Genomic DNA, 129,026 nt, shown 5'->3' with positions numbered 1-129,026 from the left:
GCCAGCCATCCAGCGATGTCCACGTCCCACAAATGAATAAAAATATAGCAGCCACAGCACAGAGCCACTTTACTGCCCCAGGTGGGGATCTCAGAGTCTGTACCCAGATCCACCAGGGGTGGTCTACCAGCTGAGAAGGGTTAAGCTCTCAGGGCTGTCTCCAAGGCTTCGACAACCTAACAGCAATCATCAGCTCCATGTATCCACAACAACCTGTATTCATACAGGGCTGTAAACCCAATAAAACTGGCCCAAGGTGCTTCATAGGAAAATAATCCATTAAAACCTGACTTCAAACAACATAACAGGACATCAGGGCAAATTACTAACATCTTGGTCAAAGAGATAGATTTAAGGAGTGTCTTACAAGGGGAGAAGGAGAGAGAGGAAGAGTGAGAGGAGAGAGAGAGAGAAAGGAGGGAGGGAGAGAGAGGGCAAGAGAGTGTGTGTGTGTGAGAGAGAGAGGGCAGGGAAGAGAGGGAGAGAGAGGGAGACAGAGGGAGAGAGAGAGAAAGAGAGGGGGAGGGAGGGAGAGAGAAAGTAAGAGAGGGAGAGCGAGGGGGACAAGAGAGGGAGGGAGAGGGGGAGAGAGAGAGAGAGGGAGAGAGCGAGGGAGAGAGGGAGAGAGGAAGAGAGAGAGGGACAGAGAGAGGGAGGGAGGGAGAGGGAAACAGAGGAGGGAGGGAGAAAAAGAGAGGGAGAGAGAGGGGGGAGGAAGAGAGAGAGAGGGAGACAGAGAGGGGAGGGAGAGAAGGGATGGAGCTGTATAGGGAGGGAATTTTTGTCCCTGGCAGATGAAGGCACGGCTGCCAACGGAGAGGTGAAAAGAGGAGTGAAGATCTGGTTTGAGTGCATCAGCTTCCACTGTTGACTGGACAACACTCACTGTCCAACCTCGGGAATGGAAATGGGTGGATGTCCAAATGAAACCACAGTAAGAAGTCTCACAATCCCTCACTTCTTCCCTCTCTCCCAAATGAACAAAGTTCTTCCCATCTGCCTCACTCGCAATTCAGGGGAGTTTAAAAAATTGTCTGAATTTGTTTAAACTTTCAAAGAATGCACTGGAACCATTCTTTACAATCCTAATGAATCTCAACCCTGTCGAAACAGGTTGTTTGAAACGAAACTACTGATTTATTAAAACACAAATCTGGGCTATTGTCACAGGGAGAATCTTCAAACATGCCCAGATATGAACTGCTGCACTCAGGCAGTGAATGGCCAGACCTCAGACTGGAACAGAGCCAAACACACACACATGTGCATTTATACAAAGACAGACACACGCATGCACACACACACATACAGCACACGCATGCACACACGCATGCAAGTGTACACACACATGCATGCACACACATGCATATACACACACACATATGCATACACACGTGCATGCAAACACACATGCATTTATACAAAGACAAATGCATGTATGCACACATGCATGCACCCACATACATGCACACAACATATGCATGCATACACACACACATGCACACACACATATGTGCATTTATACATTTATACAAAGACACACATACATACACACACAACAGGCATGCACACAAACACATAAACACACACCCTCTATTGATATAACTGACCTCTTAGATAATGGCAGCTGGTCTCAGTTTTGGAGAACTCAGTTCTGGAGTTCTGTAGAAGGATCATTTAGATCTGAAACTTTAACTCTGTTTCTCTCCACAGATGCTGTCAGACCTGCTGAGTTTATCCCACAATTTCTGTTTTTATTTTGGATTTCCAGCATCCGCAGTAATATGCTATAATTTACTCAGTTCCTGTTTGGATGGGGCGAAGGAAGGGGATAGCAGGTTGGAATATTTTATCTCATGACCTGTGATGTGCTTTGAAGGGTTTGTGTCTAAGATTCCGAGCCTCCTCTCCCACCCACCAGATCAGATAGTAAGCAGAATTTCAATTTAATGTCTCCCCTGTAAATGGGCATCTCAGACAGTGCAGCATTCTCTCGGTACTGCACTGGAGTATCAGCCTGGCTTTTTATGCTGACGTCTCAGGTGAGGGATTTGAGCCAATCTCAGGATCCTGAGGTACGTATGCTACCACTGAGCTCTCTGTTTCCAATATTTAGGTATTAGTAAGTTTTTTATTTATTAGTGCCACAAGTAGGCTGACATTAACACTGCCATGAAGTTACTGTGAAAATCCCCTAGTTGCCACACTTCGGCACCTGTTCAGGTACACTGAGGAGAATTTAGCACGGCCAGTGCATCTAACCAGCACATCTTTTGGACTGTAGGAGAAAACTGTAGTACCCGGAGGAAACCTGCACAGACCCGGGGAGAACGTGCAGACTTCACACAATGACCCAAGCCGGGAATCGAAGCCAGGTCCCTGGCACTGTGAGGCAGCAGCGCTAACCACTGAGCCATGCCAAGGAAGTAAAGGTTGGCGAGGAACATCAATAAACAATTAAACCACCGGAATATTCTGCCTGGGCACACTGTTTTATACTTTCACGGAATGTGGCCGTCCCTGGCTGGACCAGCATTTATTACCCACCCCTAACTGCCTCTTGAGAAGGTGGTGGTGAGCTCCTTCTTGAACCGCTGCAGTCTGTGTGGTGTAGGTACACCCTTAGTGCTGATAGGGAGGGAGTTCCAGGATTTTGACCCAGTGACAGTGAAGGAACGGTGATATATTTCCAAGTCAGGATGGTGAGTGACTTGGAGGGGACCTTGTAGGTGGTGGTGTTCCCATGTATCTGCTGCCGTTGTCCTTCTAGAAGGAAGTGATGATGAGTTTGGAAGGTGCAGTCCAAGAAGCCTTACTGAGTTGCTGCGGTGCATCTTGTAGATGGTACACACGGCTGCCACTGTGTGTCAGCGGTGGAGGGAGTGAAGGCTTAAGGTGATGGATGTGGTGCCAATCAAGTGGGCTGTTTTGACCAGTGTAGTGCCAAGCTTCTCGAGTGCTGCTGGAGCTGCACTCATCCAGGCTAGTGGTGGTCACATTCCTGACGTGTGCCTTGTAAACGGTGGGAAGGCTTTGGGGAGTCAGGAGGTGAGTTACTCACCACAGGATTCCCAGCCTCTGACCTGCTCTTGTAGCCACTGTGTTTATATGGCTGCTCCCGTTCAAATTCTAGTCAATGGTAACCCCCAGGATGTTGATAGTGGGGGATTCTGTGAAGCCATTAAATGTCAAAGGGAGATAGTAGGATTCTCTTTTGTCAGAGATGGTCATTGCCTGGCACTTGTGTGGCATGAATGTCATCCCAATCTGAATGGTGCTGAACGTTGTGCAATCATCAGCAAAAATCCCCCCTTCTAACTTTATGATAGAAAGAAAATCATTGATGAAGCAGCTGAAGATGGTTGGGCCGAGGATAAAGTTTGTTTAGTAGTGAACCATTAACACTGCAATGAAATTACTGTGAAAATCATCTAGTCACCACACTCTGACACCTGTTCAGGTCAATGTATCTAACCAGCAAGTCTTTCAGAATGTGGGAGGAAACCGGAACACCCCGAGGAAACCCACACAGACACGGGGAGAACGGGCAGAGTGCACACAGACAAGACAGTGACCCCAAGGCTGGAACTGAACCCAGATCCCTGGCACTGTGAGACAGCAGTGCTAACCGTCACTGTGCTGCACACGAGGATACTAACCTGAAGAACTCCTGCAATGATGTCCAAGAACCTGAGATAATTGGTCTCCAACAATTCCAATTCCCATTACCTCCAGTTTCGCTAGGGCTCCTTGATGCCACGTTCGGTTGAATGTGGCATTGATATTAAGGACAGTCACTCTCACCTCACCCTGGAATTCAGGTCTTTTGTCCATGTTTGAACCAAGGCTGTAATGAGGTCAGGAGCTGAGTGACCCCCTGGCAAAACCCAAACTGGGCGTCACTGAGCAGGTTATTACTGAGCAGGTGCTGTTTGATAGCGCTGTCGATGACCCCTTCCATCACTTTACTGATGATTGAGGTAGACTTGGTGTAGGGTTTGAGATGTGGCCAGAACCAAGAGCAAGAAATAAAGGGCAATAAATGATATACACAATTATTGCCACAGTGACTCACTGCAACTCAGAATTCCTTGTAATTCTATGCACTGCCTATTGGTGACAAAGGCTGAGTTTTGCGAGATGTGTCACAATGGACAGCTGAAGAGAGCATATTTTGCAGTCGCAGTTATCAAACAAGGTTGAGGAATGGTAACTGGATTGTGCCTTTAAACTCTCTAATCTTGTCAGTGTAATTAATGGTAGCATCTGGTAACAGAACAGGGCTGGACATGTCTGAAACATGAAAGGTCGCACCTACAACTCATTCTCTTTTCTTTCATTTAACTCTTTCACCATCTTCACCGATGTGAAACTTCACCCTCACACGCCGCCAGCTAACATCCCTTGACGCATTGCAGAGTTCAGAGTGTTTCTTCTCAACTCCCCTCAAGTAGTACACCTCTCCTCAACTCCAAAGTGTTGGCAACAAGTGACTATTCACCATGTGTGAATACCAACAAACCATTCAGCCACACAAGGCATCACGTCCAGGTTTCACCTGATCCACTCCTGGTTACACAGATAGATCCCATAGTTGCTACCAGCTAGGAATACACAAAAAATAACTCAATGCAGACATGAAACAATAAATAAGGTGTGCTATAATGTCCTTTAGGGAAGGAAATCTGCCGTCCTTACCCAGTCTAGTCTACATGAGACTCCAGAGCCACAGTAATGTGGTTGACTCTTAAATATCCTCTGAAATGGCCCAGCAAGACACACAGTTCAAGGGCAACTAGGGATAGGCAACAAATACTGGCCCACCTAATATACTGAAAGAATAAAGAAAACAAACTAACCCATCCACACAATGGTTATGTACAAAGACTCTGATCTGATGATCAATGTGTTATTTCTCTTTGCTCTATCGTACCTTTGTATTTTTACAATTTGCTCAACAGAATGATCTGTAAAATTTAGCCCTTGGTCACAATGGAAGTTTAAATAAAGGAATGAAAATGACAAGCTCTCCCTGCACTGTTGTTCAGCTGCGATCACTGGCCATCAGTCAGGGGATATTCCACAGTAAGAAGTCTCACAACACCAGGTTAAAGTCCAACAGGTTTATTTGGTAGCACGAGCTTTCGGAGCGCTGCTCCTTCATCAGGTGAATGGAGGACTGAGTTCACAAACAGGGCATATATAGACACAGACTCAATTACAAGATAATGGTTGGAATGCGAGCCTTAACATGTAATCAGGTCTTTACAGGTACAGACGATGCAAGTGGAGAGAGGGTTAAGTACAGGTTAAAGAGATGTGTATTGTCTCCAGTCAGGACAGTAAGTGAGGTTTTGCAAGCCCCGGCAAGTCACGGGGGTTACAGATAGTGTGACATGAACCCAAGATCCCTGTTGAGACCATCCTCATGTGTGCAGAACTTGGCTATCAGCCTCTGCTCAGCAACTCTGTGCTGTCGTGTGTCATGAAGGCCGCCTTGGAGAACGCTTACCCGAAGATCAGAGGCTGAATACCCGTGACCACTGAAGTGTTCGCTAACAGGAAGGGAACAGTCTTGCCTGGTGATTGTCGAGCGATGTTCATTCATCCGTTGTTGTAGCGTCTGCATCGTCTCCCCAATGTACCATGCTTCGGGACATCCTTTCCTGCAGAGTATCAGGTAGACAATGTTAGCCGAGTTGCAAGAGTATGTACAGTGTACCTGGTGGATGGTATTCTCATGCGAATTGATGGCATCCGTGTCGATGATCCGGCATGTCTTGCAGAGGTTGCTGTGGCAGGGTTGTGCAGAGGCTGTGAACAGGATGGTGCCACATCCTGGAACTCAGTAATGAAGAGATGTTGAAAGAGTGAAGGAGAGCGATAGGGATGACGGGGAAGAATTGTATTACTGGACCAGGAATCCAGGGTTCATATCCCATCCAAGGACAGTTTCAGAATGTGAATTCAGTTCTCAACAAATCTGAAATTAAGTTTCCGTAAAAGTGACTGTGAAGATGGATTGTGAGAAAAACCCAACTAGTTCACCAATAATCTTTTGTGAAGAAAATCCTCACCCAGTCTGGATCTATATGTGACTCCAATCCCCACACACTATTGGTATAGGCTGAGACAAGTCGCTCAGTTGTATCAAAACCTCTACTAAAAACATGCAGCTGCTCAAGAAGATAGTTCACCACCACCTCAGAGCAACTAGGGATGGCCAATAAATAGTCATCTTCCAAATGGGTATCGACCCAACCTTTCCTCATCGTGTAAACCCCTCACCCCAGGGGTGTTGATTGAGGGACAATTACTAACCAAGGCAAGAGGGGTCAGGTGTACGTGAAGATCTTCCTGAGACTTTGTAAAATCACCTTCTCCCGATCTCGGAATAATGATTTATTTTGAGGAAGAAGTTAGGCATCTGCCATTTCAACCTGGGATACAGCTTCATTCACAAATCAATCTGATGGAAACTGGAACTACAACAGTCGGTCGATACCGACTGGCTGGGCAGCTGGAACTGATCAAAGGGAAGGGTGTTCATCACTACAGACTCAGTAATAATTGTTTTGAAGCACAGTGATGGCTGCTACGACACTGGACTTGTATTACAATGTGAATCATCCCATGTCTGACAGCAGTTTTGATAAGTATCTCAGACGTCAGCACAGCGAGATAATAACACACAATTCACTTTTCAATATTAGTTGTGGCACCCTGACACAGTCTGTTTCCCATACTGATGGTAGTGTCTGTATTCACAGCTGAAGGTTCCTAGGCAGCAGCTGTATCGAGGTGTCACGCAGCCAGTGCTGGAACTGTCACTGTCCTGGGATCACTGGCTCAGGGCATTAGAGTCACAATATCGAGAATCAGTCAGTGACAGGCCACACTATCGAGGGGTCAGTTACACAGTGACAGGCCACACTATCGAGGGGTCAGTTACACAGCGACAGGGCCGCACTATCGAGGGGTCAGTTACACAGTGACAGGCCACACTATCGAGGGGTCAGTTACACAGCGACACGGCCACACTATCGAGGGGTCAGTTACACAGCGACACGGCCACACTATCGAGGGGTCAGTTACACAGCGACAGGGCCACACTATCGAGGGGTCAGTTACACAGCGACACGGCCACACTATCGAGGGGTCAGTTACACAGCGACACGGCCACACTATCGAGGGGTCAGTTACACAGCGACACGGCCACACTATCGAGGGGTCAGTTACACAGCGACACGGCCACACTATCGAGGGGTCAGTTACACAGCGACACGGCCACACTATCGAGGGGTCAGTCACACAGTGACAGGGCCGCACTATCGAGGGGTCAGTCACACAGCGACACGGCCACACTATCGAGGGGTCAGTTACACAGCGACAGGGCCACACTATCGAGGGGTCAGTACAGCTTAGTCTCCTTATTTAAGAACAGACAGAATTACATTCGAATCAGTTCAGAGAAGAACGACTGGACAGATTTCTGGGTTGGGCGTGCATGGTTATCCTATAAAGGGAAGGGTGGACAGGGTGGGTCTGTATCCATCAGAGTTTAGAAGATTGAGAGGCGATCTTATTGAAACAGATGAGGTCCTGAGGGGGGCTGGCAGGGTGGGTGCTGAGAGAAACTGGAACGAGCGAATACAATTTAAAAATAAAGGTTTAATTTAAAACCACTTAAGATGGCGATGGGGAGAATTTCTTTGACAGAATCTCGGGTTTGTGGAACTCACTTCCCCAGGGTGCAGAGAATATTTCTGTTCAGAGGTAGATAGATTTTTAACTAACAATGGAGTCAAAGGTTATCGGAGTTGATAGAAACATGGAGATGAAACCATATCAGGCGTGTTCACATTGAATGGCAGAGCAGGTGTAAGGGGCCGAATGGCCAACTTCTGCTCCTGATTCAGCCTGCACTGACCTCTGAACGGCTCAGGCCCCCTGCACCTCTCATTGGTGAATTATTCAAAGTAATATAAATGTTTGAAGTTGGGTAAGTTACTGGTGATAATACCAACGTCTTCATCTGTGAGTGAGTGAGTGTGAGTGAGTGCGTGAGGTGAGTGTGTGTGAATGAGTGTGCGTGATTGTGAGTGAGTGTGTGTGTGTGAATGAGTGTGAGTGATTGTGAGTGAGTGTGTGTGTGTGAATGAGTGTGAGTGAGTGCATGAGTGATTGGGTGACTGAGTGAGTGAACAACTGAGTAAGTGAGTGAACAAGTGAGTGAGCGAGTGTGAGTGAGTGCGTGAATGAGTGACTGAGTGAGTGAATGATGATAAAGTGGGTATGAGTGAGTGAGTGAGTGAGTGATGGGATGTAAGTGAGTGAGTGAGCAACTGAATGAGTGATCTATTGAGTGTGAGCGAGTGAGTGAGTGCGTGACTGAGTGAGTGATGATGGAGTGATTGTGTGAGGGAGTGAGTGAGTGAGAGTGAGTGGGTGAATGAGTGATGGAGTGAATGAGTGAGTGATGATGGAGTGAGTGATGGGGTGAGTGAGTGAGTGACGATGGAGTTAGTGAGCGAGTGAGTGAGCAAGCGAATGAGTGTATGAGTGAGTGAACAATGGAGTGATTGAGTTAGTGGAGTGATGGGGTGAGCGAGTGATGATGGAGTGAGTAAGTGCATGAGTGATGGAGTGAATGAGTGAGTGCATGAGTGAGTGATGGAGTGAGTGAGTGAGTGATGGAGTTAGTGAGTGAGCGAGTGAATGAGTGATGGAGTGAGTGACTGAGTGATTAAGTGAACGAGTGACTGACTGAATGACTGATGTAGTGAATGAGTGAGTGAGTGAGTAAGTAGGTGAATAAGGGCCTGAGTGTGTGAGTGAGTGATGGAATGAGTGAGTGAGTGAATGATGGGGTGAGTGAGTGTGTGAGTGAGTTAGAATGAGTGATTGAGTGAATGAGTGATGGAGTGTGTGAGGGCATGAGTGAGTGCATGAGTGAGTGAGTGACTGAATGAGTGAGTGAAAGATGGAGTGATTGAGTGAATGAATGAGTGATGGAGTGAGTGAGTGCATGATTGAGTGATGGGTTGATTGAGTGAGTGACGGGTCGAGTGAATAAGCGATGGAGTGACTGAGTGAGAGTGATAGAGTGTGAGAGCATGAGTGAGTGTGTTGAGTGAACAATGGATTGAGTGAGTGAGTGCGTGATGGGATGAGTGAGTGAGTGAGTGTGCATGAGTGAGTGGGGTAGTGATGGAGTGAGTGAGTGCATATGTGAGTGATGGAATTAGTGAGTGAGTGATTGAGTGAGTGATGATGGAGTGAGTGAATGAGTGCATGAGTGAGTGAGAATGAGTGATTGAGTGCATGAGTGAGTGAGCGAGTAAGTGAGCGAATGAGCGAGCGAGTGAGTGACTGAATGAGAGTGATTGAGTGATAGAGCGATTGAGTGAGTGCGTGAGTGCGAGTGGGTGTGTGAATGAGTGAGTGAGGGAGTGAGTGAGTTATTGAGTGATAGAGCATGAGTGTGTGAGTGCAAGTGAATGCATGTGAGTGAATGAGTGAGTGATAATGGAGTGATGAGTGAGTGAGTGAGTGAGTGATGAATGGGCTTCATGCCCACTCACTGTGTGAAACCAGCAGATTGTCAGAAGCAGTCTGCTCTTTGGCTGGGATTTGGAAGGTGTTCTCTCCCCGGGGTGACCTTGTGCTGTTTATTTTGTGAAGCTCTCTGCATGGGTCATCAGGTGATAGGCCAGTCTGCATCCTTCAGCATCACCACAACAATATCATACTGTCCACTCGCTGGCTCACTTGCTATGATGGGATCTTGCTGTGTGAGAAATGAGTTGCAGAATTTGCCTCCCGAATCGCATTTCAGAAGAAATCAGTTGCCGTCAAAGCACATTAAGGAATCCTGAAGGTGTGGAGAGCTCCAAGCTTTTCCTCACCATTCCACAGGATAATTCACATTCCCCCAGTGTGATGGGGTTTTGGATTAATGGACACACCAGCAGATTGGACACTCTGGCACTCCCTCCATGCTACACTGGGCTGCACCAAAACTGCTGAAAAAACTCAGCTGACTGAGATAAGAGCTAACAGATGTTATCTTACAGTTTCCTTTCAAAAACTCCAGTCTCAATGAGGAGTGTGGACTCGATGCCACTCACACACCAGGAACGGAAGCTGCCAGGATGCAGAGGTATCTCTGAGATATCTCCAATAAGGGGGGGGCCCTTTGCACATTTCCAATTCGCATCGCTCCCTCAATGTCAGCCATTGCTTCAGAAGCTTTAACCTCTGAAATTCCCTCCCTCAACACCTTGACAACCTTTCATTAGTCACATTTCTAAATTAGTAAAATGTACCGTCTCTCTCTTTCTCCTCTCCCAAGACACTTCTTTAGACCAACCTCTGCCTACATTGTCCTAATTTCTCCTGAAATAGTTCAGTGTGGATAGTTTTGTTATATATTCACTCCTGTTGTATTTCATCACAGGCTCTATTTAATTATAATTCTGAATATTATGGATAAACCAGATGTTAAAAAAGAGTTGGAATTAAATAACTAAACACCTTAAATTGATAGTTTATTTTTTAACTGGTGTCTTTTGATGTTGAATTACACTGAGACAGTTAGTATGACCATGATCAGGTCTGAGAAACAGCACAGGGCCTGAAGAATGTATCCTTTTTTTAATTCATTCGTGGGACATGGGCAGCGCCGGCTGGCCAGCATTTATTGCCCATCCCTAGTTACCCTTGGAAGGCAGATGAGAGTCACCCACATTGCAGTGGCTCTGGAGTCACATGTAGGCCAGACCGGGTAAGGACGGCAGATTTCCTCCCCTAAGGGGCATTAGTGAACCAGATGAGTTTTTCCAACAATTGACAATGATTTCATGGTCATCAGTAGATTCGTAATTCCAGATATTTATCAAAGTCAAATTCCATCACTGCTGGGTGGGATTTGGACCCATATCGTTAGAACATTAACCTGATTCTCTAGATTACTAGTCCAGCGATAATACCACTAACATTCCTAACAACTCATTCATGATCTCCCAGTGCCTAGACCCAAGCTGGTCCACTCAGAAACCGAGAGCAGTGCAGAGAGGAATGAAAAGCGAGGATTCTCCAGCTTCTTTCCGGTCAAGCTAAGCGGTTTGGGGGTTAGAGTTTCCATTCAGCAGACTTCACCTCTCTGACACCAGCTGAAAGGGGACACAGTGCATGACTGCCATTTGTCCTGGTCTTAACCTTTAGGAATGGAGTGGCTCCCAACATGAAACATGTCACTAAACTAAAATACTGCAGATACTGGAAATCAGAAATAATGGCTCTACTTCAGAGTCCTGAAGAAAAATACTCTGTAGAAGCATCGTACGGACTCGAAACATTAACTGTTTCTCTCTCCACAGATGCTGCCAGACCCGCTGAGTTTATTCGGCATTTTCTGCTTTTATTCTATTTGAAACATGCCACCATGCTCTGAAGCCAAGGTCATATTATGAATCGCAGTGAGAAATCTCACAACACTCGGTTAAAGTCCAACGGATTTATTTGGAATCACGAGCTTTTGGAGCACTGCTCCTTCATCAAGTGAGTGATCCGCAGAGCTCCGAAAGCTCGTGATACCTAATAAACCTGTTGGACTTTAAGCTGGCGTTGTGAAACTTCTTACAGTGCCCACCCCAGACCAATGCTGGCATCTCCACATCATGTTATGTAGAAGGTGCTGCTTATTTTGCTTGTGGCCTGAGACTCAAACCAACATTTCAGTGACAATATAGAGAAAGGGGGTCTAACAAACATTTTAACATTGTCCCCAACCTCAGGACGTCCTAGTGCCAACGAAATGCTTTTGGAATGTTGCAACGTTGGAAACACAACAGCCGATTAATGCCACAAACAACGATGTGATAATGAACTGATGTTTTACTGATGAGGATAAACATTGACAATGTCCTTGCTCTTTTGAATGAGAGGCGGTGTGGCCAGTGAATGATTCAGATAAATATCCCAGGATCACTCCTCAGAGCGGAGATGCCCTGGAGGAAGAGTAAACTCATCAGAACTGGAGACCGTTAGCTTCAAGAATATCTGAAAGTGAACCATAAGCCTTCGCAGGTGTTTATATTTTACAAGGGCCCCTGAAAGGCGGAGGGGTTGACAGGGATCCTGACACTGACTGTCCTGTTTTGAATCCAAACTGCTTTTTGCTGGTCTAGCCATATTGCTGAGGTTCATGGGCACTGTCTGGGGTCCCGTCAGGGAGACGATGGCAGGCACTTGGCTGCCTGGAACTGAGGACCGATGTTACTGTGAAACCACATGAAAGCAAAGTTCAGGCCTGCCGTTTTTGGGATGCACTCATCAAACAAAAATGTTTGCCAATCTTTCAGGGGGACCTGAACCACTTCAATCATCTCTCCTTCCTCTGCTTGTCCTCCGCCCGATCCCACACACAGATCATCAGAAACCTCCGCATAAAACATGGTGTGTTTAGATCCTGTCACGCCAACACCAGACCTGCGAGAGAAATAGGACACGTCAGCCAGAGTCATTCAGAAACAAATCTGACCCAACAGCGGAGGGAGAAACTGGAAAGGTTGCTGCACAGGGAGCCATTAGGGAGAAAGACAGGCAGCAGGAATCAGAGAGAGATGTGCAGTGGAAGGGATAGAAAGGGGGGCTGCAAGAAAGACAGAGAGTGGGACAAATGGAGAGAGAGAGAGAGAGAGGCAAGACAAATGTGGGAGAGAGACAAAAGAAACAGGGAGGGACAGGACAGACTGGGAACAGACAGAGGATAGAGACACAGAAAGATATAGACAGAGACTGAGGTATAGGCAAACAGACAAGCAGAGGGAGAGATGGAGATCTCAGACGGACAGGAAGAGACAGAGAAAACGAAAGACAGAGAGAAAGACAAAGAGGGAGAGGCAGACAGGAAGAGAAACAGAGAGAAAAAACAAGTAAAAAGAAAGAATGAGATAAAGACAGAGAAACAGAGAGAAAGAGTCGGGGGGGAGACAGGAAGAGAAAAACCTGGAAAGAGATGGAGAGGGAGATAAGGAGACATAAGCAGGGAGAGAGAAATGTACAGGGAGAGAGAGAGACGAGGAGAGAGAGAGAGAGAGACAGGGAAAGAGAGAGAGAGAGACGGGGGAGAGAGAGAGACAGGAGGAGAGAGAGAGACAGGGGGAGAGAGAGAGACAGGGGGAGAGAGAGAGAGACAGGGAAAGAGAGAGAGACAGGGGGAGAGAGAGAGACGGGGGAGAGAGAGAGACAGGGGAGAGAGAGAGACAGGGGGAGAGAGAGAGACAGGGGGAGAGAGAGAGACGGGGGAGAGAGAGAGACAGGGGGAGAGAGAGGGACAGGGGGAGAGAGAGGGACAGGGGGAGAGAGAGGGACAGGGGGAGAGAGAGGGACAGGGGGAGAGAGAGGGACAGGGGGAGAGAGAGGGACAGGGGGAGAGAGAGGGACAGGGGGAGAGAGAGGGACAGGGGGAGAGAGAGGGACAGGGGGAGAGAGGGACAGGGGGAGAGAGGGACAGGGGGAGAGAGGGAGGGGGGAGAGAGACAGGGAGAGAGAAAGACATGGAGAGAGAGAGACAGGGAGAGAGAGAGACAGGGAGGGGGGAGAGAGAGAGAGAGAGACAGGGAGGGGGGAAAGAGAGAGAGAGAGAGAGACAGGGAGAGAGAGAGAGAGAGAGAGGCAGGGAGAGAGAGAGAGAGAGAGAGGCAGGGAGAGGGGGAGAGAGAGAGAGACAGGGAGAGAGAGAGAGACAAGGAGAGAGAGAGAGACAGGGAGAGAGGGGGAGAGAGAGAGAGAGAGACAGGGAGAGAGAGAGAGAGAGACAGGGAGAGGGGGAGAGAGAGAGAGACAGGGAGAGGGGGAGAGAGAGAGAGAGGGAGAGAGACAGGGAGGGAGAGAGAGACAAGGAAAGAGAGAGACACGGAAGAGAGAGACAGGGAGAGAGAGACAGGGAGGGAGGGAGACAGGGAGAGAGAGAGACAGGGAGAGAGAGAGAGACAGGGAGGGAGAGAGAGAGGGAGACAGGGAGAGAGAGAGACAGGGAGAGAGAGAGACAGGGAGAGAGAGACAGGGAGGGAGGGAGAGAGGGAGACAGGGAGAGAGAGAGACAGGGAGAGAGAGAGACAGGGAGAGAGAGAGACAGGGAGAGAGAGAGAGACAGGGAGGGAGAGAGAGAGGGAGACAGGGAGAGAGAGAGACAGGGAGAGAGAGAGACAGGGAGAGAGAGACAGGGAGGGAGGGAGAGAGGGAGACAGGGAGAGAGAGAGACAGGGAGAGAGAGAGACAGGGAGAGAGAGAGACAGGGAGAGAGAGAGAGACAGGGAGGGAGAGAGAGAGAGACAGGGAGATATGAAGAAATAGACAGAGAGAGATCATGGAATCTACGGCATTGAGACAGGCTCTTCGGCCCAAACTAGCCCATGCCAACCAAAATGCCCACTGCATTTGCAGATGGAGAGAGACAGGGAGAGGTTGATGTGAGAAAGTGCAAAAGGGTAAGAGAGAGATGGAGAGAAAGTGACAGGAGAGAGAGAGAGTGAAAGAAAGACAGGGAAAGACAGGGAGAGACACAGAAAGAGAGAGGGAGAGGCAGAGGGAGGGAGGGAGACAGGGAAGGAGAGAGAGAGAGAGAGACAGAGTGTGAGAATGAGTGAGGGACAGGAAGCCTGAGTTAAGATGTGTGAACTGAGTGTGGAGAGCTGCTCGGGGGCCATGTAACCTGGTGACATTTAATTAATGTTAAGCTAAACAATGAATTGTGAAAAACCACAAAGAGCAAAGTCTGTGAGTAAACAGGAAGATTTCGGGTCCAGCGTGCTGAGGGAGACGGGGAGCCAATCCCTCTGCCCCTGTCAGTGGAACAAACAGCCTGATCCTGAATGGTGACTTCCCTCCAGACACTCCCAGCCCAGCACCATCTCTCTGATCCCCCAGCTTCTGTATACCTGCTTACATGCTGCTTAAGCAATGGTTCCTGCTGCAACATTCCTGTGTATTTGTGCAGACCTCAATGCCCCCAAAGCCCACATCTCCTGGGACTATCTGGGTGAAGTTGATATTGTTGACTAGGTGTGACTGGTGTTGGGAAATAACTGGAACAGAATGCTTTACTGTGAGAAACTTGGCGGCCTTTCTCCCTCAATTATTCAAAATGCTTCCACTGAAGCTTGACGGGTTGTGATGGTTAACTGCACCAGCGTGTTCCTGCTTGTAGACAGAAAGCAGTGACTGTGAAAAGTGCACTCTGCGCCAGACCAGCTGTGCTGGGCTCAGGGAGTCAGCAACACCTGAAAAAAATCTAACGAAAAGAGCGCAGAAACAGCAGAGTCCCGGTTAGCAGAGAGGCTGCCAAACCTGCAAACAGGGTGTAGAGAGGAGAGGATTAGAACTGGCCGCAGCCCATTCAAAACACCAGTGACTAATAACTGCCTCGTGCCTCCACTGTACCATTTACTTAATTTCTCCTCCCCACCCCACCTGCCCATTCACAGCTCCTGATTCACAGCGGGACAGGCTCAAGCTCCCGTGTAAAACAATCAGAAGCCTAATCAGCCACACTAACAACTTGCATTTATATAGCACCTTAATATCATAGAAACCCTACAGTGCAGAAAGAGACCATTTGGCCCATCAAGTCTGCACCAACCACAATCCCACTCAGGCGCTACCCCCATATCCCTACATATATACCCACTAATCCCTCAAACCTACGCATCTCAGGACTCTAAGGGGCAATTTTTTTTTAGCATGGCCAATCAGCCTAACCTGCACATCTTTAGACTGGGAGGAAACCAGGGCACCCAGAAAAAACCCACGCAGACACGAGAAGAATGTGCAGACTCCACACATGTATGGAGTGACCCAAGCTGGGAATTGAACCCAGGTCCCTGGAGCTGTGAAGCAGTAGTGCTAATCACTGTGTTACCGTGCCACCCCAAATATTAACCTGGGTCTCCAGATTACTAGACTAGCGATAATACCACAAGGCCATTGCCTCCCCCTACAAGTAAAACATCTTGTGGGGTACTACGAGGGAACAGAATCGGAGGCAGAGTCACATGAATAGGTATTAGGAGAGGTGATCAAAAAAACAGGTTTTAAGATTCGTTCTTGGTGGAAAGTGAAGAGACATGGGTTTAAGGAAGGGATTCCACGGTTTAAGCCCCGAGCTGTTGAGTGGCTGGGTGCCAATGGTAGAGTAATTCCAGGTAGAACACACCAAAGGGCAGAATTGGAGGAATGCAGACATTCCAGTGAATGTCAGCTGAGAGAGGCAAGACTCTGCAGGGATGTGAAAAAGAGGAGAATGGTAACAGCGTTGGACTGTGACCCAGTGTAACTAACTGAGCACATGGGCAGTAGATTCACTGGACTTGGTGCAAGCTTATGTGAGGTGGGACGTGAGAGGCTGGTCAAGGCAGCATTGGGATAGTCAGGTCTGGACGTACCAAAAGGCATGGATGAGAGTTTCAGCACCCACTGAGCTTTGATTTGGATTGATTTATTATTGTCACATGTATTAGTATACAGTGAAAAGTATTGTTTCTGGCGTGCTATACAGACAAAGCATACCGTTCATAGAGAAGGAAAGGAGTGCAGAATGTAGTGTTACAGTCATAGCTAGGGTGTAGAGAAAGATCAACTTAATGCGAGGTAAGTCCATTCAAAAGTCTGACAGCAGCAGAGAAGAAGCTGTTCTTGAGTCGATTGGTACATAAGAACATAGCCCTTCGAGCCTGCCCCGCCATTCAATAAGATCATGGCTGATCTGAAGTGGATCAGTTCCACTTTCCCGCTTTCTCCCCACAATCCTTAATTCCCTTGTCTATCAAAAACCTATCTACCCGTGACTTAAATATATTTAGCGAGGCAGCCTCCACCACTTCAACGGGCAGAGAATTCCAGAGATTCACCACCCTTTGAGTGAAGAAGTTTCTCCTCAACTCTGATCTAAACTGCGCCCCCCGCTTATTTTGAGGCTGTGCCCTCTAGTCCTGCTATCCTTTCTGAGCGGGAAGAATCTCTATAACTGTACCCTATCCATCCCCTTCATTATCTTATATGTCCCTATAAGATCCCCCCTTATCCTTCTAAACTCCAATGAGTACAGACCCAGTCAATTTAGTCTCTCTTCATAGTCCAACCCCCTCATCTCTGGTATCAGCCTAGTGAACCTCCTCTGCACTCCCTCCAAGGCCAAAATATCCTTGTGCAAGTGCAGCGACCAAAACTGCACACAGTACTCCAGCTGCGGCCTCACCAGTGCCCTGTACAGCTGCAGCAAGACCTCCCTACTTTTATATTCAATCCCCCTCGCTATAAAGGCCAGCATCCCATTAGCCTTCCTGACCACCTGCTGCACCTGCAGGCTGGGTTTTTGCGACTCATGCACAAGGACCCCCAGGTCCCTCTGCACCATAGCATGCTGCAGTTTTTCGCCTTTTAAATAATAATCCCTCCTACTATTATTTCTGCCAAAGTGGATAACCTCACATTTGCCAACAATGTGACCTCAGATTGTTGTATCTAAGGCAGGGGCGGGTTGAGTGATATGCACTGGATGAAAGTAGGCAGACTTGGCAATGGATATAAATGGCAGGAGCTCAACTCAGACTCAAATAGGGCACCAAGGCTGTGTACAGTCTGGTTCAGCCTCAGGCAGTTATCAAAGGGGTTTTTTTAAATACAAACTTCGGATGTAAGCATCGCTGGTAACTCCAGCACAGACTGCCCATCCTGATGTACTGGGTGTGAAACCAACCCCTAATATTGTCCATGTCCAACACCTGTGATGGCAACAAATGGAATGAAAGGACAGTGATCACCAGCAGGAACTCGGGCTGGTATTTCTCCACACTGATTTGTTTTGAAGCTAAGGTACAAAATCAAGAATTAAGCGATTTGCCGGATGGTTAAAGATGTGGGAACGTCACACATTGGAAGTGTTCTGGAAGGAGCCAGCGGACATGAATTCCAATTCATACAAAAGGCCTCATCCTCCCTCTTTCAGAGGCATTCTCACACTCTGTCCCTCCACAATGAACCATCACCCTTTTAACATCATCCCTTAGCCCATCTTCCCTCTCTCTTGTTGTCTGGTAGTATGGAGCCTGTAAATTAGGGCCCAGTTCATCAGGATTGCTGTCAGGAAGCAATTCCTCGTGCCATGGGGAGTGGAAATCTGAAACACTTGTCATCTACTGTAATTGAGGCTGAGGGGTAGTTAAACAATTCAAAATTCAGGTCGATAGGTTTTGCTAAGCAATGGTGTTATAGATTGTGGAAGCAAGGCTGGTAAATGGGGTTAAGATGCAGATCAGTCATGGTGTCAGTGATCAGGAACAAGGAGGTATCTTCCCACAACAGATCTTGGTTCTTCACCCAGGGTTTTTATTGCGAGATTAAAGAGTGCTGCATATTGTGTTTTCACAGTAAGTTTGGATACTCCTTGGCTATCCAGGCAGGGTGAAAAATCCTTGGTGAGTTCTCTCAGTGCTAGCCATGATGCTGTGAGTTCCATTCAACTTCCCATATTCCAACTAGATTAGATTTCCCCCCCCGTTCAGGTCCGAGCGGCTGTACACTGGGAGAGTAACTCTGTGTGGATGACTCTGACCCTGGCAGAGTTATTTAAAGGTCAGGTGTAGACACCTTATACAAGGAGAGGCTGTTTCTACTGAACCCCTTCATTTGTTCTGTGGGTAAGGTTGAATGCTCTGAATGTTTCGGCAGTAACAGCTGTCTGCCCTTCACCTACACACAAACAAAGAAGCCATGCTAAACAATAAACAGTCCCCTAGCAACCAGGCTTCCACCAATGGGCACTGAACCCTCACAAACCAATTAAAACAGTCCCACAGTCACGGCCATGGCAACAAGGGCAAAGGCACTGAACTGCTTTCACTCAGTGCCATGGCTGCCAGGTGTCACCATACCACAACTCAGCTTCCAAAATATTACCATGGCCATTCAAATTCCTGATCGTAAACACTTCAGGGAGAACAACAGGGTGCACAGCGACCACAAATATCCAATACTCTGTACACCAGCATGTACCCTCCACATACATCCCACTTCCCAATAGACAGACTCTCCTTATCAACCCAGAATAAACCTAGCTTACCGCCACTCTCTATAAGCATCAGTACTCACTGTAGCCAGTGGACACTCTCTGTATCTGTCCAGTACTCACTGTAGCCAGTGGACACTCTCTGTATCTGTCCGGTACTCACTGTAGCCAGTGGACACTCTCTGTATCTGTCCGGTACTCACTGTAGCCAGTGGACACTCTCTGTATCTGTCCGGTACTCACTATAACTACTGGATACACTCTGTAGCTGTCCAGTACTCACTGCAGCCAGTGGATACTCCCTGTATCCATCCGGTACACAGTATAAGCAGTGGACATTCTGTATCCATCCAGTACACACTGTAACCAGTGGACACACTCTGTATCTGTCCGGTACTCACTGCAGCCAGTGGACACTCTCTGTATCTGTCCAGTACTCACTGTAGCCAGTGGACACTCTCTGTATCTGTCCAGTACTCACTGTAGCCAGTGGACACTCTCTGTATCTGTCCGGCACTCACTGCAGCCAGTGGACACTCTCTGTATCTGTCCGGTACTCACTGCAGCCAGTGGACACGCTCTGTATCTGTCCAGTACTCACTGCAGCCAGTGGACACTCTCTGTATCTGTCCAGTACTCACTTTAGCCAGTGGACACTCTCTGTATCTGTCCGGTACTCACTGCAGCCAGTGGACACTCTCTGTATCTGTCCAGTACTCACTGCAGCCAGTGGACACTCTCTGTATCTGTCCAGTACTCACTGCAGCCAGTGGACACTCTCTGTATCTGTCCAGTACTCACTGCAGCCAGTGGACACTCTCTGTATCTGTCCAGTACTCACTGTAGCCAGTGGACACGCTCTGTATCTGTCCAGTACTCACTGCAGCCAGTGGACACTCTCTGTATCTGTCCGGTACTCACTGCAGCCAGTGGACACGCTCTGTATCTGTCCACTACTCACTGCAGCCAGTGGACACTCTCTGTATCTGTCCAGTACTCACTGTAGCCCGTGGACACTCTCTGTATCTGTCCAGTACTCACTGCAGCCAGTGGACACTCTCTGTATCTGTCCAGTACTCACTGTAGCCAGTGGACACTCTCTGTATCTGTCCGGTACTCACTGTAGCCAGTGGACACTCTCTGTATCTGTCCGGTACTCACTGCAGCCAGTGGACATGCTCTGTATCTGTCCAGTACTCACTGCAGCCAGTGGACACTCTCTGTATCTGTCCGGTACTCACTGCAGCCAGTGGACACTCTCTGTATCTGTCCAGTACTCACTGCAGCCAGTGGACACTCTCTGTATCTGTCCAGTACTCACTGCAGCCAGTGGACACTCTCTGTATCTGTCCAGTACTCACTGCAGCCAGTGGACACTCTCTGTATCTGTCCAGTACTCACTGTAGCCAGTGGACACGCTCTGTATCTGTCCAGTACTCACTGCAGCCAGTGGACACTCTCTGTATCTGTCCGGTACTCACTGCAGCCAGTGGACACTCTCTGTATCTGTCCGGTACTCACTGCAGCCAGTGGACACTCTCTGTAGCTGTCCGGTACTCACTGTAGCCAGTGGACACTCTCTGTATCTGTCCAGTACTCACTGCAGCCAGTGGACACGCTCTGTATCTGTCCGGTACTCACTGCAGCCAGTGGACACGCTCTGTATCTGTCCGGTACTCACTGCAGCCAGTGGACACTCTCTGTATCTGTCCGGTACTCACTGTAGCCAGTGGACACTCTCTGTATCTGTCCAGTACTCACTATAACTACTGGATACTCTCTGTAGCTGTCCAGTACTCACTGCAGCCAGTGAATACTACCTGTATCCATCCGGTACACAGTATAAGCAGTGGACATTCTGTATCCATCCAGTACTCACTGTAACCAGTGGACACTCTCTGTATCTGTCCAGTACACACTGTAGCCAGTGGACACTCTCTGTATCTGTCCGGTACTCATTGCAGCCATCGGACACGCTCTGTATCTGGCCAGTACTTACTGTAGCCAGTGGACACGCTCTGTATCTGTCTGGTACTTACTGTAGCCAGTGGACACTCTCTGTATCTGTCTGGTACTTACTGTAGCCAGTGGACACACTCTGTATCTGTCCGGTACTCACTGTGGCCAGTGGACACGCTCTGTATCTGTCCAGTACTCACTGCAGCCAGTGGACACTCTCTGTATCTGTCCAGTATTCACTGTAGCCAGTGGACACTCTCTGTATCTGTCCAGTACTCACTGCAGCCAGTGGACACTCTCTGTATCTGTCCGGTACTCACTGTAACCAGTGGACATTCTCTGTATCTGTCCGGTACTCACTGTAGCCAGTAGGCGCGCCCTGTATCCGTCTGATACTCACTGGAGCCCCAGTGGACACTCTCTGTATCCATCCGATACTCACTGGAGCCCCAGTGGACACTCTCTGTATCTGTCCGGTACTCACTGTAGCCAGTGGACACTCTCTGTATCTGGCCGGTACTCACTGTAGCCAGTGGACATTCTCTGTATCTGTCCGGTACTCACTGTAGCCAGTAGGCGCACCCTGTATCCGTCCGATACTCACTGGAGCCCCAGTGGACACTCTCTGTATCTATCTGGTACTCGCTGTAGCCAGTGGACATTCTCCATATCCATCCGTTACTCACTGTAGTAAGTGGACACTCTCTGTATCCTTCTGTTATTCACTTAAACGGTGGAAAAACTCTGCATCCATCGAAACTCACTGTAGCCAATGGACACTCTCTGTATCTGTCCGGTACTCACTGTATCCAGTGGACACTCTCTGTATCTGTCCGGTACTCACTGTAGCCAGTGGGCAATCATGGTTAACCAAATATATTATATGCTTGTCCCATAAATTTGTTCTCTTGGTTTCCCTTTGCTGTTTTTCTCATTTAGCAATGGCCTCCCTTTGCGAGGTTAACTTCATACATATTTAATTTATGTTGTGTGTTGAGGTTGCTAGCGTAAGCTTACGTAGCAGATTTTTTATTCATTCATGGGACATGGGCGTCACTGGCTGGCCAGCATTTATTATCCACCCCTAGTTGCCCTTGGAGGGTAGTTGAGAGTCAACCACATTGCTGTGGCTCTGAAGTCACACATAGACCAAACCGGGTAAAGATGGCAGATGTTCTTTCCTAAAGGACATCAGTGAACCAGATGGGTTTTTCCGAGAATCAACAATGGTTTCATGGTCATCAGTAGATTCTTAATTCCAGATATTTTTTAATAACTAAAATTCCACCATCTATCAAACTTGGGTCCCCAGAACATTAGCTGAGTTTCTGGATTAATAGCCTAGCAATAATATCACTAGGCCATCACCTCCCCTAAACTGGCGGAGTTTGGACAGAGGTATAACTTGATTCGTCCTTCTGAACGAGAAAGTGGAAATATTCAGCTCAGTTTTAGCTCCTCACCACTATCCAATAATCCCTGCTAGACAGTGAGGACAATGTCTGATAGCAGCTCCAGGTAGGATGGTCTGATGGTAGGATGGGTAATGGTGGAAGGATGCTTGTCGGACTAGAGGCCTGTGGCTAGTGGTGTGCCTCAGGGGTTGGTGCTGGGTCCATTGCTGTTTGTTATCTAGATCAACGATTTGGATGCGAATGTACTGAGCATGATCAGTGAGTTTGCAGATGACACTAAAATAGTTGGTATTGTAAACAGTGAGGAAGGTTATCAAAAATTGCAGCAGGATCTTGATCAGCCGGGGAAGTGGGACAAGAAATAGCAAATGGAGTTCAATACAGATAAATGAGATGTTGCATTTTGGAAAGTCAAATCAAGGTAGGACTTTCATTGTGAATGGTAGGACCTTAGGGAGTACCGTGGAACAGAGGGACCTTGGAGTTCAGGTGCATGGTTCTTTAAAAGTGGAGTCACAGTTTGATAGGGCAGTGAAGAAGGCTTTTGCATGCTGGCCTTCATCAGTCAGGGCCTTGAGTAGAGAAGTTGGGAAGTTATGTTGCAGTTGTTAAGGATGTTGGTAAGGCCCCACCTGGATTATTGTGTTCATTTTGGTCTCCTTACTATAGAAAAGATGTTATTAAACTGGAGAGATTTACAAGGATGTTGCCAGACTCAAGGGACTGAATTACAGGGAGAGACTGGACAAGCTAGAACTATTTTTTTAGAGCATAGGGACCGAGGAGTGATCTTACAGAGGTGTATAAGATCATCAGAGACATGGTTGGGGTGAATGCACTCAGTCTTTTTCTCAGAATTGGGGAATTGAAACAAAGAGGGCAGAGGTTTAAGTTAAGAGGGAAAAGAATTAATGGGAACCTGAGAAGCAACTTTTTCACACGGAGGGTGGTACGTGTGTGGAATGAGCTGCTGGAGGAAGTGGTTGAGGCAGGGACATTGACAACATTTAGAAGGCATTTGGACGGATAGATGGATAGGAAAGGTTTAAAGTGATACGCACCAAATGCAGGTAACTGGGCTTAGATGGTTGGTGTGGACCAGTTTGGGCTGGAGGGCCTATCTCCATGCCGCAGATTCTATGATTACATTTCGATTGCACTCACCTGTATGAGGTAATCTTGCGTAAGTTTTCCACCGGCACATTGTAGCCACATTCCTCCAGAACTTCTTCCTTGGCTATTTCCTGCAGTGAAAGCTCCGGCTTGTCAACAATTCCCGCACAAAGCTCGTAGGTCACACCAGAGGAAGCAGGCAAGAGCTCAGTTGGTACCCGTGCCTCAGGAGGGTCATCTCCAGTTGCCACGGGGGCTGGTAAAATCCCTTGCCTTGCACACTCACACATGTAGACAGCTGCAAATAAAGCACTCAGACACTCAGCAATATTTTATCACAGAATCAGTGGGTACTGAAGGAGGCCAATCTGTCCGTCGGTAAGAGCTATCCAATCACTTTCACCCATCATAGCTTCACAAATGTTCTCTTTTCCAGTTCTGATTCGATTTCCATGTGTTTAAGTTTAAAGTTTATTTATTCATGTGACAACTAGGCTTATATTAACACTGTGATGAAGTTACTGTGAAAATCCCCTAGTCACCACACACCAGCGCCTGTTTGGGTACACTGAGGAGAATTTAGCATGGCCAATGCATCTAACCAGCACATCTTTCAGTCTGTGGGAGGAAAGTGGAGCACCCGGAGGAAACCCACGCAAGCACAGGGAAAGCATGCAAACAACGCTGACCACTGCTGCCTCACAGCACCAGGGATCCAGGTTCCATTTCAGCCTTGGGTCACTGTCTGTGCAGAGTTTGCACATTCTCCCCATGTCTGCGTGGGTTTCCTCCGGGTGTGGGAAGTAATTATTGAACCTGCTTCCACTGTCCTCGCAAGCAACAATTCACTGTGTGAAAAGATTCACCTGGTCTCCCCTGCTGCTTTCACTGAACATCTTAAATCTGGATTCTCTCGTTACTTACATTCCTGCCAGTGAAATTTCTCCCTAATTAATCTGTCAAAGCCTCTCGTAATTTTGAGCATTTCTCATAACACTCCCTTTAAGCTCACTGTAAGGACAATGCCAGCTTCAATTCATATAACTGAAATCTCCTATCCCAGGTACCATTCTTATATACTCACTGGACTTTATAGAGCGCCCTTCCTATTATCTACACTTATGCTGCAGAGGGCAGCTCACAGATTCACAATAGCACTGACCTGGATTCTCCAGAACATGAGACACAGAATGTAGTTCACATCCCATTCCCCTTTAACACTCTGTTTTCTATCCCAATCAACCATTTTCTCAGCGTAACCGAGAGCACAGTGAGTGGGACTTGCACCACTTTTCAACAGGCAGATTCAATTGGAACTGTCAAAAAAGAGAATATTTGCAGAGCTTCCAAGAAACAGGAGGGGTATGGGATTGGCTGAATTGCCAGCAGCAACTCAATGGGCCAAATGGCGGCCTTTGTGTTACAACCATTTTATGACTCTAGGCTCTTATTAAAAGACCCAGAATGTGATTCTATCTGATTTTCTTCCCTCTGACTTGGAGATCAGCCATCTCACCCGAGCAGCAAGACTGAGACCAGGAGAGCCTATCTAGGTTGCTCTGGTCAACCCATAGCCTGCTTCCTCTCAGTGCCTGACTGGCTGTTTCCGTGTTCCTAGATGACAGAGCAGATGGAAGAACAGGAGATCACGTTGGCCTTGCCTCTCTCGCCTCTGAGTCCGAAGGTTGCAGGTTCAAATTCTACTCCAGAGCACAAAATGTTGCCTGACACTCCCAGTGCCATACAGAGTGAGTGCTGCACTGTTGGAGATGCCATCTTTTGGGTGCCACGTTGAAGAAGAGCTGACCTGCTCTCAGTGCGAGTGCAAGAGATTCCATGGCATTATTCAAAACAGAGTGGGGAACTCTCAAAAGTCTAAAATTCATGCTGACCAGTGTAACTACAAGCAGCCTCTCTGGTCATTGCCTCACTCTTACGCAATGTACAAATTGATTGCTGTGTTATCAAACTTTAAGACAACATTTTCAAAGTACTTCATTGCCTGTTGTGATAGAGTGCTATTAAAATATATATTACTGTTTTAAGGGGATGTTTAAAATTCAGCTTTTTGCTACAGTAATTGCAAAACATTTCGCTCAGATGCTGAAAAAGCAGGATAATTACTCATTTTAGCTATGTAGTGTTTATTAGGAAAGACCTAATGGGCGTTTGTTTATAAAAAGAAAAGTCCCCTGGGGTTTTTTGATGAAAGGAATGGAAGCTGGGTTGAGGTATGTCGGATCATGTGGGAGCTGGTTAGGTTTGTATCAGAGACAAAACAACTTTTCAGTTCTGGCTAAAAACTGCTTGAGGACAGAGATTTCTGCAAGCTGCTGAAACTCATTCTCTCTCTCTGAAAGCTTCAAGACTGTTCACATTCATTAAAGCAAGTATACTTATGGGTGTAACTGTATTTACAGTTTGAGACTAAGAGAAATGTTGCTTATTCAGAACTGAAACAGAGATAAGTTAGAAATTAAGATTGTTTCCTTTCATTTTTAAATATTGTTTAACAGGTAATAGTTAGGCTGCATCATCTGTTGGAGTTATATTTAAACTGTGTTATTGAATAAAGCTTGTTTTTTTTATAAAAGATCCCTGATTTGTCAGTGGGGTTATTCCTGGAGTAAAGCATCCTTTCCTCATATTTCTGTTAAAATAGAAAAATTGTGGGTGTTTAGTGTGACTTCCTAAAGTAATTGGGATTCTGGTCCAGCTCCCTAACAGTGTAAAGAGCTTTGGAACTTTCTGAAATTGTAAAAGGCACAGTAGAATTGAAATCTATTTTTCCAAGGGTTGAAATGTTTGGGATGTACAGGGTAAATTGGGGCCAGGCTGCAGAGGCATTTACAAAGTAGTCAACATATCAAAATTGATATTTTAACCCGATATCAAATTGGTCTCAGGCACAGAACTATACCAGCTGGTGCCTTTTCCCCATTAAGCAAGAGAATTACGGAATCAGAGAAATTTACAGCAATGGAGACCCCGACTCGATGGACCAAATGGCCTAATTCTGCTCCTGCATCTTATGGTCTCCCGGACAATGTGTCTGCACCAGTCGACAAGGACCCTCTAAGTGTAATCCCACATTCCAGCTCTTGGTCTGTAGCTTGTAGACTATGGCATTTTAAATTATATCTAAGGACTTTTAAAAATCATAAGGTTTCTGCCTCTCTCTCAGACACTGAGTTTTAGACACCCTTTGGGTGGCTGGTTTTCCCCTTAAATCCCCTCTAGACCTCGGACATCTTACCATTAATCTATGCCTCCTGCTTATGAACCCCTTCACTAACACCTTCCTATCCACTCTGTGAACCCCTCATAACTTTATTCACTTCAGTTAGATCTCCTCTCAGCCTCCTCTGTTCCAAACTCCTGCCTATCCAATCCACACACTTTTCAATGGAGGGGAGATTCAGAAACCCGGGAATATTCCTGCAGGCTCCCGCGCGCGGGCTGTCAGTGGAACATCAATAAGTTCTAAATGGTTGGAAATAGAAAATAAGAGCCTGACTCCAGCCTCCACATGCTATTAGATCAATCCAGAGATTAGCCACAGGCCAGCGCAGGCTAGAGCAATGCTTCAGTGATCAAAGGCAATTTAGCCAGTGTATGTTTAACTAAACTAGTTTACACATAATAGTGAGGGAAAGGCTAACCCAAAATAAAAAAGGGCTTGGTTGGAAATGAAATCAGGCACTTGAATGCATTTCAATGAAATGCTTTGCCAAGAAAAGCTTTTCAGATAGCGGGATAAAGAATGAGACACAAGGCAACAGAAGCAAGAGTTACATAGTACTGACGAACGCACAGATATGAAACAGTGCACGCTGCGTTCCTGTCGCCCCCCCCACCCCCCGCCGGAGCAGCCAGTATCAGACCCGTCCTGGCATGTTCTTAAACAGCAAAAGCTATTCTTTCATAAAGTAATCAAGAGGGAATAAACCATTTATTCTGTCAAGACTGTTCTACCCAGTCCCATCATAGTCTCTGTCACATCTCCATTATCTACTGATCCTGTGTGAGAGCAATCCACAAAACCAGGCAGTGATGAGTGTTGAACAAGGTCCACTGTCCTGTGGGGAGAAGCCTTTTATATGAGTGAGTTCTGGTCTTCATTGTCCAGGTTCACCTTGTTAACTGTAACCTCATCAAAACATTTCATTATTTTAAAGACATACATTGCCTCAGGGTTGGTATCATACATCACAGGTCATTTTGCCCATCGTTTTTTGATGAAAGGAATGGAAGCTGGGTTTAGGTACGTAGGATCATGTGATGATGTGGTTAATGGGAGCTGGTTAGGTCTGTATCAGAGCCAGCCTTTTTGTAAGAGCAATCCAACTCCCATTGCTGTTTCCCTATAACTCAATGAGTTTCTTTTTCCCAATTATTCAATTCCCTTTGGAAGTCTTAGTGAATCTGCTTTCAGGCAGCGCCTTCCAAATCATCCTAACTCAGTGAGTACAACAATGTGTACGCAGTGGCACAGCGGTTAGCACTGCTGCCTCACAGTTCCAGGAACCGCGTTCAATTCCGGCCTTGGGTCACTGTCTGTGTGGAGTCTGCACCTTGCCGTGTCTGTGTGAGTTTCCTCCGGGTGCTCCGGTTTTCTTCCACACTCCAAAGATGTGCGGGTCAGGTTGATTGGCCGTGCTAAATTGTCCCCCTTCGTGTCAGGGGGATTAGGACGGTAAATATGTGGGGAAACAGGGATAGAGGTGGGATTGTGGTCAGTGCAGGCTCAATGGGCTGAATGGCCTCCTTGTGCCGTGCAGAGATTCTATGACTACACACATCGTCTCTGGTTCTTTTGCCAGTCACCTTCAGCCACTGTCCCCTAGCCGCCAGCCCACTTAGACACAGTTTCTCTCCATTTATTCTACTAAAATCCCTCATGATTTTGAGCATCTCTAACCTGCCGTGTTTTTCTGCAGAGAGAGCCACACTCACCCTGGTTCTGAGCACAGTAAAATCTGTTGATTCAAAGCTGGTTTTTTCACTGAAGTTACAGCACAGAAACAGGCCAAACAGTCCAGGCCAGTGCTTGTATTTTCCACACAAACCTCCACCCACCCCTCTTCATCTCACCCGATCAGCATATCTTTTTACTTTTCCATTTACTGACTGCGATAACTTGGCCATCTGAGATTATCTGATCTGATGTGATTTAGTATTCCCAATAATTTATAGACAGACATTCGTTCCTCAGAACATCTCAAAGCACTTTACAGACAGTCAGCATTGTTGTATTGTGGAAAACACAGCAGCTAATTTGAGCCCAATCAACAGTAAGGAGATAATGACCAGATTAATCTGTTTCCACAATGTTAACTGAAGGGGAAGTATTTACCGGGGAATCATTCCCCTGCTCTGCTTCACAATAGTGGCTGTGGAATCTTTTACATGTACCTGCCGGAGCAGTCTGCCCCCCCCATTTAACATCTCACCTGAAAGATGATGGGTGGGGTTTACCACACAACCTGCTATGTGTTTTGCAGCAGGAGAGGTGGCCCACCATTACCCGCTGGGGAATCCTCCAGTCCTGCTGTTGTCAATGGGAATTCCTGTTGAATGCACCCCTCACTATCAGTGGGACTGGAAGATCCTGCTGTAGTCAACGGCTGGAAGATTCCTGCTGACATCTTTGACAATGCAGCGAGCCTTCCCCACTGTGGTGGACTGCCAGCCTTGATCGTGTTCAGAGGTAAGCATAATTTCACAGAGACAAAGCTGACACATTTACCCACAAAGATCATACATTTATATCAGAGCACAGCTAATGAATCACTGTCATGTTGTAGCCAAATATAACAGCTAATTCGTATGTTACAATCCCACAGATATTTGAGATCAATCATCAGTCAATCTGTTGTTCAAAACACCAGCAGATCACCCTACTCTTCTCGATCCACCACAAGATCTCTTACATCTATTTGAACCAGCACCACAGGAAGATGCACCAGAGAGTTAGACTAGGTTACATAGAGTCCTGGAGTTGGGCTTGAACCCATAACCTTCGGAGACACGTGGGTTATCAACTCAGCAAAGCTGCCATCCCCAGGGTCCTTCAGTCTGGTTTCTAGTTCCCCTGACACCCACCGAGGGACCAATCTATCAGTGCAGGTAATTCTCCCAAGTAGTGGGTAGTGCCCATGCTGGTGGCATGCTCAGCTATCATAGCCAAACCTGACCCTGTCTGCAAACAAAGATCACAGATCAATAACCCCAGCAAAGGTCCTGGCTTACCTGACACACAGCTGGTGGCTTCCTTTACAGCGCCACTGGGACACATCCTACTCGCATTTACTTTGAGCTTATACTCATGTACCTGGATTTGTTGGCCCTGCCTCAGATCATGGGGCAGCTCCACAGTCACATAGGCTATGTTCCCCCCCCCCAATGCCAGACAGCAATAAACACAATCAGCAGAGGTTACCTGGACGGAACTGCTTCACCAGGACAAAGGATTCCTGTGTAGAATTGTAGATCAGGACTGACACACTGAGATAGAAAAGGAGAAAAAATAATTTTAATTACATTGTTCCTCCAGTAAAGGGCACAATTTTGTAACATATTGATGAGTAGTGAGATCTCGGCGACCACATCCGCAAATTGTGAAAGGTGCCAGGGCAAGTTAATCATTGAATAGGTCACATCTGGAATATTGTGGACAGTTCTGGGCTCCACACTTCCTATGGAAGGCCATAGGAAGGGAACACAGGAGATTTGTCAGGATGTTACCAGATTGGTGGATTTCAGTTCTGAAGGGAGATTGGAAAAGTTAGTGCTGTTCTCCTCCAAACAGAGGAGGTGAGAAGTTGAAATAAAAACAGAAAATGCTAAAAAAAAAACCCCAGCAGGTCTGGCAGGCTCTTTGGAGAAACAGTGTTAATATTGTGTCCAATACAACTCTTCCTCCATCCAATACCCTCCCACCAGACACTCTTCTCCTGAAAGGACAGCCCTACAGACTGGAAACGTTAACTCCGTTTCTCTCTTCAAAGATGCTGCCAGACCTGCTGAGCTTATCCAGAAGGTTCTGTTTCATTCCAGATTACCAGCATCTGCGGAATATTTGCTTCTATTTGAGGTTAAGAGGTAATCTAGTAAGGGTTTTGGAAATAATGCACAGTTTTGATAAATCAAGTGGATAAAATCATTTCCTCCGGCAAGTGGGTCAATAACATCAAGACAGAGATTCAAAATTATTGGAAAATTATCAAGGGGAAATATTTTTATTCAGAGTTGTCAGGACCTGGAACCGCTGCTGGAAGCTCATTCCATCAATATTTGTAATCAGCCTCCTTCTGCGAAGTAGGTTTCCTTGATTCTATGATTATTATTTGTTTCTCAGCTTGGTATCATTTGTAACAGGAAAGGGGAGGCAATGGCCTAGTGATATTATCGCAAAGCTACGAATCGAGAAACTCAGCTAATGTTCCGGGGACCCGGGTTCGAATCCAGCCACGGCAGATGGTGAAATTTGAATACAATAAAAAAATTTGGAATTAAGACTCTACTGATGACCACGAAGCCCTTCTCGATCGTCGAAAAAATCCATCTGATTCGCTAATATCCTTTAGGGAAGGAAATCTGCTGCCCTTACCTGGGGGTCTGGCCTATATGTGACTCCAGATAAAAGCAATGTGGTTGACTCTCAACTGCCCTCCAAGGGCAACTAGAGATGGGCAATAAATACTGCCCAGCCAGCAACGCCCACGAATGAATAAAAGAAATCACAAAATTCTCATCTTCATTTTCCGTGGCCTTTTCCTTCATTGCCTCTGCAACCTTCTCCAGCTCTTCAACCCGGGAGTCTCTGCACTCCTCCAATTCTTGATCAGTCTCCATCCTCCACTCCCTCCACCCCACTGCCACTAGCTGCCTGAGCCCAAAGCTCTGGAATTCCCTCCCTAAACTTCTCCACCTCTCATTCCCTCTCTCTCCTCCATTAACCTTCCTTCATATCTATCTTTCTGACCAAGCCTTTGCTCAAATGCTTCTTCTTTTGGCTTTGGCATCATTATTTTTCTGAATGCAGTCAATGGTAAACCCTGCCATTGGAACCAAGGACCCCCTGTGGGGAGCGAGGTGGGGGGGGGGGGGGGGGGGGGGGGGGGGGACCTGTCCACTAAACGCTGTCAGCCAATCAGGAGCTGGCAGCTCTTCACTACTTGGCAGCACCAGTGACAATGACATCTCTGCCAGTGTAACCCCCCCCTCAGTACGGCACTGAGTCAGCCCTGCCAACTCTCTGCCAGTGTAACCCCCCCCTCAGTACGGCACTGAGTCAGCCTGCCAACTCTCTGCCAGTGTAACCCCCGCCTCAGTACAGCACTGAGTCAGCCCTGCCAACTCTCTGCCAGTGTAACCCCCCCTCAGTACAGCACTGAGAGAGTCAGCCCTGCCAACTCTCTGCCAGTGTAACCCCCCCCCTCAGTACAGCACTGAGTCAGCCTGCCAACTCTCTGCCAGTGTAACCCCCTCCTCAGTACAGCACTGAGTCAGCCTGCCAACTCTCTGCCAGTGTAACCCCCCCTCAGTACAGCACTGAGTCAGCCCTGCCAACTCTCTGCCAGTGTAACCCCCCCTCAGTACAGCACTGAGAGAGTCAGCCCTGCCCTTGGCTGCTCCAGTCCTGCGGGGGATCTTGAATCCACAGTTTGCTGACTCCGAGGTGGGAATGATGGAGGGTTGAAGGGGGAGCACGTGTAGCGAGGGAGGGTACTTGGAGGGAGAAGGAGCAGAAGAAGGGCAGAAGGATTGGAGGGGAGAGGGAGTGGAGGGGGTGGAAGAGAGGGTGGTTGGAGGGAGGGAGTGGTGGGGTAGAGGTGTTGGAGGGGGTGAAAGGAAGGGGAGAAGTGATGGAAAAGGAAAAAAGTGGAGAAAGATGGGTGGAGGGGTGAGGATGTGGTGGAGGGGTGAGGATGTGGAGGAGGATTGAAGAGATGGAGGGAGTGTTGAGGGGAAAGAAGAGGGTGAAGGGGATGGAGGAGGGTAGAGGGAATAGAGGAAGGGATGGAGGAGTGAGGGGATGGAGGAGGGTGGAGGGGGTGGAAGAGGGTGGAGGGGATGGAGAAGGGTAGAGGGGATAGAGGAGAGGTGGAGGAGTGAGGGGATGGAAGAGGGTAGAGGAGATGGGTGGAGGAGTGAAGGAATGAAGGAGAGTTGAGGGGATGGAGGAGGGTGGAGGGGATGGAGGAAGGCGGAGAGGATGGAGGAGGGCGGAGAGGATTGAGGAGGGGTGAACGCTTGGAGGGAGGAGTGAGGGGACAGAAGAGGGTGGAGGGTTAAAGGGATGGAGGAAGGGTGGATGGGATGGAGGGGGGTGAAGGGATGGTGGAAGTGGAGGGGGAGGGGATGAAACTAGAGAGAGAGGGTGGAGGGAGATGGATGTAGAAATGACAGGGTTTATTTTGCTGTTTTAATTGGGAGAAATGTGATGAATTATTTTAAAGAATCCCACTGAGGCTATCAGGCTGCCTGTTTGCAATCTGCATCACCGGCCCCAAAGTAAGAATCAGTAGTTTGCCAAACTGCTGATGGGCTGATACTAAAAAAGGTGCAGTTTGCTGCATAGCCGTGTGTGTCTTTATTTGGACAGTGGGAGCAGAGTCTATATTTAGCTGCAGTTAGTGTACCCTCCCATACCTACCAAAACCATCTCCAAACACACAACCCAAACTGGTTCATGAGTGAAAACGATTTAACTTTTGCAAGCACTGTGAGAGGAATCCTCTGCCACATTATTCAGCATCTCATAGATACTGTACTATGCGTTATAAGGTACATCTTAAACTGCACATTACAGTATATGCAGTTTAATTTCCTCTGGTGGGATCCTGATCTCTGCCGTAACCTAAATGAAATCATCTTAAAGAGACTGCAGGGAAGCAGAGACCTTACGAATCTCTGAAGGAGACAGGCCAAGTTCCAGAAGCTGTTAAAAATTATGGGATCTCTGGATTTATAAACAGAAGGCGAGAGGGCAAAGAAAGTTTTGGTAAACCCCTGGTCAGGCCCCAGCTGGAGTGTCATGTCTAATTCTGAGCTGCCACCTCTGGAAAGGGTTAGAAGGCCTTGAGGAGGGTGCAAAAGGAATTTCAGAGAATGGCCTGAGGGATGAGGGACTTCACTTACATGGAGAGACTAGAAGCTGCCATCGTTCCCCACAGAAGAGAAGATTAACAGGATAAAAGAAAATTACAGCAGATGCTGGAATCTGAAACCAAAAGAGAAAATGCTGGATAATCTCAGCAGGTCTGGCAGCATCTGTAAGGAAAGCAAAGAGCTGACATTTAACAGGATATTTAACAGGAATATTCAAGATCATGAAGGGTTTTGATTGAGTTTTGTAGATTAGTTTATGGATGTGATGTCATTGGCCATGCCAGCATTTCTTGCCCTTCCCCGTTGCCCTTCAGCTGAGTTGCTTGCTCGGTCATTTAAGAGTCAACCACATTGTGTGGGTCTGGAGTCACATGTAGGCCAGACTGGGTAAGGCCAGCAGATTTCCTTCCCTGAAGGACATCAGTGAAACATCTGGGCTTTTACAACAATTAACAATGATTTCATGATCATCATTAGATTATTAATTCAAATTTCACCATCTGCCGTGGTGGGATTCAAACCCAGGTCCTCATAACATTACCCTGGGTCTCTGGATTACTAATCCAGTGACAATACCACTACTCCCTGCACTTTCCTCATAACTCTGAAAATTATTGTATTCAAGTATTTATTCAATTGCTGTCTGAAAGTTCCTCTTGAAGCTGCTACCATCACTAATTGAGGCAGCACATTCCAGATCCTAACAGTCACTATGTAAATAGAAATATCATTCCACCTCCACTTCCTTTGCCAATTATGCAAAATCTATGCTCCCTAGTTAATTACGCTGCTGTCAGTGGAAACAGTTTCTCCTCATCTACTCTATAAATGTCATTAATTATTAACTCCTGTTAAATCTTCCCTTAACCTCCTCTGCTTTAAGAGCAATCCCAGTTTCTCCATACACCTGAAGACCATCGTCTCTGCTGCCATTGTACCAAATCTCTTCTGACCTTGTTCAGTTTAGCTGAGGAACTGTCTGTAAATCAGACAGCAGAACCCTTCTCCTTCTCTGTATTGCTCCTCGTTTAGACCAGGAACTTTTGATCCAATTGGAAAAATCTCCAAATGAACCCACTCAGCCCTTCACCAGGGGAAGCGATGGCCCAGTGGTATTATTGCTAGACTATTAATCCAGAAACTCAGCTAATGTTCTGGGGACCCAGGTTCGAATCCCACCACGCAGATGGTGGAATTTAAATTCAATAAAAAAAATCTGGAATTAAGAATCTGCTGATGACCATGAAACCATTGTCAATTGTCGGAAAAACCCATCTGGTTCACTAATGTCCTTTAGGGAAGGAAATCTGCCTTCCTTACCCAGTCTGGCCTACATGTGACTCCAGAGTCACAGCAATGTGATTGACTCTTAACTGCCCTCTGAAATGGCCGAGCAAGTCTCTTTGTTCAAAGGCAACTAGGGATGGGCAATAAATGCTGCCATTTTTGTTGTGTGACTGTTAGCTCGGCTTAGAGTTTGCTTAGTTATAGTTCAGTAGATGAGGCGACCAATACGGTTGGCACATTGTGGGGAGGGGGCTGTCTAACAGCCAGCGACGCCCATGTCCCAAGAATGAATAAAAACTAACAAAGAGAGAGAGGAAAAAACATAGAGACAGAGAAAGAAAGGAGGTGAGTGCACAAGCTGGGCTGATTACCTACACACACCCTCACACAAACCTCACTCATGTATTTACTCCTGATTCTCTCCTGGATGGTTTGAAATGTTCTGTTCACGGTCCCTCAGCACAAGCTGTTGCCAACACAAGAGAGGGGAGGAAATGGGGTATCGGGGAAGAGGGGGATGGAGTGACGGTGGTGGAGTGCAGCAGTAGCATTACAGCACAGGCTGAATAAAATGAATAACTCGGAACCAATGGAGGAATGAAAGAGTGAAACAGATTGCCCAGGTAGCCATGGATAGTCCACCTACCCCGTTCTCAGCATTCAAACTGAGCTTCACACTCATCCGTTATAATACACACATTCCTCCATTTAAAAAATAGGATCAAGTTAGAAAGAAGCAGGGTTCACAATGTCCTAATTGAGAAAACTATAAGTTTTTAGGTGTCCAGATCACCAACAATCTGTCCTGGTCCCCCATGCCGACACTATAGTTAAGAAAGTCCACCAACGTCTCTACTTTCTCAGAAGACTAAGGAAATTTGGCATGTCAGCTACAACTCTCAACAACTTTTACAGATGCATTATAGAAAACATTCTTTCTGGTTGTATCACAGCTTGGTATGGGCTCCTGCTCTGCCCAAGACCGCAAAGAACTACAAAAGGTTGTGAATGTAGCCCAATCCATCATGCAAACTTGATTCTGTCTACACTTCCCGCTGCCTTGGAAAAGCAGCCAGCATAATTAAGGATCTCAGGCACTCTGGACATTCTCTCTTCCACCTTCTTCCTTCAAGAAAAAAATGCAAAAGTCTGAGGTCACGTACCAATGACTCAAGAACAGCTTCTTCCCTGCTGCTATCAGATTTCTGAATGGATTTACCTCGCACTAAGTTGATCTTTCTCTACACCCTAGCTAAGACTGTAACATTACATTCTGCACTCTCTCCTTTCCTTCTCAATGAACGGTATGCTTTGTCTGTATAGCGCGCAAGAAACAATACTTTACACTGTATGTTAATACATTTGACAATAATAACTCAAATCAAAGAATCAATCAGGGCATTGGTGAGGCCGCAGCTGGAGTACTGTGTGCAGTTTTGGGCGCCGTACTTACGCAAGGATATTTTAGCCTTGGAGGGAGTGCAGAGGAGGTTTACTAGACTGATGCCGGAGTTGAGGGGGTTGAGCTATGAGGAGAGGCTGAATAAACTAGGCTTGTACTCATTAGAGTTTAGAAGAATGAGGGGAGATCTCATTGAGACGTATAAGATGATGAATGGGATGGATAGGATAGAGGTGGAGAGACTCTTCCCGCTTAGAAAGGACAGTAGGACTAGGGGGCACAGCCTCAAGATAAAGGGGGGGCGGTTTAGAACGGAGTTGAGGAGGAACTTCTTCACTCAAAGGGTGGTGAATCTCTGGAATTCTCTGCCCGTTGAAGTGGTGGAGGCTGCCTCGCTAAATATTTTTAAGACGCGGGTTGATGGGTTCTTGATAAGAGAGGGGATTAAGGGTTATGGGGAGAGGGCGGGAAAGTGGAACTGAGCAGCGACAGATCAGCCATGATCTTATTGAATGGCGGGGCAGGCTCGAAGGGCTAGATGGCCTACTCCTGCTCCTATTTCTTATGTTCTTATGTTCTTATAGCGCTGGGGCTCACAGATTGGCATTCCAATTAATCAGTTCTAACTCCATGTAACTGAATCACATTTTCTAAATGTTATCCATTCAAGTGACTTCATGCACAAGCAAAGAGAAACAAACTGCAAACAAGTGCATGGTGGCAAAACTATTTTAGTTTTGTCTTCAAAAGAATTTCAAAATGTAACGCAGCCTCTTCAGTCTAGGTTTGAGCAGAGAGTACTGAATGAAAGCTGACCGGATATCTAGCTTCATCTCACTGGTCCTGAATGAAGGGGAGACAATCCTCTCTGTCACTGTTTTTCAGGGAGTTCGTACACAGTTTTCCAGCCAGGTTGCCCAATCGACACACTCAATGGGAGGCTGGGAGGAGATTTACTTTCTTCTGACAGAGAAATGGAGCTGCTATCAGAATGGTTGGAAGGCCATTTTGTTGTGTGGCTGTTAGCTCAGCTTACAGTTTCCTTAGTTATAGTTCATTAGATGAGGTGATTGTTGGGGAGGGGGCTGTCTAACAGTTCATTTGTCCCCATCTCCCCCAACCTGCCCCAAAGGAAATGAGGAATGTTGGAAGGTCCTGAGACAAAACCAGCAAGCAGCCTCCCATCATAAAGGGACCGGCCATTTCTCCCCAAATCCATGTACCATTCCTGTCTCTTCTTGCTCCCCTCCCCCGCTTCCTATTAAGATTCGGGTGGCCATCTTGGATTTGCAATTTTGGCTCCCTGACTGAATGTTTCCTTCCTACTTTTGTTTACCAATCCCTCACTCTCTCTCTCTCATTATTTCTTTCTGTCCATCCTGGAATTCTTTTCCTGTGGACGTTGCACAATGAGGGCACCTTGGTCAAAAGAAAGGGCCATCAACCTGCAAACTTTGAGGAGGCATCTCTCTAGGCTTGACATGGCGGAGTGAGGGTCCTCGTCTTGCTTAGAGGATGGTGGGGATAGATATGGCTGTATATTTGCCTGTACTGGTGAATCTATTAACTTCTGTGCAGTGTGTGTGTGTGTGTGTGTGTGTGTGTGGGTGAGGAGGAGGTGATGGAATTCAAAAATGTTTATTGCACTTAAATTATATCGGATTAGAAAGAATGGCACAATAACACAAAAGATTTCTGTGGCTATTCTCACCTTTCATTCCCTCCCCCGACAGTATAAATATTTCCCACTTTCTATGCCTTTTAGTTTTGACAAAGGGTCAGCTGGACTCGAAGCATCAGTTTTTTTCTCTCCTTACAGACACTGAGATTTTCCAGTATTTTCTCTTTTGGTACAATAGCACAGTGGTTAGCACCACTGTCTCACTGCACCAAGGACTTGGGTTCCATTTCAACCTTGGGTGACTAGCTGAGTGGAGTCTGCATGTTCTCCCCATGTCTGCATGGGTTTTTGTTGTCCATCCCTGAGGGCATTTAAGAGTCAACCACATTGCTGTGAGTCTGGAGTCACACGTAGGCCAGTCCAGGTAAGGACGGCAGATTTCCTTCCCTTAGAGGACATCAGTGAATCAGATGGGTTTTTATAACAATCAATGATAATTTCATGATCATTAGACTTTTAATTCCAGATTTTTATTGAATTCAAATTTCACCACATGTCATGGTGGGATTGGAACCCAGGTCCCCAGACTCTGAATTACCATTCCAGTAACAAGACCACTACACCACTGCCTCCCCTTAAAGGACGCTAAATTCTCCATCCTCACTTCCAGTGGTAACTAGGCATAGATGGCTGGAGAATTTCAGCCCAAATTAAGGATGTGTAGAAATGTTCTGATTGTTACTGATGTTGCAATCTTACTGGAGCACTAATGTTCCACTATAATCGTTATTTTGGGTTCAGTTCAAGTAGAACAGAAATTATTCTTTTTAAATCCCACCAGGCGGTTGGGATGTTGCTTCCAGTAAAAAGTATTAAGTTGTTTTAGAAGTTAAAATTGAGTTAAGCAATTAGACCTGACAATTCCTTCACCAGCTTCAGGTCAGGCGCTGAGTTTGAAAAATAAATGTTTTACTTCATAAAAGCAAACTAACAGGGCAGCAATTTCGTATCAGGTTTAGGGAGGGTGTTAAAAATCCAGCAGCCTGGGTTCCTGGTCGCTGCTGCTGAACGTAACAAAGTCAATCGAAACTCAGTCTCTCACACACAAAAATGGCCAGGTGCACGAGGCAGGGAGACTAAAATAAAGAGAATGGCAGCGGCAGATAGATACAGAGGAAAGAGAGAGAGTGCGGGTGCATGAGACAGAGAGAGGAGAAAGACAGAGAGAGAGAGAGAGAAAAGCATAGATGGAAAGGAGAGATAGGAAGGGGAATAAAACTGAGGAGAAAGAGAGGGAGAGACAGAGAGGGAAGAAAGGCAGGAGGGGACAAATGATTTATAAATATTTAAACTGGCCAACTTGCTTTTTCACTTCATGTCTCTATTTATAAAGAGAAATATCCTGTCTGGTTTATTTTTAAAAAACGTTATCAACTTGTCCTGCCACCTTCAGAGTTGTGTACGTGCAGCTCAAGGTGTCTCTCTCCTACGCACTCATTAAAAACTTTAATCTTGAAAGAAAAACCTCAGGTGGAACTGAGATCCTATGTGGAACTTACAGCACAGACCCAGGCCATTCAGCCCGACTGGTCTATGTTTATGTTGATGCTACACACAAGTCTCTCCCATCCCTCTGACCCAACCAGCATATAAGAACATAAGAAATAGGAGCAGGAGTAGGCCATCTGGCCCTTTGAGCCTGCCCCGCCATTCAATAAGATCATGGCTGATCTGTCGTGTCTCAGTTCCACATTCCCGCCCTCTCTCCATAACCCTTAATCCCCTCTCTTATCAGAAACCCATCAACCCGCGTCTTAAAAATATTTAGCGAGGCAGCCTCCACCACTTCTCCTTCTATTCCTTCCTCCCTGATGTGTTTAACCAGCTGCATCTTAAAAGTCTCTATCTATTCACCTCAACTACACCCTGTGGCAGCCAGTGCATTGTCTCACCACTCTCCAGGCAAAGAGCTTTCATCCAAATTCCTTACTGCGTTTAATTATCTTATATTTGTAACCCCTTCATACTGGTTTCCCCCTTAAGTGGAAATAGCTACCCTATCAACCTTTCATAATCTTAAAAGATTAGAGAGGGACTGAACTAAGATCTCTCAGTGATCTGCAGAGTTCTAGACTGTCTTGCCAACTGAAGCACTGGAGAGTTGTCACAGAGTGAAAGGAGCTTGCAACACAGGCACTCAGTCTGTACGGCCTGTCCTGACTCTTAAACACAGCAGGCAGGATTACTCCCACACTCTCCCTCGGTCATTCCAGATCCCAGTCATTCCCAGTAGAAATATTCCTCCTCATTTTCCCCCCCAGTTGCTTTGCCAGTGATCTTATATCTATTACCCCTAGTTACTGACCAATACCCCAAAAGAAATATATTTTCTCTCTATCTAAATCTCTCATCATCCTGGAAGCTTCCATCTTCCTATTTTATCTGGCATCATCCTGTTCCCTTTCCATCTTCCCTGAATTGTGGAGGCCAGAATAGTTCACAATATTCCAGCCGAAACCTAACCTAACCAGGGCTGTAACAAGTTTCAGCATGATCTCTTTCCTTTTATTTCCCATTCTTTAATTGATAAACCCAATTAATCAAAGTGCTTTTTAAAATACATTTCGCCTTTAACAACTTGGATTTATGGAAAGCAAGATACTCTCTCCATCTGCACTTTTTAGATGAGCCATTTATAGTGCACTGTATTTCCATAATTGTCCTCCTGAAGTGTGAAACTTCACACTTCTCTGCTTTAAACAGCATCTGCATGCTCCTGCCCCCTTCACCAGCCTGCCTGCGTCATCATGCAGTCTAAAACTATCCTCATCACTAAGTGCCATGGTCTCACTCTGGATTATCCTTGTTCACAATGCTTCACTCTGTAACACTGCTGAGTTGTGTAGCTAACCCTTCACTTCCCCCAGCAAATCCCAGCATATTTCCTGCTCTTCAGAACCACATTTTAGCCTGAATACCTGAACAACGCTGTCCCTGGAGATAAGTACAGCAGCACTGGGATCTGTCATCAATCACAGTCCGACCTTCTCCCAGATCAGTAATTTACTAAACACGGACTATATCTCAAAGGTTTGTTTGGTCTTTCCTTGAACTCGATAGGGGCTTGAAACCGACCTGTGGAATTTTCAACATTCCCATTGGCGCGCCCACAGAATTATAACCAGCTTCACCCTACTCCCTTGATAGGTAGGGCTGTTGGACCCATCCCTACCCCCTCCGTGCCCACGAGGGGAGACATGTCTCAACAAAAGAAATAGTTTGCAACATTTAGATTCTGCAGTTCTGGCTGCCAGGAATTTAGATGGAGCAGTCAGTGTAACAGTTCACTCAAATATATTCTGATTAAAGCTGCTTCAATGGAGAGGCCAGAGCTACAGAACACTTCCCCATGATACCCACCACAGTGGGCATGAGTCCCTTTACCCAAGGTGTTGGGCAATGTCCCTCTGCCCAGGTTGGTGGTACCAATGTGGGGCACTGCACCATTACAACAACAACTATAACTTGGTATCAATATAGAACTATTAACCTGGTCAAACAACCTGAAGGAATTCACAGGACCATTATGAAGCAAATCTGACATTGAGTCACAAGGTGGGTATTAGGACAGGAGTAGGTTTTAAAGAGCATCTTAAAGTGAAGGAGAGAGGTAGCAAGCAGAGGGGAGGAATTCGAGAGTTCAGGACCCAGGAAGCTGAAGGCACAGCCACCAAAGCTGGGGCAATTAAAGTGTTCAAGGCAAATACAGATATCTCAGAGGGTTGGGTGATTGGAGAAGATTACCAAAATAGGGTGGGGCGAGGCTCTGGGGGTCTTTAAGAATAGACAGGAATTCCAAAGTTGAGGCAGGGCTGATGGGTGAATGGGACTTGGTGTAAGTAAGAAATTTGGAAGTCTTAATGTGCCATGAATGAGGTCAGAAGCTCATCTCAAGAAGCTTCAGAAGGCTTTTAACAAAATCCCACATAACAGAGTGGCGTGCAAGATTTAAGTGCATGAGATTAGGGGCAATATATTGAGATTAATAGAAAACTGATTGGAAGACAGGAAACAAAAAGTATGGATAAATGGGTCTTTTCCCAAATGGCAGGCAGCAGCAAGTGGGATACTGCAGTGATCAGTGCTCAGACCCCAGCTATTCACAATATATATATTAACCATTTAGATGAGGGAACCAAATGTAATATTAATATCTCCAAATCTGCAGATGATGCAAAGCTGGGTGGAGGGAGAACTCTGAGGAGGATGCAGAAATCTTTCAGTGTGATTTGGACAAACTAAGTGAGTGGGCAATTTTTTTTTAATCATTCATGGGATGTGGGTGTCACTGGCTGGATTACCCACCCCTGAAGGCAATTAAGAGTCAACTACATTACTGTGGCTCTGGAGTCACATGTAGGCCCCAGAACAGGTAAGGACGGCAGATTTCCTTTCCTAAAGGACATTCGTGAACCAGATGGGTTTTTACAACAATCGACAACATGGTCATTGTTAGACTTTTAATTCCAGATTTCTATTAAATTCAAATGTCATCATCTGTCATTGTGGGATTTGGACCTGGGCCCCCAGAACATTACCCAGAGTTTCTAGATTACCAGTCCAGCAACAACACCACTAGGCCACTGCAGGGCAGATTAAATATAATACAGATAAATGGAGCAAAAACAGGAAGAGAGATTATTATCCAAATAGTCATCAATTAATGCGGGCAAGAACAACGATGAGTGATAGTGACAAAAGTTCAGGAGAGAGTTACCTGTCGTGTGTTTTCATGAAATCCCAGTACTTCCTGGTCCCATTCTATAAATGAGAGAGAAAGGAATTGTTATAAAAAACAAGGTTTATATGGCTGTTAGATCCTGAACCATGTGAAAATCCGCCATGTGTATTTCCTCACCATTCTACCAGGTGTAACAGACTGGGAACACTGCATTCTACAGGGAGTAAGGTACTGGGAACATTGTACTCTACAGGGTGTAATACACCAGGAACACTGCATTCTACAGCATGTAGGACACTGGGAACACTGCATTCTACAGGGCGTAACACACTGCATTTAACCAGGTATAAGGCACTGGGAACACTGCATTCTACAGAGTGTAAGATACTGGGAACACTGTATTCTATAGGAAGTAAGGCACTGGGAACACTATACTATAGGGTGTAACACACTGGGAATACTGCATTCTATAAGGTGTAAAATACTGGGAACACTGTATTCTTTAGGGTGTAAGGCACTGGGAACTGCATTCTATAGGGTGTTGGACACTGTATACAAGCACAGTGGATGGAACAAATGCTGAATGCAGTAAATCACACTGTGAGCAGAGAGATCTTGTGATCAGCACACAATTGTTCTGAATTGCTCCAACCCAGGAGGCCATTCAACCCATCACATCTACACTGGCTCTCTGAATTCTATTGCTTTCACAGCTGTGATCTATGGAAATCTTAAAAACACATGTCCTCACTGTGATAACTAAAGTGGGAGAAGCAAAATGAGATGTGGAAGTGAGGTACATTGTCTTGTGTGACATTCGTCGGAAAAAAACACTGCCATTAATTAGTAATGCCTTTAAGAGCTACAGCATGTTAGGAATGGTCCTGGAACATACTGCCTGGAAAGGAGGACTCATTACTTAAATGGCAACAATGTTTGCAGGGTGAAGGGAAAAGTACAAAAGAACAGGATTTATTGGATAGCTGTATAAAGTGCTGACACAGGCTCAATGGGCCAAATGGTCTCCCTGTGTGCTCCAAGGCCTATGACCTTGGGAAAGATGATTTGAGGGGTAGGGTCAATGGGGGGGGGGGGGGGGGCGGGGGGGGGTGTGAAGCAAAGATGATTTTTGATATCCAATTTAGGAGCTGTCCCTCCTGCTCAGATTTAAGTTTCCAAAGGTCGAACTTGAAGAAAGGTGGACTCTTGAAGGTCATGAAAGGAGTTAAAGTACTTTTAAAAATTCATTAGCAGGATGTGGATGTCCTCGGTTAGGGCCATAATTAAATTCCATCCCTAGCTGTCCTCCAACTGAGTCACTTTCTAGGTAATTTCAAAGGGCATTTCAGAGTTAATCCTGTTGCTGTGGCTCTGGAGTCACGTGTAGGCCAGACCAGGGAAAGACAGCAGATTTCCTTCTCTAAAGGACATCAGTGAACCAGATGGGTTTTTCCAACAATGGTTTCATGGTCATCAGTAGATTCTTAATGTTTATTGAATTCAAATTCCACAATGAAGAAAATTGGGATATAAGGACAAAATAGGTAAACGTAATATTCACTTACATAGGAAGCAAACACTTGGGCCATCGTGGTTTAATATCTATATATTTTACAATCACAGCTGACTTTCAAACCCCACATCTTATTCATTACCAATATATTGCACAAAAAAATCAAGCATAAAGGTCAAGAAGTTTTGCTACAATTGTACAGGGCATTGGTGAGACCACGGATAGGATTCTCCGATCTCATCCACTCTCACCCCCGCCCCACCAGTGGAAAACAGAGAACTTGGCACTCAGCCAAAACTCCATTCACCGCAGCAGGATCGGAAAATCCCAGCCATGGGCGAGATCGGCACGTGTGTGGAGTACTGTGTACAGTTTCTTGTCTCTTTACTTCAGTAAGAATTTATTTACATTGGAAACAGTTCAGGGAGGGGTCACTCAACTGATCCCTGGGATGAAGGGCCTTAGCTTATGAGGAAAAGTTGGAAGGCTGGGCCTGCATCCACTGGAGTTTAGAAGAACGAGAGGTGATCTTACTGAAATATGTAAGATCCTGAGGGGACTTGACAGAGTGGATGCTTAGAGGATGTCTTCCCTTGTGGGAGTCTAGAAACTGGGGACACAGTTTAAAAATGAGAAGTCTCTCATTGAGACTGAGATGTTTAGAAATTCATAGAATCCCTACAGCGCAGAAGGAGGCCATTTGGCCCATTGAGTCTGCACCCACAATCCCACCCAAGTCCTATTCCTGCTACCCGACATATTTACCCTGCTAATCACCTGTCACTAAGGGGCAAATTATCATGGCCAATCAGCCTAACCCACACATCTTTTGACTGTGCGAGGAAACCGAAGCACCCGGAGGAAACCCGCACAGACACGGGGAGAATGTGCAAACTCCACACAGACAGTAACCCGAGCCAGGAATTGAACCCAAGTCCCTGGTGCTGTGAGGCAGCAACGCTAACCGCTGTGCCACCGCGCTGCCCCTAAATTTTTTTTCTCTGAGGGTGGTGAATCTTTGGAACTCTTTCCCAAAGAGCAGTGGGGGCAGGATCGCTGAATTGTATTAATGCAGAGGTAGAGAGATGAAGAACAGAATCAGTCAAAGGTTATCAGTAGGAGGTGAAATGAGGAGTTGAGGACACAAGTAAATCAGCCATAATCTTACTGAATGGTGCAGCAGCAGCAAGGGGCCGAATGGCCTAATCCTGCTGCTAATTTGTGTGTTGATATATTAGGGTGGTGACCAATCACGACGGCGGAGGTGCCAAAGGCAGAGCTGTGAGTTACAGCAACAACCAGACTGAAGCAAGGCCAGGGACAGGTAACATGATGGAGGCACTTTGATCCTGAGGTCTGTCATTCCCTCTCTTACTGCCTTCATCTCTCTCTCTCTGCATTTCAACACCTTCTTAAAACTGAATTCTGTATTCTGCTCACCTGCCCTAACTCCAGTATTAATAGTTTACTGGTCATTGCATTGTTTCTGTTGGCGGGACAGTTTTCCATGCTGAAGGTGCAAGTTGTATTAATTTCAGTTAATGTTAGGACATGCCTTCCAGATAGCTCTTCAAACTGTAATCCTTCCCACGCGCTGCTTGTAAAATACCGCCCCTCAGGCAGGTGGCACGTGTATAGCGTGCAGTGTCATATTTACAGGTCTCAGAACTCTTACCTTACAGGGATACCTGTCAGGCAGATTCAATTTATGTGACACACAGATTACAAGCAGCAGCTGGAAGAGGAGCGTGCCTTTAATGGCTCACAGCTCACTGACAGGAAATGCCCTCGGAGTGGAACTGAAGCGCGGCTTCAGCTGGAACACTCCAGGATTCTGTTCTGGGCTGACTCCAGCTCAGCTGTCATTTCCAGCTGACAGGCCGGCTGGGTGACGGCCTCGGTAAGTACTGCACTCACCTCCAAGTCAGCAAATCCTGGATTCAAATCCTGCCCAGAACAACTGAGGCTGACATTCCCGTGTGGTACCGAGTAGGGAAGTGTCCTGGCCAATAGTCCTCTCTCAACTAACTTCAGTGAGGAAGATTATCTGGTCATTATCATATTGCTTTTTGTGGACAAACTGGCTTCTACATTTCCCTCGTTACAATTCACTACACTTCATTAGCACTGTGGAACAAAGTGAGCTTGTGAAGCGTGCCACATAAACCCAAACCTGCCTTCCTAGCTCTGAGGTACAGCAATCCCTTCTCAGTCTCAGTGATGCTGAGGCCAGGCAGCCAAACAGACTCCTCAACCCAGCGATACCTTCCTAATCCATACAATCTACTCAGAGTTGGTTAGCATCCAGCTTTCCAACCCAAGCTATCCAAGCTTTGGTTGAAAAGTGGCAGGCAATGGCCATCTTATTGACCAATGTAAGATCCTGAGGGAACTTGATGTGGATGAGGAAAGAATGTTTCTTCTTATCGAAGAGACTAGAACTAGGGGAAACTGTTTCAAAAGGGGGTGATGGGGTGACATGTTTTGTTTCAGAACTCTCAGACGGTCTACAGCGAGTCTGTGGAATTCACCTCCTCAGACAGCAGTGTAGGCAGGATCCTCAGTGAGATGGTAGCATGTGCTTCACAATCCCACCTGCAGCATGGGTTCAATTCCCGTTCTGGCTGAGGTAGACCTAGGCCCTGCTTGCTCGCCCTGCCCTCTGAGTGTGGGAGGCAACGGCAAACCATCACTGACAAAAAACTGCCAAGAAAGCAGCTCAAGATGAATCATCTGCAGTGAATGAGCCAGGAACCTGCCATCAGGCTCAGCCCTGAGAAGCTACAGTGCAGCGAGGTCATTCGGCCCATCGAGTCTGCACCCACTGTCCGACCAAGCATCCCCAGGCCCTATCCCCATAACCCCATGTACTTACCCCACTAATCCCCCTAAACTACACATCTTGGGACACCAAGGGGCAATTTTACCATGACCAATCCACCTTCCAGACTGTGGGAGGAAGCCGGAGCACCTGGAGGAAACCCACACAAATACAGGGAGAAGGTGCAAACTCACACAGACAGTGACCCAAGCCAGGAATTGAACCCGGATTCCTGGTGTTGTGAGGCAGCAGTGCTAACCACTGCTCCACCGTGCCACAAATATAATGTGTGGAGATGTCGGGGACAGAGGATATGGCAATCCATTAACTTTATCTTCCTGTATAAACAGGAGAGAAATCAACTTTTAACATTCTTGATTTATTCTGGGTTCAGAAGGGTCGGTTGATTGAGAGATAGGAAAAGGGTTAACAGCAAAGGCTTGGAGGCACCACCCTCCACCCCTGATCCCGCATCATACATTCCACATGCCACATTCCTCTGATTTGTGACTGATGGGTGTTTATTGCTGGTGTGCCAGAAGGAAAGCTACTCACAGGAGCTGCCTGGCTCGTATTAAATCAATCAGCAATATGCTGGATATATAAACTCTGCTTCGACAACACAGCGAGAGACAGGGAACTCTACAGTCAGTGCCAGAACTTAGTATCAGGCCAACTCTCCAACCCACCTGAAGCCAAAGCATCAACTGATGAGTGGAGTTGTCCCTCCCTCGCGCACTCACCCACTGTTTGATTAGTTGCTGTGTGATCCATTACCATAACCATTAACTCTGCAGGCAAGCTGCTGTCAGCAGCCCTCGTCCAGAGTTAGATACCAAAAGACTGTTTTTTTGTTGTCAGTACAATTACTGATAAGAAAGAGGAGCGGCTGTTGGAAACAAAAAGTCTTCTGTCTTTTTAAACACAAGAGAAGAACAGGTGGTAGTTGCTTCAGTCTGAGCATTGGTGCAGGGCTGGGCTGCTGGGGGGAGGAGGTGCTGGGCTGGGCAGGGCTGGGCAGGGCTGGTGGGGGAAGGAGATGCTGGGCTGGGCTGGGCAGGTGGGGGGAGGAGATGCTGGGCTGGGCTGGGCTGGTGGGGGAAGGAGGTGCTGGGCTGGGCTGGGCTGCTGGGAGGAGGAGATGCTGGGCTGGGCTGGGCTGGGCTGGGCTGGGCTGCTGGGGGAAGGAGATGCTGGGCTGGGCTGGGCTGGGCTGCTGGGGGAAGGAGGTGCTGGGCTGGGCTGGGCTGCTGGGAGGAGGAGATGCTGGGCTGGGCTGGGCTGGGCTGGGCTGCTGGGGGAAGGAGATGCTGGGCTGGGCTGGGCAGGTGGGGGAAGGAGATGCTGGGCTGGGCTGGGCTGCTGGGGGGAGGAGGTAACTACATTCTGCTCTATGGCTATTTTCAGTGATGATCTGCGCTGGCGAATAGCCCTATAGGCAGCAGCCATTCTCCACAAAGCGGACAGAGCCTGATTTATTTTCATAATTTCACTCATGGAACATGGACATTGCTGGCGAGACCAGCACTTATTGTCCATTCCTAATTGTCCCTTGAGAAGGTGGTGGTGAGCTGCCTTCTTAAAGCGCTACAATCCATGTGGTGTAGGTACACCCATAGTGCTGCTGGGGAGTCAGACCAGAAACTCTATTTCACCAGTAGATGCAAGAGCAGGTCAGAGGCTGGGAATACTGCAGAGAGGAACTCACCTCCTGACTCCCCAAAGCCTATCCACAAGTGAGTTCCTCTCCGCAGTATTCCCAGCATCTGACCTGCTCTTGAGTCAGGAGTGTGATGGAATATTCTCCACTCGTCTAGATAAGTGCAGCTCCAATAACATCCGAGAAGCTCAACACCATCCAGACAAAACAGCCCACTTAATTGACACCACCTCCACTAGCTGGAACACTCACTCCCTCCATGCCTGTAGTGTGTACAAGATGCACTGCAGCAACTGACCAAGATTCCTTCGACAGCATTCTCCTACCACAGCCTCAACCATTTACAAGGACAAGCGCAGCAGACACATGGGAACATCACCAACTGGAAGTTCCCCTCCAAATCACTCACCATCCTGACTTGGAAAAACGTCACCATTTCTTCACTGTCATTTGGTCAAAATCCTGAAGCATTCTAACAGCACTGTGGCTGTACCTACACCACACGGACTGCGGCGGTTCAAGGAGGCAGCTCACCACCATTTTCTCAAGGGGCAATTAGAGTTGGACAATAAATGCTGGCCTTACCAACATCCTGTTAAAGAATTTAAAAAGTATTTCCCCAGCAGATAGCCCTCTCATCTCATCAACAGATGAAAAAAGAAAAGCAATTTACTGCGGATGCTGGAACCTGAAACCAAAAGAGGAAACACTGGAAAATCTCCGCAGGTCTGGCAGCATCTGGAAGGAGGAAAAAGAGCTGACATTAATAATCCAGATGACCCTTTGTCAAAGAGTCACCTGAACTCGAAACATCAGCTCTTTTCTCTCCTTCAGATGATGAAAAAATAAACCTGGCAATCCAGGTGAAAATAAGGGAAATTCCCCATGACCCAGTGAAAAAACATCTCCTCTGAGACCAAAAGCAACCAGGGTCAATCCCCAGATAACACTGCGACACTGTCCTCAGCGAGGTGGGTCTGCTCCTGGTCTCACTGCAATAGGCTCCTGTCTAACGCCCCCTGTCTCGATACACAGAGGGGTTAAACTGTGTAAAAATCCCCAGGCTGCATGTGTTAGCGAATGTTCGACGTGAAGAGTAAATGTGCATTGCAAATCTAACCTGTGTAAGTGCAGTCAGGCACCAAGAGTCTCATGTTCCCACATTCAGCACGGAATGGAATGTAGCTGCATTGTACTTTGTGATGTCAGATTTAAGCCATTTTGTGATTAACTTTCACAAACTTTCTCAATACAGTATTTTTTAAACAACAAAATAAGTCCATGGGTCAGGCAGGGAGTGAGGTGAAAGTTAACCCTCCGTAAGCCTGTGGTGCAGGGGGAGAACAGAAGGGGGATTGAAGATCCCCATCTCATATTAACCTATCCTGCTGATATTCAGCATCTAAGCTCACATTTGGAACGGCCGATCGGAAGAGTTACTCCAGGACAACAAGTTTGGAGCCATGATCCTAGGAGGGAGTGAGGAGCTGGAATGAGAGGCCAAATCACACAGAGAGATAAAGAGAGGCAGAGAAGAAAGTAACAAAGAAACATGGATAGAGATAGAGAATGAGAGAAAAAGGCAGAGGCAGACACAGACAGAAAGAGATGGGAGGTCAAGAGAGATACGCAAAGCTAGTGGAGGGATAGAGAGAGATGATAACTGCATCAACAATGTGTAATGAAATAAGGAAAGCAAAGGAAGAAATTCAATCAAGCTAGATTGTATGAAAGTGGCTGATAACTGCCTTGTCTGAAATGTGATCTCGGCAATGTTGTTCTTCAGCAGGAAATAGAGTTCAAAGAGTATGAATGGTGCTGCTTTTATGAAGGGAAGCACAGCCACCATCCACTGCAAGCATGTTCCAACCTGACTACACAGGGGACACACCAAGAGGAAAAAAGACTGGATCAGCCCAGAAACTTCCATTAACTGCAGCTAAAACAGAACCCAGTTTAACAATCGGCAACAGAGGGTATGATCACCCATAACCCACACCTCCCTCCAACATCGGCTATGTTCTCCCCTCCACTGCCCAGTCACATTGACGATTTGTAGGACTCATTCTAACTGAGACCAGCTCGAGCATTCACAACCTCAGGATGTTCCCAAAGTATGTTACAGCCAACCAAATACTTCTGAAGTGTTATAATGTCAAAAATCTAGCAGCTAACATGCTTCCACAACCAGCAATGTGATAATGATCACATCATTTGAACTTTTCTTTTGACATAGGATGGGTTGAGGGATGAGTATTGGCAAAGACATCAGGGAAACTCCACTACTCTTTCATTCAGTTGTAAAAGTAGGGATTGAAATTCTGAGAACATCCTTTTCACTGAGAGCAGAGTGAATTGTGGAGTTCCCCACACCAAGAACAGTGCAGGCTGGTTCATGTGATTTATTCAAGGTGGAGTTAGACAGATTATTGATCAGCGAAGGAATCCAGGATAATGGGGAGAAGACAGGGAAGGAGCTGAGGTTACAGTCAGATCAGCCACGGTCTTATTGAAAGCCAGGACAGGCTGATGGGGCTGAATGGCCTTCTCCAGCTCCTAGCTCTTGTGCTTTCTTCTATAATGGCCACAGAACCTTTTACATCCATCTGAGAGAAGGTTTTTCTGAGATTCTCTGGCCTCCCAGCTGTGTGTTTCCTGCTAGCGGGAGGTGGCACATGGTTTGGGATTCCTGCCTCTGTCAATGGGGATTCCCATGGGCATCACCCCACACCGGCGGGAAATCCACGGGCGGGGGGCTGTACTGCAGGGATGGGATCAGAGAATCCCACCTGCATGAATGGCCGCAGAATCCCAGTGAGCGTTTCAAATAGTGTTGAACCCCCTCAGTGCTGCACTGGGACACCGGCTTAGATTTTGTGTCCAGATTTCTGGAGTGGGACTTGAACCCACCACCCTTTGATTCAGAGGCAAGAGTGTTATACACTGAACCATGAATGAAATGATACCTTCACTGTTCAGGCTCTTTGGGTCCAATCCTGGTCAAAGAAGACAAGCACCTCCAGTAAACTGGCAAAGTTAAACTCTGCATGGGGAGAGTTTCCTCTTCCAGAAATGAGGAACTCTGTGTTTAACAATCTGCACACTAGACTTCAATCTTCCGTCACCTCAGAGCGGCCATAACAAAGACACCAATGTCAGACTCCTATTTATTGACTACAGCTCAGCCTTCAGCACCATTGTTCCTACGAAACCCATCTCCAAACTCCATGGCCTCCCGCTGCAACTGGATCCTGAACTTCCTAACCCACAGACTGCAATCAGTAAGGATAGGCAACAACACCTCCTCCCCGATCATCCTCAACACCGGTGTCCCACAAGGCTGTGTTCTCAGCCCCCTTCTATACTCCTTAACCACCTATGACTGTGCCACCAAATTCCCCCCCAACTCGATTTCCAAGTTCGCTGACAACATCACCGTAGTGGGTTGGATCTCAAACAATTACAAGACAGGGTACAGGAATGGGATAGAGAATCTGGTGAACTGGTGCGGCAACAATAATCTCTCCCTCAATGTCAACAAAACAAAGGAGATTGTCATCGACTTCAGGAAGTAAAGTGGAGAACATGCCCCTGTCTACATCAATGGGAACAAAGCAGAAATGGTCGAGAGCTTTTCAAGGTTTTAGGTATCCAGTTCACCAACAACCTGTCCTGGTCCCCCCACGTCAACATTATAGTTAAGAAAGCCCACCAACACCTCTACTTTGTCAGAAAACTAACGAAATTTGGCATGTCCGCTATGACTCTCACCAACTTTTACAGATGCACCATAGGAAGCATTCTTTCTGGATGTACCACAGCTTGGTCTGGGCTCCTGCTCTGCCCAAGATCACAAGAAACTAAAGAGGTTGTGAACGAAGCCCAGTCCATCACGCAAACCAGCTTTCCATCCATTAACATTTCTTACAATTCCCGCTGCCTCAGAAAAGCAGCCAGCTTAAACAAGGACCTATACACCCCAGACATTCTCTCTTCCACCTTCTATCATCAGGAAAAAGATAGTAAAGTCTGAGGACATGTATCAACTGATACAAGAACAGCTTCTTCCCTACTGCCATCAGACTTTTGAATGGACCTACCTTGCATTAAGTTGATCTTTCTCTACACCCTAGCTATGACTGTAACACTACATTTTGCACTCCCTCATTTCCTTCTCTATGAACAGTATGCTTTGCCTATAAAGCGCACAAGAAACAATACTTTTTGCTGTACACTAATACATGTGACAATAATAAATCAAATTAAATCAAATAAGGGTTACCCCACAGCCTCAACAACATTTGCCTCAGTTCCTGAGGACTGGTGCGAGGGTGAGTGGGATTTGCATTTTGATCCATTGTAAGTTTGACAATGTGCTCAACTAATTCCCCTTCCCAAATGGAGAGGTTCGGGGTTACTGAGCATCTGGCTCCAGTCCCTGAACTCCTGATAGTGCAGGTGACTTACATTTCTTGAAGTCACAACAGTTGAAGATTAAACAATCTACCAAGGCCTTTTCCTTTCTCTTTCCAGATAAGGTTAATGCTGTCAATATCAATCTGATCTATAGAAAGTTTGGGCTGTTTACACATTATATTTGCTTGCTGGTCATTAGTAAAACACTGAGAGTGTATGGGTTGTGCTATATTAACTCACGGCCAAATAGGAATCCTGCAAAAAGTTCCACAATACACAAGTCCAGCTATTAGCCACAATAGCTTATTAGAATCAGAGACTGACACAGGACACTCAGCCCATCGTGCTTGTGCTGACTCTTTGAAAGGGTATTCAATTCTTCCCACCTAACATAGAGAATGGGAGCAGGAGTAGGCCATTCAGCCCTTTGAGTCCACTCCATCCTTCAGCATGATCATGGCTGATCCTCTATCTTCCTTGCTCTTTGCCCATAGCTTTGCAAATGTCTTCCCTTCAAGTCTTCATTCAATTCCCTTTTTCCCTAAGTTACTCCTGAGTCTTTCTTTCAGGCCTTGCAGTCTAGATCATAATTCCCTGCGTAAAAAAATGTTTCCTGTTAGTACCTCTGGATCTTTTGCTAAACATCTGAAATCTGTGTCCTCCGTATACTGACCTTCCTGCTAGTGGGAATACTCCTTGGAATCTGCAGTAAAGGAAGAAAGCTCTGCAGAACCAGGTTTGCCGACCTTCCCAGATTAGTCTGGAGTTTCCAGAAATTAAAACTCATTTCATGCTCATCCTGAACGTAACCAGGGAGAAACATCACCAGGCCATGAATGTTATGGTGAGCAGGTGAGTGAATGGAGCTCAGTCCATGAAAAGATCAGCCATGATCTTATTGAATGACTCGAGGGGTCAGGTGGCCTACTCCTGCTTCTAGTTCTTATGAAGAAGATCATGCAGCTTTCCAAATTCTTTAAAGATTCTCATTTAATATCAATAAAAATATTGGAGCTTCCAGTTGGGGAACAGATCATCTGTTTATTTCCCAACTGGAATGGGAATAGACAGGTCAGGTCAGGTCAGGAGCTGTTTGGAGACAGGAAGCCAGAGAATGAAACTTCCTGGAATATCTCCAACCTGAGTTGACAGCCTCACCCAAAACTCTGCCCGAAATTCCTGGTATTTGAAGAAGAGCAGGAAATTCTCCTCGGATCCTGGTCAACATTCCTTTCACAAACAACAACCCCAGAAGACAGGCTCACTGACCATTCACTCATCGTCACTTTGGGCAGAAATGGTCACTCAGCTTGTATCTGCAGCAATCTGTGCATTTCAGAGTCATTCACTGCACTTGAGGTGTTTATGATGTATTCAGAGAGTGCGATATGAACAGAACTTCTAACAAGGCAGCTGCAACAAGATGCCCTGATTAGAGCAGTTCTCTTACAGACCTCAATTCATTTTTGAGGAGGTTCCTCATGGGAGGCCGGTTATGAAGGGATGATTACATGGGATTCAGGACAATTTGGCAAACTGGATCCCAAAGTGGCTTTGTGGCAACAGCCAGAGGATGATGGTCACAGATTATGTTTGTGACTGGAAGTCTGTGTCCAGTGGTGTCTCGCAGAGATCGGTGCTGGATCCCTTGCTGTTGTAATGTACATTAATAATCTGGATGTGAACGTAGGAGGTTAGATTAGTAAATTCACACATGACACAAAAATTGGCAGTTGTAGTAAATAGTGAGGAGAAAAGCCTTAGATGACCGTCATAGGTGGGCTGGTCAGGTGGGCAGAACAGCAGCAAATGGAATTTAACCCTGAAAAGTGTGAGGTGATGCAATTGGGAGGACAACAAAGCAAAGGGATGTATAATGAATGATCGGACATGGGGAAGTATAGAGGACCAGAGGAACCTTGGTGTGCATGTCCACAAATCCCTAAAGGCAGCAGGATAGGTAGTTAAGGTGGTTAAGAAGGAATATGGAGGATAGTTGCCTTTATTAACTGAGGCATAGAAAATAAGAGAAGGGAGGTGATGATGGAGCTGTATAAAACGCTGGTTAGGCCACAGCTAGAGTAGTGTGTGCAGTTCTGGTCACCACACTATAGGAAGGGTGTGATCGCACTGGAGACGGTGCAGAGGAGAGTCACCAGGATGCTGCCTGGGATGGAATGTTTCAGCTACAAGGAGAGGCTGGATAGGCTGGGGCTGTTTTGCTTGGAGCAGGGAAAGCTGAGGAGGGACCTGATCGAGGTGTACAAAATTATGAGGAGCTGGGCTGGGTTAGATAGGAAGGAATGTTTCTCCTTAGCGGAGGGTAAATAATGAGGGGGCACAGATTTGAGTTAGGGGCAGGAGATTTAAAGGGGATTTGAGGAGAAACTTTCACCCAGAGGGTGGTGGGAATCTGAAACTCCCTGCCTGAAAAGTTGGTAGAGGCAGGAACACTCACAACATTTAAGAAACATTTAGATGAGCACTTGAAATTCCACAGTATACAAGGCTACAGAGCAGTTGCTGGAAAATGGGATTAGACTAGATAGGTACTTGATGGCTGGAGCAGACGATGCACTGAATGGCCTCTTTCTGTGCCATCAGACTGACTTTGATGATGGTTAAAGGTGACAATCATGATCAATTGCAATGGCTGAGTGTAAGACTCCAGGCTAAAGGGAGATCTCCTTCAAACACTTTATAACTTTCACTCTTTTCTGTTCGCAGAAACGTATTTCTCTGTGATCCCTTGCTAATGAAGCAAAATTAAAACCTGCTACACGCCCAATAAAACAGGAGGGAGCGACTGTAGCCGGGCTGATCCTTACTCTGCTTATTGAAGAGTGCCCCCTGCTGAATCTGAATCCAATACCTGCTCTTTCCAGGGCTCCTACACCTTGGGCCAGATGAGGAATATTTTCGAAATCATTCACTCTCATTTAACAAAGTGAGATGCCAAAGATTTCAGACAATTTAACAATGCAGAGTGAGCAACAGCCAGTGAAAACCTAGGCAGCAAGTTCAACTGAACCCAAGCTGCACAAAATAAACTGGGAGACAGACACCGCGCTTACCCTAGTCCAACACCAGCATCTCCACATCAGAGACACAGACAGACAGGCATGTTCATGTGGTAAGAGGACAGACACATGAGGACAAGACACACAGACAGACAGACACATACACAGACACACACACAGACACAAAGACACATACACAGACACACACACAAACAGACACACACACTTGTTAAGGTGATGCGGGGGAATCAAGAGGATTCAATTAGATAAGAGACCAGAATCAGGAGAGATAGTTTCAGAATAAAAGGTCCACTGTTTAAGACAGAAATTAGGAGAATTTTTTTCTCTCAATGGGTCACTAGTCTGTGTAATTTTCTTCCCCAGAAAGCAGAGGAGGCTGTGTCATTGAATATATTCAAGACAGAATTAAACAGATTTTTGACCGACAAGGAGGGCAGACAGCAGGGTAAAGACCACAACTCAGTCAGCCTTGATCTTATGAAATAGGGGAACAGGCTCAAAGAGCCGAATGGCCTACTCTCGCTCCTCTGTTCCTAAACACCGGTATATACAGATGGAGGGAGAGAGAGAGATATAATAGAGAAGACAGGATGGAGAGAGGCCTGGGTAAAGGTATACACAGAGGCAGGTAGAGCAAGGATTATATGCTGTCAGAAAAAAATATAGGAGGCCAGAGTGATAAAGACAGAGAGACTGTAAAGGAAAGAAAGACAAGGATAGAGGCAAAGAAAAACTGAACGAAAGATAGCTTTGAGAAAGCATGATACACAGACTGGCAAAGACAGGCAGCAGGAAAAGGTGGGAGTGTTTATAATTTAGGTGCAAACGTAATTTAGATGCTGATCCAGCCATTTAATCCTTCAACACTCGGTCCTTCCCTGTAAATAATGAGATTCTGCTGCAGACTTTAAAATGTATTTAAGCTCATCAGTTGCAGCACTAACCTGGAAACTGGGCCAAAAAGAACAGGAAGATTCAAGGATCAATTGCCTGCCTCTGCTGCCAATTGACATTCAAAGGTGTAGCTAGAGGAATTGCCAAGGGATGGAGCGGCGAGAACTGGGAGAGAACTTTCCTTTTCACCTCTGAGTCAGAAGGTTGAGAGTTCAATCCCACTCCAGAGACTGAGCACAATAGTAGAATCTGAGAATAATTACGGCACTGTGTTCGTGCTAACTCCCTGCAAGAGCAACTCAGCCACTTCCACTTCCTTTCCCCAGAACTCTGAAAATACTTTCTTCAGGTGCCTTTCCAATTTTCTTTTGAAAACCAGGATTGAATCTGTCTCCAACACTTTCTCAAACAATGCATCCCAGATCCTAAACACTCAGAGCACAGTCACTGAGGCAATGCTGAACTGTCACAGAATCAGACAATAAACGGGGTTGTTATCTGCCCTTATCGGTGAATGTGGAGATCCATTATCATTATTGAAAATGTAAAGGTGAATTCTCCCCAGTGTCCTAGACTCCCCGTTTATCCCTCAACAACACGCTGCATTTTAGTGACTACATTTCAAAAGTGGCTGGGCTGTGGGGCTTTGGAACATTCTGAGGTCAGGAAAGGTGCTCTCAGCCTTGTTGGGGAGTGGTGAGGGGATATAGGGGGTGGTGAGGGATATCTTTATAAAGCCCTCTCCTAGGATACGGGGGTTAGCTGTTAACCCAATTCTCAGCTAGTTAACCACTGCCATGGCGAGTAACAAACTCTTCTGTCTTGGCTCAGGGGGGAGTTCATTTTGACGGAACGTCATGCTATAACTGACGGGAGTAGAATGTTCTTGTTTTCAAAGCTTTGTGTTGCAATTGTACTTGAAGGGGTTAGCAGAAGGTGTTGTGTGGGGGAGTTGGGGGGGGGAGTGGTAAAGCAAACAATACAATTAGAATTCTTCAGTAATGGAGGTAGCACCTGGTCTCTTATAGAAATAGTTCAGCCAACAACAGGCCAAGCCAGTTACCTTGGCAAACTCGGCATGTAAACAGTTGGCTGGACACGCTGTTACATGCTCACTGTCACACACACAATGAATGATTTTATTTTTAGGAGCTCTTCCCCTTTTGTTTTTTTTGCAAGAAAAAATGCAACAGCACGGAAAAAAATCCACATACACTGAAGTGTCTGCCAGTCTCAAATGATGATAAGACTGGGCTGGATGGTGAAGGATAGCTGCCCCTCCATTAACCCATGACACTGCGTTCACTGGCCCGGCTGTAAGTCTGCCGTTCACCTGGGGTGTATAGTTCCTGGGGGAATTGCAGCTGCCCCAGCTCAGCAACATGGGTTCTGGGGAAGAGCAGGGGATGAAAGCCATCTCTTTATACTGTGGGGGCTTCGAATGGTCAAACAAGTGTCCATCACCACTTCTAAAATAGTCACTTGTTGGTTACATGGAAATGTGGTACATTCCGAAGACTGGCTAGCAAGCAGGATAATGGGATGAGACTGGGTGGGATATTAAAGGTGTGTGGAGTGAGGAGAGTGCGATTAGGCTGGGTGGGACAGACATTTGTGTGCGTGAGGGAGGCGGAGGGAGTGGGATGGTAGGGTAGAAAACCAAGAAAAGAAAAATAAAACCCAACTCTTGTCTGATCCCCATTTTCCTTTAACTTTGGCCCCGCTGCCATTTATTGGTCTATTGGGACCCACACCATTTTCACTCCTGCTTGGACTAACTCCGGTGTCAATTGTTGAAAGTCCCCCTTCCGGTAAAAATGACCATTCCATTCTTGCTCTATGACCTCAAAAAAGCTGGGGGGGTGGGGTGGAGGGGAAGGAGGAGGAGGAGAGAGAAGTTCAGGGAAATGGCTAAAGGGCAGGACGGATTGTGGACGTTTGGAGTGGAATAGCCCTGAGACCAGTACTGAGACCTCTCCAATTCCCAATGTGATTTTCCCTTTTAATTCCAATGTTCAAATGGGGAAAATATCAAACATGACGAGAACAGAGACAGACCAGTGAAATGCGCAGATGCAAGAGCATTTTAAGGTGAATAAGTGTGAAGTGAGGCACTTTGGAAGGAACATGGAGAGACAGGAAAGAGGCCAGTTAAGAGGGGAGTGCAAGAGCAGAGATTCTTTGGACATATAACTCACAAATCCTTAAAGGTGGCAAGGCGAGTTAGTGAGATTGTTTAATAAGCATATAGGATGATCAGCTTTATAAATAGAGGCACTGAATACAAAAACAAGGAAGTCACGTTAAACCATAATAACTCACTAATTAGGCCTCAGCTGGAATATTGGGCGGGATTTTCTGCTTCCGGAATTCCCACCCAAAGTCAATGGGCTTTTTTGCTGCCTATTAAAGGAGCAGGTGGAAAGGTGGTTTATCCTGAGGATGAGGAATCTTAGTGATATGGGGAGATTAGAAAAACTGGGATTGTTCTCCTTAGAGCAGAGACGGTTAAGGGGAGATTTAATAGAGGCTCAGAATTATGAAAGGTTTGATGGAGGGAATTGGAGGAAACTATTCCTTCTGGCAAGTGGATTGGTAACCAGACTGGTGAACTTTAACACCATCGACAAACTAGAGGGGAAACAGAGAGATGTTAAGATCTGGAATGCCCTATCTGAAAGAATGGCGGAATCCAATTTCTTGGGGACTTTCAAAGGGCAACTGGATATGGATTTGGAGAGAATTGATTGACAGGGTTACTGCAGAAAAGCTGAAGTGTGGGTTTAAATTGGAAAGCTTTCAAAGAGCCAGCATGTATATGATGGGCTGAATTGCCTCCTCGTCTGTGTGAGCTCCAATATTTTAAATATAAGAAATAGGAGCAGGAGTAGGCCATCTAGCCCTTCAAGCCTGCCCCGCCATTCAATAAGATCATGGCTGATCTGTCTTGGCTCAGTTCCACATTCCCGCCCTCTCCCCATAACCCTTAATCCCCTCGCTTATCAAAAACCTATCAATATATGCAAAATATGCAAAGGCAGCGGAATTGGAGGAGGACTACAAAATGAGTTGAGGAAAATTCCTAAGCAAGTGGGACAATAATAGATGAAATTCGAGAGGAAAACTGTAAAATACTGTGGCAGCAAGATAGATCGTTCTTCAACCAGTGGATGAAGTTCAGGGAATTCAGACGAAACATCACTATAAAATCGGGAGTTCCAAAGAAAAGTCGTCGGAGTTTAGAAGATTGTGAGGTGATTGTACTGAAACATACAACAGGACAGGGTGGATGCTGAGGGGATGTTTCCTCTCACAGGAGAGACTGGAACTGGGGGACACTGTTTAAAAATAAGGTGTCTCCAATTAAAATGAAGATTAAGCATACCTTTCTCTCAGGGGCTTGTGAGTTTTTGAGATCTTCCAGGAGACAGGGCCATTGAATATTAAGGCAGTGAGGGATATGTTATTAACTAATAAGGGAGTCCAATGTGGTGGGGCTGGGTGGAAAGGGGAGTTGAGGCTGTAATCAGATTGGCTGTGGTCTTACTGAATAGGGAAGCAACCTTCAGGGGATGAATGGCCTACCTGTGTTCCTAATTCATCCCAAATTATGTTTAGTGGTGACAAAGTTATGGATGAGGGTTTCAGCAGCAGATAAGCTGAGGAAGGAAGGGGAGGGCAGTTGGGTAATGTTACAGAAGTGGAAATAGGTGACGGTGCAGATATGTGATCAGAAGCTGCTCTTGGGATCAAATAATGACAGCAAATTGTGAATGGCCTGGTTCAGCAGGATTCTCTGACTGCGTGCACTCCCAAGACTGGAAATGCCCACCCGAGCTCAATGGACCTCTGCCGAACTTTCTCAATTCCCGCAGTGGGAGAAAGATGTGAGAATTTCAACCCTGGCGTTTCATCCAGTAAACAGCACTTCATGGGAAAGTTATCAAACTCAAGATGACACTGAGTCACATTAGTGGATTAAGTCAAGTATCCGATCTGATGGAAAGAGAGGCTTTCTATGAAGACAGAAGCAGAAAGGTTTTGGGGGGAACTCCAGCATGTAGAGCTTGAACAGCTGAAGACAGAACAGCCAATGATGGAGCAGTTCAAACTGGAAATAAGCAGCAAAGCAGAATAGCAGAGGGGGAGAGAGATGATGCAGGGTCTAGAAAGTAAACAGAATTCTAGTTGGATGAAAACTCTGCTCACTGAGACAAGAGGAAGATATTTAAAGGCTGAAGACAGTACAAAGGGCCCAGGACTGATCATTGTGGTCAGAGGATTGAGCTACGATAAAGTGCTGCAGCAAGAGGGCTTGTTACTGATGATTTTCTGGAGGTACATACATTGCAAACAGGATGGAGAAGGTGAACAAAAAATATTGCTTGTCCTGTTCTCAAGGTTTTAGGTTCAAGGTGGTCCACAGGTTCAGACTGTAAATGACAACTTTAGGAATAGTATCAGGGTGTTCTGCTTTAAAAAAATAGTGAACAACATTAACATCATAGAATGATGCAACACAGCAGGTCATTCAGCCCATCATGCTAGTGCCAGTGTTTTTAAAGAGCTATCCATTTAGTCTCATTCCACTGTTCTATTCCAGATGAGATGGTGGAGAGATGGTGAACTCAGAATCTTTCCAGATGGAGGAGTCTCCCTCAACCATTTCTATCTTGTGTAATCCATGCTCAGTGTAATGTGTGCCGCGCACTGTTGGACCTGCTGCTGCTTGTCAGTGCTGCAATGGTATCTCACGGAGAGAATCTCAGCACTGTTGGAACCCGCTACACCTCCCCCAGTCTCCCTGTCTCCACTAATCTATTAGCAATAGGTTGACCAACAATTCTGATTTCCCCCATCCTCTCCAACCCTTTCCAACCTCCTACACTGGGACAATTCAAAGGGGCTTTAAACAGGAATGAACAATTCTCATTGCTCACTTTATAAACTCTAACTGTGTGAGCTGCTGTGTTGGAACATGCCCCTACTGTGCTTCCCTCTAAATAACACAGATGCCACAGGTAGCACTTAGGCAAGTGATGAAAAGAGGTTTTAACACATCAGTAATCACCTTGTGTTTACTGTACACCATGAATGAATGTTATAATGTGTTACTCTCCTGCCGAAGGAAAGTTTTATTGTTACTTCTTTTTGTTCCTTCATACAGTTAGACTTACGTTAATGGCCAATCACAACTGTATCTCCATCATAACTGGCAGATATGTGGCATGGAGTGATGCTCAGTAACACAGAATGCAACCCAACCCAGCTAACAGCTATTGCGGTGATACATCTACAGGCACAGACAGCCCAGCAACAAGCAAGCACTGAGGCACTCAAGCACCCTGAAGCATGGGTGGTGGAACACACACACCCGCACACCCGCACACACACACACACACACACACACACACACACACACACACACACACACACACACACACACACACACACACACACACACACACACACACACACACACACCCCAACACTCTATCAGGGATAGCAACTCAAACAAAATCTAATCTCCCTTAAATTCGTCTAAATCTTGCATTTCTATAGAGGTTTTCACAACATCGCAAGATTTCAAGGGCAGCACAGTAGCATAGCGCCTCTGATGCCTCACAGTGCCAGGGATCCAGTTTCCAATCCTAGCTTGGGCGACTGTCTGTGTGGAGTCTGCATGTTCTTCCTGCATGGGTTTCCTCCGGGTGCTCTGGTTTCCTCCCACAGTCTGAAAGACATGCTGGTTAGGGTGCATTGGCCGTGCTAAATTCTCCCTCAGTGAACCCAAACAGTTGCTAGAGTGTGGCGACTAGGGGATTTTTACAGTAACTTCTTTGCAGTGTTAATGTAAGCCTCCTTGTGACACTAATAAGGATAAATAGATGTCTCCTACAGCCAGTTAAGTATTCAAAATGTGGTCAGTGTTTAACACAGGAAATGCAGCAACCAGTTTGCACACAGCAAGCTCCATAAACAGAAATGTGATCATGATCAAAGAATCTAGTTTTAAATATGTTGCTTGATAGATAAATATTAGCCAGGAGATCTAGGATAGCTCTCTGTTTTTCTTTGAATAGTGTCCTGGAATATTTTGTATCCTCTAAGAGGGCAGTTTAATATCTTTTCTGAAGGACAGCACTTCCAAAAGTGCAGCACTCCCTGAGTACGCTGCACGCTGATTGTCAGTCTGGATTTCTGGGCTTGGGTCATTGGAGTGAGACCCTGTGACTCAGAGACGAGATGCAACCCACTGAACCATTGTTAACAGCCACCCTGCTTTCTCATCACAGCCTCAATTCCTCCTCTCTCACATCTCTTAAAGTCATTTCCTGTAATGCTTTGACAAAAGGCCTTGTTGTGCAGTTCAGGTTGTTGTCATTCTTACTGCAAAAAGATCAATCCATCTTTCTAAATTCTTAATTTTTAAACTGAACACATTTGGTATTTGCACAGGCAGCACAGTGGTTAGCACTGCTGCCTCACAGCGCCAGGGACCCAGGGGTTCAATTCCTGCCTTGGGTCACTGTCTGTGTGGAATTTGCACGTCTGCGTGGGTTTCCTCCCGGTGTTCCGGTTTCCTCCCACAGTCCAAAAATGTGTGGGTTAGGTGGGTAGGCCATGCTAAATTGTCCCTCAGAATCATAGAATCATTCACTGCAGAAGGAGGCCCTTTGGCCCATCAAGCCTGCACCGATAATAATCCCACCCAGGTCTTGTTCTATCTCCATAACCCCACATATTTACCCTCTTAATCCCCCTAACATTAAGGGGCAATTTATCATGGCCAATCAACCTAACCCCACATTTTTGGCACAGTAAGAAGCCTCACACACCAGGTTAAAGTCAAAGGTTTATTTGATATCACAAGCTTTCAGAGCGCTGCTCATTCATCAGGTGACTCACTGTCTGTGTGGAGTTTGCACATTCTCCCTGTGTCTTTGTGGGTTTTCTCTGGGTGCTTAGGTTTCCTCCCACTGTCTTTCATCACTCACCTGATGAAGGAGCAGCGCTCCAAAAACTCATGATACCAAATGATCCTGTTGGACTTTAACCTGGTGTTGTGAGACTTCTTACTGTGCTTACCCCTACCTAGTCCCGCCACCCCCCCCCCCCCCCCCCCCACCCCCCTCAACCTCCAAGTCCAATGCTGGCATCTCCACATTGCACATATTTGGACCATGGGAGGAAACTGGAGCACCTGGCGGAAACCCATGCAGACATGAGGAGAATGTGCAAACTCCACACAAAACAGTGACCCTACGCTGGAACTGAACCCACTGTGAGACAGCAGTGCTAACAACTGTGCCACCGTAGTGTCCAAAGATTTGTAGGTTAGGGGGCTTAGCGGGGTAAAGGCATAGAGTTACAGCGAGAGTGTGGGGTGGATGGTTAGAGAAACTGTGCAGACTCTATGGACCAAATGACCCATTTCTGCATTGTAAGGATTCTGTGATTTGAATTTGTTGTCACAAGTGAACAATTTTCTACAATCAGTGTTTTAAATTCCTGTTTATAATCACATGAATTCAGGTCACAGACTCCTCTTAACATTCTGTTATAAATTACAATATCAGTGTGTCTCACTTGCTCTACTCTCAAGGATAAAATTATCCTTGATTGCTGAGATCACCACCCTGATCACTGTGACTGTCTTGCTCCGTAAAGCATCAGACCCTGGCCTAGAACAAACAGGAAGATCCTGGGGAATAATGAACTGGAAAATCCTGGGGAATAATGAACAGGAGTGAGGCAGCTGTGGCTGAATCCAAGTTGGGAATGAACTGAGGGAGATAGAGAAATGGGCAGGAATGGAATGCACTGGAGGCAGGAGAGGATTTGGTAGCAAGCAGACAAACTCTGACAGGTCCAGACGTCTTGCCACTCCATGTTGGAATGTTGCAGTGCTGCCAGTATAGCGCCAAGAGCAAACACGCTTGTGCCATACTACTAACCAGCAGCTGTGGCAGCAGTCCAGATGTCAGGAACAATCCTAATCTTGTGTAATCGCATTCTTGGGAAGGTGCAAGGTCAGCCTTATGTTGACAGGTGGCCACTTGATGATTAACATGCGAGCAATTAATGTGTCTACAATTTGATCCTGCTTTGAAGATCACATCTTCCAGGAATGTGGTTATGCAATGGAAACGGGGAGGAAATAATCTGGTGTTTCAGTGACAGAGTCTTCCTGCAGTTTGTGTGAGCCCAAGATAAACCCAGAAGCAATTTTCAAAGCAGAAAAGTTTCTACAACAAGGAAACAAGCTTTCTGTATCTGAGTCAAACCTAACCAACAGGCTGGCTCACAGACTGAAAGAAAACAAAGAGAAAACTGGGAAGGAAGACCGTGAGGGAAGGAAAGGACCTCTCACAAACTCAGGACTTTCCAAAACACCCCACTTGTATCTTGCTCAGCATTGTACCACTGGGCCCAAACTGAGGGCTATACTCAATCCTAACAGCCAAAGCGTAAAGCAATGGGAGGCTGGGTATATAATGGGAGGTGGGCGAGGAACTGGCACAGGGGTTGTGCTTCAGAGGGGAAATGTTGGGTTCATTGTGGGTGAGGAATCTCTATGGAGAATCATCATTAGCATGCAAGCATCAGCTGAGCTGCATCAGTCTGTCTGACTGCAGAGGCTGTGACACCTGAACCTAGTCCTGTTGTCAAAGTCCTGAGAGATAGAGAGAGAAAGAGAGCGGCTTCAAAAGCTATCAGTGACTGGTACTAAGCAGTGGGACAAACCCTGGTTGATTTTTTAATCACCAGCTGAGGCCAGGCAACATTCCTCACAGGGCAGTGATCAATCAGAACGGCCTTGATGTCCATTTACTGGTTAATTTTTAATGATAGTAAAGTTGTATTCAGAGAGCAGACAGCTAGAGCAAGAGAATGAGTTTGAGAAACTGACACTAAAGTATTACACCCTAAATCACCTCAAACACAAAAAGGAATAACATACTGAGCCCTTCCTTCGACTTCTGAACAAGGCCATTCCTTAAAAGGAGCTGGAAGGGAGGCAGGAAATTGCCGTTTTAACTTGCATCCTCCCAGTGACCTTCGAGGTGGGACGAGGTTATTGGTTTAAACAACCTCTTCCGAACCATGGGGGGTCGATCTGAAGCCTCACAGATTACAATGCAAAAGCAGACAGCATGAGCCACAGCTGAAAGCTGCATCATACACAGGACAAATCCTAAAGCACTCATTCACTCCCCTCTCACCACAGCCTCCCTGCTGTAAGTGGATCACATTGAGAATGATAAGAACATAAGAACATAAGAAATAGGAGCAGGAGTAGGCCATCTGGCCCTTCGAGCCTGCCCCGCCATTCAATAAGATCATGGCTGATCTGTCGTGGCTCAGTTCCACTTTCATGATATTCCAATTCTGCTCATATTCTTTAATGTACATTGTTTGGTTCCAATCTGCTCTGCCCTTTTAAGGGTATCTGGACAAATGAGTGTAAATGGGCCCAAGGTTGAGTCGAAACCAGAGGCTAACTGCTCCGAGGCACAGTTGAATGCTGTGTGCGGCTGGGAAAGGTTCTGTGGGAGCAGCAGGAAAAGCCGGGCTTTCTCCTTTTTGACTGGAAAACACTTTGGAACATCCTGAGGATGTAAATGGTGCTATAGAAATACAAATCCTTTATTTGCTTTCAAGTGTTTTTGTTGAAGTGAAGCATCCAGACTCAGGATAACGCAAACCGCCCAGGTCACAGCAAACAAAACACAGAATGAGACACGTCACAAAAGTTGGGGTTAGGTGGTGCCAAGCAAAGGCTCTAATAGGCAGCAAGTTACTGCAGGAAAGGAACTCTGACAGGGGTGAGGCAAGTTACTGTCCTGAGCTTGCTGGATAAGAATAAGTCACAACAAATCGGGATTTCAGAGGGGTGCAGGAGTGGGCCAAAGGGAAAACGGGCAGAGCGCACACAGGGAGTGGGTGTGGGGCAGAGGGGAAGGGGGCGAGCGCACACAGGGAGTGGGTGTGGGGCAGAGGGGAAGGGGGCAGAGCGCACACAGGGAGTGGGTGTGGGGCAGAGGGGAAGGGGGCGAGCGCACACAGGGAGTGGGTGTGGGGCAGAGGGGAAGGGGGCGAGCACACACAGGGAGTGGGTGTGGGGCAGAGGGGAAGGGGGCAGAGCGCACACAGGGAGTGGGTGTGGGGCAGAGGGGAAGGGGGCAGAGCGCACACAGGGAGTGGGTGTGGGGCAGAGGGGAAGGGGGGCGAGCGCACACAGGGAGTGGGTGTGGGGGCGGAGGGGAAGGGGGGCGAGCGCACACAGGGAGTGGGTGTGGGGGCGGAGGGGAAGGGGGGCGAGCGCACACAGGGAGTGGGTGTGGGGGCGGAGGGGAAGGGGGGCGAGCGCACACAGGGAGTGGGTGTGGGGCAGAGGGGAAGGGGGCAGAGCGCACACAGGGAGTGGGTGTGGGGCAGAGGGGAAGGGGGCAGAGCGCAGACAGGGAGTGGGTGTGGGGCAGAGGGGTGGGCGAGGGGAAGAGGGAATGGAGTGGAGCTGTAGAGTGGGCGCTGGTCAGGTAGAGTGGCATTGGGTAACAAATGTGGGCGCTGGGCAGAGTGAGTTGGTGCTGGACAGGGTGGGCGCTGAGCCGTGAGGTGCTGGGCAGTGAGGGTGGATGCTGGGCAGACAAAGTGGGTGCTGAGCAGGGTGGGTTTTGGGTAGGGTGGGTGCTAGGCAGACAGAGTGGGTGCTGAGCAGAGTGGGTGCTGGGTAGGGTGGGTGCTGGGCAGGCAGAGTGGGTGCTGAGCAGAGTGGGTGCTGGGCAGGCAGAGTGGGTGCTGAGCAGGGTGAGTTTTGGGTAGGGTGGGTGCTAGGCAGACAGAGTGGGTGCTGAGTAGGGTGGGTGCTGGGCAGACAGATGGGTGCTGAGCAGAGTGGGTGCTGGGTAGGGTGGGTGCTGGGCAGGCAGAGTGGGTGCTGGGTAGGGTGGGTGCTGGGCAGGCAGAGTGGGTGCTGAGCAGGGTGGGTGCTGGATCGTGAGGATGGATGAGTGCTGGTTACGGTATCTAACGCACAGGAATATGTCGAGAAACACGAGCAGCAAAATGAGCAGGTGAACGATGGAAGTTGGAACTGTGAAATGGGAGCAGTCAATAGCTTGGAGGTTAGTTTGAATCTGAATATTAGCTGATTGCTTCTTCACTGAACATCCGTACCTAAAATGCTCATTCTGTCTCCCTGGCTCCACAAAGGCTACCTGAGTTTTCCAGCATTTGTTTCCAATTTTCCACATGCAATAATTCTTTCATTTAGTTCGCTTTAATTCCCTGCTGCAGCCCGAATACTTCCTGCCCCTATCTCGCCAGCTTTTCCAATTCAAACTCCGTGTTGGCGGGCAGTTACTTTTTGACTTACACCAATCCTTCAGTCGTTTTGGTTCTTGGAGGTTGCTGACACCTGAGACTTTGGCACTTGTTTTTACTGTATCCAGGCAAAGTGTGGAATTATTCAGAGAGTGTATCATCGAGATGTGCTGGGTTTGGCAAGGGCAGGGGTCCAGATTACCAAGCTGAGGTAACTGAGGCCCACAGGACACCATGGTTAGATGGCAGGAGGGACACAGAAAGAGATAGGAGGGGAGGGGAGAGGTGAGGAGAGGCATGACCTTGTGGGGAACTCAGACATTAACACCAGAAGCTCAGAATGTCTTTTTGAGTGAAATTTTGTCTAATTTCCATTTCACTGCTCCCAGTTTTTTGTGATTTATGTTTGGTCAATATCGTATATATTTTCTGTGCCCTGAAAGAGGTCTCTTCCCAAGACCCATCCAAACCTCACATTTCTCTAAGCCTTGTGTCCTCACGATCCCACTCCCTACACATGGGGTCAATCACGGGGTTCTTTTCTAATCTGATTCTATATTATCTGTGAGCCATTGACCAAATTGGGTGGCACGGTGGCACAGTGGCTAGCGCTGCTGCTTCACAGCTTCAGGGACCTGGGTTCAATTCCTGGCTCGGGTCACTGACTGCATGGAGTCTGCACATTCTCCCTGTGTCTGCATGGGTTTCCTTCGGGTGCTCCAGTTTCCTCCCACAGTCCCAAAAACGTGCCAGTTAGGTGCATCGATCTGAAGAGCCACTGGACTGTGGCGACTGGGGGAATTTCACAGTAACTTCATTACAGTGTTAATGTAAGCCTTACTTGTGATTTATAAACTTTAAATCTCAGGTCAGCATTGAAGTGTCAACTACCCTTCAGGTGCCTCGGATCTATTCCGGGAACACTTCAGCACACAAGGGGAGTGAAAGCCTGCAACTTCCTCCCTCACAAAGGTGCTGGGGCTGGGGAAGGGAATCAATTTTGTTTTGTTGACTAAGGGATATCAAGGGTTATAGAACCAAGGCAGCTGGGTGGAGTTCTGTCTTACAGTCTTGGCTCGAGGAGCTGAGTGGGGATCTCCTCCTGTTCCTACATTCCAAAGTTACAAAGAATTTCTTTTCCAGTCTGCTGGTTTGCAAACCTCCAACATTGGTTCCAGTGAAATAACCAAGTACGTATTGGGAGGTGAGGGAAGGGGAAGGGAGGATATAGTTAACACCCTGGCTTTTACCTCTGGCCCACAATCTCCCAGGTATTCACTGCAGCAGCTGCACTCCATCCTGCTGCTGGAAATCACCGCCTATCACCCCCTGATCTCATTCCATTTCCAGATAAATAACTCAGCATTTCTTCTTCATTTCCCGAATTCCAACTCAAACAGGCACTAACATCCTGATATCATTCAACAACTGGCCCCCTGTAAATGTAACATTGGAAATGCATCTAACCAAGAAAATTCTCCAAGCAGGCAGCCAACTGAAAAATATAATCTGCACAGATTAAAACAAATACACGAAACAGAACATCCGAGAGTGAGTTACAGACTGGAATCTAATCGAGAGGTTCTGGGTGGTTTATACACAGACTAACAGATACCCGGGAGTGAGTTACAGACTGGAATCTAATCGAGAGGTTCTGGGTGGTTTATATACAGAATAACAGATACCCAGGAGTGAGTTACAGACTGGAATCTAATCGAGAGGTTCTGGGTGGTTTATATACAGAATAACAGATACCCAGGAGTGAGTTACAGACTGGAATCTAATCGAGAGGTTCTGGGTGGTTTATATACAGAATAACAGATACCCAGGAGTGAGTTACAGACTGGAATCTAATCGAGAGGTTCTGAGTGGTTTATATACAGAATAACAGATACCCAGGAGTGAGTTACAGACTGGAATCTAATCGAGGGGTTCGGGGTGGTTTTTATATGTAGAATAACAGATACCCGGGAGTGAGTTACAGATTGGAATCTAATCGAGGGGTTCGGGGTGGTTTATATATAGAATAACAGATACCCGGGAGTGAGTTACAGACTGGAATCTAATCGAGGAGTTCGGGGTGGTTTATATACAGAATAACAGATACCCAGGAGTGAGTTACAGACTGGAATCTAATCGAGGAGTTCGGGGTGGTTTATATATAGAATAACAGATACCTGGGGAGTGAGTTACAGACTGGAACATAATCGAGGAGTTCGGGGTGGTTTATATATAGAATAACAGATACCCGGGAGTGAGTTACAGACTGGAATCTAATCGAGGGTTCGGGGTGGTTTATATATAGAATAACAAATACCCAGGAGTGAGTTACAGACTGGAATCTAATCAAGGGGTTTGGGGCAATTTATATATAGAATAACAGATACCCGGGAGTGAGTTACAGACTGGAATCTAATCGAGGAGTTCGGGGTTGTTTATATATAGAATAACAGATACCCGGGAGTGAGTTACAGACTGGAACCTAATCGAGGAGTTTGGGGTGGTTTATATATAGAATAACAGATACCCGGGAGTGAGTTACAGACTGGAACCTAATCGAGGGGTTCGGGGTGGCTTACATATAGAATAACAGATACCCGGCAGTGACTTACAGACTGGAATCTAATCGAGGGGTTCGGGGTGGTTTATATATAGAATAACAGATACCCAGGTGTGAGTTACAGACTGGAATCTAATCGAGGGGTTCGGGGTGGTTTATATACAGAATAACAGATACCCGGGAGTGAGTTAAGACTGGAATCTAATCGAGGGGTTCGGGGTGGTTTATATATAGATTAACAGATACCCAGGAGTGAGTTACAGACTGGAATCTAATCGAGGGGTTCGCGATGGTTTATATATAGAATAACAGATACCTGGAAGTGAGTTACAAGCTGGAATCTAAACAAGGGGTTTGCAGTGATTTATATATAGAGTAACAGATACCTGGGAGTGAGTTACAAACTGGAATCTAATCGAGGGGTTCGGGGTGGTTTATATATAGAATAACAGATACCCGGGAGTGAGTTACAGACTGGAATCTAATCGAGGGGTTTGGGGTGGTTTATATATAGAAGAACAGATACCCGGGAGTGAGTTACAGACTGGAATCTAATCGAGGGGTTCGGGGCAGTTTATATATAGAACAACAGACACCCGGGAGTGAGTTACAGACTGGAATCTAATCGAGGGATCAGGGCAGTTTGTATATACAATAACAGGTACCTGGGAGTGAGTTACAGACTGGAATCTAATCAAGGCGTTCACATATAGAATCAGAGACTGACAAATTATAGTTCTTCAAGCTCTGATAATCCATTAATGGACTGCAGCAGAGAGGGAGGGAGTAAACAGAAAAAGTATACATGGGACCGATTTCTAAGTTTGTCTGCCTACAATGAAAGGGCTGTTACCAGATCTTGTTATGAATTATGAAACAGGGCAGGTGGATACATAAAATGGAGGTCTTGTAACACAGAGGCTGATATCCCTGTCTCTGGGTCAGAAGCTCTGAGTTCAAGTCCCACGTCAGGACGCTGACTAGGGCTGGTACGTTCATAATGTGGCCGAACAGCTTAATGGAGTAGTTTTCAAATCCATCCTGTCAACTAACGTGAAGAGCAGGAGAGTCTCCTGGTCATACTGCTGACAGCATCAACAAACTACTGCAGCACATTGCCAAATGTAATCATAGCTAATCCAATGGAAGTCCATGGTCATCAGTGCCAACCTGGCATGGTAACTGAAGCTGGGTGAACACCGTGGATATGATGAGTGACCATTAAATAATCAGGTTCAACTTCCAAGTAGAAAGGAAAAAAGTTGGTACAAAAACAAGGTCACCTGACTGGAATAGGGCACACTTTATAAAGGAGAAAATGAGGTGTGGTTGAAAGGTGACTGCAGACCAACAATGGGACTTTATTCAAAAAACAGGCAGAATAATGTTCAAATTCAAACCATGCAGGGCAACTTGGTCAAAAGCAATGGCAGTTAACTGTTCCCTGGTGCATTCTCCATGGCAACTCCTCTACCAATCAGAGTCCACCTGCCAGCCAATCAACACTCTCTTCTCATGCAGTATAAATTGTTGTTTCCTTTACTATTTGTATTCTTGTGAACTGTCCTGATGAGTGCAAGACAAAAAGCTTCAACCACACGCCCTTTTTTCTCAGCAATGCTGAAGTTTGAAGTTTTTAAGGTTTATTTATTAGTCACAAATAGGCTTATATTCACACTGTAATGAAGTTACTGTGAAAATCCCCTCATCATCACACTCCAGCGCCTGTTCATGTACACTAGGGGAGAATTTAGCATGGCCAATGCACCCAAACCCATGCATCTTTGAACTGCTGGAGGAAACTGGAGCACCCGGAGGAAACCCATGCAGACCCAGGAAGCATATGCAGACTCCACACAGTCAGTGACCCAAGCCAGGAATTGAACCCAGGTCCCTGGCACTGTGAGGCAGCAGTGCTAACCACTGTGCTACTGTGCCACCCAGGATTGCTGCTATCACCATGTCCTGAGATTGTCATTTTACAAATGCAACTTCTCTTCCTCTTCTCTCTTTCATCATCACCTGTACAACAGGGTGTACTCACAATATATACCACTGCCCAAGTGGGGTACACTGTGATTTGAGGCACAACTATTTCCCTCCAATGTGCTGTCTATAGACAGCAACTGACAGGGAAATTTGAGGGAGTACTTAAATCTTTATAAATGTGGGAGAAGGGGAAGAAGATGGGAAGGAGGGAACTCAGCAGAAACACTGAAAGCAGCAGGGCGGATTGAGAGAACAACGAATAAAGCAGACAGTATCCTGAGCCTTATTTATCGGGGTCTAGGGTACAAGAGCAAGGAGGTTATGTTGAGCTTATGTTGAGCTTGCACTCGGCTGGAATACTGAGTCCGATTCTGGGTGTCGCACTTTAGGAAGGATTAAAAAAGGTGCACAAAAGATTCATGAGAATGGTTCCAGGAATGACAAACTTCTGTTGTGAAGATAGATTGGAAAAGCTGGAACTGCTTTCCTTAGAGAAACGGTTGAAAAGAGATGTGACAGAGGTATTCAAAATCAGGAGGGGTCTGGGCAGAGTAGAGAGGGAGAACCTGTTCCCACTTGTGAAAGGATCGAGAGCAAGAGGCACAGAGTTAAGGTAATGAGTAAATAAAGTAAAAGTGACATGAGGAAATCTTTTTCACGCAGCGAGTGGTTAGGGTTTGGAATGCATTTCCTGGGAGGGTGGCAAAAGCATTCCATTGAAGCATTCAAAAGGGAATTAGACTGTTATCTGAAAAGGAAGGACGTGCAGAATTACAGGGAAATGAGGCAGGAATGACACAAGGTAAGCTGTGCATTTGGTGAGCCAGTTCAGACATGATGGGCCAAATGGCCTCCATCTGAGCTGTATTAATTTTGTGAATCTGGGTTCACTCGAAAGCACATGCTCAGAGCACCCTCTGCTGTTGAGCAATGCAATCAAATGCTTTTCCACACCAGCCACTGTGAACGAGTGCTGAAATACTTGCTCTGGACCTGCCGCCATTCAGTTATGCATTGACACAATTCATCTCATCTCGAGCCCTTCCAGGTGGCACAGAAAAGAGGCAAACATCCTGTCAGGCTGCGAAAGCATTAGCAGAATGCATTCTCAAGTCTACCACAGCCTGTCAGAACCAGCCCGGGAGGGAGTGGAATCTCAAATCACGTAAAACAGTCATTTGATAAGTAATGGTAAGGCTGCACAGCACAGGGTGTGGCATCTCAGACAGACTGCTGTGGGCTTTATGTTAGTTAAAGGAGCCAGAAACAAAAGGTTTGTGCAGACATCATGACGAGAAACAATTCTGAAAAGATTCTGAACCTGGCAAAGATGTTACTTCCCAAAGGTCTCTTTAGTAAATGGATGGTTTGGTCTGAGTTTAAACCAATAAGACCAAGAACCTCATCTGTGTGGATGTTGCTGATCTCAATAATTGGCAATCGGGGTAATGAACTATAGGCCAGTTAGCTTAACTTCAGTCACTGGGAAAATGTTAGTGTTCTTTTATAAAGGATGTAATAGCAGAGCATTTAGAAATACATAATATAATCAAGATAGTCAGCATGGCTTCATGAAGGAGAAATCATACCTCACAAACTGATTAGGATTCTTTGAAGTGGCAATGGTCAGGATAGATAAAGGGGAACCAGTAGATGTAATATACTTAGATTTCCAAAAAGTGTTTGATAAAGTACTGTGCAAAATGCTACGTATTAAGACAAGAGCCCATGGTGTTGGGGGTAGTATAATAGCATGCATAGAGGATTGGCTATCTGATAGAAAACAAGGAGTTGAGGTAAAGGGGCCATTTTCAGGAGGGCAATCTAGTAGACTAGCAGATTGCCACAAGGATCAGTGCTGGGACCACAAGCATTTACAATATTTATTAATGATTTGATGGAGGGAAGTAAGCATACTATCGCCAAGTTTGTGGATGATACAAAAATAGGTGGGAAGGCAAGTGGCGAAAATAACACCAGGAAATAGACAGGTTAGATGAATGGGCAAAAGACTTGGCAGAAGGGATCAATGTGAAGTTGTACACTTTGGTCAGAAGAATAAAGGAACTAAATATTGTTGTTGTTCGTCCATCATCATTGATGAGGACCTCGACACCATTAGTCATTTTGAGGCTGGTTGCGGTGTGTCCGAAGATGATCTGATCAGGTCAATTCAGGCATGGGATGTCCTGGCACATATTGGACAGACTTGTGTAGGCCCTGTAGTCGTTGCGCTGGTGGCTCTGAACTTGCACAGCTCGTGCTTAAGTTGTGCTTCAGCATTGCACCTTGCTTTGTAAGCTTGACAACCCTTGTGGATGAGGCAGCGCCAGGAAGGGCAGTTTTGTGCCAGCATTTCCCAGGTGGCCGTGTCTATGTCAAGCGACTTCAGGGAGGTTTTGAGTGTGTCTCTGTAATGTTTCTTCTGCCCTCCATGCGAACGTCTTCCAGCAGAGAGTTCCCCAGAAAGGGGCTGCTTGGGTATGCACTCATCTGGCACACGGATGACATGACCTGCCCTGCCCACCAGGTCTGTGCTCTCATCAGCAGTGTGTGGACTGATGGTAGACTTGCTCTAGAGAGAACTTCAGTGGCTGATACTTTGTCTTGCCATTTGATGCATAATATTCTGTGAAGACAAGTCATGTGGAAATGATTGAGCTGTCTTGAATGCCTTCGATACACAGTCCACATTTCACAGGCAGACAGGAGGTTAGTGAGTACCATGGTGCTGTAGACCTTCAGTTTTGTTGCTGGGCTGATTACTCGACATTCCCAAACAGTGAAGTGCAGTCTACCGAAAGCAGAACTGGCTTCTGCTATTCTGCAGTTAACTTCTGTATCAATAGTCACTGCTTGGGAGAGGGTGCTGCCAAGATAAGTGAGCTGATCTACTGCCTGTAGTTTCTGCCCTTTGATTGTGATTATGGGTTCTGTGTACGGTGCATGAGGAGCAGGCTGGTGCATGATTTCAGTCTTTTTAACGTCGATGGTGAGACAAAGTTGTCACAAGCCATGGAAAATTTGTCCATACTGACTTGCATCTCTGGCTCAGCCAGTATGCAGGGCACAGTCATCGGCAAAGAGGAAATCTCTCAGAACAGTCTCCTTCACTTTGGTAATAGCTTGAAGTTTCCTCAGGTTGAAGAGCTTCCCATCCACTCTGTACTTGAGGCTGATTCCAGCAACACTGTCCTGGAAGGCATCATTCAGCATGGCAGTAAACATCATGCTGAACAGTGTGGGTGCGAGCACACAGCCCTGTTTGACACCACTGGTGACTGGGAATGCCTCAGAGGATTCTCTGCTATCCAGTACTCTGGCCAACAACGAACTGGCGTACCATCAGAATGAATTTGGTGGGGGCAGCCGAACTTTGATATGATCCTCCACAGGCCTTGTCAGCTTGCAGTATCGAAGGCTTTCGCAAGTTCAACAAAGGTTGTGTAGAGTTCGAGATTCTGCTCCTGACACTGCTCCTGAAGTTGGCGCGCAGCAAAAATCATGTCAGTAGTCCCACGACCTTTGTGGAAGCCACACTGTGACTCTGGAAGCAGGCCCAGCTCCAGATGAGTGACCAGACAATTTAGCAGGACTTTTGCAAGGGTTTTTCCTGTGATGGAGAGCAGCGAGATTCCTCGGTGGTTGTTGCATACTTGCCAATTGCCCTTCTTCTTGTAGAGGTGTATGATGGAGGCATCTTTAAGTTCCTGAGGAATGGATCCTTGCTTCCAAAAGGACTGGAACAACTCAGTAAGCTTCTCGATAAGTAAGAAGAATAAAGGAACTGAATATTACTTAAATGGAGAAAGACTGAGAAAGCTGCAACACAGAGGGATTTGGGGGCTCTTGTGCATAAATCACAAAAACCTAGTGTGCAAGTTCAGCCAGAAATAGGGAAAGCAAACAGAATGTTGGCCTTTCATTCAAAGAGAGCAGAGTATAAAAATAGGGAAGCCTTGCTAAAACTATACAAGGCATTGGTTAGACCACAACTGGAATACTGAGAACAGTTTTAGTCCTTTATCTGAGGACTGATATTCTGGTGTTGGAGACTGTTCAGAAAAGGTTCACTAGATTGATCCTGGGTGTGGAGGGATTTTCTTATGAGGAGAGTTTGAGTAGGTTAGGCCTGAACTCATTGAAGTTTAGAAGAATGAGAGGTGATCTTGTTAAGACAAAGAAGATTCTGACGGGGCTTGTCAGAGTAGATGCTGAGAGGCTATTTCCCCTCGTGAGAGAGCCTAGGTACAGAGGGTATAATCACAGAGTAAGGGGTCAGCCATTTAAGACAGAAATGAGGAGAAATTTCTTCTCTCAAAGGATAGTGAATGTGTAATTCTTTATAGCAGAGCGCTGTACAGGCTGGGCCATTAACCAGATGGATATTGAAGTGGTGGAGGCTGCCTCGCTAAATATTTTTAAGAAGCGGGTTGATGGGTTCTTGATAAGAGAGGGGATTAAGGGTTATGGGGAGAGGGCGGGAAAGTGGAACTGAGCCACGACAGATCAGCCATGATCTTATTGAATGGCGGGGCAGGCTCGAAGGGCTAGATGGCCTACTCCTGCTCCTATTTCTTATGTTCTTATGTATATTAATGTAACGTGGCAACAATAAAAACCCAGAGAACAATCCGGATGGGATAAACCCAGACACCAATCCGGACTGAATAAACCCAGTGACCAATCCGGATTGAATAAACCCATTGACCAACCCGGATTGAATAAACCCAGTGACCAATCTGGATTGAATAAACCCAGTGACCAATCTGGATTGAATAAACCCAGTGACCAATCCGGATTGAATAAACCCATTGACCAATCCGGATTGAATAAACCCATTGACCAATCCGGATTGAATAAACCCATTGACCAATCCGGATTGAATAAACCCATTGACCAATCAGGATTGAATAAGCCCAGTGACCAACCCGGATTGAATAAACCCAGTGACCAATCCGGACTGAATAAACCCAGTGACCAATCCGGATTGAATAAACCCAGTGACCAATCCGGATTGAATAAACCCATTGACCAATCCGGATTGAATAAACCCATTGACCAACCCGGATTGAATAAACCCAGTGACCAATCCGGATTGAATCAACCCATTGACCAATCAGGATTGAATAAACCCAGTGACCAATCCGGATTGAATAAACCCATTGACCAATCCGGATGGAATAAACCCAGTGACCAATCCGGATGGAATAAACCCAGTGACCAACCCGGACTGAATCAACCCAGTGACCAATCCGGATTGAATAAACCCATTGACCAATCCGGATGGAATCAACCCATTGACCAATCCAGATTGAATAAACCCAGTGACCAATCCGGATGGAATAAACCCAGTGACCAATCCGGATGGAATCAACCCATTGACCAATCCAGATTGAATAAACCCAGAGACCAATCCGGATGGAATAAACCCAGTGACCAACCCGGACTGAATCAACCCAGTGACCAATCCGGATTGAATAAACCCAGAGACCAATCCGAATCGAATAAACCCGAGTCTGATCGCGGTCTCGGTTTAGGCCTCAGCCGAAGCCTGGGCCTCGCCTGGAGGACCCACCTGAGTGTAGTGAACGCGGAGCGGCCTCAGGAAGCGGGAATCGGAGCAGGGGCCCAACGTCACCTCAGAGAGCGCGTCCATCATCCGAGGCAGCGGCGGGGGGCGGGGCCTGGCTGCCAATCAGCACGGTGGGCGGGGCCTCACTGTCAATCAACCCGGCGCGTGCGGTCTGGCGGCCAATCAGTGCAGGGGCGGGAGCTCGCTGTCAATCAGCATGGAGGCGGGGCCTCGCTGTCAATCAGTACGGGGCGGGGCCTCGCTGTTAATCAGCCTGGGGGCGGGGCCTCGCTGTCAATCAACCCGGGGCGCGGCCTCGCTGTCAATCAGTGCAGGGGGCGTCGCCAGTGCGGTGCTAACCGTCAACCCCAGGGTCAGGGATTCGGGTCCACAGACGGCCATTCCCATGTTCTCCTGATATCCCCCGTTTCTGTGGGTTCCAGCTTGACAAGGGGAGTCTGTTGATACCTTCAGCAATGGTATAGGGAGCTTCTTGCTCCTGGAAGGGGCATCATGGCCTCATGTTCTGGGGGAGGGGGAAGAGTGTGGGCCCAACTGTCCTCCATGGCAGAGCAGATGAGGGAAGACATGTCCCTGAAATCTGACACCAACCCATGAAGATTGTGATGAATGAAGGTGCCCCAAGGCCCCCAAGTTATACAAAATCACCTATGGGCTTCTATCAGGGTCCATTTACCAAGGACTGCGTTGATGGAGAATTGGCAACAGGACAGGGCTGCCAACCTGGCAGTCTCTGTGTTGGGGAGGGAGCTAGAAAAGGTGTTCTAAAACTAGACTGTCGCATGTCCTGACTGGGGAGATGCAGCATTACACATCACCATCTTTGTGGTCAAAGAAAACTTGAAATTTTGCAACTTGGAATGTTAGGAGGTTCAAAAATCATCCGGAGACTGACCATCTGGAAAGAAAATCACGTGAGTTCTCAAGATACTGACATCTCCACTTTCACTGAGACCTGCCTTGATGAGGAAGGACAATTGAAAGAACAAGCAGGGGAATATACCTATATGGAGTTTACACATTCTCCCTGTGTCTGGGTGGGTTTCCTCCAGGTGCTCCAGTTTCTCTCACACTCCAAAGATCGGTGGGTTAGGTGGATTGGCCACGCTGATTTGTCCCTTAATGTCCAAATATGTGTAAGTTAGATGGATTAGCCATGCTAAATGTGAGGGGTTAGGTTAGGGGAGAGGGCCTGGGTAAGATACTCTGTATGAGAGTTGGTGTTGATGTGCTGGACCGAATGACCTCTTCTGCAATATAGGGAGTCTATGATTCTAACATGGTTACTTCATAAAACTTCTAAAACTGGATTAAGACCTTAAAAAGGCAATGTCTGCCCATAACCTTGAACAAAAGGAATGTTCTGGCAATATTCAAGAATCTGACACCTCGTTATCTCTGAAGAGATTCTAATGATTCTAAGTGGCTGCAGTGGTAAATTCAAAGGGAATTATACAAAGGCCATTTACATTTCATAACAGAAGAACATAAGAAATAGGAGCAGGAGTAGGCCATCCAGCCCTTCGAGCCTGCCCCGCCATTCAATAAGATCATGGCTGATCTGTCGTGTCTCAGTTCCACATTCCCGCCCTCTCCCCATAACCCTTAATCCCCTCGCTTATCAAAAACCCATCAACCCGCGTCTTAAAAATATTTAGCGAGGCAGCCTCCACCACCTCAACGGGCAGAGAATTCCAGAGATTCACCACCCTTTGAGTGAAGAAGTTCCTCCTCAACTCCGTTCTAAACCGCCCCCCCCCTTTATCTTGAGGCTGTGCCCCCTAGTCCTACTGTCCTTTCTGAGTGGGAAGAGCCTCTCCACCTCTATCCTATCCATCCCATTCATCATCTTATACGTCTCAATGAGATCTCCCCTCATTCTTCTAAACTCTAACGAGTACAAGCCTAGTTTATTCAGCCTCTCCTCATAGCTCAACCCCCTCAATTCCGGTATCAGCCTAGTAAACCTCCTCTGCACTCCCTCCAAGGCCAAAATATCCTTGCGTAAGTACAGCGACCAAAACTGCACACAGTACTCCAGCTGTGGCCTCACCAATGCCCTATACAGCTGCAGCAAGATCTCCCTACTTTTATATTCAATCCCCCTCGCTATGAAGGCCAGCAACCCACTGAAAGTCTACAAGTCTGCCTGAATAGAAGTCTCTGAAATCTACTTTAAATTCTTAATGGCTGAACCATTCACAATCTCCAGAATCCACACAAAGAAATGTATGTTCTTTGTCAAAGCCACAGTGAAGAGACAGGAGTCATGGGAGGTAATTTCAGATCTGAGAGAGAGCCAGCCCGAGCATTGAAGTCCCCAGAGACTGATCTCAGAATCGCTACAGTGCAGAATGAAACCATTTGACCCACCAAGCCTGCACTGACAAAAATCCCACCCGGGCCCTATCCTGTAACCCACATATTTACTCTGTTAATCCCTTAACACTAAGGGGCAATTTAACATGATCAATTCACCTAACCCACACATCTTTGGACAGTGGGAGGAAACTGGAGCACCCGGAGGAAACCCATGCAGATATGGGGCCAATAAAGAACAGTACAGCCCTTTGCATCTGTGTTGACACAGATACTTCACTAATCTAACATTTTCTTGTCTTTATCTAGTCCATATCCTTCTATTCCCTGCATATTCATGTATCTATCCAGATGCTTCTTGAACATTGTTATAGAATGTGCTTCCACCATCTCTTCTGGCAGCACGTTCCAGGCATTCACCACCTTCTGTGAAAAATTTGCCTCTTACATCTCTCTTAAACATTCCCCCTCCCACTCTCAACCTATACCCCTGAGTAACTGATCCTTCAACCCTGGGAAAAGGACTCTGACTACCCACTCTATCCAAGCCTCTCATAATCTTGTAAATCTCTATTAGGTCCCCCCTCATCCTTTGAAAACAATCCAAGTTTGATCAACCTTTCTTCATTGTCCTTATCCTCCAAACCAGGCAACAACCTGGTAAATCTCTTCTGTACCCTTTCCAATGCATCAACTTCCTTCCAATAGTGTGGCAACCAGAATTGTACTCAGTACTCCAAAGGTGGCCTAACCAAAGTCTTGTAGAGCTGCAACATGATTTTCCAATTCCTATACTCACTGCCCCGATCGATGAAGGTCAGTAAGCCATATGCCTTCTTGACCACCTTGACTATCCACTACTCCCCCAAATTTGGTATTATCTGCAAATTTTCTAATCAAAGTACCTACATTTTCCTCCAAATCATTTACATATATTACAAACAACAGAGACCCCAGCATTGCACCATGTGGAACATCGCTTGTCACAGACCACCAGTTAGACAAGTACCCTTCTTCTGCTACTCTGTGCTTTCTATGTCCAAGCCAGTTTTGTATCCATCTTACCAGCTCACCTCAGATCCCATACGACTTCACCTTCTGTATCAGCCTGCCATGAACATGCAAACTCCACAATCACCCAAGACCAGAATTGAACTGGGATCTCTGGTGCTGTGAGGCAACAGTGCTAAACACTGGTTTTTTGGGACAGTAAGGACTTCACCAGGCAGAATATGGTCACACCTTAGTATTTTTCACTTATAGAATTACAGAGGACAAGTAGAAAAAGAAAGATTCACAGGGCAAAGACCATGGAATCAAAAATAATTTCTTCATGTGAGTCTAGAATCAAAGTCCAGTGGTGTATTCCTTCACCGAGGTCAGTAGGCTAAAAGCTGATGCTGGATAATTCTCTTTTCCAGTAGAGGTGGCTTCCACAATGGGAGAGGCACGTATAGATTAATTAATCTTGTAGGTATTGGTATAGAATTTCAAAAGTCCCAGCAGAAGAAGGGGCCAGACCCTCACCTTTGCATTGGGGAAGAACAGGACGGGAAATACATTGCAAATGGTGCCCTCCTGCAACAAAGTGTACTCAGCACAGCTTCATTATAATAAACACCCTCTTCCACTAAAAGGACAAATACAAAACTACATGGAGGCACCCTAGATCAAACCTCCTAGATAATGACATTGTTCGGGTCAAAAATCTAAGTGGTGTCTATATCACCAATCCATGCTGGGGACTGATTCCCCCAGACATCATCAACATGTTCAATCAATGATCAACATCCACCCAGCAGCAAGACATAACAAGACCCAAAAGCCCAAGAGAAAGAAGATCAATGCCTTAGCCTGAAAACAGCCTCAGTGAAGGGAGGGTTGCAAATGCAGCTCAGAACAAACTAAAATCTTCACACATCCAACTCAATTTCAGAACAGTGAAATGAAATAAAGTCATTGTATCGGGCTCTTGTGCCCAGATCACTGGGTTCGAGAACCGCTGTCACTGGGTCCAGTTTGACAAAAGTGCTGCTCCAATAAGAGATCCCCTAGAACAAAATAAATAGCTTTCATCAGCTGGCAAAATAACACAGCCACAAGACAAGGCGGCTGAATTTCAAAAACTCAAGGCTGACATCCAAACACAAACCTGGAAGATAAGGGACACATGGAGGGAAGAGAAATTCCAGGAGATCCATTGTGACATGCCATGGCTTTTGGAAACTAGCAGGGCCATATACAGAGCTTCACGTTTTTAGGTGTCCAGATCACCAACAACAACCTGTCCTGGCCCCCCCCTGTGCCGACACTATAGTTAAGAAAGCGCACCAACACCTCTTAGAAGACTAAGGAAATTTGGCATGTCAGCCACGACTCTCACCAACTTTTACAGATGCACCACAGAAAGCATTCTTTCTGGTTATATCACAGCTTGGTATGGCTCCTGCTCTGCCCAAGACTGCAAGGAACTACAAAAGGTTGTGAACGTAGCCCAATCCATCATGCAAACCAGCCTCCCATCCATTGACTCCGTCTACAGTTGGCAAAGCAGCCAGCATAATTAAGGACCCCACGCACCCCGGACATTCTCTCTTCCACCTTCTTCCGTTGGGAAAAAGATACAAAAGTCTGGGGTCATGTAGCAACTGACTCAAGAACAGTTTCTTCCCTGCTGCTGTCAGACTTTTGAATGGACCTACTCACATTAAGTTGATCTTTCTCTACACCCTAACAATGACTAACACTACATTCTGCACTCTCTTGTTTCCTTCTCTCTGGATGGTATGCTTTGTCTGTATAGCGTGCAAGAAGCAATACTTTTCACTGTGTGTTAGTACATGTGACGATAATAAATCTAAGAGCAAGCTCAAATGGACAAACTCCCCTTTGCTCACAGGTTGCTGCTTCTCTTTGCCATACATCAAGACAAATCCTCCACAATGAATCCGCAGTGACAGTCGATTCTCTCCAGTGGGAGAATTCATGAACAAACCACTAGCGACAGGAGAATGGCAACAAGCAATCAAAAACCATAGCTCAGCATTTGGAAGGCAATGGTGTAATCAGACAAAGTCAGCATGGATTTACAGAAGGGAAATCATGCTTGACGAATCCACTGGAATTCTTTGAGGTTATAACTAGTAGATTTGACCAGGGAGAACTGATGGATGTGGTTTATTCAGACATTCAGTCTCACACAACCAATTACCAGTTGTAGAAATATACGGCATAGAAACAGGTCCTTTGGCTCAACTCATTCATACCAAACAGGTTTCCTCAACTCAACTAGTCCCATTTGCCTGCATTTGGCCCATATCCCTCTAACGCTTTCCTATCCATGTACCTGCCCAAATGTCTTTTAAATGTTATAATTGTGCCTGACTATCACCTCCTCTGGCAGCTCATTCCATACATGCACCGCCCTCTGTGTGAAAAAGTTGCCCCTCGGGTCCCTTTTAAATCTTCCCCCTCTCGCCTTAAACCTAAGTCCTCTAGTTTTGGACTCTCCCTGCCCTGGGGAAAAGACCTTGACTATTCACCTGATCTATGCCCCTCATGATTTTATAAAGCTCTAAAAGGTCCTCCTACGCTCCAGGTAAAAAAGTCCCAACCTATCCAGCCTCTCCTTATAATTCAAACTGTTCAGTCCTGGTAACATCCTTGTAAATCTTTTATTCATCCTTTCCAGTTTAATAACATTAATCCATTGGGTGACCAAAATTGTACACAGTGCTCCAGATGTGGTCTTACCAACGTTTTGTACAGTTGTAACATAACATCCCAACTCCTGTACTCAGTGCTCTGACTGATGAAGGCAAGTGTGTCAAATGTCTTCTTCACCATCCTGTCTACCTGTAACGCCACTATACAGTGTAAGTTAAAGCACATGGGATTGCAGGTAATGTCTTGAGATGTTCTTATGTTCTTATGAACAGAAAGTTAGTTAGCAGACAGGAGGCAAAGAGTTGGAATAAATGGGTCTTTTTCCGAATGGTGGCCAGTGATTAGCGGGGTTCTGCAGCGATCTGTGCTCGGACCCCAACTGTTCACATTATATATTAATGATCTGGACAAGGGAACAAAATGTATTATCTCCAGATTTGCAGAAGATACATAATTGGATGGGAGGGTGAACTGTGAGGAGAATACAGAGATGCTTCGGGGTGTACAAATCACCCTGGGCATGTGCATGGCAGATGCAGTAAAATGTGGATAAATGTGAGGTTATCCACTTCAGCAGCAAAAATAGGAAGGAAAATTATTATTTGAATGGGTGTAAATTGAGAGAGGTGGATACTCAATGAGACCTTGGAGTCCTCATGCATCAGTCGCTGAAAGTAAACGCGCAGGTACAGAAAGTAAGTGCGCTGGTACAGCAGGCGGTAAAGAAGGCGAATGGTATGTTGGCCTTCATAGTGAGAGGATTTGAGTATAAGAACATAAGAAATAGGAGCAGGAGTAGGCCATCTAGCCCTTCGAGCCTGCCCCGCCATTCAATAAGATCATGGCTGATCTGTCGTGGCTCAGTTCCACTTTCCCGCCCTCTCCCCATAACCCTTAATCCCCTCTCTTATCAAGAACCCATCAACCCGCTTCTTAAAAATATTTAGCGAGGCAGCCTCCACCACTTCAACAGGCAGAGAATTCCAGAGATTCACCACCCTTTGAGTGAAGAAGTTCCTCCTCAACTCCGTTCTAAACCGCCTCCCCTTTATCTTGAGGCTGTGCCCCCTAGTCCTACTGTCTTTTTTGAGCGGGAAGAGTCTCTCCACCTCTATCCTATCCATCCCATTCATCATCTTATACGTCTCAATGAGATCTCCCCTCATTCTTCTAAACTCTAACGAGTACAAGCCTAGTTTATTCAGCCTCTCCTCATAGCTCAATCCCCTCAACTCCGGTATCAGCCTAGTAAACCTCCTCTGCACTCCCTCCAGGGCCAAAATATCCTTGCGCAGGTGCGGCGCCCAAAACTGCACACAGTACTCTACAGTACTCTATAGCAATTCTATAGGGTGTTGGTGAGGCCACACCTGGAGTATTGTGTGCAGTTTTGGTAATCTTATCTGAGGATGGATGTCCTTGCTGTAGAGTGAGTATAATGAAGGTTTACTAGGCTGATTCCTGGGATGACAGGTCTGTCATATGAGGAGAGGCTAAGTAGGATAGAATTGTATTCATTGGAGTTTAGAAAAGTGAGAGTCGTGTCTGACAAATTTATTGGAGTTCTATGAGGATGTGTCTAGGGGGGTGGATAGAGGACAGCCGGTGGATGTGGTCTTTCTTGATTTTCAGAAGGCGTTTGACAAGGTACCTCACAAGAGGTTATTGCAGAAGGTCAGGGGGCATGGAGTTGGGGGTAGGGTGTTGGCGTGGATAGAGGACTGGTTGTCAAATAGGAGGCAGAGAGTGGGGGTCAATGCGTGCTATTCGGATTGGCGGATGGTGACTAGTGGAGTGCCCCGGGGTCGGTGCTGGGGCCTCAGCTATTTACCATTTATATAGATGATCTGGAGGAGGGAACCGAGTGTAGGGTGTCGAAATTTGCTGATGACACCAAGATTGGTGGAACGGCAAATTGCGCGGAGGGTGTCGAGAGTCTGCAGAAGGATCTAGATAGGCTGGGCGAATGGGCCAGGAAATTGCAAATGGAATTTAACGTTGGCAAGTGCGAGGTGGTCCACTTTGGCAGGAATAATGGTAGGAAGGACTATTACTTACAGGGCGAAAAACTGCAGCAGGCGACGGTGCAGAGGGACCTCGGGGTCCTTGTGCATGAGTCGCAAAAACCCAGCTTGCAGGTGCAGCAGGTGGTCGGGAAGGCGAATGGGATGCTGGCCTTCATAGCGAGGGGGATTGAATATAAAAGTAGGGAGGTCTTGCTGCAGCTGTATAGGGCATTGGTGAGGCCGCAGCTGGAGTACTGTGTGCAGTTTTGGTCGCCGTACTTACGCAAGGATATTTTGGCCTTGGAGGGAGTGCAGAGAAGGTTTACTAGGCTGATACCGGAGTTGAGGGGGTTGAGCTATGAGGAGAGGCTGAATAAACTAGGCTTGTACTCGTTAGAGTTTAGAAGAATGAGGGGAGATCTCATTGAGACGTATAAGATGATGAATGGGATGGATAGGATAGAGGTGGAGAGGCTCTTCCCGCTCAAAAAAGACAGTAGGACTAGGGGGCACAGCCTCAAGATAAAGGGGGGGCGGTTTAGAACGGAGTTGAGGAGGAACTTCTTCACTCAAAGGGTGGTGAATCTCTGGAATTCTCTGCCCATTGAGGTGGTGGAGGCTGCCTCGCTAAATATTTTTAAGACGCGGGTTGATGGGTTTTTGATAAGTGAGGGGATTAAGGGTTATGGGGAGAGGGCGGGAATGTGGAACTGAGCCACGACAGATCAGCCATGATCTTATTGAATGGCGGGGCAGGCTCGAAGGGCTGGATGGCCTACTCCTGCTCCTATTTCTTATGTTCTTATGAGAGGGGTTCTGATAAAAACTTATAAAATTCCAGCAGAATTAGACAGGGTAGATTCAGAAAGAATGTTCCCAATGGTGGGGGAATCCAGAACTAGGGATCATAATTTGAGGATAAGGGGTAAACCTTTTAGAACTGAGGTGAGGAGAACTTTTTTCACCCAGAGGGTGGTGAATGTGTGGAATTTACCAACACAGAATGTAGTTGAGGACAAAACTTTGTGTGATTTCAAGAAGGGAGTGGATATAGCTCTTGGGGCTAAAGAGATCAAGGGATATGGAAGGAAGGGGATCAGGATATTGAATTCGATGATCAGCCATGATCAAAATGAATGGTGGAGCAGGCTCAAAGGGCCAAATGGCCTCCTATTGCTTCTATTTTCTATGTATGTTTCTATGTAAAAGGGAGAATTCAATCATAAATTACATTTTACCAGTGAAAAAAGTGAATTTATATTGCACTTTTCACAGCTACTGAACCTCTCATAGTGCTTTACAGTCTATAAAGTACTTCTGAAGAGTAGTTACTGTTATAGGGAAACAAGACAGCTAGTTTGCACTACAAGCAACCAAGTGATGAAGGTCAGATAATCTGCTTATCATAACATTGATTAAATATTGGCCACATGAAGTCCCCTACGTTATTTCAAAATAGTGGCCGTGAGATCTTTTAAGTCCACTTGAGAGGGAGACAGGGGCCTCGGTTTAATATCTCATCTGAAAGATTGCATATCCGGCAGTGCAGAGCTCTCTCAGTACTGCACTGGAGTGTCAGCCTTGAACTTTGTGCTCAAGTCCTGGAGTGGGATTTGAACCCAGAATTTTGAGACTCAGAGACTACTGCCATCTGCAGGACAATTAACACAGTGGAACATAGGCTCAAACTACAGAGAGCTGCCTTTAAAATCAAAGATTAGGAAATTCTCGATTACACAGTGAGCGATCGGATGGTAAAATAAATTTTGGATAGAGCAGTAATGACAAAAACTGGAATAATTTAAGAAAGAGATGATGTCTATAATGGGGGGAGCAATTGGGACATGTGGATTTCTCTGATATGGCTTTCCTCATCCATAATTATTTTGCCAGTTTATAAAAACTCGTCCTTTTCCCTTCCCATAACTCGAATCACTCTCACTCCAAAACCTGTGCATCAAAAACAGAACAATATTAGTCTATCACACCTTGCTATATATTACACATCACTCCTGGAGGCATACAAATTGCTCTACGTATCTTATTGAATAACAACTCTATATATATTACAGTAATAGTGGATCCTCTCTGTGTTATAGAGAATAGATCCCTTTGTATATAATGTATAGGGGAGTTGGTGGCAGCCTTCTGTCTGGTGGGCACCATGCTGGTGAAATCTTTGTTGAGGGCTCCCTGGGGTGGAAACTATGGAACCCCACTGTGGGAGGCAGTCTCTGCTGCATTTGTTGTAGAGGAAGACTGAGGAGGTGCACGATTCTCACTGGTCTCTGTGGGCATTACTTAACCAGCTGGGCCTTTCTGTTTCTGCTGGTATTTTCCATTGCAGGAACCTGGGCAGGGACCTCTGTGCCAATTATGTTAAAATAAACTAGTTAACTTTGGAGTATTGCAGTTTGAGATGAATGCCTTCATATGTTGCTATTGTTCAAGCCAATTATTAACTGAACATTATTTAACAGTGAGTGACTCATTCAGTAATTTTATCTTGACAATTCTCTGCTTCTAAATATCTTTCATTTGAATCAGTCCCACCCAGTCTAAGTGTTAGTGTAAATGGCACTGAGGAGAATGCTGCCATTCTCTGTTATGTCTCTCCCGTATCCCCTAATTGTGTTAAGGAATTACATCACAGGAACCTCACCCCTTCTCTTTCTCCATCGTCAATAGCAACCACAGTTTGTTGTCTGGGAATTACCAAAACCTAACTTGCTATACTCTAAACTCTTGGAGACACATACCCAGAGACAGCAACCTAACTCGTAACTATCCATCTATACTACAACACAGAGACTGTGAGAGGGAGAGACAGAAGTGCACATATGTTACACAAAATAAAGGATCGCTGACACAAATAAAGACAGAGAGAGAAAGCAAGGATATGGTGACAGCATGAACCAATCTGATAAAAACCTTTGCTAGACTCCATCTTTAAATTTCTTTGTATCTATCTCTGTCTCTCCTGCTCCATGTGCATCTGTGTGTTTTAACTTGTGACTATCTCTTTCTCTGTTTCTACGTCTCTAGAACTTTTATTTCATGTTTGTTTGTGTTCCCATCTCTCTGATTCTCAATTTCCATCTCTCTGTCTCATGTTCTCTCTGTCTCTCTCTACCTCTGAGTCTGAAACTTTTGCTTTCTCTACGACCAGTTCTTCTCCCGGATAAAACTTGACCCATGTTTTCTCCTTCAAGTCCAAGAAATGAGTGATGGAACGTAACTGGTGCTTATCCAATCAAAAGAATGATCTCCACACTGGGCTGGATCATACCAATGAGGCATGGTTCTCTGTCAAAACCACCCACTACCCCAGGGTCATCTTGGAATACAAATATAATCCCTGGATTCTTTTATCTACTACAAACTGTCTCCTTAAATCCCTTGTTGCATATTTTGTATCTTGGATCTGTACAACAATGGCAGTAATTTCTGTGTGTATCACACTGCTTTCAAATGCTAGAGCTCTGGTTCCAGCTCTTTCTGCACTTTATTTATTTTTTTCAGAATACACACTCAGATTTAACTGATCAAACACAGTGAGCAACAGTTGTAAACAGATTCACACAAGCAACCATAGAACAACTGAACACCCTCTGCTCACCAACAAGTGCAAGCAGTTGGCTTGAGCATTATTGCCAATATGGACTGATCAGACCAAATAGCCTGTTTTCAATATTCTGTGCAATTTTATATGAGTTCCTCTGCCACATTCTCTGACACATTCAAGCCAAACCTACATCATGCTCCACTTCCAGCCTGGCTGTGATGCCACATATCTAATACCCCACCCCTCTCTCTCTGAGGATCTCTAATCCAGTAGGCCCATCTCCTGTTCCTTTGAGCCCACTCACTAAATTGCCTAGCATCCCTTCCTGGTAGCTATGTTAAGTGACACTGTGAATGTGATGTCGCTTCCAAAACCCATGCCCATCAGTTTCCACACTGTCTCCATGAAACACTCCCAGGCCAGGTATAGCACGGGGTTAGATACAGAGTAAAGCTCCCTCTACACTGTCCCCCCATCAAACACTCCCAGGACAGGTACAGCACGGGGTTAGATACAGAGTAAAGCTCCCTCTACACTGTCCCCATCAAACACTCCCAGGACAGATACAGCACGGGGTTAGATACAGAGTAAAGCTCCCTCTACACTGTCCCCATCAAACACTCCCAGGACAGGTACAGCACGGGGTTAGATACAGAGTAAAGCTCCCTCTACGCTGTCCCCATCAAACACTCCCAGGACAGATACAGCACGGGGTTAGATACAGAGTAAAGCTCCCTCTACACTGTCTCCATGAAACACTCCCAGGACAGGTACAGCACTGGATTAGATACAGAGTAAAGCTCCCTCTACACTGTCCCCATCAAACACCCCCAGGACAGATACAGCACTGGGTTAGATACAGAGTAAAGCTCCCTCTACACTGTCCCCCCATCAAACTCTCTCAGGATAGGTACAGCACGGGGTTAGATACAGAGTAAAGCTCCCTCTACACTGTCCCCATCAAACACTCCCAGGACAAATACAGCACGGGGTTAGATACAGAGTAAAGCTCTCTCTACATTTTGCAGTCCTTGTAAACATTATATAGAATAACGGATACCTGGGAGTGAGTTACAGACTGGAATCTAATCGAGGGGTTCGGGGTGGTTTATATATAGAATAACAGATACCCGGGAGTGAGTTACAATCTGGAATCTAATCAAGAGGTTTGGGGTGGTTTATACATTGAATAACATACTCGGGAGTGAGTTACAGACTGGAATCTAATCAAGGGGTTCGTTGTGGTTTTTATATAGAATAACAGACACCCTGGAGTGAGTTACAGACTGGAATCTAATTGAGGACTTCAGGGAGGTTTATATATGGAATAACAGTTACCCAGGAGCAAGTTACAGACTGGAATCTAATCGCAGGCTTTGGGGAGGTTTATATATAGAATAACAGATACCTGGCAGTGAGTTACAGACTGGATTCTGAGGTATTGAATGGAAAACAGAAGCAGTGGTTGATCCTAGCTATTATTTATAGGTTACAAACAGCTAACCTTTCCACTCTCCTTGTATGTAATCACTTTCCTTGCAATATGTTCAGCATTGATACAAGTCAGGGAGACTGCCAGTTTAAACGCTGGCCACCTTCTCATTCCCTGCTGTTGCCATGATCTGGGTGAGTGGCAGCGAGGAGCTGACATGCTGTGCTCACAGATGTTGTGTATGGTGAAGCCTCCAGCTGCCCTTACCCACCCTTGGCAGATGCTGAAGGTAATCTAAATCAAAATACTCCTGAGTACACAGAACAACTAGCCAACAGCTGCCGTGCTAGCGTGTTCTACATTCCTTATCCTTATTTAGTGGTGAAATATTTATTCATTTTATTTTGTTCCAGGGTCCTACCATCTTGAATCCTGTTCTTTATCAACAGCAGTCAGTCATTGGATAATTCAAATTCCATATACACTTGGTTTCAAACGTGCACAACACAAAGCTAAGGCCACACCTCACAACATGGTAGAAATATGGATGACATCCTACAGGCAGATTTCAGGGAGCTAGAAAGAGATTAATAAGCCAGATTTTAAGGATAGTGGTCTCCAGATTACTCCCGGTGCCACATGCAAGTGAGTATCGAAATAGAAGGCGAGAGGAGATGAATACATGGCTCGAGGGATGGTTCATGAGGGAAGGTTTTAGATTCCTGATTCATTGGGATTGGTTGTGGAGGAGATGGGATTTTTTATAGGCTGGTTGCACCTCAACAGGCCCAGAACTAATGCCCTTGATGGTTTGCTGGTGATATTGGCAAGAGTATAAACTGACATGGCAGAAGGGATAGCAATAACAGTGTGGTATTAGGAAGGAGAAACAAGGTACAGCGAGAATTGGGAGTAAGAAACATTAAGGCACAATCAGAAAGGGGGAAAGTGATCAGGCTGAAATTAGATTTACAGTGAATGTGCAAATCACCACAGAGCAATATGACATTGTGGTGGTAGAACCTGACTTAAAAGAAAGCAGGATTGCCGACTAAATATTCCCGGATACAAGGTGTTCAGGAAAGATAGGGAAGGAAAAAAAAGAGAAGTGGCAGTGCTGATTAAGAATACTATAGCATTGAAAAGAGGAAGTGTCCTAGAGGGGTCAAGGTCAGAATCTATTTGGTTAGAGTTAAGAAACATCAAAAGTGCCATTACATTGCTGAGTGTATTCTATGGAATTAGTGGAAAGGATACAGAGGAGAAAATCTGTTGGAAAATACAGAGAAGCGAGAAATAGAGGACTGATAAATAGGGTAGTTTAATTCTCCTAATGTAAATGGGATAGTTATATTGCAAAGAGCAGAGAAGGATCATTCAAGGAGCAGTGATCATCTTATCGTTGGGTTTAGATTAGCTTTTGAAAAGGACAAGGAGCAATCCAGAGTTAAACTTATTTCTTGAAGGAGGGCCAATTCAGAGGGTTGAGAACGGAATTGAAGATTGGCAGACTAAACTAGAAAGGAACAATGGAGTGCCTTTAAAGAGGAGGTGGTTTGGGTGCAGTTAAAGTAAATGCCTATGAGGGGAAAGGTAGGGCAACCCAAATCAGAGCACCCTGAATGATGAAAGAGATGGAGAGTGTTATGACCTCAGTAAGACCGGTATTTTTTTTAAACCAGGAGGAATCTAAAATCCCAGATATTTACTAAGAGAAGGAAACCACAAGATTGCATGGTCCAAACAGAAGATTTTTTTTTAGCTCTACAAGAGTCAAGCAAAGTAAACATTAAATACTATCTTAGTTTATCAGATATAGTCTAAAACCCAAAGTCAACATCAGTTAAACTTGAACGAACAGGCAAACTGTGGTTGATTATAAACTATAAATTACATATTACAAGACAGATACAATGAAAACAAATCTTACAAATTGGCTCAGCAGTTTACACAGTAAATAAGTCATCAAATGCAGTTACAAAGTCCTACAAGTCTTTGCCTTTATGATGAATTTCAGTCCCTTTCCTTCCAGGAGTTTGCCTGATCCCCAACTGACAGCAGTACAAAACCAACCCACATTCCATAGGCATGATCTTCACCAAAACTGGCACATATAGAACCTACTCAGCCTGGTCTGGAGAACACAGATTCACCAATGTTATCTTTAGGTAACTGAAACAGCGACAGCAACATACTCTAGGTTTCTGTATCTGGCATCTTCTTCAGCCTGCCTGTACTGCACTACTGGACTCATCGATTCCAAATTTGCTTGGTTCTGCATCCCTTCCTACCATTTCAACCAGTTTCAGTCTGCCCAGAAGTTTTGATTTCCTTAGAAACTAGGAGGATCAGTTTCCTTTCTTGGTTTCTCTTTTCAGTTTCTTTTCTCAGTTTCTTTTTTGTTAAGGTGCTGTCAAAAAAAACAGAAACAAACAAGCTTGGCAATCATGGATTCCATGACATGAGAGAGGAGTGGGTCACAGATATGAAGTTGATTACACAAATGTGACCAGCTTAAACATAGAAAGTTCCAGATGGGGTTTGAAAAAGTAAATAAGAGGGGGAAAGAGAGTGTATGAGAAGAGAGTGGCAGCTAACATAAAAAGAAATCCAAAAGTCTTCTCCAGGCATGTAAATAGTACACAAGAGGTAGTAAGAAGAGGCAGAGGATTAATTAGGAACTAAAAATACTCCCACATAGAGATGGAGGACATGGCTAAATGAATACTTAGCACTGTCTTTGTTAAGGAAGAAGATGCTCTGAGAGTGATGGTTAAAGACAAGTTAATTGAGATGTTGATTGGGCTAAATTGATAGAGAACATTTCAGATAGAATGCCTGTACTTGAAGTTGCTAGGTCCCTAGGACTAGATGGGATAGAACTGAAGGTGCTGAGGGAAGTACAGGTTGAAATTCCAGTGCACCAGCCATCAATTTCTCATCCTCCTTATTTAGAGGTGTGGTGTAGGAGGACTGGAGAATTATAAATGTTACACAGTGATTCAAACAAGGGGGTAAGGATAATCTCAGAAACTACAGGCAACTCAGTTTGACTTCAGTTTAACTTGGTGAAAGGATTTTAGAAATGCCAATAGGAGGCAAAATGAACAGTTCCTCGGGCAAGTGTGGATTAATTAGGGAAAACCTGCAAGGACTTGTTAAAAGGCAAATAATGTTTAATGAAATTGAGTTTTTCTCTTACAGAGAACTCGTGCAGATTCAATGGACTGAATGGCCTCCTTCTGCACTCCAAGGATTCTATAATTTCTCAGGAATCAGTACTAGGACTTGATCTATATTGATGGCCAAGACTTAGGTAGACTGGGCACAATTTCAAATTCTGCTGATGACACTAAACTTGAAATGATAATGAGCTGTGAGGAAAGCAGTGTTAAACCTCAGGAGGACATAGGCAGGCTGGTCAAATTGGCAGATGAAATTAAATACAGAGGTGATATATTTCATAGACAGAATGAGGAGAGACAGTCTAAAATAAAGGACACAGCTCTAACCAGGATTCAGGAGCAAAGAGACTTGGGGGGATATGTGTACAAATAACTGAAGGTGACACAGAAGGTTGAGAAAGTGATTAATAAAGTGTACTGTATCCTGGATTTTACAAATAAATGCACAGAGTATAGGCACTGCAGTTGTGTGAACCTTTATGAAACACAGGTAACGGAGACTTGGTTAAAAAAGGGACAAGGCAGGCGGCTAAGTGTTCCGCGATATCGGTGTTTTAGGCAAGACAGAGGGGAAGGCAAGAGTGGTGGAAGAGTTGCAAGACTGACTAGGGAATATATTACAGCTGTATAGAGGGAGGACACCTTGGAAGAATCATGTAATGAGACACTGTGGGTAGAGCTGAGAAACAGGAAGGGGACAGTCACTATGATGGGGGTGTACTACAGGGCTCCCAACAACCCACAAGAAGTTGAAAACCAGATATGTAAGCAGATTCTGGACAGATGTAGAAATAATAAGGTTGTTGTAATGGGAGACTTTAATATTCCTCATCCTGACTGGAAATCCTTTAGGGCTTGGTGTCCGGATGGTGAGGAATTTGTTAAGTGTGTCCAGGAAGGTTTTTTTGGAACAATATGTGGATAGTCCAACTAGGGAGGAGGCTATGCTGTACCTAGTACTAGGGAATGAGTCCAGCCAGATCATCAAAGTTGTAGTGGAGGAACATGTAGCGAACAGTGACCACAATTCTTTACGTTTTCAGATACTCATGGAAAAGGCAAGTGTTGTCCTGGGGTTAAGGTGCTAAACTGGGGAAAGGCTACAACCGGATTAGACAGGATTTGGAGGTTGTTGTTTGGGAGAGACTGTTTGAGGATAAATCCACATTTGGCATGTGGGAGTCTTTTAGAGTACAGGACAGGCATGTGCCTGTGTAAAAGAAGGGCAGGAAAGGCAGGATTCAGGAACTGCAGATGACCAGAGAAATTGCAAGTGTAGTCAAAAAGAAAAAGGATGCATACATAAGGTCTAAGCAATTAAAAACAGAAGAAGTACTTGACGAATATAGGGAAAATAGAAAAGAACTCAAACAGGAAGCTAGTAGGGCAAAAAGGAGTCACAAAATGTCCTTGTCTGGCAGGATTAAGGAGAATCCCAAGGCATTTTATACATATATTAGGAACAAGAGGGTAGCTAGAGAAAGAGTTGGTCTACTCAGAGGAGAGAAATTATGCATAGAACCAAAGAAAGTGGGTGAGATCCTTAATGAGTACTTTGCATCGGTATTCACAAAGGAGAGGGACAAGTCGAGTGATGATGTCCCGGAGGGGCGTGTAAACCCTTTAAAACAAGTCACCATGACGAGGGAGAAAGTGTTAGGTATATTAAACATAGAAACATAGAAGATAGGAGCAGGAGGAGGCCATTTGGCCCTTCAAGCCTGCTCTGCCATTTATTACAATCATGGCTGATCATCCAACTCAATAGCCTAATCCTGCTTTCTCCTCATAATCTTTGATCCCATTCGCCCCAAGTGCTATATCCAGCCGCCTCGTGAATACATTCAATGCTTTGGCATCAACTACTTCCTGTGGTAATGAATTCAACAGATTTACCACCCTCTGGGTGAAGAAATGTCTCCTCACCTCTGTCCTGAATGGTCTACCCTGAATCCTCAGACTGTGACCCCTGGTCCTGGACTCCCCCAGCATTGGGAACATTCTCCCTGCATCAACCCTGTACAGTTCTTTTAGAATTTTATAAGTCTCTATGTGATCCCCTCCCTCATTCTTCTGAACTCCAGCGAAAACAATCCTAACCTAGTCAATCTCTCCTCATACATCAGTTTCACCATCCCCGGAATCAGTCTGATGAACCTTCTCTACACTCCCTCGATAGCAAGGACATCCTTCCTCAGAAAAGGAGACCAAAACTGCACACAATACTCTAGGTGCGGTCTCACCAAGGCTCTGTACAATTGCAACAACACATCCCTGCTGCTGTACTCAAAACCCCTCCCAGTGAAGGCCAACATACCATTTACCTTCTTTATCGCCTGCTGCACCTGCATGCTTATCTTCAGTGACTGGTGCACAAGGACACCCAGGTTCCGCTGCATACTCCCCTTTCCCAATTTAGCCATTTAGGTTTCATCTGCTTTTTTGCTTTTGCTTCCAAAGCAAAAAGCATTAAGGTAGACAAATCCCAGGGGCTAGATGACATCTATCCCAGATTACTGAGGGAGGCAAGAGATGAAATTGCTGGTCGTCTAACAGAAATCTTTGTTTCTTTGTTGGCCACAGGTGAGGTCCCAGAGGATTGGAGGATAGCCAATGTTGTCCAGTTATTTAAGAAGGGTAGCGAGGATAACCCGGGTAATTATAGGCCAGTGAGCTTGACGTCAGTGATAGTGAAATTGTTGGAGAAGATTCTTAGGGATAGGATCTATACACATTTAGAACTGAATGGTCTGACAGTGACAGATGGTAAGGTTTTGTACGAGGAAGGTCATGTCTCACTAATTTAACAGTTTTTTGAGAAAATGACAAAAATGATTGACGAGGGAAGGGCTGTGAATGTTGTCCACATGGACTTTGGGTAAAGCATTTGACAAGGTCCCTCATGGCAGGTTGGTACAAATAGCTAAATCACACAGGATCAAGGGTGAACCAGCTAGAAGGATTCAGAACTGGCTTGGCCATAGAATACCAAGGGTAGCAGTGGAAGGGTGTTTTTCTGAATGGAGGTCTGTAATGAATGGTGTTCCACAGGGATCAGTGCTGGGATCTCTGCCATTTGTAATATATACAAATGATTTGGAAGAAAATGTAACCAGTCTAATTAGCAAGTTTCTGGATGATACTAAGATTACTGGAGTTGTGGATAGTGATAGATTGTCGGAGAATACAGCAGGATATAGATAGGCTGGAAAATTGGGCAGAGAAATGGCAGATGGAATTTAATCCGGACAAATGCGAGGTGATGCATTTTGGTAGATCCAATACAGGTGGGAGCTATAAAATAAATGGTAGAACCAGCAGGAGCTTAGATGCACAGAGAGATCCGGGAGTACAGGACCACAGATCCTTAAAAGTGTCAGCACAGGTTGAAAAGGTGGTGAAGAAAGCATGTGGCATGCTTGCCTTCATCGGACTGGGCATGGAGTAAAAAAGTTGGCAAATTATGTTACAGTTATATAAAACATTGGTTAGGTCACAGTTGAAATACTGTGTCCAATCGCCACACTACATTGATACATAGAACATTACAGCGCAGTACAGGCCCCTTGATGTTGCACCAACCTGTGAAACAATCTAAAGCCCATCTAACCTACACTATTCCAATATTATCCATATGTTTATTCAATGACCATTTAAATGCCCTTAACATTGGCGAATCCACTACTGTTGCAGGCAGGGCATTCCACACCCTTACTACTCTCTGAGTAAAGAACCTATCTCTGTCCTATATCTATCACCCCTCGATTTAAAGCTATGTCCCCTCGTGCTAGCCATCTCCATCCAAGTAAAAAGGTTCACACTGTCCACTCTATCTAATCCTCTGATCATCTTATATGCCTCTATTAAGTCACCTCTTAACCTTCTTCTCTCCAACAAAAACAGCCTCAAGTCCCTCAGCCTTTCCTCATAAGACGTTCCCACCATACCAGGCAACATTCTGGTAAATCTCCTCTGCACCCTTTCCAATGCTTCCACATCCTTCTTATAATGCGGTGACCAGAACTGTACGCAGTACTCCAAGTGCGGCCTCACCAGAAGGATGTGAAGACTTTGGAGGGAGTACAGAAAAGGTTTACCAGGATATTGCCTGGTGTGGAGGGTATTAGCTATGAGGAGAGATTGAATAAACTGGGATTGCTCTCCCTGTAATGGAGGAGGCTGAGGAGTCTAACACTTTATATAACTGTAACATAATTTGCCAACTTTTATACTCAATGTCCCAGCCAATGAAAGCAAGCATGCCATTTGCTTTCTTCACCACATTTTCCAATTGTGCTGCTAGTTTTAAGGATCTGTGGACCCGATAGAAGTTTATAAAGTTATGAGGAGTATGGATAAGATGAACAGTTGGAAACTTTTTCCCAGGGCAGAAATGACAATTACAAGGGGGCACAAGATCAGGGTAAGGGGGGAAAGGTTCAGTAGAGATGTGGTATAGACTTGGAAGGATTTGCTAAGTGAGGTGGTCAGGCAGATACATTAGTGACATTTAAGACTTATTTGGATAGAAACGTTAACAGGTGGGGATAGAGAGTTACAGGCAGTTGGTCTAGATAGGGCTACGTAATCAGCACAGGCTTGGTGGGCCGAAGGGCCTGTTTCTGTACTGTACTATTATTTGTTCTTTTGTATAAATAAACCACCCCGAACCCCTCAATTAGATTCCAGTCTGTAACTCACTCCCGGGTATCTGTTATTCTATATATAAACCATCGCAAACCTCTCGATTAGATTCCAGTCTGTAACTCACTCCCAGGTATCTGTTATTCTATATATAAACCACCCCAAACCTCTCGATTAGATTCCAGTCTGTAACTCACTCCCGGGTATCTGTTATTCTATATATAAACCACCCTGAACCCCTCGATTAGATTCCAGCCTGTAACTCACTCCCGGGTATCTGTTATTCTATATATAAACCACCCCGAACCCCTCGATTAGATTCCAGTCTGTAACTCACTCCTGGGTATCTGTTATTCTATATATAAACCACCCTGAACCCCTCGATTAGATTCCAGTCTGTAACTCACTCCCGGGTATCTGCTATTCTATATATAAACCACCCCGAACCCCTCGATTAGATTCCAGTCTGTAACTCACTCCCAGGTATCTGTTATTCTATATATAAACCACCCCAAACCTCTCGATTAGATTCCAGTCTGTAACTCACTCCCGGGTATCTGTTATTCTATATATAAACCACCCTGAACCCCTCGATTAGATTCCAGCCTGTAACTCACTCCCGGGTATCTGTTATTCTATATATAAACCACCCTGAACCCCTCAATTCGATTCCAGTCTGTTATTCTATATATAAACCACCCTGAACTCTTCGATTTGATTCCAGCCTGTAACTCACTCCCGGGTATCTGTTATTCTATATATAAACCACCCCGAGCCCCTCAATTAGATTCCAGTCTGTAACTCACTCCCGGGTATCTGTTATTCTATATATAAACCATCCCGAACTCCTCGATTAGACTCCAGTCTGTAACTCACTCCCGGGTATCTGTTATTCTATATATAAACCACCCCGAACCCCTCAATTAGATTCCAGTCTGTAACTCACTCCCAGGTATCTGTTATTCTATATATAAACCACCCCGAACCCCTCAATTAGATTCCAGTCTGTAACTCACTCCCGGGTATCTGTTATTCTATATATAAACCACCCTGAACTCCTCGATTAGATTCCAGTCTGTAACTCACTCCCGGGTATCTGTTATTTCAAAAATAAATGGGAGAGTTTAATTGGGTATGATAAGGGAACTTTACTCTAACCCCGTGCTATATTTGTCCTGGGAGTGATGTGGAGTTGCTGGTGTTGGATTGGGGTGGGCACAGTAAGAAGCCTCACAACATCAGATTAAAGTCCAACAGTTTTATTTGGTAGCACAAACTTTTGGAGCGCTACTCCTTCATGAGGTTATCGAGACATAGAAGTTTACAGGCTCTTTTGGCCCAACTTATCCATACCGCCCTTTTTTTCAAACCCCTAAGCTAATCCCAATTGCCTGCATTTGGCCCATACCCCTCTACACCCATCTTACCCACGTAACTGTCTAAATGCTTTTTAAAAGACAAAATTGTTCCTGCCCCTACTACTACCTCTGGCAGCTTGTTCTAGACACTCACCACCCTCTGTGAAAGAATTGCCTCTCTGGACACTTTTGTATCTCACCCCTCTTACCTTAAACCTATGCCCTCTAGTTTTAGTCTCCCTTACCTTTGGGAAAAGATATTGACTATCTAGCTGATCTGTGCCCCTCATTATTTTCAGACCTCTATAAGATCACCCCTCAGCCTCCTACACTCCAGAGAAAAAAGCCTCGGTCTATCCAGTGTCTCCTTATAACTCAAACCATCAAGTCCCAGTAGCATCCTAGTAAATCTTTTCTGCATTCTTTCTAGTTTAATAATATCCTTTCTACAATAGGGTGACCAGAACTGCACACAGTATTCCAAGTGTGGCCTTACCAATGTCTTGTAGAACTTCAACAAGACATCCCAACTACTGTATTCAATATTCTGACCGATGAAACCAAGCATGCCGAATGCATTCTTCACCACTGTGTCCACCTGTGACTCCAGTTTCAAGGAGCTACGAACATGTACCCTAGATTTCTTTGTTTTGTGACTCTCCCCAGTGCCCTTAACTGAGTAAGTCCTGCCCTGGTTCAATCTACCAAAATGCATCACCTCGCATTTGTCTAAATTAAACTTCATCTGCCATTCGTCAGCCCACTGGCCCAATTGATCAAGATCCCTTTGCAACCCGAGATAACTTTCTTCACTGACCACTATGCCACTTAACTTGGTGTCATCTGCAAATGTACTAGCCATGCCTCCTATATGAATCACTTGATGAAGGAGCAATGCCCTGAAAGGTCGTGTTACCAAATGAACCTGTTGGACTTTAACCTGGTGTTGTGAGACTTCTTACTGTGTCCTGGGAGTGTTTGATGGGAACAGTGTAGAGGGAGCTTTACTCTGTATCTAACCCCGTGCTGTACCTGTCCTGGGAGTGTTTGATGGGGACGGTGTAGAGGGAGCTTTACTCTGTATCTAACCCCGTGTTATAGAACATAGAACATTACAGCGCAGAACAGGCCCTTCGGCCCACGATGTTGTGCCGACCAATTAAAAAAACCTGGGACTGTTTGAGTGTTTCCCAGTGTAGAGAGAACCTGTCTGTATGACTACCTCTCAGTTTATCTCTCCCCAGCGCTCAGTGTTTATGTGGGCTGGGAGTTGCCCTCATTATTAATGGCTACAGCTGCCCAGAGCTCGCACGCAGCCTGTCATTTACAACCACTTCATTACAAAACCCACGGTTCTAATCTACCCTTAACAGCTTCCTGTCCAAAGCAATGCTTTATATAAGGGCAGGAAATTACTTCATATAACTGGTTTACTTCTAAATAAACACTTTATGTCAGAACAATATGTTATTGTAAAAGCTTTGTAATTACAATAGTTTATAGTGAAAGATTTCGGTAGCTGTTTGTGCTGATAACCCCTCGCAGGATGAAGTATTTAATTTTGTTGATGATTCTATATATTTAATGGAATGTGTATGTCATGTTTATTTAATTTACTTTTGTTTTCCTGACTGTGTGAATTACTTTTCCATTGGGGTGAGGATCCCAGCATTTTGGAATAAAATCGCCTTCTGTCCTCAGCTCCATCAAGCAAAGGAACAAGGAGAGGCCATTCCATGCTCACTGATGGGAACACCACCTGGAGGTTCCCCTCCAAGTCACTCACCATCCTGACTTGGAAATATAGCAGCTGTTCAGTCACAATCGCTGGGTAAAAAATCCTGGAACTCCCTCCCTAACAGCACTGTGGGTGTACCTACACCACATGGACTGCAGCAGGTTTAAGAAGGCAGCTCACCACCACCTTCTCCAGGGGCAAATAGGGACAGGCAATAAATGCTGGCCCAGCCAATGACACCACATCCTGTGAGTGAAATTAAAAAAGCTTCTCGAGCCTGTTCCACCATTCAGTTAGATCTGGTCCTCATCATCAGCTTCATTCAACTGCCTCGATTTAATATCCATGCCTGAAGAAACCCTGTCGCATCTATCAAAACGCATTTTCACAAAATTACCAAACTCAGTTTGAAACTTTCAACTTGTTGGAGGGAGTTCCAGTTTCCACTACTCTTTGTGTGAGGGAATGCTCACTCGTATCAATCTGAACATCCTGGCTGTAATATCCAGGTTCTTCTCCCTCGTTCTGAACCACCTCCCACTTCCCCAACCTTCCCCCCTCACCCCCACCCACCTCCGCCCTTACCAGAGGAAATAGTTTCTCTCCAAAACCTTATTGAATGCTTCGAGAGCACCCCTTGATGGGATGTGGGCATCACTGGCAAGTTCAAAACTTACTGCCCATCATTAATTGCCCATGAGAAGGAGGGGTATGCTGCCTTCTAGAGTATTGCTGTCCGGTAGGTGCAGGTACACCCACAGTACCGGTAAGGAGGTTGATCCAAGCTTCCAACTAGGTGCCAGATGAAGGAAAGGTGATACTTTTCGAAGCCAGGATGGTGTGTGACTTGAAGGAGATACTGTCGGTGGTGGGGATTCCTCTGCCCTTGATTTTGGTGGTAGAGGTTGCAGAGGGTTGTGGGTTTGGCGAGTGCTGTCACAGAAACCTTGGTGAGTTGCTGCAGTGCATCTTGGAGCTGGTGGTGGAGGGAGTAGACACCGTGCCAATCAGGGTCCTTTATTCTGGATGGTGTGGAAACATAGAAACTGGAAGGAGGAGTAGGCCATTTGGCCCTTCGTGCCTGCTCCGCCATTCATTGTGATCATGGCTGATGTTAAGCTGTTGGAGTTTTGTTACGGCTGCAATCATTAAAACAATTGAGAAGTATTGATTCTCGAATACCACCTTTCATGACCTCCAGACTTTCCATGGAGAAGTGCTTGTGTGACTGGATTCTGTGGCTTGGATCTGTGATGTGAATTCAAATCTTGCTGTGGCCACTGGGGATTTTATTTCAGTGAATTAGATAAAGTCTGGAATCGTACATATGCCACAAGATACCATGTGGTTCATTGTATCTGACTGGGAAGCAGTTATCCAGTCTCTTGCCACTTTCCAGCTCTTGGAGGTTCCAGCGCCTCAAATACATGTCCAGGTATGTTGTAGACATGAAGAGGTTTTGTGCCTTCACTATCCTTTCAGGCACTGAGACACAGACTCCACACCCCCAATCCTCCGGGTGAAAAACATTATCCCAACTCCCCTCTAATCCTTCTGCCGGTTCTTTAATGCTCTGCCCTCTGGATATTGATATCTATGCCAGCAGAAATCAGTCTACCTTATCTGGACCTCTCAATTTTATACACTTCAATTTAATCTCAGTTTCACCTCCTCTGTCCCAGTCCAACAAAGCTTCATTAGATTGGTCTCTGGGATGATGGATGTCCTATGAAGCGAGGCTGAGTAAATTGGTCTATTTTCTCTGGTGTTTAGGAGGAGAGGCAATCACATTGAAACCTACAAAATACTGAAATGGGTTTGACGGGGTGGATGTTGAGAGGTTGGGTAGAATTTTACCGGCACGTCCACTTGAGGTTCGTACAATCCCATCTGAGAATGCCATTGTCTGAGCCTCGCCCGCCCCCAGAATCGGAGCTGGTAAAATTCCAGCCATTGTGTCCATTGGTCGGGGAATCTAAAACACAAGGTCAGGATAAGGGACTGAGTCATCTCACTGAGATGAGGAGAACTTTCTTCACTCAAAGGGTTGTGAATCTTTGGAATCCTCACCCCCAGTGGATGTTCCATCATTGAATATATTTACAGCTGGGATAAACAGATTTTGGTCCCAGGGAATTAAGGGATATGGGGAGTAAGGAGGAAAATGAAGTTGGAGGTGAGGTTAGCTCAATAATATCGAATGGTGCAGCAGGTTGGACAGGCCAAGTACGGTGTTCCTGCTCCTATTGCTCACATTGTTATGTTCCAAATATAAAACAACCACAGTAAATAGATAGGTGCCCACAAAGCAACTGGATTGTCGTAAAAACTCACCCACTTCCTCCCTTGAGGGGGGAAATCTTTCCAAGTCTAGCTCACACGTGACTCCAGGCCCACAGCATTGTGGTTGGCTCTAACTGCCTCTGGAATGGCTGAATAAGCCACTCGGCCATACTCAACAAAACAGCCCATCACCACCTTCTCAAGGGCAATAGACACTGGCAGTAACAGTAACACCCACATCCATGAATGAATTTTATAGAAGGAGTTTACAGGAAATTAAGGGGTGTCAGAGATGGGAGTTCAGAGAGAGATTCCGTTACACAAAGGAGCAGTGAATAGCTTTGAGCACAGCAAGTGTCTGACAGGGAGATTGCTGCATTTTTAATTGAACATTGAATAAATATTAAAGCAGATGCTGAGTGAGGGAGAGAGAGTGGGGCAGAGGGATCAGTTTCAGGTTGTCACGGTTGAATAGTCTTGTGTAAACTGGTAGGAATCCACACTGACAGCAAACTTAACCTTCAAAGACCAAGTTCCCATGCCAAGAATCTGTCATTGTGTTATTGAATTTGTGTTATCACTTCCTGAAGGCCGCTTTCTGTAACATCGCTGTGTCTGATGGGACACAGGTATAATCTAATCATTCCTGTGTGTGTAATTACACTGTGGTCATGGTGAGATAAGGTTATCACCGCAGCTCTGATACTGTCAACATCACACAAAAGCTAATACTCTTATATTTACATTGAACCAGGTTCAGGGGAGAGGCTGATACAGGTGGACATCATAATCCATTCAACATTAGCAGTGTTTGATCCACTGCGGCACTACCATCAACAGCAAAATAACCAGAGTAGTATAATACACATGTACGATTAAATCTCAACACAGTGACATCAAACACTCTCAGGACAGCATGGGGTTAGATACAGAGTAAAGCTTCCTCCACACTGTCCCCCATCAAACACTCCCAGGACAGGTACAGCACGGGGTTAGATACAGAGTAAACTCCCTCTACACTGTCCCCATCAAACACTCCCAGGACAGGGACAGCACAGGGTTAGATACAGAGTAAAGCTCCCTCTACACTGTTCCCATTAAACACTCCCAGGACAGGTACAGCACGGGGTTAGATATAGAGTAAAGCACCCTCTACATTGTTCCCATCAAACACCCAGGACAGGTATAGCACGGGGTTGGACACAGAGTAAACTCCCTCTACACTGTCCCCATCAAACACTCCCAGGACAGGTACAGCACGGGGTTGGATACAGAGTAAAGCTGCTTTCGTGTTGTGAATTCTCTCATTCTTCTGATATTTTCTAACTCTGTTCTTCATTGATTTGTTGTCCATTTTAGCTTCAAGTTGTCTGGCCCTTCGTTGTTGAGAAGATTTTGGATTTTGTGGCTCTCTTGAGAATTTACAGCTTAAACGTGAGCCTCACGATATGGAACAGAACCAGGTTAGCTCAGTGTTGAGGAAATTTAATCAACTCCCAATCTTGTGTCTGTGATGAGATTAAATCCAAGTTAAGAGGAACATAGAATAGCTGCCAATTTATTACCACCCATTTAACAATAAGATCTCAACCCCCTACATATCTGACCAAGTATGGGCATGGGTATTATGATGAGATACAAATTAGACAAGTATTGAATCCAATGTTTTTATTCTGATTTGCTGATGGTGCTTTGGGAGAGGGGAATGGTGTTGATTGTAAATTTGCTCAGTTGAATCAATGTTTGAGTTCTAAACCGCATGGCAGAATATTGGATATTATAGTTTAGAAGTTGCTTTGAATCTCTTGTGCTGTGGCCACAGAGACAGAGTCTCAAGCATTCCCTTTCCTGGTTCCTACTCGAAGTGGGGGGAGCGCTGAGGATCTGTCAGGTCGCTAACTCTCCAGAACTGACCCAGAGCCTCCAGGAATTGAAGTTTTTTCCTGTAGGAATTGCTGTTCACAATATCCAAGAGAAAATACTTGTGTTTTTATTCTCATTTTCTTTCAGCACTTTTGTTTATTGATTATAGCCCTCAACAACCACTTTAAACATTCACTCCCTTCATCACTGAGTGGTAGCAGTGTGTACCGTCTACAAGATGCACTGGAGTAACTCTCCAAGATTCCTTCAACGACACCTTTCAAACCCATCACCTCTACCACTTAGAAGGACAAGGGAAGCAGATATCTGGGAACACCACCACCTGCAAGTTCCCCTCCAAGTCACTCATCATCCTGATTTGGAAATATATCACTTTCCCTGTCGCTGGGTCAAAATCCTGGAACTCCCTCCCTAACAGCATTCTATACCATATGGACTGCTGCAGTTCAAGAAAGTGGTTCACCACCACCCTCACAGGGCAATTAGGGATGGGTAATAAATGCTGGTCTAGCCATCGACCGTCCACACCACATGAAAGATTAAAAAGTTTGCAACCCAAGTGATCAGTTAGTGTTGGGAATAAGTGGCAGAATCTCACCAACTCTCTGATCATGCCCCTAATGGGATAAGTTATCTAGCACACACCAATAGGATAGACTGACATAAGAATACAAGAAATCAGACCTGGAGGAGGCCATTCAGCCCCCTAATATTGCTGTACCATTCAGTACAATCATGGCTGATTTTCTACATCCAGTCCATATTCCACTTGCTCTCCTTTATCCCTTAGCGTCCAATAAATTGTCAATCTCCACCTTGAATATACTCAACAGTGAGGCACCCAGTACTGTCTGGATACAGAATTCCAAACATTCCCAACTCTGAATGAAGAACTTTCTGCTTATCTCACCCTTAATGCTTGATCATTCTCCTGTGATTGTGCTTTTATGTGCCAGTCAGGAGAAATACTCTAACAGCAACAACACTCACTCTCTGACAATTTGAACTTGGAGCAGGGATCAGAAAGACTGACCCTGACTATATTTGGCAGATGGTGTGTGTATTCCCTGACTCTCTGGTGCCTCAAGTTCCCAGCACAAATTTATTTGGAAAGGGGCTTGGTGAAGTATGCCTACCTGGCAATGGCAACCAGCGGCGCATTTGGTGTCTTTTAAATAAGGGAGTTGCAACCTCGTTGGGCGCCATGACCTCAACCTGGTAACTCGATTGGCTGGAAACCAGAGGAAGGAGTAAGAGGAGATGCCTGGAGTGAAGACTCGATACATACTGCAGCGAGGAAAGCTACAGACAAGACACAGTGGCAACCCAGAGATGACAGGCGAGGGCGAATGAGAATCACCTTCACAGATGTGGTCCATGAGATGGCAGAGGCTCAAAGAATCAGACCCACGGCAAGTTCATCAGCGCGAGTAGGATTAGAATCTTAGGCACATAGGGTTAGGATAATTTGGGAACAGTAACTGTGTGTTAATATTTATTGAACTTGTTAATAAAGTCAGGTTGAACTGAGTCTTGTCCTTTTGTTCATCTCGTAAATAAGGACACCAGATAAAGTGTTTGAGGTATACAAACAGGTTACAGTGTCTGTCCACATTTCACACTCATCAGAATCCAGGTTCCAGCGAATATCAGATCAAATCTGAACAGCCTTTTTCATTTAATGTCTAAAAAACAGTCTCTCTGCGGCACCCTGGCAATCTAAGTGTTAACAACTTTCACACCTGTCTACAACACCCGCCTTGTTTGTTTGGATATTGAAATACATTTTCCCTCGAACAACATGCTATCTTTTAAACAGGCCGCTAGCATCAAAGAGAATCTCTTCATCTGATATCAGTGTCCCACACACTGTTTCCCTTTGTCTTCTCCCACCCACGCCCAAAATCAGGCCCCATTCCTCAAAAACAAGCCCTGACTCATTTCTACCCCAAACTCCTGAGACTGTGGCCAGCTCTCTACATCTCCTCAAACCACACTTTACTCCAGTAAAATACAGGATAACAAACAACTGTTTGTGTTTGAAGGGCTGAATGGCCTGCTCCTGCTCCTAAGTCTAGCATGGCGAGTACTGCAGGTACAGCAATTAATCAGGAAAGTTAATAGGATGTTGTCTCTAATTGTGAGGGAATTAAATACAAGAGTAGGGAGGTTATGTTTTAGTTATACAGAGCATTAGTGGGACCACATTTCATTTTAAATTTGATTTATTATTGTCCCACGTATTAGCATACAGTGGAAAGTATTATTTCTTGCGTGCCATACAGACAAAACATACCGTTCATAGAGAAGGAAATGAGATAGTGTAGAATGTAGTGTTACAGTCAGAGCTAGGGTGTAGAGAAAGATCAACTTAATGCAAAGTAGGTCCATTCAAAAGTCTAACAGCAGCAGGGAAGCTGTTCTTGAGTCACTTGGTGCTTGACCTCAGACTTTCGTATCTTTTTCCTGACAGTAGAAGATGGAAGAGAGAATGTCCGAGGTGTGTGCGGTCCTTAATTATGTTGGCTGCTTTTCCAAGGTGTCGTGGTTCCCCAAGACGACAACTTATTTAACCCGATTGAAACAGAGAGTCTGAGTTGTAATCCTCCAAGCAGTAGACTTTATTTTCCAGCACAAGAGAATAAAGCCGGGATGTCCGGAACATTCCACTGAACCATTCTGCTTACAGTCTTTTTATACACATCACAACATAATCACATTAAGTGGAGTGACTGAACAACAATCATTGTATAGCTAACTACATTAAGTAACATACGTTGACCTGACTGATCATGCTGGTCTGACTACTATACTAATTATATTATATACTAATTGTATCAGGTAGCCTACATTGAGTTGGTTAATCATGCTGCTCTCAGCACATCTCACATTTTGAACCTCCTTTAGCATACCCATCTTAATTACAACGTTCAATACAAGTTCTCATACATGAGTACAAATTCTCTATTACAACGTTCAATACAAGTTCTCATACATGAGTACAAACTCTCTTTCATATCCCCCCTTTGAGACTATCTTTTAGTCTCATCCCAATTCCCAAAAGCTAACTTAGGTAGTCCCTTTGCTTGATCCTGTTCACATACACATATTTTTATCATACTTACAAGCAATGTGGGGGAGCCAAATATTTTGGTCAGGGATCAATGTCCCTATTCTAACTTTATCATGGCCTGTCTATCAAAGTCCTGATTCTTAGGTTGCTCCCCCAGATTGCCTGCTGCTAACAGTTATCAGCCAAAAACCTTCCCACTCTTGTCTAGGGAAGGGAAAAAGACTGATCACTGTGTACAAACTAAGTTTTCTGGCCTCAATAGGCAAGGTGTTGCTGTTGGCATAAGGTGATCTTCCACTTAATATTGCTATTTCACAGAATGACAAGTTTCAGTTTTGATCAGGGTCATTGTGAATTCATCCAGCGGGGGCAGTTCAATGTCTCCCCATTCCTTTGTTTCTTCTCCTGAAAGTGGGTTGCTTGTTACTTGTGTCACCATCTGTCGCACTGCCAGTCTGGCAAGGAGGGATCTCAGGACAGGTAAAAAACAGCAAAATATTAATCCCAGGATGATTATTGTCATGACCACTACAACTCCAGCTTTAACAAACCAAGCCCCCCATCTTCCTAACATACTGTCCAGCCAATTCCACACTTCATGCCCAAACCCAGCATTCTCCTTCACCTCCCTCCTGAGATTTTTCAGCTTAGTCATGGCCTGTGTGAATGATCCCTCTGAGTTAGTGTTATTAGGGATAAATGTGCAGCACTGGTCCCCAAACATGACACATACTCCTCCTTTTTCTGCCAGAAGCCAATCTAATGCCTGTCGATTCTGCCAGGCCATCTCGCTGGTCGCATCCAATTGTTCACCCAATGCCTCAAGGGCATCATTTGTATAATTAATAAACCTTTGTTGATTATAATAGATATAATTAATCCATTCAGTATTTTTGTTGGGTGTAATCCAAACCAAAATAGATTCAAATCCAGCGGCTATCTCGTTCCTAGCTTTAAATTCATTAGGAATGCCTCGGGGCTGTCCAATTGCGTCCAATTTTACCTCGGGATTAGGGGTGTATGCTCTTTTAACCTTTCGGGATTTTACTTTATTTTCTACTGGCAATATCACAGTACTTTGGGCCAGCATGACTCGGGCACACAATCCCATCCAGTTTGGCGGTAATCGTGCCAACAACCCTTTCTCTGGGCCACATAGCCACCAGAGATCAGCCAACTGCTTTATCTGTACATCCAACACCCACGGAGGAGGTGGGGTCCCCCTTTTCTGTGGGATATACAAACTGCGAATATCAGTCACATCCCATATCCTTTCACATCTCCCTGCATACTCCCCTAGCTCAGTTCCCTTACTATCCTCTCTCCAGTAGCAGTCTTGGATCTGTAAATCAGGGTCTATCCTCCACTGTTCAGGGGTCTCATCCATCGTTATTCGTGGCCACTTCGGGCACCTTGAAGCTACATTATATGTGCTATTCCCTACTCCGGCATATAGAATGCAGTGGTATTGGCACACTGGCATTTTCCCCTTACAAAGATCACTGCATGAGGTTCCCGTACAGTTTATCATGTGTACAGTAACTGTCTGATTCCCTACAGTTTGGGTGCGTGGGTGCGTTGCATATGTTCCCCGGCAGTTTTTTTTCTTCCAGTTTTGTTGCCAAGCCCTACACTCCCCTGATCCCCACGGTATGTCAATTACTTGCATGCGGGGTCTCTCTGATGCGCATACCACACACTCTTTCCCATCATTGTTCTTCTGACCTGTATACTCAGCCCACTTCCACCACTTGTTTCTCTGTGCTTTTTTCCAAATAGTATCCGTGTTTACTGATCGTTTATTTTTTATCCGTCTTGATAAATGACCTTCCCTATGTATTTTACTTCTCACCTCTTTTAGTATCTTATTCAAGGGTCCCTGCATCTTCAGCCCTAATGATGCCTTGCCTCCCCTATCCTTTAACCGCGCATCCTCTATATCCCGTCTTCCTTTATCATGAGTTAAGAAGGTCCTGGAGGGAAATGGTTTCCAAATCCCAGGTGGGGAAAGAGGCCCCTGCCTCTTCCTCACCTCCCTTTGTACCTTGGCTAATGAGCCCAGGCTGGACATTTGCATCATCAGCCAGCTCATGCATAGAATCATTTTCACCATCCTCCTCACCTTCTTTTCTGATTTGGTTCTGTTCCTGTTCCCTAAGACCCTCCCCTTGTAGTTCTCCCTCCTCCTCACTGCTGCTCCTATCCAGATGATCAATGTCTTCGACCTCCCTATCCTCCCCTGCTCCTGGTACCGTTCTGGTGCAATGATTTAAGTGATACCACAGTGTACTGCCTTCTACTTGCAGAGCCGTGGGAGAAACTTTGGTGACTTCAAACGGTCCTTCTCTTCTTGGTTCGTTCCAATGCCTCCGAAACTTTCTGATGTATACTCGATCTCCAGGTTTGATCTGGTGTTCTGCTGCGGGACTCTCCTCCTCCTTGGCTTTTTCCTGTTCAAATATAGTTCTATGTATAACAGTTAATTGTTGTATATACTCCCTTGTGTCCTGATCTAGGCACTCCAGCGTGGGGCCCCCTGATCCCCTAATCTTTGGTACCGGCATTACTCTTCCTCTCATCATTTCATGTGGGCTTAAATGCGTAATTCTGTTTTCCTGACTCCTGTATTGCATTAGAGCCAATGGCAAAGCATCTATCCAGTTTTTCCCTGTTTCACTGCAAATTTTGCTTATCTTAGCCTTAAGGGTCTCATTTGCTCTCTCCACCATTCCTTGGGACTGAATCCTGTCATTCCCAAGAATGTCATCATCTGCCCCACTGTCTGTGGTTTTGGAACTTTTAATACCGCTTCTATCTGCTGTAAAGCTATCCTCTTTTGCCCTGCTGATATTTCCCTTCCAAGATATTCTACCTTTTTCTGGCACAGCTGCAGCTTTTTCCTGGATACTTTATGTCCCCCTTCCGCTAGTCTTTCTAATAGTTTTAGACTATCCTTCCTGCATTGTTATCTTGTTTCTGTGCATAATAATAAATCATCCACATATTGTATCAATGTTCCTTCCAACTGTATCCCCTCTAAATTTGCTCTCAACACCTGATTGAATACATGCGGTGAATGCTTAAATCCTTGGGGCATCCTATTATATGTGTACTGTTTCCCTTCAAACGTAAATGCAAAGAGATACTGGCTTGCTTGAGCTAGCGGCACGCTAAAAAATGCTGAACATAGGTCTACTACAGTAAACCATCTACTTTCAGGTGGTATATTAGTCAATAGGGTGTAAGGGTTTGGAACCTCTACCGGCATATCTTCCACTACCTCGTTAACTGCTCTCAGGTCATGCACCAGTCTCCATTTTTCCCCATCCACCTTTTTCACTGGTAGTAGTGGTGTATTGCACCTGCTCCAGGTTTCCTTTAATACCCCTGCTTCTATCAGTCCCCGATTGTTCCTCTAATTCCTTCAATTGCTTCTGCCTTAATCGGATATTGTGGCCTATAAGGTCCCTATCGTCCTGTCTTTAATCTGACCTCCACTGGATTAGTGTTTTTGACCCTTCCCACATCAGTGTCCTGTCTGGAACACAGCTCCTGTGGGAGGGAATTCAAATCTCTTTCTAAGCCTTCTCCCCACTCCTGTTCTCACTCCTCAGTTTTTGCCTCTGTTTTTACCTGTTTTGGTTTCCCAAGCATCTTAACATCCACGATTATTTTTATCATTTGTCCATTAGTGGATATCCAAATATCCACATTGTCTGAACGAATTCTAATTCCTGTGCTCTCAGCACCATTGGTCCTAGGTCTTTTGATCTGTATCCCGGACTCACTTTTAATGTAACATGTGGCTCCGCCCCAGATACAGAGAACCATTTGTTAACCCATTCATCCCTAATGACCGTGAGGGCCGCTCCTTCTGGTCCAATTAAAATACTTCCTGACTTTATTTCCTGTTCTTGACCTGCCTCCTTTCCCCATTTTTCCTGTATCTCAGGTTTCTGTTCTTCATCAAATATTATTGTACTGTGCAATTCCGTTCTTGGCCACTTGGCTTGTGGAACCCAAGTATCTATAAGCTTTCCCCAAACTTCCCATACCTGCTTTTTAACTTGCTCCTCTATGTCTCCCAACCAATACACATTAACCCCTTCTTTTCCTGGTATTCCAAGTGGATACATTCCTGTCAAATCAATTCCTTGTTCTGTGCATTCTAACTTCAGTCCTAGACCTAGGATTGCATCCCTTCCCAGCAAATTTAATGGCGTTTTACCACACACTAATACGGGTACATAGGTAGTTTTGTTTCCAATGGTAACAGGCACCGGCGTCGTCATCTGAGTTAACGTTACTTTCCCCGAGAACCCCACAGTTTTTACAAACTGGTTTGATAATGGTAAGTGATCCGCATATTTTGCGTGTATGCACGTACACGTGGCGCCGGTGTCTATCATCATGGGGACCTCAACCCCTCCTACTCTAACACTAATTATAGGTTCTTGATCTGCTGTATCTGTTATTTGCACGTACTGTCCTACCATTTCGGGGTCCTCTGGGCCTCCCTATAGAGAACCTTGATGGTTCACTGGTCCTTGGAACATTAGGGGGTCGTTCCATCCCCCCAACACTAACTGCCTTTCCTCGTCTTCACTACTGTCCTCTGCCTCCGCCTCTTCCTCCGTTTTTTCCTTTTTTCGTTCCTTCTCTGGGGACTTCCATTCCCATTTCTCTCCATACTTCCATTCGTCCCCCCATTTCTGCGTTCCCCAACATCTTTCCTCTACATCCCTTCCTTTCCTTTTACTCGCCTTTGTTCTAATTTCTCTCCCCTCTTCTTCAAACAGCGTTAATATTTCTAGCTCTTTTTCTCGCTTCTCCTTCCTTTCTCTCGACTTATCCTTAATTTTGTAGTTCTTCAACATTCCCTTCTGATCCTTACACCTCTCTATGTACCACGTGCCTTCTTCCGGCCACTGTGTGTTTGTCTTACTTGTTCTTTTAGCCCACTTTTTAGAAATATGTGCTATATCTCCTCTAAGGGCTGGGAACTTATCCCCTAGTATCTCCACTGGTGTTTTAGCCTTACTTGCCATTATCTGTATTCTCGAATCACTGCTGTAATTTTTATCGCTTAATTCGTCAGAGTTTGGTATTATAGTTATTATCACCCGGTGTACTACCTTTCCATGCTTAGTCCCCTGTTCACTTTTTCCTTGTGTTTCCCTTGCCAGTATCTGTAACTCTAACCGGGGTCCCGATATCCACTTCCCCGTGGCACCCTTCCCTGGCACTATCTTTCTTTCCCTGGCTAAAGGGTAGTAGGTTTTCACTTGCTCGTCTATGTGTATAAAAACCCTATACCGGTCAGATCCCTTTACTAGTTTTCCTAAGGTTTCTAATTTTATTTTGTTTACCTGTCTGCTATTCCTTCCCAGTTTACATGTGGCCACTCATTTCTTACCTCATCCAAATTAACTACATGCGTAAATCCTCTCAATCTAGTGTCTTTTTCATTTTTATACCGCTCCCTAACTCCTCCTCCAACTTCCTTTGCGAATCTTCCTTTTAAAATAGTTGTGCTCGCTCCGCTACTCAGGGACTGTGTCAGTGCAGTCTCTCCAAGTTGTTTGTGGTTATTTTGAATATGCCCTGAATCCCTCATTGATCATCACTCCCACCTTACTATCTCATGCTACTCTACTCAGATCGATCTTTTACTGTCTCTTATTACCCTTTAACTACCTCCCTCTCTTCTGCCGATTTGTGCTTCCGTGGTTCTAACTACTGTATTAGGTAGGAGAATAATCTCTCTCATAGACCTCTCCCCCTCTCGGGTGACGTCCTTTACCCGAGGTCCTGGGTAGGTTCGGACTGGCAGGCCTTCCTACACTTACTCTCCTTGGGCAAGTCGTAACCTGGAATCCCGCTCCAAACCGCTTGACTAACCTAGTTGCATCGATTAGCGTTCGGTTCTTTTTGCGTCTCGCTTTTTACCCATTCACAGACAATACAGTATTCGCAGCGCGCTTTGCATGCAAAACTCTACCCTTCAGATCAGACTCAGTCTCTCAAAATGTTTTTACACAATTTAATTTTACCTATGCAGGATGTCTTTTGGGTTGGGGAGATCCAGGACCAGCAGAGAGCCGGGTGCGCCGGGCCTCGAGATCCCTTTTCTGACAACAAGGATTTACATGCAATATAAGTCTGCTTACCTTGCTGTCAGAATGCCGGCTTTGGGATGTCCAGCCCCGGTCGGACCACCGTCTCCACCACTCCTTCCAGATGCTATTTTCTGGGTGATCTCGCACCAACCCTGCTCGCAGCGCCAATTTTGTCATGGTTCCCCAAGACGACAACTTATTTAACCCGATTGAAACAGAGAGTCTGAGTTGTAATCCTCCAAGCAGTAGACTTTATTTTCCAGCACAAGAGAATAAAGCCGGGATGTCCGGAACATTCCACTGAACCATTCTGCTTACAGTCTTTTTATACACATCACAACATAATCACATTAAGTGGAGTGACTGAACAACAATCATTGTATAGCTAACTACATTAAGTAACATACGTTGACCTGACTGATCATGCTGGTCTGACTACTATACTAATTATATTATATACTAATTGTATCAGGTAGCCTACATTGAGTTGGTTAATCATGCTGCTCTCAGCACATCTCACATTTTGAACCTCCTTTAGCATACCCATCTTAATTACAACGTTCAATACAAGTTCTCATACATGAGTACAAATTCTCTATTACAACGTTCAATACAAGTTCTCATACATGAGTACAAACTCTCTTACAAAGGCAGCAGGAAGTATAGACAGAATCAATGGATGGGAGGCTGGTTTGTGTGATGGATTGGGCTACGTTCACAACCCTTTGTAGTTTCTTACAGTCTTGAGCAGAGCAGGAGCCCATACCAAGCTGTGATACAACCAGAATGAATGCTTTCTATGGTGCGTCTGCAGTATTTTGTACAGTATTGGGAGGGGGAGAGGGCCTGGGTAAGATGCTGTGTCAGAGAGTCAGTGCACTCAATGAGCCGAATGGTCTCCTCTGCACTCTGGGGATTCGATGATTCTGCACTTCAGTCTCACTTTGTTCATCATCAGTCACTCCTTTATCTGTCAGAATCAGCTTCCTATAATTGTCCAGTGTGAAGTTTGTGGGGATCTTCACTTCTATTCCTGTTCCGATTCTGTAAACTCAATGCCAATTAGCCTCAGGAAATGCACCCTCATAGTTTGAATGCGATGTTGTAAGATTACTGTTTTCCATCACTGCTATTAACTTTACCCAGGGCCTTTCCACTCTCTGTCCTTATCTTTGGTAATTTACCATGAGCCCTGGATTAAACTGCATTGCTGTAAGGCTCACCAAATTTACCCCAAAACTTCAGTTTTGAGAAGTGCCTTTCAAAGAAAGAACAAAGAACAGCACAGGATCAGGCCCTTTGGCCCTCCAAGCCTGCACCAATCATGTTGTACTATCTAGAACAACCATTTATGTCTTTCTATTCCCCATTTGTCCATGTGCCTATCAAGGTAAGTTTTAAATGTAGCTAACATAACTGCCTCAACCACCTCACTTGGCAGTACATTCCAGGCCCCCACCACCCTCAGTGTAAAAAAACTTGCCCCGCACGTCTCCACTGAACCTTTCCCTCCTTACCTTGACCTTGTGCCCCCTTGTAATTGTCATTTCTGCCCCTGGGAAAAAGGTCCCAACTGTTCACCCTATCCACACCCCTCATAATTTTATAAACTTCTATTAGGTCGCCCCTCGGCCTCCGTCTTTCCAGAGAGAACAATCCCAGTTTATTCATTCTGTCCTCATAGCTAATACCCTCCATACCAGGTAACATCCTGGTAAACCTTTCCTGTACTCTCTCCAAAGCCTTCACATCCTTCTGGTAGTGTGGAATTTAACACAGTATTCCAAATGTGGCTTAACCAATGTTTTATATAACTGTAACATAATTTGCCAACTTTTATACTCCATGCCCAGTCGGATGAAGGCAAGCATGCCACATGCTTTCTTCACCATCTTCTCCACTTATGCTGCCACTTTTATGGATCTGTGGTTCTGTACTCCCAGATCTCTCTGTGTATCTATGCTCCTGATGGTTCTACTATTTATTTTATAGCTCCAAATATAGATCTACCAAAATGCATCACCTTGCATTTGTCCAGATTAAATTCCATTTGCCGTTTCTCTGCCCAATTTTCCAGTCTATCTATATCCTGCTGTATTCTCTGACAACCTATCACTATTCGCAACTCTGCCAATCTTAGTATCATCCAGAAACTTGCTAATCAGACCAGCTATGTTTTCTTCCGAGTCATTTATATATGTTACAAAGGCACTTCTCTGATCAGAACCTTCCACTCACCTGACAAAGGAACAGCGTTTCCGAAAGCTTGTGGGTTTACTATCAAATAAACCTGTTGGACTTTAACCTGATGTTGTGAGACTTCTTACTGTATTTACCCCAGCCCAACGCCAGCATCTCTATTTCTTAGGCCAAGCTAGTTCTTAATCTGTCTAGGTAGTTCACCCCTGATCCTGTGAGATTTAATCTTTTGCACCAGCCTGCCATGAGGGACATTGTCAAATGCACTACTAAAGTCCATCCACACCATTCCCTTGTCAATCTTTTTTGTCATCTCCTCAAAAAACTCAATTAAATTAGTGAGACATTACAAAATCATGCTGTCTGTCACCATCAGACCATTCAGTTCCAAATGTGTATAGATCCTGGTCCTAAGAATCTTCTCCAACAGTTTCACTGTCACTTACGTCAAGCTCACTGGCCTATAATTACCAGGCTATCCTTGTTACCCTTCTTAAATAACAGGACAACATTGGCTATCCTCCAGTCCTATGGGACCTCACCTGTGGCCAATAAAGAAACAAAGATTTCTGTTAGAGGCCCAGCAATTTCATCTCTTGCCTCCCTCAGTAATTTGGGATAGATGACATCTAGCCCCTGGGGATTTGTCTACCTTAATGCTTTTTGATTTGCCTAACACTTCCTCCCTCCTAATGAGTTGTTCTAAGAGGTTTACACACTCCTCAAAGATCCTATCAATCAACGTGTCCCTCTCCTTTGTGAATACTGATGGAAAGTACTCATTAGGGATCTCACCCACTTCCTTTAATTTTACACATTCCCTCCTATGTCTCTGAGTGGATCAACTCTTTCTCTAGCAACCCTTTATTCCTGATATATGTATAAAATGCCTTGGGATTCTCCTTAATCCTGCCTGACAAGGATATTTCGTGACCCTCTTCTTATCCTTCTAACTCCCTGTTTGAGTGCTTTTCTACTTTCCCTGTACTCTTCAAATGCTTCTTTTGTTTTTAATTGCCTAGACCTCACATTTGCATCCTTTTTCTTTTTGACTGGACAAACAATTTCCCTGGTCACCCACGGTTCCCGAATCCTGCCCTTCCTTTTCCCAGGCACATGCTCATCCTGCACTCTGATCAGCTGCTCCTTAAAAGACTGCCGCATTCCAGATGTGGATTTACCCTCAAACAATCTGCTGCACGCACAACATTCAAATGCTCAGGAAAGATTGGACTAAGTGCAGTGCCTCCAAGGCTAGGGAAAGATCTCACATCAGCCAAGGTATTTTCAGATTTCCCCCATAAACTAGTTTGTAGGGACTGTAGTTCCCCACTCCCCCCACACCCACTCCGCACAGATAGTCCACATCAGCGCAGATGTCAGTCTTAGTTGACTAAGATTTTGTCGAGCATCTCAAAAGGGGGGGCGGTTTAGAACAGAGTTGAGGAGGAACTTCTTCACTCAAAGGGTGGTGAATCTCTGGAATTCTCTGCCCGTTGAAGTGGTGGAGGCTGCCTCGCTAAATATTTTTAAGACGCGGGTTGATGGGTTTTTGATAAGAGAGGGGATTAAGGGTTATGGGGAGAGGGCGGGAAAGTGGAACTGAGCAGCGACAAATCAGCCATGATCTTATTGAATGGCGGGGCAGGCTCGAAGGGCTAGATGGCCTACTCCTGCTCCTATTTCTTATGTTCTTATGTTCTTATTAGTCACAAGTAAGGCTTACATTAACACTGCAGTGAAGTTCCTGTGAAATTCCCCTAGTTACCGCATTCTGGCGCCTGTTCGGGTCAATGCACCTATCATGTCTTTCAGAAGTGTGGGAGGCAACCGGAGCACCCGGAGCAAACCCACACAGACACGGAGAGAACGTGCAAATTCCAGACAGACAGTGACTCAAGCCAGGAATCGAACCTGGATCCCTGGCGCTGTGAAGCAGCAGTGCTAACCACTGGGCCACTGTGCCACCCCCCATCTTCACCACCCTCCCCGCCCATGATTTCTTTCACAAACCCAATTAATAAAAGGGACTTTCCACTGCTGTGTTCATTGCTACAATGTTCATATTTTCATCCTGTAATGACTTCCATCAGGTCATTGAGATTGGCCTATTTTAATATAAACTCCCTGATTAACAAGTCAATTGATGGGCTAATCAGGAGTCTTTTCCTTGTATTTAAGCGGAAAGTGTCAGTTCCTCTGGCACTCCCAGAGATAGACTGCTGACTGATGGCACTGTGTATTGCTGTTAGAGTTTGTAAATAAAGGGATTTTGGTGAAGGGACTTCTGCCTCGGAAGACTTATTACATATTCATATTTTTAAATTTAGCAAAATTGCCCCCATTGTCAATTAGGAATTTAACCAGTCCAGTTCCTAATCATTTTGCCACAATTACCTTTTAATATATACTATGTTAACACATACTACTATTGACAGACATGGCAACTAGATTCAGTCCATGAAGTATAAGAGAAAAAATGCTTTTGTCAGTAATCCCATACCTTCAAATCCATTGCTACAATTTCATTAAAGTCTTGTTAATGGGAGACTTACCACAGGCTGTGATGATATCCTCCTATATTTTCTACATATATCTCATTTCGCACTGATCTCTTCTAGAAATTTATTGTATTTATCATCCATTACCCCTGATCCTCTAGTAGGATTTTAAACCTATTACAAGATGGTTGGGCAAAGTGCCAATGTAGTTTTAATACAATTTGCTTTTTCACAGAAATCATAGAAACCCCACTACACAGAAAGTGGCCATTCAGCCCATTGAGTCTGCACCGACCACAATGCCACCCAGGCCTCACCCCCATATCCATCCACTGATCCTTCTAACCTATGTATCTGAGGACATGAAGGTCAATTTAGCATGACCAATCTACCTAACCCACACATCTTTGGACTGTGGGAGGAAACCGGAGCACCCGGAGAAAATCCACGCAGACATGAGGAGAATGTGCAAACTCCACACAGACAGTGACCCAAGCTGGGAATTGAACCCAGGTCCCTGGAGCTGTGTAGCAGCAGTGCTAACCACTGTGCTACCATACTGCCCTTTAAACTCCTTTCACTTTAAACTCCTACCCCTCTAATGTCATCATCAATTCTTTAGCACGGTGATTTGAAATGTTGAGTCTTGTTAAGGGGATATAATAATGTCCTGATGATGTAAACACTAAAATCTAGAGATTTCCCAAAAACAATTGCCTTATTGTGTTCCATATCTAATTCCATGAACAGCTAACTCACTAATCAGGATATTTAACTGGATTTGACATCTGTGCTGATGAAATGATTTACTCTTGCTATTTCACACAGAATCACTAATCTCTTTTGTGACTTTAAGTTGGATAAGTAACTGGCTGTCTCATAGAAGACAGAGGGTGGTGGTGGATGGAAATTTTTCAGATTGGAGGCCAGTTACCAGTGGTGTACCACAAGGGTCAGTGCTGAGTCCTCTGCTATTTGTGATTTTTATCAATGAATTGGAGGAGGGGGCTGAAGGGTGGGTTAGTAAATTTGCTGATGACACCAAGACTGGTGGAGTAGTGGATGAAGTGGAGGGGTGTTGTAGGCTGCAAAGACTCATTGATAGGATGCAGAGCTGGGCCAAAAAGTGGCAGATGGAATTTAACCCTGATAAGTGTGAGGTGATTCATTTTGGTAGGACAAACTTGAATGCAGATTATAGGGTCAGTGGCAGGGTTCTGAGGAATGTGGAGGAACAGAGAGATCTTGGAGTTCATATCCACAGATCTCTGAAGGTTGCCACTCAAGTGAATAGAGCCGTGAAGAAGGCCTATAGTGTGTTAGCGTTTATTAACAGGGGATTTGAGCTTAAGAGCCGTGGGGTTATGGTAAAGTACCTTAGTGACACCACATTTGGAATATTGTGTGCAGTTCTGGTCACCTCACTATAAGAAGGATGTGGAAGCATTGGAGAGAGTGCAGAGGGGATTTACCAGGATGCTGCCTGGTTTGGAGAGTAGGTCTTATGAGGAAAGGTTGAGGGAGCTGGAGCTTTTCTCTTTAGAGCAGAGGAGGATGAGAGGTGACTTAATAGAGGTTTATAAGATGATGAGGGGGATAGAGTGGATGTTCAGAGACTATTTCCTCGGGTGGATGTAGCTGTTACTAGGGGGTATAACTATAAGGTTCATGGTGAGAGATATAGGAGGGATGTCCGAGGTAGATTCTTTATTCAGAGAGTGGTTGGGGTGTGGAATGGACTGCCTGCTTTAGGAATTTTCAAGTTGTCTTTGGAAAGGCACATGGAGCGCCCCAGAATGATAGGGAGTGGGATAGCTTGATCTTGGGTTTGGACATAGCTTGGCACAACATCGAGAGCCGAAGGGCCTGTACTGTGCTGTTATGTTCTATGTTCTATGTAAATTGACCATTCCATGTTCCATTGGTGCCGGGAAAGTGAGTGGAAACAGAAACTTTCCCAGAATATTTGTAAAGCTTCAGACATCTCTTTCTGAGAATCTGATGCCAGTTAAGAAACGTCAATCCAATCAGGAGCCTATCATGTTCCATACTTTAGCACAACTCAACAATTTGAAAGCAAGCACTGATTTAGAGATCTCCAAATAGAATTTCTGCTTTTGGTTATATAACCTGTTAAATTCCATCATTTATTCATCTATGGAATAATCATCATAGAATTGTAGAATCCCTACAGTGCAGAAGAAGTAAAGTGTTAAATAAAGCTGCTGAATCCTATTAAAATCCCTGTGGGTTTAGAGAGTCACTGCAAGAGATGTTTGCGATCGGGAACAAACAGTGCTTCACATTAGCCCCCTCAGGTAGTGAGGTCTCTGAGGCAGATGGTCACCAGAGAACTCTCTCGCTGCCATTCCTATGTCATGGTTAGGGATTAAATCTGGGGCCTATTGATTACTGAAGGGAAGCATCTTGCTGCCACACAAGGTAGGAGGCCCCTTGTTATGCAAATCACTGGACACTCGCCTTCTCAAGCTTAATGACTTTCCCATCAGCCCAGCTTCCAGACAAAGATAACAATGGGGGGGTGAACAACCTTGTGTGTTTGACCCCTGCCCTTTGGCACCGTGTCAGATTGGACTGTCTCCTTTTATTTTATGACCAGCTTCCCTCCAAACACCCTCACCCCACCCCCGCCCTCCCCCCACCCAGCCCCTGACACTTTTCACTTCGTTTGAGCGCAATAGAATTGACCGCTTTTAAGTCCCAGTGACTGACGGGGGAGTGGGAATATTCTGTGATGGTGAGTGGATCGTTAGAAGCTGGGTGGTGAAGATTTGAGACTTGTGGTGGGAACAGTATTTGAAAGAGGGTGAAACGAGGGAAGGAGTGCGGAGGACAGAGAGAGATAGATAAAGGCAGCAGTGGGCCTACACTAATTGTTAAACGATTTATAAATTTATTCAGTGTTACACACACGCACACTCTTTGAATACTGTAATTTCCAATTATGCTTAAATTTATTTATTAGTGTCATAGGTAGGCTTACATTAACACTGCAATGAAGTTATTGTGAAAATCCCCCAGTTGCCACCCTCCAGCACCTGGTCGGGTACACTGAGGGAGAATTTAGCACGGCCAATGCATCTAACCAGCACGCCTTTCAGACTGTGGGAGGAAACCGGAGCACCTGGAGAAAACCCATGCAGACACGATGAGAACGTGCAAACTCCGCACAGACAGTGACCCAAGCCAGGAATCGAACCTGAGTCCCAAGCAGCCATGCTAACCACTGTGCCATGACAAGAAAATCAGACAGCACCGCCATTCAAAACGAAACAAGACTGAAGACATAGCTGCTTTTGATTTTTAACATTTTAAATTGCTCCATGGCCTAACCCCTCCCTATCTCTGTAATCTCCTACAACCTTCTGAAATCTCTCATTCCGCCCTCTGGAGCATCTCCAATTTCAATCATTGCAGTGTTGGTGGTCATGCCTTCAGCTGCCTGCTCCCTGAGTACTGGAATTCCCTCCCTAAACCTCTCCGCATTTCCCAACCCACTTCTTTCCCAAGGTCACTTTTCCTAATATCCCCTTCTGTGACTCAGCATTGAATTCCTTTGTTAATGTGCCAATGAAAAGTCACCCTGGGATGTGTTGTAACGTTAAAGGTGCTATATAAATGTAAGCTGGCATTCTCTGGATTCTTGCTGCTAAGTATCTGCACTGACTGTGCGCTGCAGGTTTACAGTTGGGGCGTCACAGACAGGCCCGACATGCACACAGTCACCAACATGGAGAGTTAGTGCGTATCACACAAACCAGCGATGGGCAATCTGCAGCCCAAGCTCCACATGCAGCCCAATCTGGGCTCTGAGTGCAGCCCACAGGACATGTTGCTGACCGTTGCTCACAGGCAGGGTGCCACATTCCGCTGGTTTGCATCCATGTGGGTTTTTTTCCCCTTCTAATGTGACAGAAGTGATTGGCAGATAAAGCCAGGGTGAGTGGGGTGAGGTGTGTGTGGATTGCTCACAACATTGACTGTGAGAGCCGTGCGCCCCCTTGGTGTCCAATCAAAGAGTAAATAACTGAGTTGTTTTTACCATTTGAAGTTGATGACATCTCTTTGAATATAAAAATGAAGAAGCATTTTCTATAACCCATTATGAAGTATTCATTGTGTATTAAATGTGTTTAATCTTATTTATGGGGTCAGCGTTAGTGAACAAGCCCAATTTCAATCTTGTGGCCCATTGGGATGGTCACTCACTAGCCGAGGTTACTCATCACTGATGTAAACTATTTTGACACTCTCTGTCTCTATGTGGCACTCCCTCAGCACTGACCCTCTGACAGTGCGGCGCTCCCTCAGCACTGACCCTCTGACAGTGCGGCGCTCCCTCAGCACTGACCCTCTGACAGTGCGGCGCTCCCTCAGCACTGACCCTCTGACAGTGCGGCGCTCCCTCAGCACTGACCCTCTGACAGTGCGGCGCTCCCTCAGCACTGACCCTCTGACAGTGCGGCGCTCCCTCAGCACTGACCCTCTGACAGTGCGGCGCTCCCTCAGCACTGACCCTCTGACAGTGCGGCGCTCCCTCAGCACTGACCCTCTGACAGTGCGGCGCTCCCTCAGCACTGACCCTCTGACAGTGCGGCGCTCCCTCAGCACTGACCCTGACTGTCAGTTATGGGCTCAGCTCTATGACAGTTATTGAATTGGGATCTTGCATGGGACTGTATAATGATGCATTAACAAAGATGCTCGATCCAGAGACCAGCAACCTCACACATTCTCTCAGTTCCTACATATCTTCCAGATGTCTTCTGCTGAAGAGAGGACTTCACCCCGAGATGGTTATCCATTCTCAGTCTCAATTGATCCCTCAAACCCAATGATCCTCTTCTGTGATTCACTGCTTGTTGTCCTTAAAGAGACAATCACCGCCCTCTCGGCACTCTGCCTGCTGTTTAAAGTCTGATTTCAATGCTGCTCTCAGTCACTCTGATGTGGATATGCCGGCGTTGGACTGGGGTAAACACAGTAAAAAGTCTGACAACACCAGGTTTAAGTCCAACCGATTTATTTGATAGTAAACTCACTAGCTTTCGAGGTTAGTCCCTTCATCAGGTGAATGGAGAGTTCTGGCCTCAGACAGAGCATATAAAGCACAGACAGTTTACAGATTACTGATTAGAATGCGAATCTTTACACCTAACCTGCTGTTCAAGTCCTAAAGTGGCTGACAATGTGAGTGGTCACAATGTGAGTGATCACAGGTTAAAGAGATGTGTATTGTCTCCAGACAGTACAGTAAGTGAGGTTTTGCAAACCCAGGCAAGTCACGGGGGTTACAGATAGTGCGACATGAACCCAAGATCCCTGTTGAGACCGTCCTCATGTGTGCGGAACTTGACTATCAGTCTCTGCTCAGCGACTCTGCGCTGTCGTGTGTCGTGAAGGCCGCCTTGGAGAATGCTTACCCGAAGGTCAGAGGCTGAATGCCCGTGACCACTGAACTGTTCGGTTCCTTCCTGTTGGCGAACACTTCAGTGGTCACGGGCATTCAGCCTCTGACCTTCGGGTAAGCATTCTCCAAGGCGGCCTTCACGACACACGACAGCGCAGAATCGCTGAGAAGAGTCTGATAGCCAAGTTCCGCACACATGAGGACGGTCTCAACAGGGATCCTGGATTCATGTCGCACTATCTGTAACCCCCGTGACTTGCCTGGGTTTGCAAAACCTCACTTACTGTACTGTCTGGAGACAATACACATCTCTTTAACCTGTGATCAGTGCTCCTTCCACTCACATTGTCAGCCACTTTAGGACTTGAACAGCAGGTTAGGTGTAAAGATTCGCATTCTAATCAGTAATCTGTAAACTGTCTGTGCTTTATATGCTCTGTCTGAGGCCAGAACTCTCCATTCACCTGACGAAGGGGCTAACCCGAAAGCTAGTGAGTTTACTATCGAATAAATCAGTTGGACTTAAACCTGGTGTTGTCAGACTTTTTACTCAGTCACTCTAACGGGGGGATTGCCTGGGGTTTGTGAGCTGCTTACCCCCTCTGCTGGAATCTAGTGAAACAGCAGCTGTGTTAAAGTCAACAGGATAAGGAGCCTCACAACACCAGGTTAAAGTCCAACAGGTTTATTTGATAGTTTACAGAAACTGTGTGTGCCTTTATATGCCCTGTTTCTGATCAGAACTTTCCACTCACCTGACAAAAGAACAGCATTCCGAAAACTTGTGGCGTTTACTATCAAGTAAACCTGTTGGACTTTAACCTGGTGTTGTGAGACTCCTTATTGTGTTTACCCCAGTCCAATGCTGGCATCTCCACATCATTAAAATCAACAAGGCCAGTTTTAAGAACATAAGAATAGAAGAATTAGGAGCTGGAGTCGGCCATCTGGCCCCTCGATCCTGCTCTGCCATTCAATAAGATCATGGCTGATCTTATCGTGGACTCAGCTCCACTTACCTGCCTACTCTCCATAACCCTTAATTCCTTTACTGTTCAAAAATCTATCTTTCCTTGCCTTAAAAACATTCAATGAGGGAGCCCCAACTGCTTCACTGGGCAGGAAATTCCACAGATTCACAACCCTTTGTGTGAAGAAGTTCCTCCTCAACTCAGTCCTAAATTTGCTTCTCCTTATTTTGAGGCGATGCCCCCCTAGTTCTAGTTTCACCCGCCAGTGGAAATAATTTCCCTGCTTCTAGTTTATCTAATCCCTTCATAATTTTATACGTTTCTATAAGATCTCCCCTCATTCTTTGGGGAATTGGGACACAGTTATGCTAAATGTGAGCTGAGAGCCGGGCAGCGGTGAATCTGGCCGGTCCACAGAGCTGTTTGCCACCCCAGAGTCCTGTCCTAACCTGTCCAGAGGCTGTCAGCTATCGGCTGCTGGGAGCAGAATATTGTGGGATTGGACGCTGCCAGTCAGGTGGCTCAACTCATCTGATTCCCTCCTCCAGAACTCATCCCCTCTCCGCCACCTTCCCCTCCATCAAACCCCCTCGCCTCTTCCCCCTCTCCTTCCCTAATCTCCGCTCCACACCCTCTCCTCTCCCCTCCCCACGATCCTGTGTCCCGTGATCACAGGAGCAGCTGTGGAGAGTGAAGTCCATCGGCTGTGGGTTCTGCCCAATCGAGTTTGCAGGCGAGGGGGAAACAAATCTGTCAGGAGACTCACTAGATTGTGAACACAGGCAATTAACCCACAGACCAATAGAATCCCCCTCAGTGTAAAAGGAGGCCATTTGGCCCATCGAGTTTGGACCAACTTGCCAAAAGAGCCTTACCTGGTCCAGCCCTAATTCAGTGCTCCTTAATGCCACATTCCAGTTTCAACAGGCAGCAGACCAGTTTCCTGGACTATCAGAACGTCACTGGGATCACCCAGGTGAGTACACAGCAGGAAGAACATCCTCAGTGAAACTGACAGGCTGGGAAGCCTTTGATCAGTGAAACTGAAGAGCTGCAGCCATGACCAGGTGTCAGGCTGCTGTTCAGCACAGTCCTGTCAGACAGAGTGCTATCATTGATTGGTGATTCTGTTTAACACTCACCTGGACCTCAGCTTCCCTGCAACTAGCCTTCACCCTGGCACAAGCCAAACTAAAGGGCTGAGAGAGGATGGGCATTGAGATACAGCTAAAACACAGAGCCCACAGGTAGATGGCCAGCTTTCTCTGAATACCAATGCCTGTGGAATGTCAGACTCACAGCAGCTCACTTCTGTTTGTCACACACAGTGTCCAGAACCACACAGCACGCTCACTCTTCAGGAAAATGACCAATGGGCAATGAATGTGACTCAGTCAGAGTAATGGACATCCCCACTGCAGTACCGCTCCCCCACCCCCCCCACCCCACCCCCACCAACCTGCATCACCCACCCTCCACTGCCCTGCACCACATCCCCCCCACCCCTGTTTCCCCACCCAGCCTCCCAGAGCACTAATTGGATCAGGTCAGCAGAAAGGAAGGTAGATGGAAATTTTGCCTTTCTGTAGCGCCTGTCCCCACCCTCATCAGGGCAGACCAAAACATTGTGTAACCAATCAAATTCCGTTAACCTGTGGCAATATTGAAAGGCAGCAATTGGTGCACAGCAAGATCCCACCAGCAGCAATGTGATGACAACCACATTGCCTTCAAGGGCTGTTGATCGAGACATTAACTATTGTCCAGGACAGGATAAAATTTCCCCACCTGTCTTCAAATAACCCACACAGCATCTCAGGGAAACCTCCAAGATTCTGAAGGGGTCTGACAGAATCAGCACTGAGAGATTGTTTCCCTGTGGCCGAGGAATCTCAAACATGGTCTCGGGATATGAGGACTGGTCATTGAGGACAGAGAGGAGCAGGAATTTCTTCACTTAGAGCACTGTATCCCAGAGGCTCCATCGCCTAATAGATTTAAAGGTGGAATAGCCACGATTATGGAATTGGGGTGGGGGGTGGGAAACACGGGGTCGGAGGGGTAATATGAGGTCTGGCGGGGGACATGAGGTCCGAGGTCTGGGGTCC

At 45.7% G+C, this 129,026-nt stretch overlaps 1 protein-coding gene across 1 annotated transcript; it reads right to left on the bottom strand.

The window, feature by feature from the left end:
- Window positions 1-11,880: 11,880 nt before the first annotated feature.
- Window positions 11,881-78,627, bottom strand: nudt14 (nudix (nucleoside diphosphate linked moiety X)-type motif 14). The gene is made up of 5 exons (XM_080202176.1): window positions 78,527-78,627; window positions 42,760-42,803; window positions 29,999-30,063; window positions 23,608-23,854; window positions 11,881-12,492 (listed from the first exon to the last, which is right to left on the bottom strand). The coding sequence occupies exons 1-5, from the start codon at window positions 78,608-78,610 to the stop codon at window positions 12,231-12,233; spliced, it is 702 nt and encodes a 233-aa protein (XP_080058302.1). The 5' UTR covers window positions 78,611-78,627; the 3' UTR covers window positions 11,881-12,230.
- Between the last annotated feature and the right edge of the window lie 50,399 nt (window positions 78,628-129,026).

This window comes from Carcharhinus amblyrhynchos, chromosome 14 (assembly GCF_965287045.1).
Source record: "Carcharhinus amblyrhynchos chromosome 14, sCarAmb.v2.hapA, whole genome shotgun sequence".
Lineage (NCBI taxonomy): Eukaryota > Metazoa > Chordata > Chondrichthyes > Carcharhiniformes > Carcharhinidae > Carcharhinus > Carcharhinus amblyrhynchos.
The sequence above is the reverse complement of the archived record's forward strand: the minus strand, read 5'-3'. Positions and strand labels throughout refer to the sequence as shown.

What these genes read in the sequence shown, in the direction of transcription:
- nudt14 (XM_080202176.1), bottom strand. Translation starts at nt 78,610, where the DNA reads ATGATGGACGCGCTCTCTGAGGTGACGTTGGGCCCCTGCTCCGATTCC. An exon ending in TTCATGAAAACACACGACAG is followed by an intron (nt 30,064 to 42,759) that starts GTAACTCTCTCC and finishes TTTCTATCTCAG; the next exon opens with TGTGTCAGTCCTGATCTACA. An exon ending in GGTGAAGCAGTTCCGTCCAG is followed by an intron (nt 23,855 to 29,998) that starts GTAACCTCTGCT and finishes CTTTATTTGCAG; the next exon opens with CTGTCTACATGTGTGAGTGT.